The sequence below is a fragment of the Corylus avellana genome, chromosome 1 (genome assembly GCF_965113065.1).
Source record: "Corylus avellana chromosome 1, dhCorAvel1.hap1.2, whole genome shotgun sequence".
Lineage (NCBI taxonomy): Eukaryota > Viridiplantae > Streptophyta > Magnoliopsida > Fagales > Betulaceae > Corylus > Corylus avellana.
Genome location: NC_142490.1, coordinates 7,695,987 through 7,822,568, shown reverse-complemented (window position 1 = coordinate 7,822,568; position 126,582 = coordinate 7,695,987). Strand labels below are relative to the sequence as shown.

General features: G+C 33.7%; 12 protein-coding genes across 15 annotated transcripts; 7 read left to right on the top strand and 5 right to left on the bottom strand.

Moving 5' to 3' along the window:
* Positions 1–2,167: 2,167 nt before the first annotated feature.
* LOC132169013 (pectinesterase inhibitor-like) lies at positions 2,168–2,740 on the bottom strand. Its single transcript, XM_059580101.2, has one exon. It carries the CDS (start codon positions 2,738–2,740, stop codon positions 2,168–2,170), a length of 573 nt encoding a protein of 190 aa, XP_059436084.1.
* A 3,520-nt stretch (positions 2,741–6,260) lies between these two features.
* On the bottom strand, positions 6,261–6,833 carry LOC132169009 (pectinesterase inhibitor-like). Its single transcript, XM_059580098.2, has one exon. The coding sequence runs from the start codon at positions 6,831–6,833 to the stop codon at positions 6,261–6,263; it is 573 nt and encodes a 190-aa protein (XP_059436081.2).
* Positions 6,834–11,270: 4,437 nt separating this feature from the next.
* Positions 11,271–11,828, bottom strand: LOC132169014 (pectinesterase inhibitor-like). The gene has a single exon (XM_059580102.2). The coding sequence runs from the start codon at positions 11,826–11,828 to the stop codon at positions 11,271–11,273; it is 558 nt and encodes a 185-aa protein (XP_059436085.2).
* A 4,369-nt stretch (positions 11,829–16,197) lies between these two features.
* On the top strand, positions 16,198–31,247 carry LOC132171614 (serine/threonine-protein phosphatase PP1). 3 transcript variants are annotated; one of them, XM_059582984.2, is made up of 5 exons: positions 16,198–16,444; positions 16,531–16,737; positions 24,274–24,833; positions 25,225–25,494; positions 30,854–31,247. In XM_059582984.2, the coding sequence occupies exons 2-5, from the start codon at positions 16,563–16,565 to the stop codon at positions 30,869–30,871; spliced, it is 1,023 nt and encodes a 340-aa protein (XP_059438967.1). In that variant the 5' UTR covers positions 16,198–16,444; positions 16,531–16,562; the 3' UTR covers positions 30,872–31,247. The 3 variants fall into 3 exon arrangements, with proteins under 3 accessions (XP_059438967.1, XP_059438966.1, XP_059438965.1); XM_059582983.2 differs by having other exon boundaries at positions 16,518–16,737; XM_059582982.2 differs by having other exon boundaries at positions 16,198–16,737.
* A 6,152-nt stretch (positions 31,248–37,399) lies between these two features.
* On the bottom strand, positions 37,400–38,709 carry LOC132172156 (phosphoenolpyruvate carboxylase kinase 1). Its single transcript, XM_059583608.2, has 2 exons — positions 37,888–38,709; positions 37,400–37,738 (listed from the first exon to the last, which is right to left on the bottom strand). The coding sequence occupies exons 1-2, from the start codon at positions 38,663–38,665 to the stop codon at positions 37,695–37,697; spliced, it is 822 nt and encodes a 273-aa protein (XP_059439591.1). The 5' UTR covers positions 38,666–38,709; the 3' UTR covers positions 37,400–37,694.
* Positions 38,710–47,813: 9,104 nt separating this feature from the next.
* On the bottom strand, positions 47,814–54,000 carry LOC148587910 (uncharacterized). The gene is made up of 5 exons (XM_088513248.1): positions 53,909–54,000; positions 53,355–53,573; positions 49,784–51,013; positions 49,024–49,579; positions 47,814–48,074 (listed from the first exon to the last, which is right to left on the bottom strand). Exons 1-5 carry the CDS (start codon positions 53,998–54,000, stop codon positions 47,814–47,816), a joined length of 2,358 nt encoding a protein of 785 aa, XP_088369374.1.
* A 5,869-nt stretch (positions 54,001–59,869) lies between these two features.
* LOC132172244 (transcription factor MYB4-like) lies at positions 59,870–62,820 on the top strand. Its single transcript, XM_088512540.1, has 3 exons — positions 59,870–60,038; positions 61,039–61,164; positions 62,306–62,820. Exons 1-3 carry the CDS (start codon positions 59,906–59,908, stop codon positions 62,713–62,715), a joined length of 669 nt encoding a protein of 222 aa, XP_088368666.1. The 5' UTR covers positions 59,870–59,905; the 3' UTR covers positions 62,716–62,820.
* Positions 62,821–65,247: 2,427 nt separating this feature from the next.
* Positions 65,248–73,935, top strand: CJD1 (Chloroplast J-like domain 1). Its single transcript, XM_059584262.2, has 10 exons — positions 65,248–65,484; positions 66,165–66,264; positions 66,376–66,480; positions 66,953–67,030; positions 67,503–67,558; positions 68,284–68,341; positions 69,230–69,355; positions 69,468–69,563; positions 72,304–72,375; positions 73,588–73,935. Exons 1-10 carry the CDS (start codon positions 65,384–65,386, stop codon positions 73,648–73,650), a joined length of 855 nt encoding a protein of 284 aa, XP_059440245.1. The 5' UTR covers positions 65,248–65,383; the 3' UTR covers positions 73,651–73,935.
* Positions 73,936–76,911: 2,976 nt separating this feature from the next.
* LOC132171662 (RNA-binding ASCH domain protein) lies at positions 76,912–79,893 on the top strand. Its single transcript, XM_059583035.2, has 6 exons — positions 76,912–77,124; positions 77,781–77,924; positions 78,544–78,611; positions 78,909–78,959; positions 79,066–79,125; positions 79,356–79,893. The coding sequence occupies exons 1-6, from the start codon at positions 76,998–77,000 to the stop codon at positions 79,626–79,628; spliced, it is 723 nt and encodes a 240-aa protein (XP_059439018.2). The 5' UTR covers positions 76,912–76,997; the 3' UTR covers positions 79,629–79,893.
* A 5,524-nt stretch (positions 79,894–85,417) lies between these two features.
* Positions 85,418–92,381, top strand: LOC132168879 (low-specificity L-threonine aldolase 1-like). Its single transcript, XM_059579960.2, has 11 exons — positions 85,418–85,673; positions 85,833–85,912; positions 86,146–86,599; positions 88,526–88,637; positions 90,324–90,374; positions 90,569–90,640; positions 90,734–90,866; positions 91,016–91,074; positions 91,454–91,554; positions 92,021–92,087; positions 92,179–92,381. The coding sequence occupies exons 3-11, from the start codon at positions 86,148–86,150 to the stop codon at positions 92,215–92,217; spliced, it is 1,086 nt and encodes a 361-aa protein (XP_059435943.1). The 5' UTR covers positions 85,418–85,673; positions 85,833–85,912; positions 86,146–86,147; the 3' UTR covers positions 92,218–92,381.
* A 5,144-nt stretch (positions 92,382–97,525) lies between these two features.
* Positions 97,526–106,599, top strand: LOC132168878 (low-specificity L-threonine aldolase 1). 2 transcript variants are annotated; one of them, XM_088517493.1, is made up of 11 exons: positions 97,526–97,599; positions 99,849–99,930; positions 100,157–100,610; positions 102,765–102,876; positions 104,539–104,589; positions 104,784–104,855; positions 104,949–105,081; positions 105,230–105,288; positions 105,669–105,769; positions 106,236–106,302; positions 106,393–106,599. In XM_088517493.1, exons 3-11 carry the CDS (start codon positions 100,159–100,161, stop codon positions 106,429–106,431), a joined length of 1,086 nt encoding a protein of 361 aa, XP_088373619.1. In that variant the 5' UTR covers positions 97,526–97,599; positions 99,849–99,930; positions 100,157–100,158; the 3' UTR covers positions 106,432–106,599. The 2 variants fall into 2 exon arrangements, with proteins under 2 accessions (XP_088373619.1, XP_059435941.2); XM_059579958.2 differs by lacking the exon at positions 97,526–97,599 and adding an exon at positions 99,356–99,689.
* A 10,006-nt stretch (positions 106,600–116,605) lies between these two features.
* Positions 116,606–117,488, top strand: LOC132171251 (protein LIGHT-DEPENDENT SHORT HYPOCOTYLS 1-like). Its single transcript, XM_059582521.2, has one exon. The coding sequence runs from the start codon at positions 116,652–116,654 to the stop codon at positions 117,234–117,236; it is 585 nt and encodes a 194-aa protein (XP_059438504.1). The 5' UTR covers positions 116,606–116,651; the 3' UTR covers positions 117,237–117,488.
* Positions 117,489–126,582: the final 9,094 nt, after the last annotated feature.

Here is a 126,582-nt window from a genome sequence, read left to right as displayed (position 1 = left end):
TTTATATATATAAAGAGGGATAATACTAGATACCCCAACTCTTTTTTTCAAATAATCTGGTCCATTCAATAAATAAATAGATTTATATTAATTTTTTTTTAAATAAATGTGGGGTCTAGATCATTTGGGAAAAGAAATTTAGGATAAAGTGTTAAGATGCCTAGCAGCAATCAATAAAGAGAGCTGGATACCCATTTTAGAATAAGTGGGCAGATTTCAAAATCTAAAAGATTGAAGACGGCAGAATCTAAAATCTATATATTTTTAATTAGATAAAAACATCTAGATAATTTTGCTTAATTGTTGCCATTTAATGGATCCATATTATATTAAGAGAATTATAAATTTCCCACATCTTCACTTATATGAATCCTACAAATTCAATGATTGGATTTTTTTTTTCTTTTCTTTCTAAAAGAAAAAGAAAAGAAAATACTAAATAACATTTTTCTTCTAAATTCACATATGAATAATTGATATTTATTTATGGAAAATGATAAAGGCACAACTTTAACTCAACTTTGGCCTAACTTTTCTCTTAAGTTTTTTTTTTAAAAAAAACTACCTGTGAAGGAGAAAGAGAGCCTTAAATTAGGTCTAAAAGTTAGGTCAAAGTTAAATTTAAGCAGTGACTATCGCACTTTATTTATTTAATGCCAAATCCATCTCCTTAAATTCCATGGAACAAAATCTACACGTACATTAATTTCAATGAGTCCATGATTTGATTTTCTTGGAGTGGTCAACGCTAATGAGCATAGGAGAGTTGGTATATAATATACATAATAGAGTCGTGTACACGCTATGCATGCACATAACCGGCGAAGATGAAATCCCTTCTGTTGGCCGGGCTTTTGGTTTTCAGCCAATTCTCAGGAATATTGCGTGCAGATTTGGTGGATGACGTATGCATGAGGACCGATTTTCCAGCCATTTGCACGTCGACTTTAAGGTCGAACCCGGGCAGCGCTAGCGCCGACGTGAAAGGGCTTGCCCGCATCATGTTGCCAGTTGTGCTAACCAAGACCAATGAAACTTTTGCTTAAGTGGAAAATCTGCTCCGGCAGGCGAGTGAGCCGGTTCTGAAGGCCATGCTCAAAGATTGTACTAATGACTATGGGGTCTCCGTCGTAAGTAGTTGTCCGGACGCTATCCAAAAGTTTGATATGGGTATTTTCCGCATTGCTCAAGGGAATATGGAGGACATTGCCGGAGGTGCAGAGTCTTGCAAAGAGGTCTTCAGTTGTGTAGAGGTCGGATATTCCCGGAAAAACCTTCTGCCAGCCATGGCCCATGGCCATCGCTGTTAACGGATAGGAACCATCTTGTTTACGCCCTTGCCCGAATTGCCCAAGACATTATAGCTACCTTTAGTTGATTTTTACAATTTTCAAGGATTAATTATCATCTATTTATTACTCGAAATGAAAAGAGGACCATATATATTGATTTTATTCTTCTCTCAAGCACCAAGTTATTGATTGGACAAAAATACTCTTTCACTATAACTAACTGGATATTCTCTCATTCATTTGAACTGGAGAGAATTCTAATTCTGTTCCAATTCATTAACCCTTATATTAATTACATACGTGATCTAGAGGCTTAAGAGAAGCTAATTATCTAGCAAATATATGGCATTGGCTTTTGTTGGTGTATTTTGATATCATAAATAGGTTATTAATAATGAGGATAATTTGATTAATATAATTAAATACCCTTAATTACGTAAATTTAATAACGGGTTTTTTAAGTGAATCGGTAATCGGTTCAAAAAATGTCTTAAAAACCCGGTTTTGTTTTTTTAAAAAAGGAGTTTATGACACATGTTGCAATATTAAAGCACTTATGAAAGTGATTCGGCTATTTTATATATATATATGATCATAATTCTCTCTATTTTGAGTAAAATAAAGAATATTTATTTTATGATCCATATTAAATTTAACAAATTTAATGGTATATTTCTTTCATGGTCCATATATATATATATAGATGACGTAATCATGGTCAATAAATTGGTGGGAAAAGAAGAAGTGAACAAACAAAAATCAAGTGCTATATAATCAAAATATTAATTCCTTCGATTACGATAAATAAATGATATTCTCTTATTCCTTAAAATTGTAGTGCTACAATAAAGTAGGCTTACACAGTAATAAATCAGCTAATTAATGGTGGATATAATGTCCGCGGCTATTCGGGCAAGGGTGTAAACAAGATTATTCTGATCAGTTAACGGCGACGGCTTTGGTACGCAGTGGCCAAAGGTACCATCAGTGACGACCTCTTCACAGCTGAAGTACCCTTCACAATTCTCTGCATTATGGAAAACGCCATCCATATCGCCCTGAGAAAAGAGGAAACGGCCCCAACCAAACTGTTTGATTGCATCCGGACAGCTCACGACAGCAGCAACCCCATACTCGGTACTACAACCATTGAGCATCTCCTTGATAACTGGATCGCTTGTCTGCCCGATCAAATATTCCACATGCCTAAAAGTTTCATTGGTCCTGTTCTGCACAGCATGCAACATTATAAGGGCAAGGCCCTTCAAGTCGGTGCTGGTGCTGCCCGGATCCGCCCTTAATGTCGACGTGCAAAACACAGGGTTGTAGGTCTTCGAGCACGTGATGTCCACCAAATCTTGGTCCTCCAAATCTGCACGCACCATTCCTAATGATTGGCTGTAAACCAAGAGCACAAAAGCCACGGCAAATGGAAGCTGGGATTTCATCTTCACTATTTTGATGAAAATAAACTTTTTTATATTTATCTATATATACTCATAAGGTGTAGATTTTGTTCCAAGAGGAGTTTAAGGAGCTGGATTTGGCATTAAATATGCCAAATTAAGATTCTTCTGTAAAATTATAATTCTCTTACCATATTATTCATTCACATTAAAGATCTTTATATTTGATTTTGAGGTGTGGTACAGCCACAACTTAAACTCAACTTTGGCCTAACTTTTAGAACAAATTTTTCTCTCTAGTTTAACTCTCTCTCTCTCTCTCTCTCTTCTACAGGCAGTTTTTTTTTTTTTTTTTTTTTTTAAAAAAAAAAAGTAAGAGAAAAGTTGGGCCAAAATTGAGTTTAAGTTGTACCTTTATCATTTTCCTTTGATTTTTCTCTAAAATTCACAACAACAAAAAACACCATTCAACATACTATTTAGCCAATGTTAAATATAACTCATGTCAAATATCCTCTTCAAATGTAAAGAAAATCACTTGCAATTCATGTCTTTGCCTTTTGCTTTCTGAAAAACAGAGGGAGTGAACAATTGAAAATGAATTTTGATGGCTTATTATAAGAGAATTAAATTAAATATTTTGTGCAATTTAATATTTGGGTAAAGTCCATTTAACCCCCTTAAACTACCATCCAATGACAATTTACCCCAAAAACTACCAAAACAATGGCAATGTGCCCCCAATTTTAACAAAATGACAAAATTACCCTTACTAAAATAAAAACAAAGTACTAAAATTTAATTGTTTGGGAGGGTACATTGTCATTGAACCAAAGTTGGGCAAAAAAAAAAAAAATAAGGCAAAAGTTTGACCAAAGTTGGGCAAAATAGTTGTGCCTTTAGCATTTTTTTTTTTTTTTAGAGAAAAAAAAAAAGGCAAAAGTTGGACTTAAATTGGGCAAATAACTTGGGTACCTATCATCCCTCTAAAATGTTAGGCAAAAGGATTCCATTTAATATAGGAAAGCAAAAGGATTCCATTTAATATAGGAAATGTTAGGTGCTCTCCTACTGTTCTTCACTTCTCCTAGTGTTCTATTTTTTTCTTTTTTTTTTTACATATTCACACAAGAGGAGGGAGGGGGGGATTCGAACTAGTGACCTCTGCTTTATAAGGTATGGTTCCCAGCTGATTGAACTACCTCTTAGAGACTCTTAGTGTTCTACTAGTCCAAGGTGAATATTACTTTATAAAAACCAAGTGAGAGAAATAATGGCCAATTTCTTTTTTGCTTTTTTAGAAAATAATATACATTTAGGATTAGGAGAACATGTGGAGAGCACCTAGCATAATAATAAAAGGAAAAATGTGAGAGATGCTTACTACTCAAATAAGGGAGGGAGCCTTTGTCTGCGCCGAAGGTCCCACGACTCGAGTTGACCTCTGTTTGGGTAGGAAAGCCCCTCTCATATATCATGGAAAAGTGAAAAAAAAAAAAAAAAAATCACTTTCCAAAATATTTGTGCCTAAAAAGAAATCCATGTTTGCAACTTTGCATAAAAGGGAAGAGAATTTGTTTGAACCTCACAAAAGGGAGTTGGATCACAATCAAGCGATTGGATCCTCTCTAGTTTATGAACAACTAAGCAACTAGAGAAGCGAGTTCGATTGGGTGTGCGATTTTTTTCTATTTTACTAAAATTAACTCAAATTGCGAATATCGAGATGAAAAAATAATTGAGATTATGTTTGGGTTGTTAGAAGAATATAAAATCTAATTAAAAAAAAAAAAAATTAGAGGTGTCTGGGGAATTCACCCCCAACTGGTTTCGGGGGTGGCCGATCTACCCTCTCGGGGGTGGATCGGCCACCTCGAGACTCTTAGGGGTGGTTCGGCCACCACCCCTAAATATATATATTTTTTAATTTTCTTGATTTTTAAAGTTTTTATTTATTTTTTTTATTAGTTTAGTTGAAAAATTTTGAAAATTTTGAATTGAGTTGAGTGTTAGTGGTATCAAATCAACCTAAAAAAAGAAAAAGAAAAAGAAAAAAGTTGAGAAAAGTTAGGAAGAATCCTTCTCAAACAAGCCTTTTAAAATTAAAATCTATGGCTTAGAACTTATCATCAGATTTTTTTTTTTTTTTTTTTAAAAAAAAAAAAAATTTAAAAAATTAACATTAGCACAATTTGTGATTGAGTTTTAAAATCTAAACCCATTTCAAGTTTGAGGTAGACAATCTTTTTACCAGACAAACCCAACCAAATAATTCTGAAAGGTCAATAAAGTTGAAAATATAAACCAAATCAAAGGGTAGGAGTTGGAGAATCTTCAGCTACATTTTGCAATTCTCATATATCAGAACATACCAAAACTGAAAGAAGACTAAGATGGGCTTCAGTTAGGGAGAGAATCACTTAAGAAGACAACAAAGAGTACTTTATATAAATCAAGAGTAAGTTAATATAAATATTAATGTCTAGTCAAAAAGCTTAATTACAATATATTAACTACTTTTTTTCCTTATACTTTCTTGACGTAGAATACAAATCTTACATGTAGACTCTCAATAGCTTTTGTGAGACGAGAAGAACAAGAGAAGATTCTTGTGACGTCTCACATTGCCTGGGCATGAAAAATATGATGTGTTTATATGGAATATACCCTCTCTAAATCGTATGAGGTCTTTTGAGGGTAAACCCAATAATAAAAACCATGCAAGCTTGGCCCAAAGCGAACAATATCATACCACTTGGAGTAGGGATGTTACAATTCTTATCCCCATGTTATTGTCGAAGGATCCAAAAAAGGTGAGGGATTATTCATAACAGGAAGATATTTATCTGAACTACTATAATCTTATAATCTAAAAGAATTTCCTCTCATTTTCTGTTAAACTGAGATAACAAAAGACATATAAAATCATGATTAAATATTCGCCTCATCTTTCTCTCCCTCTCTCTCATTGTTGGTTATAAAAAAATAATAATAATAAAAAATTTTAAAAAAAAATCAATCATGACTAAATATCTAAGACGAAAACAAACTAAAAACAGAACTATAAATTCACTGTATAAATTTACCCTTAATTACGTAAATTTAATAACGGGTTTTTTAAGTGAATCGGTAATCGGTTCAAAAAATGTCTTAAAAACCCGGTTTTGTTTTTTTTTAAAAAGGGGTTTATGACACATGTCGCAATATTAAAGCACTTATGAAAGTGATTCGGCTATATATATATATATATATATATATATATATATATATATGATTATAATTCTCTCTATTTTGAGTAAAATAAAGAATATTTATTTTATGATCCATATTAAATTTAACAAATTTAATGGTATATTTCTTTCATGGTCCATATATATATATATATAGATGACGTAATCATGGTCAATAAATTGGTGGGAAAAGAGAAGAAGTGAACAAACAAAAATCAAGTGCTATATAATCAAAATATTAATTCCTTCTATTACGAAAAATAAATGATAATTCTCTTATTCCTTAAAATTGTAGTGCTACAATAAAGTAGGCTTAAACAGTAATAAATCAGCTACTTAATGGTGAATATAATGTCCGCAGCTATTCGAGCAAGGGTGTAAACAAGATTATTCCGATCAGTTAACAGCGACGGCTTTGGTACACAGTGGCCAAAGGTACCGTCAATGACGACCTCTTCACAGCTGAAGTACTCTTCACAACGCTCTGCACTTTGGAAAACGCCCTCCATATCAACCTTAGAAAAGCGGAAACGACCGAAACCAAACTGTTTGATTGCATCTGGACAGCTCTCAAAAGCACTAACCCCATACTCGGTACTACAATCCTTGAGCATCTCTTTGATAACTGGATCGCTTGTTTGTCCGATCAAATATTTTACATGCCCAAAAGTTTCATTGGTCCTGTTTTGCACAGCATGCAACATTATAAGGGCAAGGCCCTTCAAGTCGGTGCTGGTGCTGCCCGGATCCGCTCTTAATGTCGACGTGCAAAACACAGGGTTGTAGGTCTTCGAGCACGTGATGTCCACCAAATCTTGGTCCTCCAAATCTGCACGCACCATTCCTAATGATTGGCTGTAAACCAAGAGCACAAAAGCCACGGCAAATGGAAGCTGGGATTTCATCTTCACTATTTTGATGAAAATAAACTTTTTTATATTTATCTATATATACTCATAAGGTGTAGATTTTGTTCCAAGAGGAGTTTAAGGAGCTGGATTTGGCATTAAATATGCCAAATTAAGATTCTTCTGTAAAATTATAATTCTCTTACCATATTATTCATTCACATTAAAGATCTCTATATTTGATTTTTCTCTAAAATTCACAACAACAAAAAACACCATTCAACATACTAGAGGGAGTGACCAATTGAAAATGAATTTTGATGGCTTATTATAAGAGAATTAAATTAAATATTTTGTGCAATTTAATATTTGGGTAAAGTTCACTTAACCCCCTTAAACTACCACCCTAATGACAATCTATCCCCTAAACTATCAATTGCGATAATTTGCCCCCAAAATTACCAAAAGAATGATAATGTATCACAAATTAAAAAAATGACGAAATTACCCTTACTAAAATAAAAACAAAAATACTAAAATTTATTTTTTTTCAAAATTTAAAGGGTATTTTTATCTTATTAAAAATTATAAATGGGTAATTTTGTCATTTTGCTAGCTTTTGGTGAGTACATTATAATTGTTTTAGTAGTTTTGAGGATAAATTGTCGTGATTGATAGTTTTTAAGGTACATTGTTATTGAGGTGGTAGTTTTAGGGAGTTAAGTAGACTTTACCCTTAATATTTTATGTTATGAATGAAAAACATTTGGATTGAAGTTAATTATGTATATCTCGGCTTTAAAGTTAGTTTCATGGTTGTACGTTTCACCAATAAAGAATAATATTTAGTTAAGAAATGTTTAGAAAGTTTAATGTTTAGTTGTTTTGATGTTTAGCTAAAATTCTTTTCCTGGGGAATTGAGGGGCCATGGGCCATGGCCTACCCGGTCCCCCCCTAATTCTGTCACTAATATGTGATGATAATGAGGATTATGGAGATGTTGATGACAAAATAAATAGATAATAGGTTGCTCCTCTTATTGTTAATATACTATTATCTAATCATTCTTATAATTATAATTTTTGAGTGAATCAACTTTATTCTACAATGTATAATTAATTATTCTGATACTTGATAAATGTTTTAAAAAATTCCATTAAGCCTGCAAGTTATTAAAACAAAACAGTACTTAGTTTAAAATACCATGTTGATAAATAAAATTTAATTACACTTATTTTAAAACCTATATGCAAATGATCTTTGTTTCTGCAAAAGCAAATTTCCTAAAATGGTATTCAGTTCACATGCTTTGAAATATCAATTATGTTTCCATATCACTTTCTAAAGCACGTACCCCCTAAACCTTACATTCACAAATTTAACCTACCTCAAAATCCTCTACCTACACCAACGCCCTTGATTGTGAGGTAAAGAATAAGAAGGCTATCCAACAGGATCAAATACATTATATTATGCGGAGTACAACAATCGAGGGCCTGGTGCAAACACACATGATAGAGTAAATTGAACAGGTTACAGGGTTATTTCTAGCCCTACGGAGGCTATTCCGTTTACAGTGCAAACATTTATTAGCAGAGATACATGGATTCCATCCAAAGAAGTTCCATATGAACCTGATTTGATCAAATGCTCATTACTTAGTATCAGCCTTTCCATGGCCGACCCAAGTATGTTTTGACTGGATATTCTGAGGTAAGGAGATCAGGTATTGTAGTTAACATGCAATTGAAGTTGTGCTTCTCTCGACCAATAATGATGTTCTTTTTATAGGTTCCTGCTCTAATCTTTATGCGGTATCGACTGAAGCTGAAGTTGGGAGTAGCAAAGATGGCATCGGTTATTCTGGTGAAATCCCCCGATCCGTCTTGTGCTACAACCAGATCGAAGTCTAGCATCTCGTCACAATGGGTGGTCCACATAATTGCAAGTAAGATACTGTGAGCAATCATTAATTCTTTTGTAGAGCCTGTTAGCTTCTTTGCTATCTTCAGAGTTATTTCCTAGGTTGGCAATATAAGAACAACAATCATATCCAATGGCAATACAAGCAAACTTAATTTTTGGACTAGAACTGCGGGATTGTATATAGAAGTAGTGATATTAAAAAAAATAACTCAAGTTTCAATGGATATTTAATTATTAAGATCTAGAAAAAGAAACAAAATGAAAAATGGACACACACTCACTCACCCACACGTACACAAATAACTGAGGTGTTCATGGTTCAAATGACCTCTGTAAAGAAATAAAAAATAGAACATGTGTCCATTGATTAGGAAACAGAGCTACCATCATGTTATGGAGATAGGGCCCAAGTAAAAAATATGGATTTTATGGGATGTCAAGTCAACAAATGCAGCTTTAAAACACAAGGAAACCAATCTAATAACTCAGTTTCATGTGTAATACAACCAAAGAATGTCTGCAAGATATGGTACAACATATCAATTCCAGTTATATATCTATGTTATTAGAAAAAACCATGTGATTGTCCCAAAATGTAAGATGCATGATTCGTCCACTTTACACCTCTGGTTTTTACTTGCATCCGGCCAATTAAGCACATTTAAAAGTCCTAGGAACTGTTCCCGATCATCCACCTAAAACAGAACTAAAACTTTTCTTGTTTATTAAGAGAACTTTTTTATTAAGAGAACTAGTTTAAGTTGCACAAGCAATTATTTGTTTAGTTTCCATAAGAAAGAAGCATAACCATCTTGAACAACCAACACTGTTCAAACGTCACCTTTAGGAATGTGATATATGGCCCTAAATGTCACCTTGTAGTGATTTTTTTACTGTGCAAACGTCTTCAAATTTGAATCCAATCACTATGTTTAGAGTCTTTTGCCAAATGTCACTACTAATGTAGTGATGTTTTTTGGGCTTAAAATGTCATCTTTTAAGAGTTACTATTTTGTGGTTTTTTTTTTTGGGAAATCATATCTAAAATCCTTAGGTAAACGCGCTTTTATTAAAAACTGCCTAAGTTTTTTTTTTTGGAAATTTAGTCCATGTGTCACTCGAAACTACTAGAAAACTCCCTACCATCAATTTTTGTTATTCCGTTAGTCTACTCAAAACTCACCATTTTATCTAATTAAAATATTATTTTTTTATTTATTTAATTTAAAAAATTCAATCTTTAAAAAAAATAAAAATAAAAATTTGAAGGGTAGCCAGGGGTGGCACGCAAGCCACCCCATAGGGGTCGCGGGGGGGGGGGGGGGTGTGGCCAGGGGTGGAGCCACCCCTTGGGTGGCTTGGGGTGGCTCGCGGCCACCCCAAACCACCTGGGGGTGGCCGCAAGCCACCCCAGGGGTGGTTTGCCCACCCCTGGGGCGGCTTGCGGCCACCCCATAGGGGTTGGGGGGGTGGCCAGGGGTGGCACTTCAAATTTTATTTTTATTTTTATTTTTTTTAAGATTGAATTTTTTAAATTAAATTAATAAAAAATAATATTTTAATCAGATAAAACGGTGAGTTTTGAGTAGACTAACAGAAGTTAAAAAAAATTGACGGTATGGAGTTTTCTAATAGTTTCAAGTGATCCAGGGACTAAATTTCCCAAAAAAAAATACCCAGGAAGTTTTTAATAAAAGCGTGTTTACCTAAAGATTTTAGATATGATTTCCTTTTTTTTTTTAGCGACTGTTATAGTTAAAAAAAAAAAAAAAAAAAAAAAAAAAAAAAAAAAAAAGCAATTTAATTTCGATGCTTGTTTAGTATAAGGAAGTAGCAATAAAGCCTCAAGGTAATTATAATAAAGTATACATACTCAACTTTTTGTTTCCTTCATTATGCAAATCAGAATTCTCTCTATTGCAAGTAAAGTAAAGTAAAGAATATTTATTTTATGGACTATATTAGATTTAACAAATTTAGTGATATATTTGCTGCCACATCATTTAAAATTTTAAACAACGTAATATTTTTGTTTTTTTGGACATGTCCACACAAGAGGGAGGAGGGGAGATTCGAACTAGTGATCTCCGCTTTATAAGGCATGGCCCCCAGCTAATTGAGCTACCCCTTAGGGACAAACAACGTAATATTATGTAAACAATTAAATGCAACAATTATACCATATATTTGCTAAAGAATTAGTTTCTCTCAAATGTAGATCAAAAAAAAAAAAAAAAAGATCACGTAATCATGGTCAATAAATTGGTGGGAGAAGAACAAGTGAACAAAGAAAAATCAAGTGCTATATAATCAAAATCTAAATTCCTTCGAATTATGAAAAATAAATGATATTCTCTTATTCCTTGAAATTGTAGGAATCGGATCCTCTCCATTTCAAAGGAGAGATCCAATTAGTACAATTTAGGAGGGCAAAATTGAAAAGACCATTTTACCCTCTTATCTTTGCCTATCCGATTTCTCTCCATTTCCTTTGAAATGGAGAGGATCCTTTTGGAAAATTTGTAGTGCTCCAATAAAGTAGACTTAATTAAACAGTAATAAATCAGCTAATTAATGGTGGATATAATGTCCGCAGCTATTCGGGCAAGGGTGTAAACAAGATTATTCCGATCAGTTAACAGCGACGGCTTTGGTATGCAGTGGCCAAAGGTACCATCAGTGACGACCTCTTCACAGCTGAAGTACTCTTCACAACGCTCTGCACTTTGGAAAACGCCCTCTATATCACCCTGAGAAAAGCGGAAACGGCCCCAACCAAACTGTTTGATTGCATCCGGACAACTCTCGAAAGCACAGTCCCCATACTCGGTACTACAATCCTTGAGCATCTCCTTGATAACTGGATCGCTTGTCTGCCCGATCAAATATTCCACATGCCTAAAAGTTTCATTAGTCCTGTTCTGCACAGCATGCAACATTATAAGGGCAAGGCCCTTCAAGTCGGTGCTGGTGCTGCCCGGATCCGCCCTTAACGTCGACGTGCAAAACACAGGGTTGTAGGTCTTCGAGCACGTGATGTCCACCAAATCTGCACGCACCATTCCTAATGATTGGCTGTAAACCAAGAGCACAAAAGCCACGGCAAATGGAAGCTGGGATTTCATCTTCACTATTTTGATGAAAATAAACTTTTTTATATTTATCTATATATACTCATAAGGTGTAGATTTTGTTCCAAGAGGAGTTTAAGGAGCTGGATTTGGCATTAAATATGCCAAATTAAGATTCTTCTGTAAAATTATAATTCTCTTACCATATTATTCATTCACATTAAAGATCTCTATATTTGATTTTTCTCTAAAATTCACAACAACAAAAAACACCATTCAACATACTATTTAGCCAAATGTTAAATATAACTCATGTCAAATATCCTCTTCAAATGTAAAGAAAATCACTTGCACACAAGGGGAACCGAACACGTAAAGGCCAAAACAAAAGGCAAATGTCAACACTGATACATATGCAAACCAATTACCCTTTACTTTTCTTTTCTTTTTTTCTTTTCATGTCTTTGCCTTTTTCTTTCTAAAAAACAGACGGAGTGAACAATTGAAAATGAATTTTGATGGCTTATTATAAGAGAATTAAATTAAATATTTTGTGCAATTTAATATTTGGGTGAAGTCTATTTAACTCCCACAAACTCCCACCTAATGACAATTTGTCCCCAAAACTACCAAAACAATGGTAATGTACCCCCAATTTTAACAAAATGAAAAAATTACCCTTACTAAAATAAAAACAAAAATACTCAAATTATTATTATTTTTTTTCAAAATTTTAAGGGTATTTTTGTCTTATTTAAAATTCTATAGAAGTAATTTCATCATTTTACTAGCTTTGGAAAGGTACATTGTCATTGGACCAAAGTTGGGCAAAAAAATAAAAAATAAGGTAAAAGTTAGACCAAAGTTGGGCAAAATAGTTGTGCCTTTAGCATTTTTTTTTTTTAAAAAAAAAAAAGAAAAAAAAAAAGAAAAGAGAAATGCTAGAGTCCCAACTTAGAGGCCTAACTTAAGTCTAACTTTTGCCTTATTTTTTTTATTTAAAAAAAAAAAAACGAAATATCAAATGAAAAAAAAATGTGTGAATGAATAATATCTATTTTTGATCCTTCTTTTATTTGGCATTTTTTTAAAAATACAAAATTATATTTTTCTTAATAAAAATGTCATTTTTATTAAAAAAGAAGAAGATATTTTTATGAAGAAAAATATCATTTTGTATTTTTAAAAAAATATCAAATAAAAGAAGGACAAAAAATAGATATTATTCATTCACACATTTTTTTCATTTGATATTTCGTTTTTTTTTTAAATAAAAAAATAAGGCAAAAGTTGGACTTAAGTTGGGCCTCTAAGTTGGGTACCTATCATCCCTCTACAATGTTAGGCAAAAAGATTTCATTTAAAATAGGAAATGTTAGGTGCTCTCCTAGTGTTCTATTTGACCTCCGCTTCATAAGGTTAGGGCCGGCTCAATCTATTTGGGGGCCTTAGGCGAAATTTTAAAGTTGGACTTTATTTTTTTTAATATTTAAATATTAATTAAATAATATTTATTTTAATAATATTATTATTATTTTCATTTTCATTGTTGTTTCATGACTTTTAAGTTTAACTTTTAACTAGTTGCCCAAAAAAATTGATGTCGCATATTTGTTTCTTTGGGTTAATTGGTCTTATTTTACAATTGGCTTATTATATTGGGGCCTTATTTTAGAGGCCTTAAATTTTTATGGGAAAAATTTTTGGGCCTTATTTTTTTTAAAAAAAAAAAAAAAAAATTAGGCCTTAAATTAAAAAAAAATTAAAAAAAAATTTAGGCCTTATTAAAATTTTTTTTGGGCATTATTAAATTTTTTTTTGGGACTTACTAACTGGGGGCCCTAGGCGACCACCTCAATGGCCTAGCCATTGAGCCAGCCCTGTATAAGGTGTGGTTCCCAGCCGATTGAGCTACCCCTTGGAGACTCTTAGTGTTCTACTAGTTCAAGGTAGATATTATTTTATAAAAACCAAGTGAGAGAAATAAGGGCCAATTTTTTTTTTTGCTGTTTTAGAAAATAATATACATTTAGGAATAGGAGAACACGTGGAGAGCACCTAGCATAATAATAAAAGGAAAAATGTGAGAGATGCTTACTACTCAAATAAGGGAGCCTTTGTCTGAGCCAAAGGTCCCACGACTTGAGTTGACCTCTGCTCGGGTAGGAAAGCCCCTCTCATATATCATGCAAAAATGAAAAGAACAAAAACCTAGATAAGAGGAGAATCCTAAATAAGAGGGAATCACTTTCCAAATATTTGTGCCTAAAAAGAAATCCATGTTTGCAACTTTGCATAAAAGGGAAGAGAATTTGTTTGAACCTCATAAAGGGAGTTGGATCACAATGAAGTGATTTGGATCCTCTCTAGTTGATGAGCAACTAAGCAACTAGAGAAGTAGGTTCGATTGGGTGTGTGATTTTTTTCTATTTTACTTAAATTTACTTAAATTAACTCAAATTGTAAATATGGAGAAGAAAAAAGAATTGAGATTATGTTTGGGTTGTTTGAAGAATATAAAATCTAATTTTTTTTTAAAAAAAATTTGGAGGTGTTTGGGGGAGCCACCCCCAATTGGTTTTGGGGGTGGCCAATCCGATCTACCCTTTGGGGGGGTGGATCGGCCACCTCGAGACTTGTAGGGGTGGTTCGGCCACCACCCCTAAATATATATATATTTTTTAAATTTTCTTGATTTTTACATTTTTTATTTATTGTTTTTTATTAGTATGGTTGAAAAATTTTGAAAATTTTGAGTTGAGTTGAGTGTTGGTGGTGTCAAATCAACCTTAAAAAAACAAAAGAAAAAGAAAAAAGTTGAGAAAAGTTGGGAAGAATATCCTTCTCAAACAAGCCTTTTAAAATTAAAATCTATGGCTTAGAACTTATCATCAGTTTTTTTTTTTTTTTTTTTTATTTAATTTAAAAAATTAACATTAGCAAAATTTGTGATTGAGTTTTAAAATCTAAACCCATTTGAAGTTTGAGGTAGACAATCTTTTTACCAGACAAACCCAACCAAATAATTCTGAAAGGTGAATAAAGTTGAAAATATAAACCAAATCAAAGGGTAGGAGTTGGAGAATCTTCAGCTACATTTTGCAATCTCATATATCAGAACATACCAAAACTGAAAGAAGACGAAGATGGGCTTCAGTTAGGGAGAGAATCACTTCAGAAGACAACAAAGATTACTTTATATAAATCAAGAGTAAGTTAATATAAATATTAATGTCTAGTCAAAAAGCTTAAGTTAATATATTAACTACTTATTTTTTCTTTATACTTTCTCGACGTAGAGCACAAATCTTACAAGTGGACTCTCAATAGCTTTTGTGACGATGAGAAGAACAAGAGAGGTTCTTATCCCCATGTTATTGTCAAAGGATCCAAAAAAGGTGGGGGATTATTCATAACAGGAAGATATTTATCTGAACTACTATACTCTTATAATCTAAAAGAATTTCCTCTCATTTTCTGTTAAACTGATAATAAAAGACATGTAAAATCATGATTAAATATTCGGTAACTCAATCGGCTTGAATCACGTCTCAATAAGCGGTGATACAAATATATTTCCCTCATCTTTCTCTCCCTCTCTCTCATTGTTGGTGATATCAAAAAAAAAAAAAAAATCAATCATGACTAAATATCTAAGATGAAAACAAACTAAAAACAGAACTATAAATTCACTGTAGAAAGCAATTGAGGGCTGCTTGAAAAAGTAACAAACAGGGGCGGCTTTTGTTTTTCTGGTTTCAAATATACAAAATGCCCACCAAAAAGGGGTTACGAATGTCAAATACATATAAAAAATGTGATTCTTACATTTTAATTAAATAAAAAATTTCATGCTTATCACATGTTAAATGACACATAATAAATTAATGGGTTGGCTTGCTTTTTCTTTTTTTCTTCAAGTTTTATATGTTTAAATATTTAATATATTTGTATTTTTTTTTTATTAAGAGCAACACATGTCACAATTTTATTGGCGCTGACATGACGTCTAATATAATTTGTCAAATGTTTTAACGGAATTTAATTCTATGGACTAATTTTTTTTTTGACAAGACCAAATGATCTATGAGTTCACTTTGACACGACATTAAACTATTTATAATTTAAGTTAATTACAGAGAAATTCACAGACTAATTTTACATTAATTCATAAATTTATAAACTTGATGACAAGAAATTCTTCTAACCTAGTGAAAATTTGTGTTGTATTGACTATGGCCATGGAGGGTGTATATATTTTTAAATATTTTTTATTTTTGTTTTGAATATATATATATATATATATATATATATATATATATATATATATTTTCTAATAGGTAATAGGTCAAAAAAAAGAGAGAAAAAATATTGAAAATGAAAAAGGTCAACAAGAGAGTGCTGCCCCCCATTTCGACTCCATCAACCATTGTGTATTTCTAGAAACTCACCAATAGAGTTGCTGTCTTCGTAGGTCAGACCGCCTTACCACGCCTCCACATCGCCTCTCTTTCTCTCGCTCTCTCTCTCTCTCTCACTTTAAAACCACTCGCTGCTTTAAAGCAATTTTCCACTTTCTCCATTCTACTCCCCAAAAGGGTATGTGTCCGGCTCTGTCAAATCGTCGAACGACATCCTTCTCCTGACGAAACGACATCTTCCCCACCAAGGCATGTTGTTGTTGTTATTCCCTGCTCACTCCCTCTCTCCCGTTTCAACAATCTCTGATTTTCACTGTTTCAGTCACGTCCTATAGAACCGTTGACTTTCCTACCTGACCGAGGAGGAATGGACCAATCGCTGCTCGACGACATAATCAACCGGCTTATGGAAGTCCGAGGCCGGCCGGGCAAGCAGGTCCAGCTCTCGGAGTCGGAGATCCGCCAGCTCTGCGTTGCTTCTAGAGAGATTTTCTTGCAACAGCCCAATTTGTTGGAGCTTGAAGCACCCATCAAGATTTGTGGTACTTGATGCGAAACCCACCTTTTAGGTTTAGTTTTATTTTCATAAATTTGCTTTTTAAATTATTAAACTTTGTGGGTTTATGGTTTGGGTTTGATTTGATTGGTTCAACTCTGTGATACTTGGTCTTGAAATTTGAGAATCCAGTCATCTTTTTGGAGCTGTATACTTGGTTTTTGTGAGTCTTTGTTTGTGCTTTGTCGGACCCATGAAAGAATTTTGTTTGTCTAAGCGAATCCAATTTGGTTGTTGTCGGCTGGGTTTAATTTGATTGCTGTCGGCTGGGTTTAATTTGATTGCTTCATTTTACAGCATTCTTACCTGAAATTCTGGGAGCCCAAGTTTCTACTCTGTTGAAACCATTCAGATTTCACTATTTTATGTTAAGCGCACTTAGTTTTTGTGATCAATTTTCTCTTTTGGGTATGATTGCTTAATTAGACACTGTTAAGTAATTCTGTGATTCCTCTTTGAGTTTGTAATGTAGGGAATGAGTTAACTGTTGTACTACGTAGTGACATTTTTCTTGGTAATGTTTGTGGTCAGCTAATGAATTTGATTGCTTAGCTTTATTTTATTTTATTTTTTATTTTTTTTTACGGGTTTGATTGCTTAATTGAAATTACTATGTACATTTTCGAGTTAGTTTGCAAAATATCCTGCGATTTACTTGTATGTGTACAATTTTACATTTTTAACACAGACGATATTATGTTGTGTATGGATTAAGTTGCTTAAATTGTAGTGTACTCTGATTATCTTTTAAGTTAATGTTTGTTTCTGGATGAAAATGTGTTATAGGTTTGGATTAAATTAGTTAATTTGGAATGAACGGTGTCATTTTTTTTTCCTGGTTAGTAATTCAATCTGAATGATAGTTTACATTTCATTTGTTTATTTGTAATGAATCTGTTTAGTAATCGTAGCATGTGTAGGTGAATCACTTAACCTGGAAGGGCTTTGAGAGTTGACTTTTGTTTTTTGATAGAATTAACACTTATGTGATATAGTACTAAATACTTGAATTCTTTATTAGCCATTATTTGGATTGGGTATTGGATCATGCATGGTGCGTTTTGTTTCCATTTGTGATGCTGCCTTGATATATAATATGTTGACTTAAAATTTTGAATTGTCAATTAGTGAGAGGCTTTTACTTGCATTTTCTTTTTTTGGTGGGTTTTACTTGCATTGTCTAGTTATGTAAAGCATTAGGATACAGGAGAGATGATATGTCAGCATAGAAATTGAGTCGAATCAAGAGTAGTAGATATGATTTCGTTGTATAGGCATAACAGGTGATTTTATCGACCCTCTAAAACAAGAAGTTTCGGTCCCAAGGGGATAATATCAACCACTTGGCGTCCACAATATTTATTTTGTTTCCTCCTTTTTCTTTTTGTATAATTTTGCTGACCATACCCATTGCTCTAGCATTATAAACGTTATTGCTACTCTTGCTACCGTCAGGACAAATCTGACCTCTTCCCCCGTTCCCACCTATGTACATGGGATCTTTTTTAAGAAGTGAACATCTTTTTTAGTAGCGGGTCTGGGGAAAATAATAGGAAAGGTGACTTTGCTATATTTCTGACCAGGTTCTTGACCTATTATCTGGAACAACGATTTAGCCTGACCATAGTGCTAGCTCTCTGTGATACCTAACAATCAAGCTTTTCTTGGATGTGTTAACATGGTAGCTTTTTATTGATTTGCTGCAATGATACTCTACTCAGTGATGATTGCAACAACTGCAGCAATTATGAATAAAGTTTCTTCTTTTACCCTTTTTTCCAATTATTTAGTTCTTACAAGTAGACAACAAGTAGGACTGTTTGATGATCTGGAGAGTGTGATTGTTTTGTTGTTTTAGTTATTTATATTGTTATTCACTTATCTATTCCTGATTAGGTCTTATGTAGCACTGACTTTTCCCCTGGTAGGCTAATTTGTCGCTGTATTTTCTTTTTACCATTTGTCTATTACTTCTTGTTCGTTCCATGGTCTTTTGCACACTTTGCTTGTGTGTCTTGTATATTGTACATTTTTCTTTCTGATTCAGTCAAAACTATTAATCTTCATCTTAGCCCTTTTCTTGCAATCTATTAAGTGAGATCATCAATAGTGTGTTCCAATCTTTTTGCATTGCTGATTTGGCAAAATACCACTGGTTCGCAATAAGATACATTTCCTACTTCCACAAGAAATAAAATTTGTAATATCTTCCTGAAGAATGTCCATTGTTTAATACACTTCAATATGGTAGTGATGGTTCATGATTGATTTCTGTTTCGTACACGTAAATCTGTAATTGGAGGATGGAGGTGATTATGCCATGTTAATATGTGAATTACTGTTGTAACTAACAAAGTGATGCAAAAATTAGATCATGGGAAAAGGATACCAGGCTAGGTTAATTATGTTTGGTTGTGGTCTGCCCAAAATGATTGCTTTATGCTAGTGAGGCTTTACGGTAACTACTTAGTACACCATGCTCTAGTGTTATTGTCTCTTTCGAATAGGGTAATGCTGTACTCCAAGAGGCTTACTCTATTCATTAATGTGGTAGGCTACTTGTCTTTTCGTTTTATTTAATTGGAGGTAGCAATATTTTTTGACGTCAAAGAAAAATCTCATTATCTTTCCTCGGGCTTTGATGCTCTAATGGCCTCAACTAATATTTGTATTCAAAAATGTTGGTGCTACTGATTTCTTTCTTGAAATACATTGTGAGTGAAACTCTTCCACTGATATTAAAACTGAAAAAATTCACTGTAGTATTTCTTAATCTGATTACTAGTGGGGTGTTGTTATTGGTGGTCATATATGAATGAAGGGAGCTTAGATAAGTAAATCAAGGAAATTGTTACAGTTCTGTGCCACTCCACCGTATCGCACATCACCTTTAACTTTGATACCACTTGTTAGGAAGATTGACACCTTGAAAAGTCTTTCGGTGACACCATAATAAAGCATGTTAGGATATCATTCAACCAAAAAGCTTAAGCCTATGGGTTTGGGTCTAACTATACTTTGTTAACCACTCACACTTGTGACATCTTTCCAATGGATTCAATCTTTTTATACTCACGTGTATACTCAACACTCTTTAAAGTGGAGAATGCAAAAGCTTATAGCTTTTATTATATCACTTCATTTTGTTTGCTATTTAATAATCAATGATGCTTATTTTGGAGATATAACTCTTCTAAACCGTTATGTTTAATGTTACCTATATAATTGAGTACATGACACACCTAATTCGACATGTAAACTAAAATTTTATTGAGTATTATATTGAATATGCAAGATTTTATAACTATTTTCTTAATATACTTTACCAATTTAGGGGCATCCTTGTGAATAGTTCTAGTGCTAAAGGGTATTTGGTTGTTTTTGTTATTTTGTATGGCCAAATTGGTGGTGCAGTCGTTTGCTTGTCGGAAAGGTAGGTTTTGGAGGAGTACGGTTGTTCTGAAAGCCATCTTCTTGTTTGGCTTGAACATTTGTATAGAGAAGGATAATAGAGCTTTCGAGGAGTTGAGCTTGCCATTGGTCTTGAGCTCATTGTTTTCATTGCTTTTGGTTTTGCATTCTTTCTGGCTTGCATTAGTATGCCGCTTTCTTTGATGCTTTAAACCTTAGTCGTTGACTTTTATTTTTCTTTTTTCGTTCAGTGTGCCTTTCATATACATCCCATATAGAGGGATATCTTCTTCTTTTCTTTTTTTGCCAAAATAACCTCTATTTGCTTGTGAAAATAGAAATAAAGAAGGTTGATGTGATATTGAAACCATGTGATGTGAGAGCACAATGAATTAATTTTTCACATGGTACTAAAATGTTAATTTATGGCCTGAACCCCTAGATTTTCCAATTAATCAACATATCAAGACACTAGATAACATCTTGAAAGTGGCATGAGATACAATTCTAAACAAACTATCTTTTAATATCTGATCACTTATAAAAAAAAATTATATTAATAATTACTTAGCTACTTATAAAAAAAAAAAAAACTATATTAATTATTTACTGCATATATTTAATTGTCTCAAAAGATTGGTTTAGTATAAGTTGGAGCAAAAAGTCTAGGGGAGGCCAAAGATTGACATGGTTAGTCATGATTGCTAACAATATAATAGAGGATACACCTTATATGGGGTTGAGTGGCAAAAAAGGATTCAGATAGCTGACCTTAATTAGTTGGAATTTGTGCTTAGTTGATTTGAGTTGTTTTACTTTTTTATTATTAAAAGTTTTCAAGTGGCATATACAATAATGCTTAGAATCAGCAATGATCCTTTTGAATTTACATTCACAGAGGGGAAAAAAGAGAGGAAAAAGCTAGCTTAGTGAGGGAAAATATCCTTTTTCCTTTTTCTATTTTTGGAAATGTCTTACTAGAGAAATTTGAACTGGTGGGATTATCAATATAGTTGTTGTAACATGCCTGAGGCACTAAGGGGAATAAATGTTTGGATATTCGGATTTGATCTAGGGGAGGATTGTGTAAATTGAATTTGGAGAAGGCCTATGATCATGTAAAACGGGAGCTTCTGTCATACATGTTGCAGAGATGTGGCTTTGGGGAGAGATGGTGAATTCAGATAGTACAACGCATATCTACGCTGCGGTTTCCATTCTCATTAATGAGTCTTCATCTGGTTTTTTTAGTAGTTCACCCGAATTACTATAGGGAGACTCGTTATCTTCTTTATTGGTTGTGGTTGTTATGGAGGCATTAAGTAGAATGATGTCTATGATAGTGGATATTGAGTATTGGTGAAGAGTTTAAGTTTCATCTCGTGAAGTGGTAGAAAATATGTACTACAATCATCTTAGGGGGTTTGGGGTGAAGAATCTAATTCAATTTAATTGAGCCCTTTTGGGTAAGTGATTGTGGAGGTATGCTATGAAGAGGGAGGCTTCGTGGAGATCAGTGGTGGATACTAAATATGAGAGTTTGTGGGAAGGTTGGTGTTCTAAGAACGTTGCGAGCCCTCTGGTGTGGGAATGGAAAAGTGTAAGGAGGGGGTGGGAAGGTTTTTCTAAATTTGTGAGGTATGAGGTGAGAGATGGATCTACAGTGCAGTTTTGGCATGATTTATGGTGTGGGGAGCAGCCTTTGAAATTCTCTTTTTCTGGAATTATTCATTCTTGCTTGTTGTAAGGATGCGTTGATGGCAGATCATATGCAGTTTTGGAATGGAACATTTATTGGAATATTTTCTTTACAAGACCTGTGCATGATTGGGAGGCGGAAGTGGTCTTTGATTTCTTTGTGTTTTATTCTTAAAGAGTAAGGCAAGGAGGTTAGGATGGAATGTGCTGATTCCTTCTAAAAGGAAATCGTTTTAAGTGAAATCTTACTATCATGTGTTATCTCCAATGGTGAGTTCCTCGTTTCCTTGGAAGAGTATTTGGAAAGTTAAGGCTCCTTCTAGAGTGGTGTTCTTTGTGTGGATGGCGACTTTAGGGAAAATCTTAACTTTGGATAATTTTATGAAAGCAGCATGTTATTGTGGTGGATTAGTGTTGTATGTGTAAGAAAACTATGGAGCTCACTTTTTGAAAACTATTTGAAATTAAACATAACTTATCAAAAAAAAATGTGTAAGAAAAGTGGGAAGTCTATTGACCATCTTCTTCTTCATTGTGAGGTTGCAAGAAAACTATGGAGCTCACTTTTTCAGTTGTTTGGGGTTGTATGGGTTATGCCTCGGAGGGTGAGAGATATGTTGGTGTGTTGGAGGGAACAATTGTGACAATGTAATCTTTTGGAATTGTGGAGGTTGGCTCCTTTATGTTTACTATGGTGTATTTGGAGAGAAGAATGCAAGGATCTTTGAAGATCACGAGATGGCAATGTTAGAGTTAAAGAATTTGTTGCTCCAATCCCTTTCTACGTGGATAGTAGTGTTTATTAGATTGCTTGTTTCTAATTTCTCTAAGTTTTTGGAGTTTTGTTCTGTTTTTTTCTCGATACTTTAGGGGTTCCCTTGTATACTCTTATGTGTATTATGTTTGTGCTCTTGTGCCCTTTTAATGAATTTGAATTACGTATAAAAAATACATCTAGTTCATTCCCCCGAAAAAGTGTTTGGAAGGTTAGGCCTTGCCACTCGTTGCTTTCTTTACTTGGACGACAACTTTGGGTAGAATCTTCACGGTTGATAATTTTAGAAAGTGAGGTTTTACCCTCTTACACAAATGTTGCCTATGCAAAAAGAATGAGGAGATCGTAAATTACTTCCTCATCTATTGTGAGTTTTAATACTACACTAGTTTTTTTTTTTTTTACTTGGTTCTATACTTATTTAGGGTTTTGTGGGTTATGCCTAGCAACATCCTAGAGCTACTTCATTGTTGGAAGACTCCCAAAGAGGCTATCTCTCACTCTTAAAGTGGAGCATTGGAGAAAAAGTAACCAATGCCTTTTTGAGGACTGCGAGTCTAATGTGCTTAGTTTAAAATTTTGTCTTTTTGAGATATCTCTTGGATTGGGCTGTAATTTATTTTCCTAATCTCTCCCCTCTTTGAACTTTTTAGATCTTGTTAACTTTTAAATTTTTGACACCTTTAGGGTGGTTGTATCTCTTGTATACTTTTCGTGTATGAGAGTTTTACCTTTTCTTTTTATAAATTGTTATTCATAAAAAAAGTGTAATTCTTCCCTTACTTTTTTTAGTACTTGAAATGATCAAGAGGAAGAAGTGATATTCTTGAAAGAAAAATTGATTGAGCAATATGACAATTCTCAAAAGACTTGAAATCTAGTGCTAGAAGCTTTGTTAGAAGCAAGAAAGACGAGGTCACTTTGCTTCGTAGACAAGGCTCGTTCCATACTTGACTTACGAGCTCGTGTAGTACTCACTCCTATCTTTGAAAGGGCTTATGCACTCCACTCGTTGTCTACTAAACGAGTGTTAAGAGTGAGCGAGCGAAGCCTTCCATTTAGTGGCTGCTTTTGAGAATTTTTTGTTTTGTTTAATATATCTCAATGATTTCTTGCATTGTTGGTAGCAGTTATTTAAAAATATATGGAATAATTAATTTTATAATATTTTATTGCTTTAAAATCTCTTCTTGTGATAAATAAGTAGGCCAAGTACATGTGGAATAATCTAGGACAGTTGAATAGACTATCAAATAGCATAAGATTTTTATTTTTTTTTTGCATTGTTTGTAGTAGTAAGTTTTTAATTTGAAATAATTAATTAGAAATTTTTATTTTTTTGACTTTCTTTCCAATAGTTTTGGGGCGCTAATATTTAAATGATAAAGTACTGAGCCAAACTATCAGTCTTAATTATTTGCATGCTTGTAGTATGGGTTAGAATTTCACATCCTCTGCAAAGTTACTACATTTTCCATGGTTTCTAAACCTGTTGACATAGTTGATGCGTTATGAAGTCATTGTTTTGCTATTTATGAGAATCTCTCTCTCTTTTTTTTTTTTTTTTTTTTTTTTTTTTTTTAGAAAGAATGAATTTTTGGATCTGTCTTGATGATAGACTCTTTTGATGACATTCAGGTGACATACATGGTCAATATTCTGATCTTTTGAGGCTTTTTGAGTATGGTGGATTACCTCCTAAAGCCAACTACTTGTTTTTGGGGGATTATGTGGATCGAGGCAAGCAAAGTTTAGAAACAATATGTCTACTCCTAGCATATAAAATAAAATATCCTGAGAACTTTTTCCTCTTGAGGGGAAACCACGAATGTGCTTCTATCAATCGTATATATGGCTTTTATGATGAATGTAAGAGAAGATTTAATATCAGGTTATGGAAGACATTCACAGAGTGCTTTAACTGCCTGCCAGTGGCTGCCCTAATTGACGAAAAAATTCTCTGCATGCATGGGGGCCTTTCTCCCGATCTGCATCATTTGGATCAGATTAGAAATTTACTGCGGCCAACTGATGTACCAGACACAGGTTTGCTCTGTGATCTTCTCTGGTCTGATCCCAGTAAAGATATTCAAGATTGGGGAATGAATGATAGGGGAGTTTCATATACATTTGGTGCTGACAAGGTGACGGAGTTTCTTGAGAAGCATGATTTGGATCTCATTTGTCGTGCTCACCAGGTTTCACCTACCATAGTGCAATTTATTACTGATAGTTTTCAGAATTGAGTTCATATCCTCTTCCCTTCTGGTAGAACTGTACAGAACATATCTAGTAAAGCCAAACATATTTATCTGTCTGGAGTATGATAGTCATTTTACAGGAACTTATGCTTTTCGTGAAAATATGGAGCAATTATAATCTACTGGATACTTGTCAAAATTCCCAAATTTTTAGACCTCTTGGGTACTTGAATCTTTTTAAATGCCATGCCTCCACCCTTTTGTTTTTAATAATTTTACCATTGGTTGCTTCATTCTGTACAGTCCTATGCTGGGTATAGAGGATATGATCTTTCATAATGTTTAGCACCTCTATGTAGTTAGTGTTCTTGTATTATATGTTTGGCAGGTTGTAGAGGACGGCTATGAGTTCTTTGCCAACCGACAACTTGTTACTATATTTTCAGCACCTAATTATTGTGGGGAGTTTGACAATGCCGGTGCCATGATGAGTGTGGATGAGACACTAATGTGCTCCTTCCAAATATTAAGGCCTGCAGATAACAAGCTGAAGTTCAACTTTGGGAGCACGCTAACAGCCAAACCTGGAAATTCTCCAACAGGGATTTTTGGGAGTACAACTACTGCTAAGCCTGGAAACCCCCCAACTGGAGTGAAGGTATGTGCCCGTTACATAAAAAGACAAATTTAGGTTAACTAATAGAAGCTTCTTGATGGAACTATGGGCACTTATTGCATTTCCCATTAGTTTGTAGTTCTTATGACATTTTTCTCGAATTTAGATTGTAGCTTGTTAGATATCGAATGGTATGCTTGCTTCACTGTGCAATTACCTATTTCTATTTTTGGATGTTTCAAAATATTTCTCCACATTAAAAGTCAAACAATAATCTGTATTCATTCACATGCTACCCTTTATCATATTACTATTACATGCTAAAAAAATTATTGTTTCTTGAGTTGACAAGTAGAACTAAGAACAAAAAGGGATGCTTAGTGGTCAAAGGGTGGGCGTGGGATAAGCCGTAGATTCAGACATCTTGGGTTCGAATCTGCACCAAGAGTTTCTCTGATACACGATTCTAATGGGTGGGGTCGTGTATTCGGGGTTTACTCTCGAGGGGTGGGTCCAAAGGGCCTTGCCTTGGTGAGGTTTCACGCCATCACTTAAAAAAAATAGAGAACATGTGTCAAGCATCTAATGCATTCTTAAAGATTGTGCTATATCCAAAGTGACTATAGCCATAGGATTGAGAAATTAACATATTTATCATTATACTAAAAGTAATTTCACTTTTTCTTTTTCTTGTGTGTGTGTGGGTGGTTTTTTATTTTATTTTTTATCTTTATGGGGTGGGGGGGTGGGGATCAAACAAGAGGACGAGAAGTACACGTTATATGCATGTTTCTTCTACTCTCAGGTTCTGCTTAGATACAGTTTGGTAATAAAAACTTGTGTAGTGGGATTTTTTTATTAAGCAATTGTGGTGGGATGATATTTCTTTTGAAATTATCGTAGTCATTAATGAGTAGTATCTATTTAAGCATTATGATCGTTTTCTGAGCTAATTCCTGTCTTTTGATGGAGACTATACTTCAAGAATTAATACTTTATATAGTCTTTCTATTGTTCTTTTGCACATTCCCTTGTTATGTGTTTATTTTGATTCGTAAGATTGAACTAAATACCTGCCCTAGTCTTACGTCATTCCATTGCCATCTGATCCAACAACTATATATATATTAGTCAAAATATCAATAAAAGCACAAAAGGCGCAACCCAAGTATATATGGAGTATACAAATACATCTAGTTAGAAAGAAAAAACAAGTCAAAAAAAACATGAAACCTAGGCAAATTAAGATCTAAGGTAGCTGTCCAGTGGTAAAGAGTTATGAAAAAAGAACGACTTTAGTTCAACCACTGGCCTCTTGCAGTCTTCAAAATTTCTATTATTTCTTTTCATCACCACAAAAAGCAGGACAAAACCAACTTCCACACTACTGCACTCTGAGGACTGCCTCCCAATCCTATCTAACAAGTGAAAAAGTCTACTATTCTGTGAGGCATAATCCAAGCTAACCCAACTCGACTGAAATATCAGTCTTCAAGGGTGGCTGTCCAAGCAAAAAACACCACTCTCAAGGGGGCTTTCTGCCACAAATCTGCAAAGGAAAGGGAGCGTTATTAGGAGAAACAATGACGTGATAGAAAGATCTATCATCAAACATCAATTTCTTGTAAAGTGCCCAATGAAACTTGTCTTTACCTTCCTGTCTCATTCTGAAGTAAAGACATCTACTTCTCAATCGTGAGCCATTCTGATAAGGCTTATATTTCATTGATGTGAACCACTGTATAACTCCAAGTGGTATGCCACAAAAGCATCCTTTACTCTAGCAATACCATACAAATACAGTAAAGTATTCTTAACGACTTGATTTTTTTTTGATAAGTAATTCTTAAGGACTTGATTCCCACACCACATATGCCATAATTTAATTTATGTGTACTTAGAGGCGCCTTACGCTTTCAATAAAGTTTTTCAGTACTTATATATTAAAAAAAATAAAAATAAAAAAGCCCAAAATTTAATCTTGGAGTTATCTCTCACTCCAGACCTGGTGTAACTAGAAAACACCCCCAATCCCTACTGATATTTTTCAAGCTCGCTCCATACGACCCATGAACCTCATTAAAACACCACCATCCCCACGAGTTGCCATATTTGGAGGCCACTACAACTCTGCACAAGGCTTCTATCTCATGCGAAAGCACCAAAGCCATTTCTCCATACGAGCATGTTTGAACAAAAGCAAATTTCAGACCCCTAACCCTTCGGGAAAGAAACTTGAACCAATGGATCAGATATTTGAACTCATCACCTAGCCTACCCCATAAGAAGTCTTGCTGTAACTTCCCTATACGGTTGGCAACACCAGCAGGAAGGAAAAAAAGAGACATGAAATATGTAGGCAGATTGGGAAGGGTGCTCTTGATTAAGGTAATCCTTTCATCCTTAGACAGGTACATCATTTTCCATCTCTCCAAACAACACTCCATCTTCTTATAACACTGTCCCAAATCAATTTGGCCTTAAATGGAGCTCCCAGTGGAAGAACAAGATACTTCAAAGGCAAATAAGACACCTCACAACCCAGAATCTTGGCTAGCCCATCCATGTTACTAACATTTCCCATAGGAATAGGCTATGACTTTTCCAAAATAATTTTCAAACCGGATATAGCTTCAAATCATAAGAATAAGGCATGCAGATAACAAATGTGATCTGGGTTAGCCTTCCAAAATATGAACATGGGAAATGTGAACCGCACCAGTGTTTCTAGACCCCAAAGAAACGCCTGAAAGAAAACCTCCATCTATGATAGTAGCAAAGCATTTTATGTAGGGCTTCGATAAGAACATTAGCAGCAGTTTTCCTAAATCCTCTTCGGGCTTCCCTAAATGTAAGGAAAATCCCAAAAAACCCACCTACAGCAGATTGCCCTTTCCTTTTCCAAACCAAGGGTCTTGGGTAGCGTTGTAGCTTCCCTTATCAACATGGTACTTGACGCCAACACTAAGCACGGCATTCTCTAGAGTTACAGCTGAGTGCTGCTTGGCATTTAGGTTTGTATCCATGAACATCCCCTGCCCAAAAGAAGAAGAAAAAAAGCTTGAGTAAGGAAAGCACCAATTTGACGGATTTTAAGATCTAAAATTTGTATTGTACCTCATAATCATCTCCATATTTCTTAATCAACCAATGGATATGAAGACGCTGGATTGCAGTCAATGGTCGCAGAGGTGTAGATTTTCCATCTCTTCGCTGCTTTCCCAGAACTGATTTCAAATCTATATGGCCCAAAGAGAAGTCATGGAGTCAACCATTATCAAAGAATGCCAAGAGGGGTCAAGTCCTTTCAGTTCCAGAGATCACTTTGAAAAAACATAGTGGAAGTTCCATGAAGAGAGAATTATAGATTTTAAACCTATAATGTGAAAATAGCTTCCCATCTCTTCCAAATCCCTTACGAAGACAATACAAAAAATGAAACCAAACCCAAACTACCTTTCTGCACTTTCGGACGACATTCTTGAATAAGCCAATGAAGAAAAAAGAAATTAAAAAAGAAAGAAAGAAAAAAAGAGGAGGAAAAAATAATCATAAAAAAAAAAGTAAAGAAAGAATATTTAAATGGTCTCAGGAAAGATAAGGGCAGTATTGTGGATTGTATTTGAATAGGGAAGCAAAAGCAGCTTGGTTCCCTAAATTTAGAAAAAATTAAGGGAAACTACCGGAAATGCTCTAACAATGACAAAGAGCATAAGATACAAGATCTCCCTGTCTCAAACCACAGGAGTTACTGAAGAAACCGGAGGGAGTGCCATTTTCCAAAATAGGAAAGCGCTCTGAAAAAATACAATCCGCTATCCAATTACACCATTTCTCTCCAAATCCGCACCTCATCTGCAAGTACAATAAGAACTCCTAGTTGACATGATTATAGGCTTTCTTAATACCCAACTTTCAAAGCTTGTTCACCAGATTTGGTCTTGCTATCCAGGCAATCATTAGCAATAAGAATGGTCTAGAATTTGCCTGCCTTTGACAAATTCATTTTGAGGTTTTGAAATTATCTTCTTTACCACCCCTTTTATCCTATTTGCAAGAGCATTGGCAATAATCTTATAAACCCCCACCAATTAGACTAATAATATTAATAAACCTACTCTGTATGTTGTTATTGGTCCCTTATTATGACTTGTAAAGAAAATACCTAATCTATTGCCTATGTTACATCAACGTGAAAATTCATCCAAAAAAAATGTTACATCAATATGAACTGTAAGTTTTGTCCTGAAGCATTCCTTATCCTTCATGTGTACCTTAATCCTTAGACCCAAAAACCTCCAATTGTTCTTAAATTTATGAACAAAGTTCTGCAGTGTGAAGTTGGTTTCTTTAACTAGAACACAGTGTATGGAATTAGCGGAGATGTAGCAACAGTTGTGCCAAATGATGGAACTTAGCACTTTGGATCTGTTTGTTGGAGAGGGTGAGAAAAAGGATAAGAGAGGAAGGAAAGTGGAGCGTTGACGGGCATTTTCTTGTTTGTTATAGGGAAAAGGGAGAAGTGAAATCGGTTATAAGGAGGATTTTCCACTCAGGCCCACATTATTTTATCCTCTCAAATGTGGAAGGAAAAGGGGAGGGAAATTGGAATGAGACAAAGGCATGTGATGTGATCAATTTACCCATAATAAATAACCCCCTGTATGTACCTCAGAAAGAAATAAACTTGATAATTATATAAGGTTTTAATGGCATTCAGCATCTTTCCTCATATCCTTCTCTACTACCAAACAAAGGAATGGGATTTCTATTTTTCATCCTTTTCAATTTTCCATTCTTTCTACCTACGAAATACCTGGTAAATAAAAAATATTCATCATTCATTTTCTTGCCTCCTTGACTCTTCTTTCATCTCCCAATTTCATCTTACCTATCAACTGTGCATGCACCCTTAAAATGGTGGCAGTTGAAATTTCTCATGGTTTTGCACATATGGTTCATACTTATGACTCTCCAGCCCTCTACTAGATTTTATTGTTTTTCCCTCAACTAATGTAGTAAGTGGGCAACTAATGTGATTATCTCTTAAACTTTGGGGGACAAACTCATATTTTCTGCCTTGGTGAGTAGTGAATGGCTGCAATCACAGACATAATTTATTTATTTTTTCTGTATATGCAACTAAATTTCTGCAACTGTGATGACTTCCCTTTGTTTATATTCTTAGACAGGGAAATTTTAAACAAGGTATGATAAGATTCGATTCTGCTTTCAAGACATTTTATTCTGGATTTGAAAGAACCCATATGGATCATAATCTGATCATTACTAGTGCTGCTGTCACTGCTTTTGATCTCTGTACTTTTATTGTCTAATCTGGTGCATCGCATATAAGTAACTGGCTCGTTTTTTTAATTTTGTTTGCTTTTTGGCTTTGCAGTCCTTCCTTGGAGTATGAGATTTGTTTTGATGGAATAGAGGTGGAGCCTGGAGCCTGGAGCTGCCACCCCAGTTGGGTCATAATCACAAATGGGTGGCCACTGTATGAGCTTTGAGGTCCATTTAATTTGACTATAAAATGTCGAAAATTGTACAAAATTGGAAGGAAAATATCATTAGAAACTAATACAAAAGAGATTGTTTTCCTTGATACAAAGTTGTGTTTGAAGAGCTAGTATTGGCTGTAATCCTTTTTTTTCTTCCTGCTTGTACACTAGTAGCTGCAACGTATGCTGCTATATGAATTGTTAGCTTCAAATGTTTCACCCACGTTTGCTATGAAACCATGGAAGTGATTCCGGGACAGAATAATGTTAAAACAAATTTCTCATGTATTCTGATCTCTCTATTTTTAATTTTTTTTTAATTTTTAATTTTTTTTTTTTATAAATTGTCTTTTCTTAAAGTCCCATATCTTAGAAATTATAATTTCTGTGTCTGCATTTTGTGTTCAGCAAACCTAGGGATTGAGATCTCTTATTAAATTTGAGATTCTCAAATTCATAAATCTTAGTCGTTTATTTCATCTAAGCGTTTAAAATTATTCATGTTTTAGCATTTAATGAGAAAATATGACTTATTAAATTTTTTGAGGGTAGCTTTCTCATTAAATGTTGAAATATGGCTTATTTTAGACGGTTAGATAAAATAAATGGTTGGGATTTATGAATTTGAGAATATCAAATTTAAAGAAAATTTTAGGAGATTTTTCAATCCCATGGCACACGTACATAAAAGGAAAAGAATAGAAAAAAAAAAATGTATTTTCATAGATAAATGATAAAGGTACAAACTTTTTGATACAACTTTGGTCTAATTTTTTTTTATGTGATCATTTTAAAAAAAAAAACAAAATAAAAAAAAATAAAAAAATTCTTAAGCAATAACATCTTATGTGATTTTTTTATTATTTGTTTTTTTTTTTAAATGGTATTTTTCTTGATAATAATGACCATTTTTAAAAAATTTTGTCATTATTACGACCCATTATCATGCCTCATTTTCAAATGTAAATGATAACGTAGATGCTTACTTATGCTGCAAGTCTCGAGGAAATATTAATTGATTTCAGGAGTTTGAGAAAAGACAACTTGTTTGCTTGCATGTGCCTTTCCCTTACATTCAGTCGTAGGAATTCAAATTGGATCTGTTTAAGCATATTCGATATTCAGTCAAAGAAGTGAGGAATCAATTAATTTAATATATTTCAGGTTTCTGTAGCCTTGGGACCTCAACAATGATCCAGTTTTTTTTTTTTTTTTTTTTTTTTTATGTTCTCAACAAGTTTTCATATTTCGAAATTGCTTCGTGGTTTTTTTACTTATGAGTCTTTAATTATATCTTTCTTAATTAATATATATATAACTAAACAATTATTCATCTACTAATCTCTTATGCTAAACATTTTTCCACGTACCCATATATGGATTTTTTTTTAAAAAAAAAATTAATTTCTAAACATGATAAATACACGTTAAATCTTTATATAGTATCTAAATTATGAAATAAGAAGACCTTGACAAGAAAATAAAAAGAAAAAGAAAATTCTTAATCCAATTTCGAATACCAAGATAAGTTATCAATTGGGTGTGGCGTGAACTCCACGTGCCAAGTTTTAATCACTTTTGATTGATTGATATGGTAGTCTACATATCTCTATCCATCCCTCCATCTTCAGTAATAGAAAAATATAAATTAAATTAAATAAATAAATCGGTGTCCCCTCCTTTTAAGTCAATTCAGTGTAACACTGTCTGCTTTTGACAATTTCTCTGTGTCTCTGTGTCTCTCTCTCAAATAATTCTGGGAGTTGTCTAGATTCCAAGGGTAGGTTTAGTTTGGCGAAAAAACGGGTTATTCTTAGGCACAAAAGAATATTTTCAAGTTTTGGCATTCAAGTGACCTGTCTTACACGGGAAGTCAGACATGACATGCATTTAGCAAAACATGTCACTCATGACGAATATCACGTTTCCCTTTCAAATACAAACATAATACACTAATGCTCTACATGCATAATCATGGACATAGTTTTTTTTAAACTCTGTTAAAATAAATGTTTATAATTTTTTTTATGTGGAGAACACGTATCATTTTTATAGAATAAATATAAAAATTTTATTTTAATTCAGTTCGAAAGAATAAAAAAAATGTCAAGTTCGACCTTTTTCTTCTCCGACGCACTTTTTGGCACCCCAGTTAATTCTCCGCCGTCAGCTGCCGCCAGTATGTGTGAAAGTCTCAAATGAAAGCCGCCGGCGGCTGCCTATAAGAAAATAGGTGGCGGTGAGCAGTCTATTATTTTTATTTCCTGGGCATGCATGTGGAAGTCGGTGAGAGGCAATAATGCACCAATTTTGAGAGTAGATGGGCCCCACACTGACGTGGTAGATTGATTTAACGCAAAGCATCGTTTTAACGCTCCATTGACTTTTCACAGAGAACCAGTAAAACGTACAACTTATCAACATTGAAATTTCACCTGATCTGAGCCCCCACACTCTTCATCTGATCTGCCACTCCACAGATCTAACTCTCCTCCCTTGGATCGCCTACTTGTTTGGTAGGTCCCACTAATTATTCATACTATTATAATTTGAATTAATTAGATTGATTGGCCGAAAAGAATAATGTTACGGGACTCTCACTCATTTCAGGTACGTTTCACGTCCAAAACTGTCCAAATTAAGTGACTTTACATTAATTAAGGGTGATATATTTATATAGTTTAATTAAGGGTGATATATTAAACTATATAAATTAATCTTAATCTGATCAATTTAATTAAATATAACAAATCTCTTAACTCTAATTTACTAATTTTAAATTAAATTTATTAAAAATTATTAACTCTACTATCAATTTTATTTATTTATTTATTTTTTTGAAGGTGGCTAAATTAGTTCCAGGATGTTGTGCCCATTAACTAACTCTATATAATAATACATGGTTCATCTAGAAGTGAGTGGATGGACAACCTTGTGCTTCGTGTAAAAGAAATATAAATATTCGGTCCTCGAGAAATGGAGAGTGGATGACAAGTGAACAACCCACGTGATGGTTTGGTGGTTCCCATGTTACATTTGACAACTTTGGAGCTATTAATGGAAAAACATATGCTGCTATTTAATCAATTCCAACTTTCTTCAAACCCTAGGAAACAACTTTCTACAACCCAAAAAAAAAAAAAAAAAAAAAAACAAAGAAAAAAAACAGATTAGGCTCGTACTGTATGAAGTTCTTATTTAAGAGAGAGAAAAAAAATTTGAATCTACAAAAAATAAAAATTATATAAGCTAAAAGAAATTGATAGAAATCATTCTTCTGTACAACGAATTTACAAATCAAACTATTACATTTGTAAAATTTATATGTGATGTGAGTTTTATAAATTTAATGATTGTGTTGCTAAAGCAATGATCGAGAAATGAACCAAAAAAATGACTCCAAATCGGCAGTCTGGGGTAACCGAAGCCACCTCCCGGTGGCCAGCCACCTCTTAGTATTTTTTTTTTTTAATTTTTATTATTTTAATTTTTAATTATTTTTAAATATATATATTTTTTAATTAATGAAAAAAATATTTTACTTATAATCTCAAGATCTATTTAGAGAGACTTTCACGGTCCAAAATAAATTGAAGAAGATCTGTTCCCTCTTATTCACATTCTCATGTTAAAATTGATGGGAGAGGATAAGAATTCACCATCCCTTTAGTTAAGGACAAAAAAAATAATAATAAATAAATATAAAAAGCAAGGCCTGTACTTAATTGTGTGATTAGGCAGATGTCCCTGATTACACGGGTGTAATAATTTTGATAATCCTTTAGTTAGAAAAAGGATTAATGGTAGACAAGACGTTTGAAAAAAAATGTACCAAAAAAGACTACTACTGCCCTCTCTTTTTTCTCATCTTACAATGCGGTTGTGCAACTTTTGACCAATTCCAAAATTAATGGGAAGAAAAAACAAAAAACCGAATTAAATTGAAAAGGACTTGTGAGTAATTGTCATCATTCTCTGCAAGGGGACGTGGCATCTTTGACATTTTGATCTTCGCATATTCTCCAATGGGTAAAGATATTGGCTTGTCTTCAAACAAAACACAGAATATATATATATATATATATATATATATATATATATATATATATATATATATTCTATTCCTTTAAAAACTTCTTTAAATACAAATATGTCCTTACTTTTTAAAAAATAAAATATAATTATAAAATAGTTAGTCTCCATTCAGTGTAGGATCAAACGTGAGTTGTACTATTTTATTTTTCTAGCTTCTTTTTTTTTAAAAAAAAAAAAAAAAAAATTGTTTTTTTTTTTAATAATATTCCACACACAAATCGCTTGACTTTTTGGTAGAAAATAATATGACAAATTTTCCTTTGCATTGGTTGTTCCTTTCAATTCTCTCAATCCAATAGATAATTAATATATATATATATATATATATGAACTAATAACCTATCACTATCAAGACACTCCAATTCTCTCATTATTATATAAATGTTGAATTCTCTTCTTCCACGTATTCTTTCATTCATTTATTTTTCGAATAAATTATTATTGAATGTGTTGATTGAAGATGCGATGCATAAGAAAAGTGCTAAAGAATATTAAATATCATTTCTCTTATAAATATACTCGAAAGCTTACAAATTTAGTTAGATTTATGTGTTACTAAGAGAGATTTATAGAATTAAAATATAGAATTTATAAACAATCCATTTATTTATGTTCCCTTGGTCCCCAAGAAACAGGTGGACCACCCACATCATTTCTGGTTGCTTGTTAGGACGAGCACTTGAGCTAAACAAAGAGAGAAACAAAAGACAAATGAAAGGGACATAAGCAATAATGCTCATTTATATATATATATATATATATATATATATATATATAAAAATAATTAATACTATTTAATAGATTATTATACTAAACTAAATATAATATTGATTTAAATGCAATAAATAAGAGCATGGGTGCTTCCACAGCCACAAGAATATTTAATTATTTTTGTGGGGTTAATGATGATGGTCATTATAAGGTTTTAACTGGGTGCGTTAACTGCTCATTAGGCCATAACTGGGGTACTTAATTATGATGCAAATGGACAATAATTTTGTCATCCAATTTGGAACGCAACCACTTCTGTCCTCTAAAATAGAAAAAACGTGTTTTAAGAAGTAGTTTAATCGGCTGTGAATTATGCCCGATGGTCACTAGTTCGAATTCTCTTTCCTATTCCTTCGTGTGAATATGTCAAAAAAAAAAAAAAAAAAGCCATGGTGAAGCCATGAATTTTTAGGGGTTATAGACTTATCAAAGACCTTTTTTAGAGGTTATATATATTTTTAGGTTTTAATAAAAATATAAATAATTTACATAATTTTTTAAGAGAGAACTTTTACATGTAAAAAAAAAAAGACAAATATATTTTTTATCAAAATTTTGGTGAACTCAAAGGAGTTCTCCATATATTTAAGGGAGGGATTAAAGGGATTTTTAAGATATTGAGAGGATCAAGAGGGTTTTCATAAAGTTTTAGAGGGCTAAGAGAATGTTTGTGATTGTGTTTGAGAAATATAGCTTTTAAGTCAAAAATTAATTTTTTGTCATTTTTGGATCCTTAAAAGAGCTTTCAAATTTTTTTTTACCAAACGGGTATGTTTTTCTTTAAACGGATGTTTGGAGTGAGTAAATACACTTTTTGGCTATTTAAATGCACACTCAAACATTCCCTAAATGAGTAATGTTAGAAGTTCCTTTTGTGTATTTCTTGTGTCACTCTAAGAATAATGTGACTTTTAAAATTAGTATTAAACTTATGATTGATCATTACTGAATTTTGATCAACTACTCGAGCTAAATAGGAATTATCATATCGTAGCTATAGTTTTTGTTTGATGCAATAGGAATCCATGGCTAATTTTAGCATGAGCACAATTTGCTAGCAACTAGAAAGAAAAGAAAATGCCATATCTTGGATGTGACCTTGAGATTTGGCAAAGAATAAGGGCTTCGCATTTTTTTTTTTCATGGGGGTATGGAATCCATACTTGAGAATTTGTGCATTGCATATACTTCAATCCAATTCTTCCACTACATAAGAAAGATTCACACATGTTTTTAAGCAAGGAATGATAGGGATGGTATTGATCAAAGCATATGCTTTCTACCAATCTCCTTTTGCCGTCTGAATTGTTTAGCAATAGGTTATGCCATTTAGCCATTTTTTTTTTTCCTTCATTAATTTAAAAGTTCATAAAATTTACGAGAAACTTCATAAAATTTTTATACGAAATTTAAAAACTCTCAATTAAGGTTATCAACCATTCGAGCAATAAATTATTGAAAATTCGAATCAAGTAGAGAAGAAAAATGAAGAAGAAATAAGAAACGAAAAGATTCCATAGTAAATAACACAGATTTTCTCATCATTCCCAAAACAAGGAGAAAGCAAACTTGGGTTAATCATGCATAAGGCTTTCTCACTTCCTAATCTTTTCTTGATAAAAACTAGAAAAAGAAAAGGCGGGGAAACACCATATTCTCAACCCACGTCTCTTTCATATTCCCTCCAAATCCTTAAACAAAAACAAAACTCTCTCTCTGTTTCTATTACAGCTCCCACTTTTACGAGTGGGTAAAAAAAAAAAAAAAAAAAAAACTGGTTTCTAGAAGGAATTATTCTGCTGCAGAAAGAAAAGTGGGATCTGTTTATTCATGTACAATGATCCTTCCTGCCTCTTTGGGTCCTCTTCTTCACTCTTCTGCACTTGCCCCTCCATTCTGGATCCATGGGTGCCCTGCATTTCATAAACAAGAAGACAGAGCTCAGCACTTGAATCGGATCAAATATTTTATTTACCATTTTTACAAGAAAAAAGAAAAGGAAATAAAATCAAACTAACCAAAAACAAGAAAAGTAAAATTTATATGCAAATCAACAACTTACTTAAGGCTTGGTCGGCAGAAAACCTTCTTGAAACATCTCTGCAAATCATCTTCCTCAACAAGTCCTTGGCCGCCGGCGAAACCGTGCGGAAGATCCGCGTCGGGAACCTCAAGTTCCCCCTCAACACCGCCTCGAAAATCTCCGCCGCAGACTCGCCGTAAAACGGCGGAACCCCGGCCAACATTATGTACAAAATCACACCGGCACTCCACACATCCACCTTCTCATTGTACTCCCTCCCCATCAGCACCTCCGGCGCCACATAATACGGCGTTCCCACGACCCCTCCGACGCATCTCCCCTCCGGCAACCACACGGCCGACCCAAAATCGGCCAACTTCAGATTGTTCCGCCCGTCGAACAGCAGGTTCTCCGGCTTCACATCTCGGTGCACGACCCCTAACATGTGGCAGTGAGACAGAGCCTCGAGGAGTTGCTTCATGAGCAAGGCAGCTTCGCCGTCGGAGAAAGTCCTCTGTACGATCTTGTCGTAGAGGGTAAAGGGTTCGCAGAGCTCCATCACCAACGACAGAGATTCGTCGTTCTCGAATACGTCCAAGATTCTGACGATGTTGGGGTGCGGGGAGAGGAGCGTCATGATCTTCGGCTCGTTCTCGAGGCATTCGCGGTCGGTGGGATCGGTGAGAGGGCGTTTGTCGATGGTTTTGCAGGCGAAGACAGAGCCGGAGACCGGGTGAAAGCAGCGGGATATAGTGCCGAATTTGCCCCGGCCGATTTCCTCGCAAAGCTGGTAGTTGTTCTTGAAAGCCTCACACATTTGTGGTTGGGTTTTTGTTGACGGGGTTGGGGGTTTTGCCAAAAGAGTATGTTCGTTTGAGTTGCCCTGTTTTTTTATAGAGGAGAAGAGGGGGAGGGGAATAGAGAGGGGAATATTCGGTCGCGTTGGTGCAGCCAGTTAAAACTCGCCACATGTTAGGAGAGAAGGAGAGGTTGTGGTTGGGTTTGACGGAAAGACCTTCTAATTTACTCTTTCTAGACTTCCAGTTCGAGTGTAATTTTGGTGTGATATGGAATTCTACTGCGTTGAGGATTTGGAAGCAATTTTTTTTTTTTTTTAATTTTTATTGCGAACTAATATTTAATTTGCAATATCTTTCCTAAATAATGATTGTATAAATGTCTTCTCATATTATCTAAAAATTTTCAAAATACTCACTTCTATCTTGCAAAAAATAAAAATGACTCAAAAATATTTTTAATTAGATAAAAATACCTTTATAAATTAAACATAAAAAAAACTAAAAAACTAAAAAAAATTTAAAACTAAAACTAAATTTATTTTAAAAAAGGGCTAAAAGAGGGTACGTATGACCTTAAGAGTTAGTTCGGCCACCCTCGTATATGGGGAGGAGGGGAGGGGAGGGGTGATATTGAGTACCTTCTCTTTCAACCTTATTATTATTATTATTATTATTATCAAGGGCATTTTTTCATTAGGAGGACATTTCAATTTCTTTTAGTACTGGGGAGGGATATTGACCCAATCTTTAATTTGATGGAATATTGCTAATCGAGTCTTAATTTAAGAGGATAAATGTGTTTTCTCCTTTTTTTTTTTATGAGGATTTCTTACAATTTCAAAAAAATTGTAAATTATCAAATTATGTAGGAAAATTCTTTTTGGCTACTTTGATAGCATGCCACAAATTTTATAAGCCACATAATTCGAGCATTTTGATGTAAATAAACAACTTAAATTCTGTAAATTGAAAATCTACAATTTTCTTAAAATTATTTTATAAAATTCACACCCGATACAAACTTCAAACGCTCAAAACATCTATAATTACATGAATTTTTGAAATTTAAAATTCAAATTCGAGTTGAGTTAGTTTAGTTAGTTTCACTTGAGAATTTGTCTGTATAGGGAGGGAATGAACACTTGTTTTTTTTAAATTTTTTATAATGATAAAAATTGGCCACCTCAAACAAGTAGGCCAGGCAAAGGATATGAACACTTAATATTTTTTTAGCAAGCAAGTATAAACTTGGCTGCTCACCATGTGCATTTGTACTTCGATCTTATATTTCTTTGAATTGATTAGAAGACATCTCAACCAACACATAAAATTAATATAAATTCTAAATTATTTTATAATTTATAAAGGATTGATTATGCTAATCATTGTTGCCATACACAATTGTTTGAGATAGATATATCATTGAATGGTTTTAGATCCTGAAAGCAATAAAATAGGTCTGAAAACAATATTTATTTCAAGGGCCAATTATTATATTAACTTGCCACGTGTTAATTTTCTGTTGGTTGATTTATATTTAAATCTTGTTATGTGGCATGAAGCCATGAACACATGATTTTTAACTAGTATTCAATTTTACAGTATGAGTAATGCCATTTTATAATAAAACCAGAAAATTGGTATAGAATACTTTTACGGTGTGAGTAATGCCATTTTACAATGAGCACTCAAATATGCATCAAATTTATATCTTCAAATTAAAAATCTAAACCCTAAACCATGCCATTTCAAGGAAATTATAAATTTTAAAATGATGTGAATTCGGGTTGTTTCTTACCTCGAACAACTTGGAAAATGTTGTATATTAAAAATGTGGCATATTATAAATGAGAATTGAGTATATTTTCATCAGGTTTTTGCGCTTTATGTTGCAAAAAAACTTTGAACTAAAAACTATGTTTCCAAAAGTGAAGAATAAGCATTTTGAGAAGAAATTTTTTGTTGACTGCCTCGATAATATGTCACATTTTTAATAGGTAATATTTTTCAAGTCGTTCAATAAAAAACAATTTGAATTCACATAAATTTATAATTTATAATTTTTTTTGTGTTGTAAAAAATATACTTTACCTCCCTCAAAGTTTCACCCATTTTTTAATTTGGCTTTCAATATTTAAAAATCGGCAATATTCTCCAACAAAGTCTCAAAAATTCACAATGTAGCTACTCTGTTAGCTATTTCCGTAAAATTTGACGAAAAATAGCTCATGTGAGCCGTTAAACTTTTCAAAATTGCCCAATATTTTTATATTGTTGGGGGTATATTGTCAATTTTTAAACATTGGAGGCTAAATTAAAAATATGGTGAAACTTCGAAAGTTAACGTGTATTTTTTCCTTTTTTTTTTTTGAAAAAAAAAAAAAATTGGAAGGGATCTTATTCAATAAATGGATAGTGGTAAAGTTTAGAATTACTTCTATCCTGTGTTATATGAGATTTCAAATTTGTAAGTAGTCCATCAGAATCTCCATAGGATATATATGTGGATAATATATTCTATATATTAGGAAGATAATCCAATAATGGATTAATACGACTTTAATACACAAATGCTCAAAGAATTGAAGGATAATATTGCGGATATGGGAGAGAAATTAAGGCCGTTACTGACCATAATCAAATATCATTCTAAATAAAATCGAAATTGGAAGTAATATTAATATAGAAGTTCCTTCAAAATATATATATATATAGAAGTCTAAAACAGTTTTAGGTATCATTAAACTTGGCCTCAAAAACATCCCTAATCTTTAGTGGTTTATCCACATAGGTAGTTTACGTTGTTTTTTTCTTAATAGGTAAAACTTGTAGTATATATATATATATTTTGAATAAATTCTCTCTTTATTGATAATATCAATATTAATAGGGAGCTGATTAGAATATTATAGAGACATCTCGGTATTTCTTAAATCTAAACTATATCTATAACATGAATAATGTTAGAAGTCTTTATTGTGTCTTTTTTGTGTCCTCCAAAATTAATGTGACTTTTAAAATCACCATTAAATTTGTGATAAATCACTATTGAATTTTGATCTAATGATGATTTTAAAAGTTACATTATTTTTAGAGGAATACAAGAAAGATTTATAGCATTACTCGTAAATGGGCAGCATAATTGGCATCTCTCTTCACATGCATGAAGGATCTGCCATTATCTCAAATGACTAAGAACATCTCTACTACCATCTACAATATGGCCAAATTTGCTCCAATTTCTGCCATTCGCTTTAACAACATTCACAATTTGTGTGGCATTTCCCTCCGATATAATCTTTTGAAATCCCAATTCCCTACAAAATTCGTCTGCCTTTTAATGCAGCCCAAGCTTATGCAACAACTGATTCCACTAAGATATCATGAGTTGTGGTCGGAGCAGCTAGTGTGAAGCCTTCAGAAACACTTTGTTTAGCAAGTACAATATCGCAAATAATTGTAAGAAATTTTTTCATTCAAACTTACTCTAAAGATTAATGGATAGCTGCACTTTCTAATCTATGAGCGGTTTCATTGGCTTTTCTTTTTATATGCATCACTAACCATGATTGGAAACTGCTCAAAATAATTTTTGCATCCTCAATCAATTGTTCATAATAACTCCAACATGCAACTCCATTTCTTCCATAGAGGATTAACTATTTTCGTCGCATTTCCTTCAATCATGACATTTCGAAACCCTAGATCTCTACTAAATTCTACAACTTTTCAAGCCGCCAACGCATATGCTACCGATGGTCCGATATATATGGCTTTGTAGAGCACATATTTGATGCCAACAATTTTCTTTCATTGCCTCTAACTATTGCCCCCCCTCCCATCTTCTTAATGATTTTGTCAATTGCAGCATTCCAAGTGAGATCTTAATCATCCCAACATGTGGTTGTTTTCTTCTCATTCTTCCTCAAGCTGTGGCCCATTAGATGTGCTCCACTAAATTGTAGTCCCATTCATATCCTGCCAAACCCTAATATCCATTGCCGCCGCCGGTCATGCTTATTGACTAGCAGGCTGCAGGTGGTCTGGAATCAAAGAGTGATTTGTCTTCTTAGATCACATAATTAATATTTTACTACAAAAATCATTATCACAACTATGAGCAAAGCACCTACTTCATTTTCTTCTTTTGTAAGTTTCAATTTTTAATATAAAAACAAATGCTCTAAATTAAATTTTACAAGTTTCAATTACCCTCATTAATTTACACAATCATATATAGAGCACTAGCAGCATCTTCCCTTTGATTTTCCTTAAGTTTAGGGAACAAAATTATATTTTGCTTCCCTGTCCAAATATATTTCACAATAGCTTCCCTTACATTTCACTATACCATTAAAATATTATTTATTTATGAAATACAAGTTCTATGCCTACCTTCAATTTTTTTACAAAATCTCAACACAATCTCTAATAAAAGACAAAAAGATGAAAGATGAGAGAAGAAATAAAAATATATATGAAAGCTCTTTGGATAAGGGGAGGTAAAGTCTTCCTTAAAAGCGGAAAATGGTGACATGGACGAATGTTATAATTATATAATTGGAATGATAAGGCACCAATTGTCATATCGTGAAGTTGTATGAAGTTGTAGGGAACTAACCCTACACATTGGGTAGCACTGTAGCATTCCCAATATTTAGGGAAGCTGCTGCATGTGACTTTTTGTAGGTTTTTTTTTTTCAGATTTTTCCTATATATAAAGAAATGAATGAATTATAGGGTGTATGTTGCTCGTGTTCTTGATCGGATCAAGAACAACAAAAAATAAAGATATATTTTACACCAATTCAAAGTCTCATTAAAATAACAAAAAAGAGGTCTTGGTAGAGTTGTCTCACCACAAAAAAGAAGAAGAGTCACACTTCAAACAAAACATTATTCTAATATGTTTTCATGGGAATACAATAGTTCACTTAAATAGACACTAACTTAAACACTATACCTAATTTGACCGACTTTGGGACAAAGCCATTATTGAATTACAAAATAATATTAAAACTCTTAAAATATAAAATTCACTACTAATAACCTAAATAAATCTACATACCAAATATTGTTTTCTCATCCTGCATCAACATCTGTTTTGCTAGAGAACATATAATCAATCCTGCAAGAGATTGATTTGATAATTATCCATATTGATAAACATTTCAAGCTAATATTGCATTTTATGTTTTAAAAACATCACATGTTGTTAGAAATTTCAGAACGATCCTTATCAAAATTTCAATTGGCTTAACCTTTAGTGCTTTTGTCAATGGATGTTCCTTAACGTCACTGTCTCCTTGAAGATGGAGGCTGCCGTGGTCCAATCTTTATTGTGGGGGAAAAAATATTCAAAAGATAAAGAAATCTTTCTCACATAACTCCAAAATTAGGTGCCTGTTCTAGATGGAATATGTGACACTTGTATCCTTTAATTTGATCATGAAATTGGTGACATTAAGCAGAGATCGATTGAAAAGTTTATCTTAGTGGATACTGGATAGGCTTGTTTGTCTCCACCATCACAACTTTTCCCTATACCTGGATTCTCTCTTTTAAATTTTATTATCCTAAAGTTGTTCTTATTTTTTATGTTTGTTTCTAATTTTTTTAATGTTAAGAAGTACTAACTAGAGAGTTCTAGGTACGTTTGCTGGAGCCCTAGACTTCTTTAATCTTTAAAGTTGCGGATTCTGGAAAAGGGTTCGGCCACTACAAAAAAGACGGCGTTTTGTGTCTTTTTCATTAAACGACGCTAAATAATGGTTTTTACGTCGTTACGACATAAATCGAATTGATTTTCACTTTAATTAGGTGAGTAAATAGAATAACGTACAGAAATGCTGCTAACTACACTTAATCTTTCCTTTATCATGTTTTGTATGTGATACTGTACGTCTATCCGTTTTTGAATAATTATTATAAAAAAAAATTTATAGCAAAAAAGAAGATGTAGTTTTACACCATTTAAGATACAATAAGCATGAATATGAACAAACGTTTGGGTAGATCGAAGTAACAGTAAATCAATAGTGCATGTTTCAAATAAACATAATATAGGTGCAATGATCATTACTTTCACAAATTAATCATGTTAAAATAACGGGCACCCACACTTGGCGTGCCCCTCCGCGTTAAGGGTTTTGTCTGTCATTGAATCTGGATTTAAAGATCTAGATAAGCTGACAGTCGAATGGTCTAATGTTGAAAATCAAACTCGTATGGCTAATGACAAAACTATGAATGCTCTATGCTTGGCAATTTCACAAACTGAGTTCTCTAAAATTTTAAATTGTGATAGTGCCAAAGATGCATGGGAGATCCTAGAAACTACTTATGAAGGAACGAATCTTGTTAAAGCTTCAAAACTTCAAATGTTAGTTTCTCAGTTTGAGGAAATTAAAATGTCATTGGATGAGACGTTCAATGATTTTTTTGGTAAACTTAGTGAAATTAAAAATTCCATGATAAATCTAGGAAAGAAAGTTTCTGACACTAAGCTGATTAGAAAGGTCATGAGATCACTCCCTGAAAGATTCAGAATGAAGGTAACGGCTATTGAGTCATGTACTGATCTTAATACCATGAGGATAGAAGAATTAATTGGTGCTCTTCAAACGTATGAGTTTTTCTTACCTCGACCTAAGAAAAATAAGGATATTGCCCTTAGAACTCTTAGGAAAAACTTTGATGAGTTATTTGATGAGGAATCACCAGATGATGAGGAATTTGCTTTGATAGCTAGAAGGTATTTTAAGAATGAACATAGAATTTTCAAGAGATTTGGAAAACAAAAAAAGAGTACTCAGGATAGAAATGAAAGAAACCCACATAGTCCAAAATGTTATGAGTGTTCAGGCTATGGTCATGTTCGTAAGGATGGTGCTAACCTAAGAGTAATAAGCCAAAAGATCAAAAAGCCTTGAATATTACCTTGAGTGACATTGATGAGGAAGAAACTCCTAATTATATGGCATTTGTTGCGTCTTATGATTCTAATGATTCTAATCAATCAGATGTTCAGTCTGTATCTGATAATGAATCAAAAAGAGCTAGTGATCTTCAAAACTCCTTTAACAATTTGATGAAAATGTTTTCTATGCTTAGAAATACTAACTTAAAAATTGTTAAGGATTTTAAGAATCTTGAGCTTGAAAGGGATAATTTGTTGAAATCTTTGAGTGATTCACATGCTTTTTGAAATACTCTCAAATCTGAAAATCATGTGTTAATTGCTAAATATAAATCCCTTCAAAATGATCTGATTGCATCTATAAATCACTTGAGTAAATTCTCTAGTGAAAAGCTTGATAAAATGTTGCATATTCAAAAGCATTCTAGTGACAGATCTTGCTTAGGATTTGATAAAACTGCTTCTTTGTCTTCTAACCTTGCTTCTACTTCAAAGATTGTTTTTGTTAAACCAGTGAAAGTAGAAGAATCTTCAAGTGAAGAAAAGCAAGCCATTTTTTCGATTCCTCAAGGTAAGAAAGGTAAGAAAATCTACATTGAGCCTCATGCATCTTACCCTAAACCTAGAGTCGTGCATCCTCCTAGGAAATTACCTTCTCAAAGGTTTGTCCCTACATGTCATCACTGTGGAAAAGTGGGCCAGGTCACATTAGACCTCACTGTTTTAATTTGAAACCTCATGTGCATATAAATGAAAATTCTTATTTTAGGAAAGAAAGTGAGGTTTTGGTCATAATGATGAGAGAAGTGCTATATATGCTAGATAAGTTTGAGCAACGTCATAAGTCTAGACCTAAAAATTTTCAAGTGTGGGTTAGGAATGATGATACCATTCACCCCTTAAGGGTAATTGGTGGTTAACTCACCTTATGTTAGGTGAGTCACCCACATGCCTAAAATTGATTTTCTTGCATATCTTTGCATATCCTAGAACATGTTGTTTTTCTTCTTGCATTGCATTTTTGTTTTATTTGGTTTGCAATTGTTTTTTGTTTGTGTGCATTTCTTTAGTGAAAAATTTCAAAAAGATAAAAATATTTTTCTTTGGTTGTTTTTTCTTTCTTTCTTTTGTCTTATGCACCTAGATAGTCCATTAATTTCTAATGTTGCTTTCATGGATTTAATTCCTTGCGTCTTGGAATGTTCGTAATATGCATGAGACGAAAATTTGTTTTTCAATGGACTTGTTTTTATGATTACCTAAAACCTGAGCTTATATTGTGCGTTTTGCCTATGCTTAATCTCTTGTGCACATTTAAGCTTAATTTGAGGTTATTTCTTAATTTTAAATGTGGGGTCTGTTAGGTAACTACACGAGGTTTGTTTGTGACTAGTCATATTTTTCAAATTGACCATATGATAGTTGAACTTAGGGCTTAAAAATTCCTGCTTTTTCTTTTGTGATAAGCACCACAAGTTTAAGGACACTTTCTCATAGAGAAAAACAAACAAAATAGTGAAACAAATAAAATCAAACGATCATATTCCAAAAAGAATTTATTTCACTGTGTCAAACTTGTGCAAATTGTTTTACAAAGAGAAATGTATAGGATGAGAGTGACTAGGCCCTAGTATGATAAGGTTTGACTTTTGATTTGATATACTTGTCAAAACCTCATGTTGGTGAAACTTTGTCCTCATTTTGTAAGTTGGTAATTTTTCTGGTTGGATGGCTTACACACACAACACACAAGCATGGGTTGAATGTAACATTTTTCTTTGCTTGGGTTCAACAAAATGATGTTCTTGTCATTTCAAGTCTCATGTATATTTTGTATATTTGGAGCACGTTTGGGATATTCATTGCTGAAATACATGAGTCTTAGATGTGTGTATCATGTGTGTTCATTTGACTTTTGAGAGGGAGAAACATGTTTTTCTTTTCCAGTTTCTTGTTGATAAATGAGTCATACATTGAGAGGGAGTTTGTGTTGATGTGCCTCCATGATCTACATTAAACTTCATGCATTTTTCAATTATATGTGATCATGAGTTTTTTCTTGTGTTATTCTTATTGAACATATGCCTTGATGTATTTTGTGAGTGTTTTAGGAACCATGGAGACCTTTTGTCATTCTGTGACAAAAATGGGGAGTAAATATGAGGGATATGATAGGATTGCAAGGCTGGCTCGGCATATTTGGTTTTGTCACCGAATTGCCAAATGGGGAGTTTGTTAGTTCTTGTTTAGAGAATTCGGTAATCAAAACAGAAGTTTGAAAGCATCAAGATCCATTCACAAGACACTATTTCCAGCAAGGAGTTTTCTCCCATTGCAGCCCCTGTCTGGACAGGCCCTCTCCCTATCCGGACAACAATTCCAGTAAGTCCCATTTGCAGTAGGTGTCCGGACAGGCTGCTAGGCTGTTCGGACACCAATTCCAGCAAGCTTGTTTTTGCTTGCTCGCAAGGCCCTGTCCAGACAGGCACTAACCCTGTCCGGACACCCTGTAGAAATTATGTCCAAATCATCTGTTTTATGTAGGCCTAGGTCTAGGGTTTTGTAGATGTTATAAATACGTCTTTACAGAAGAGAGAGTCATGAATTTTAGAACCCTAGAGTTCGTGAGAGGGTTTTTGTGTTAGTTTCATTGTGCTTAATCGAAGTCTATCGGAAAGGTCCGGTAAAGGAGAATCACGTTGAAGAAGATTGTGAGCGAGAAAACGAGTTTGAGGCTTGTCGATCTTACAGAGTCAAGGTCTTGCATTGGGTAGTAAGTGTTCCTAGTGTTTATAATCTCTGAACATCTTTTGATAGTGATTTTTTGGGTTTGGCTGCTCTGGAAAGGTTTTACTTTTAGATCGTTTTGTAAAAAGTTTCATCTTTGTCACAAAAATCCTCGTGTATGATTGTTCATATTTTAGTGATTGTTTGCTTAGATTTAAATATCTGTTAATTCTGCATAAACTATGATATTTATCTGTTTAGCATTTTTCAGATGTGATCAATAATGTGAATTATCCTTAACGTTGGATTATTATATATATGATCATGACTAATTAAGAGATAGTAGGTAATGAGGTAGGCCACCTTAGCTGCATATGATAATGACTATTTAAGAGGCCTGGTTTTCTTAATTATTTTTTATAAGTAAATTACAATTTAGTCTTTGATCATCTAATTTTTTTTTTTTTTGAAAATTGAGGTAGATATCATTACTTAAGAACCTTTCTCATCGTTTACAATATCCCAAATACAAAAGGGGAAATTATTAGTCCAGATGATCTCCTGATTAATCTGAAGGGCCAGTTTCGCAAGCAGGTGAGCCACTCCGTTGCCTTGTCAAGGAACATGATGTATTGTCCAAGCCATGCAGCTACGCAGCCTCTGTTTTACCTCCTCTAGGATGTTACCGTATGCCCCCAGCCAACATTCTTCTCGCTTCAGATGACTTACAATCTCCAATGCATCCCCCTCGAGTTCAATTTGTTGTAGGCCTAGTTGTTGACTGAATTCCACCGCCTTTAGAGCAGCAAATGCCTCTGCAGTAGTTGGGTCAATGATAAACTCCTTCGTTGCACAGAGCGCGGCTAAGAGAGTCCCCTGATGGTCCCGGATTGCTACTCCCATTCCCATTTTTTTCCTAGCCATATCCACCGAGGCGTCCCAATTCACCTTCAAGAACCCCTCCCGTGGTTTCTGCCACTTGATTGAGGAAGGAATCTGTCGTTGGGGTAGACCCTCACCGCGAGATGACTCTGCTTGAGCAAAAGCAGCAAGTTGCTCACGGGCTTGACGTATTAATACCGCCGGTGGAATCAAATACCCCTGAAACACGAATGTGTTTCGTCGAAGCCACAGTTGCCGTATAATTGCCGCAAAAAGCTGCATGTCTTCCGAAGCCAGCTTTTCATTCAAAGCAGCAAAAATGTGTATGAACTCCTCCTCTGCACTCGTGCTTTTTTGTAAACGTCTGTTGCTGTCCAACCAGACATCCCTTGCAGATTCGCATCTCCACAGGATATGCCCCACACTTTCAGATTCCAAGCCGCAAATTGGGCATAGGGGGTCAGCGACAATATTGCGTCGTTAAAGATTCTCCTTGGTAGCTAATATATTCCTACAAGCCTTCCAGAGGAACAATTTGACCACCGGAGGTCCCTTCACGTGCCACACTGATTTTCATAGGTTGGTCATTTTCTCTGTGTCCGAGCACGATTCCTTATCCTTCTCAGCCATGGATTGTGCCAAATAATAAGCACTACGGACAGTAAAAAGCCCATTCTTATTATCCCTCCAAACTAGACGATCCGGTTGGCTAGCAGGACTGATGGCTATGTTACAAATTCTCAAAGCTTCTTCTTCATGGAACAACTCATAGATCAGCTCCGAATTCCACCAACGGGTCTGTGGATCGATCAAAGCACTGACTGTAGCTTCCCTTGGTAGAACTCGGACAGGGGACTGTACAGAGGAATGATTTCGGTGAGGGAGCCAGCGATCACCCCAAATTTTAATGGACTTGCCATCCCCTACCCTCCAAAGTAAGCCTTCCTTGAGCAGTTTCATTGAGTTCCATATGCTGCGCCACGCGTATGAGGGTCTTTGTCCCAGATTCGCCTCTAGAACAGAGCCCCCCTTGTAGTATTTCTCCCGGAAAATTGTTGACACCAGTGACTGTGGGTATTGGAAAAGTCTCCATCCCTGCTTTGCAAGAAGAGCAGAATTGAATGCCTCCAAATCTCTATACCCCAGTCCTCCTCTTTCCCTGGCCATGCTCAACTTTTTCCAACTCAACCAAGGTGTGCGGGAGAGATTCTCCTTATGTCCCCACCAAAACCGAGCCATCATAGAATTTAATCTCCTACATAGCGTCTTTGGGAGTTGGAAGACACTCATCGTGTATGTGGGAATTGCTTGGATCACCGCCTTCAACAAGACTTCTTTTCCTGCTTGAGATAGAAATCTTTCTTTCCATCCATTAATCTTGTTCCAAATTCGATCTTGGATTTTCTGAAATGAACGAATCTTCGAACGACCCACAAGAGCGGGGAGGCCCAAGTATGTCTCATAGCAAGTAGATGATTTTACACCTGAGATGGTAAGAAGGTGCTCCCGTGTGCCAGCTTTAGTGTTTCTGCTGAAAAAAATGAAGGTCTTGTCTCTATTTATTTTCTGACCTGAAGCTTCCTCATACCTCTTCAATAGATCTTGAATCTTAATCCATTCGGAGAACGTGGCCCTGCAAAATAACAAACTGTCATCCGCAAAGAATAGATGACTGAGTTTGGTACCTCCCCGAGTAATAGGAAGACCCGACAGCTCCTTGTGTTTCTCTGCTCTAGTGAGTAAATTACTCAAACCTTCGGCACAAATGAGGAAGAGATAAGGTGAGAGTGGGTCCCCTTGTCTGAGTCCACGAGTCGGAACAATGTGTCCCTGCGGTCTACCATTAATCAAAATGGAATAAGAGACAGTTTGGACACAGGACATAATTAAATGTATCCATTGCTCCGCAAATTTATCTAATTAAATACAGGTACAAATTTATTAATTATCTCTTCTTTTTTTTTTTAATTGATCTCATTTGTTATTCTTGTTATTCATGTTCTAGATGCAATCTGTGACACTTGTATCCCTTAATTTGATGACTTGTGTGTCTCCACCATCACAGTTAACTTTTCCCTATACCTAGATTCTCTCTTTTAAATTTTATTATCATAAAGTTGTTCATATTTATTTATTTATTTTTAATTTTCTAAATGTTAAGAACTAATTAGAGAGTTCTAGGTACGTACGTTTGTTGGAGCCCTAGACTTCTTTGAACATTAAAGTTGCGGATTCTGGAAAAGCGTTCAGCCACTACGAAAAAAGACAGCGTTTTGCGTAGTTTGTTTTTGCGTCTTTTGCATTAAACGACGCTAAATAATGGGTTTTACGTCGTTTAAATCTAATTGATTTCCACTTTAGGGAATAAATAGAATAATATAATTGCTTCTAACTACGCTTAATCTTACTTTTATCATGTTTTGTATGTGATACTGTCAATCCGTTTTTAATCAATTATTATAAATAAAAAATTATAACAAAAAAGAAGAAGTAGTTTTACACCATCTAACATACGATGAACATGAATTTGAACAAACGTTTGGGTAGAAGTAACAGTAAATCAACATAATATATGTTTCAAATAAACATAATATAGGTGCAATGCTCGTTACTTTCACAAATTAATCATGTTAAAATAATAGGCGCCCTAACCTCAAGGGGTTGGCTAAGTTGGTGAAGATCAACTTGGTATCAAGTGGTGTGCTCCCTCTTGGTCTCAAGTTCGAATCCTGCTAGATGCTACCTCCCTCTTGGGGCCACACCTCCTGGCGAAGCTAGTGACTTACCCGATCCGTATAGAGAAACTTCTGTGGGTGCGGTGTACGGATCCGGGAATTAGTCGGTGGATCCTTGGCTGGACCTCTACAGCCAATACCCACCTTGGTGGTAGCCCGAAGTATTGTCCGGCCTTATAGGTGAAACCAGATACCTCGTATCAAAAAATAACGGGCGCCCACACTTGACGTGCGTCACAACCTAGGCATGTAACTCTTAGTTTGTGGTTTTAAAACTGAGAGGCATATATAACACATGTTTTTTTTATTCAAAGAGGGATTAAGGAAAAGGGGCATAACGCATGTTAGTTACGTTTGACATGTGTTATGCTTGACAAATTTAGTGTCTGAGGAGTAACACTGGGGACGTTACTCCAGTTGTTCCTCCTTCCTATCAATGGGCCGGGTTGAGGCCATTGAATGTCCAGTAGAGGGATCATGACACTTTTACGTAAATTAAGTTTTAGTGCTCTTAGACTGTGGGTTTGTGAGTGCGTACTACTCAAGTTATACTGAGAGGCCAGAAGAGACTTTTTTGAAGGATCATTTGCCCACATTTGTTTTGTAAATTCAATGACCTCCTCATCTTCTGCAAAGAAGAGATTACTTATCCTGTTTAAAATGTCTAAGCTTACACCTAACCCAAATAAGATCAATTATTTTCTTTTGGAGTATCTCAAAAAGCATCCAAAAGTATATTTTGGGCATTCTTGGCTACAATGTAGTCTTTTTAGTTATTGGGTATTTTGGGCTAGCTCTCATAAGAGATGAAGGGGGGGGGGGGGGGGGGGGGGGGGGGGGGGGGGGATGGTTGGTATTAATGGCCATTCCCTCCCCCATCTTTTGAAAATTTTATTTACTTTAATATATAAATAGTTAAATTTATATATTTGGACCAAAAGTAATTAACTTTGACCCCTGTAAAAACTAAAAAAAAAAAAAAAGGAGGGGGGGGGGGGGGGGGGGGGGGTGGGGAGCCCAAATTTATCACTAAAAAAAAAAAAATTGTCACTTTAGGAGCAATGTAATAAGAGAGTTTTTAACGCAATAAGAGGAGCAATGTAGAAGTTAAAGTAGCACGGCTATGACAAAAAATCGAGTTCTACTTTTATGAGTATTTAAACTGAAAATCAAAATATACTAAAATAATTATTTTGTTAATACTGTATGGATACTAATTATATATTAATTTAATTTTTAATCTTAATATATTTTTTATTCATCCTTTGGCCTCTCTAAAGAAGTTCGACTATAAGATGTAAATCAAGGGTTGAGATCTGCAAGCAGGTAGCCCTCTACTTTGGGGAACATAATCCTCTCCAACTCATTTGAACTGGACATTATCCAATTAGTTATATTTTAGGGGTATTTTTGTCCTTTCACTTTTTGAATGGACAAAAATACCTCTCAAATATAACGAATTTGATATTCTCTACCTCAAATAAATTGGAAAGTATCCTAATTCCAACCTTGAGGGCTTGAGATCCCTGCTCAAGTGGGGGAGAGCTCACAGCTCCCTCACATCCCCGGCTCATAAGCAAAGGGCATAGAGAATTCTCGATATTCTTTAGCTCAAATAAACTGAAAAGTATCCTAATTCCTGCCTTGAGGGCACTGAGATCCCTGCTCAAGTGGGGAAAAGCTCACAGCTTCCTCACATCCCCGGCTCAAAAGCAAAGGACATAGTCACATAGAGAATTCTCGAAATCCCCCAATTGTAGGAGATGTTAATACATGCATAAAGTAATATTAATCAGGGAGAAGAGTTAGACTTGTAGGGCCTTATCCTTTGCAAGTCGATTGCAATTGGTAAATCTTTTCCTTTTTGTCATTCTGATCTTCTGGTCTTCTTTTTTCTTTCTTCCCATGCAAGAGTGTGATAAAGTAGATGATGGATCCGCTAATTAAGGGAAGCATAATGATAAAGTTGCTTGGATTAAAGTGTTTGCCTCCCTAACCACGAAGTGCTTTCGGGATAATACTCGAGCATATTTGGTCGGTAAGGACTAAGGACCAATCCATCTGTTCCAGATCCTACCTCATCAATCATAGGAGGTTTTCGAGGAGAGGCATCTTCGGAATCTACTCTTAGGGTCGGGAAAATATTCGTATAAAGTCTGTTTACAATTGAGTTAAGAAATTTAAAAAGTTGCACAAAGCAAAAATAAGTTTGTTTGGTAAAATAACTCAAAAAATACTTTTAAACCAAAACACACTTAAAAATAAAAGGCTTGAAAATAAAACCTTTTCTATTTCCTAACAGGATTCCAAACACTCTTAAACTAATAAACATAGCTGTCAAGAAAATCAAATGGGAGGATAGTAGGGTAATCTAGACGAAAAACTTGCAATGATATATATTATCTAATGAGAGTGCAGGGGAGAGTATCTATCCTCGAGTCTCTATGTGGTGGAGTTACATAAAATTGTATGATTTTCTAGTAAGCTACCAAAAAGAAACTTAGCACTTGCCACTTAGGACAAGGGAGGATCTCTTGGTACACCTTGCCCTAAAACAAGTGAATATTGAACAAAAATTAGCCCTAAAACATGTGGACAATATTGCATATGAGCAAATGCATGCAACTTTTAATGGGGAGAAGACATTAATTTAAGATCTATGCAATTCTTTTTTGATCCAATATATTCAAATTGTCAAGGTCTCAGCTGATGAAGCCTCACAAGAGAGAGTGTGAGAGAAAGGAGGCCATGATCATCACCTCTTGAATTTTTTAGGCATTATGAAGTGTAAAAGAGAAAATTCTTGCTTGCACAATGGACTTATTAAACACAATCAAATGTTGACAAAATGAAAAAAAAAAAAAAACAAAAAAAACAAAAACAAAACAAAATTCTTGTCACGGGCTTAGCTAATGACTAAAAAATAAAAATAGTGATACTAGTCCCAACGGGATCAGCTTCAATTGAAACTGAACTAAAGCTAAATTATAATTATAAGAGTTTTTTTTTTTTTTTTTTTTTGTGGTATTCTAACGTCTATTTTGGCATGCTCCATCTACTACTGATTTTTTTTTTTTTTTTTTTTAATTAAAAGTGAAATGAATAGAGCGTGTCAAATTAGCGAAAATGTACGCGAGATAAACGCCATAATACAAAGAAGCACTTCTCATGACTAAAATTGCCGAAAATTTTAATTTATGCTAGAAATAGAAGTGGAACACAGCCTACTTGTGAAAGTTTATAATAATAATAATAATTGTGCTTTTCCATGAATCTTAAACTAGATTTGTCTTGTCTTGCGTTTACTTAAGATCTTATGTCATGCTTTGAAATAAATAATAATGTTATGTCATATTGTGATGAAGGGATTAATTTTCGTGGCTGGCCCTCATGCCACCTGTTGTTACCAAAAGCATGTTGCTTGATGTCATTTTAACATCAATTGTTTACCTTTTGTTTTTATTCATTTCTCTATCTTTAGCACACTAAAAAAATAATAATTAAAAGAAGTAGAGAGTTGAATAAATAATATGTCGGAGATTGTATTAAAAAGATAGTAGTTAAAATATAAGAAAAAGAAAAATGTTCTTAGTAGCTAAAATAGCCACTACTACGGAAGTCTGGAGATGCTTTGACAATAGCCTACAACTTCATCGAGAACAATGAAAACAAAACTATAGAAGCTTTTTGGACTGAAAATTTATACATACTAGCCTCTAAAAAGGTGACATGTGTCTTTTTAGCATATGAAAATCGTATTTTTTTAAATAATAATAATAATAATAATAATATATACTTTTACATGCTTAGAGGATAGATGAAACTCTTAAAATTAAGTTAACTTTATTATTATTATTATTGGGCTCACGTTTGATGTTGATATTTATTGGGGTTTGGAAAAAAATAGGTTGAAAATAGAGCATGGGGTTGGCAAATATGATAGTATGATGTGACCAATAATGTGTATTATCCTATAACGTTGGATTATGATCATGACTAATTAAGTGATAGTAGGTAATGAGGTAGGCCACCTTAGCTGCATATGATAATGACTAATTAAGAGGCCTGGTTTTCTTAATTATTTTTGATAAGTAAATTACAATTTAGTCTTTGATCAACTAATTAAATACAGGTGCAAATTTATTATCTCATTTGTTATTCTTGTGATTGACATACCAATCATTCAAGGCTATTAGAAGGTCTGGTTATCTACGAGCCTTAAAGGCTTATCCGCCAAAAAGCTAATAGACTTTCAAGCACCTGAGGTCCAACAGCCCACAACCCATTAGTTGCCAAAAAGCGAGTGCACATTTACCCAAATATAGCACTTCGCAGATGACGACCTATATAAAAAAAGCAGAGTGGACGAGTAATTCTATAAGTCACTCTTATATCCCTCTTATGTCATTCCAAGAATGTGGTGGCTTTTAAAATCATAATTTGATTAAAATTCAATAATGATCATTTACAAACTTAATAGTAATTTTAAAAGACACATCATTCGTGCAATAACACAAGAGAGATTTCTCAGTGTAGTCATTCATGTATGCAATTTTGACCTAACAAAACTCTACTTAAATTTTCCTCAACTTATTTTCATTCACTTGGGTGTCAGAACGGCTTCATCAAACCTCACCGGTGAACTCTTCTAACCTTTTTCTATCCAGTGGATCTCCTGGAAAGGACTTGTTAAATAAATTTGATTATAAATCAGGCTTCTAAAAACGTTTACAAGGCCCTAAGGGAATATATTGAAGGGCCCTAGGATCGAGAATTGAACATCAGATTACAGATTTAAGCTGGGCTGCAGCCCATAGTTTTCACAAAGCCTGAAGCCTTTTGGGCCTATGACGGAAGGGGGTTTGGGCTCCTTAGGGCTTCACGCAATCTATCTTCCCCTCCCCCAACCTAAAAAGTAAAATGGAAATTTTGTGCTTCAAGCTTAGAGCATCAATAAGATGTAAAATATAAAAATACGTAATCACAAAACATTTTTCTCTATTTTACATACTTATTTTTAATACAAATTTCAACATATTATTTATTCTCTTGTTTAAATTCTTTTAAATATTATTTTTATTTTATTTTTGTTGATGTGACCTCCTGGGAGAGAAGAAAGAAGGGAGAGAAACATTAGGAGTACCAAATCTTTTATCAAGATACGCGTACTAAAATTATGTAGAATTTATTTATTAGAGAAGATAAAAACAATTAATAAAGAAAAATATTACATGTAACAATGAATAAGCTCCACATTATCGTGTTAGTCTCGTGAATTAGATTCGTAGGTATATTTGGCATACTGAATAGTCATTTTTTCGTAAGTAGAGAAATGTATATAAGAAGTTGAAATGAAATGATCGAACTTTTTTTTTTTTTGTGATATGGCAACACATGATTTTTTTCAATGAAATTGAATCAAAATTCTTAAAATACTCAAGAATTATTAAAAAACAAAACTTCTGAATATTATATGCATGGGTTATAACACCTCAGTCCTATATTGGGAAGATGAGAAGAAGCACACATAGAATGAGTAGTTTATAAAGATAGTCATGAGTGCTAAGTCCCACATTACTTAGTTATTAGGTGAAACTAGACTTTATAATGAATTCTAAAAAAAATTCAAATTGACTAATCCTTTAGGGTAATAGCACAGAAGTGGCTATCATTGCCTCTTTTATTTGAAAATGTTATGTGTGTTTTTTTTTTTTTTTTTTTTTTCTGGTTTTAGGTATATATTATTTTCTAAAAATCATGTAAGAAAAATAAGGATTAATTTTTTTTTTTTTTTTTTAAAAAAAAAATAATATCAAACCTACGATAAGAACACCTAATTAACATTTCTCTATTTTCTTCTATCCCTAAATCTTTTAAAGGAGATGGAAAAGTAATATATAACATTATTCCTAGAAATCACATCACATTTGAAAAAGAAAAGAAAAAATCATAATTATAGCATTACTCTTTCTTGTGTTTTTTTTTTTTTTTTTTTTTTTTTTTTTTTTTCGACATGTTCACACAAATGAAGGAGATGAAAAATTTGAATTAATGACTACCACTTTATAATGTATGATTTACGGCCGATTGAACTAAATCTTGATAATTACTATTTCTAGTGTTAAAGATGAGAGATATGCATAGAATTCCGACTTTCTGATAAAGGACAGTGAGTTGGGTTTGCAGTACAATTGATGCTTTATTAATTAAGTTTACTTTTTTGGGACAAAAAATCAAATGTCGGTAATGTCGGGGGATACGCACAGAATCTCTAAACAGGTTCAAGGACTGCTTTTTTTCCAAACTCCTTTTCACCAAAATGAAGAGAAGATCTTGCATTGCACCATAGTCAAGATTTTTGATTGTGATGGCTTGACGGAAAATGATACTTCATATCACATCATATCAATGTGTTTCATACAAAAGTGTTGCACGGAATTTTTTGTGAAACTAATAACACTCTAATTATCACAAAAAGTGCTAAAGAATTAAACAAATAAATTTTAAAAAAAATTCAAACTAATGTGACAAACTGTGAGTGACTGACAAGAAAAATAAAATTGCATTTTTTTAATTTAAAAATCCTTGCTACATCATTTTAAATTTTTTTTTGAGTTTATTTGTTTAACTCCATAACACTTCTCAATTATCACAATAGATGACCATGGTGTCTTGCCTAAATCCATGGTAAGCTAAGAGGTTTTTCATCAAGGCAATTAAGTGCAGCAACTGCCAGCAACAATGTATTCAGCTTTAGCTATGGATGTATAAAAATATCAAATTCTGGTTCTTACTCGATCATGCCATAAGGTTTGTTGTCCCCACATAAAAAAATCACTCGAAGTACTTTTTCTACCATCAACATTTCTTGCCCAATCTGCATCTGAGTATCCTGCTAGATTCAAATTGGTGTTTCTTGAGTTTCATATACCATGGTTACACATTCAAGATTAGATTCCGTACTACATGTAGTATGATTGTATTATATGCTATCTGTTTGTTATTATTTCAATTGTAAGTTACTTGTGTACTTCAATACTAACTCTTTGTACAAAGATTATATAAATGATTAGAACTTAGAGTTTTTGTTATCTTGACCAAAACCATTTCTCCAAAAAAGACTTTCATTATTAAGTAATAAAATTAATAAGAACCAATCTCAAGGGGTTAGTTTAAGTGGTAAGCGCCTTGATCTTAGTGCCATTATCATCGGGTTTAAAGTTCGAATCTCCTTGAGTACAAACAATATTTTTTTAGAGTCAGTCTGTCAGCGAAATCGAAGTATTACTTTATCTGTATGGAGAAAGCGTTTAGCACGAATTTGAGATTTACTCAACATGAATGAGTACACGAAGAAGTGGTATTGCCTTGAAAAGATTCATTGTTATATAGCAATCAAAATCATATGCAATAATACTAAAAGAAAACTTATTAAAAAAAGATGAAAAATTTGACATAGATTCACTTGCCTTTGAAGAATGGAAATGGAAAACGGCAGCTAAAGAAAGCCCACTTGATCCCATTTCCACACGTGCAGCATATTATTGTTGACCATGAGACACCAAAAGGTGAAAGCTTTAACTTTTTTGCAACCCGAAAGAGAAGCAATCAAGAGCAATGACAACAGTTTTCCACAATGGAATTTTGAACAAATGATTTCGTCATATGCTTCAAAATCAAGCAAGAAAATAAGTCCCCACATGTCTGAGTGATATATCATCACATGATCTCCACCACAAAACAAAAGAAAAAAATGTCGGAAAGAAAGAAAAGGAGTAGATATCATTTTCCAAGGAAAAACAGGCTTTACTTTTGAAATCCATGCATCTCGTGGTTGAAATAAGAGGCCACTGGTGACCCTGGAAATTAAGAGCATCAGCTGATCAGGAAACTCATTTAAGAGAGAGAGAGAGAGAGAGAGAGAGAGAGAATACGATCGATTGAGTGTTCTTACAAAAAAACAAAAGAAAAGAGAAAAAGAGAAAGATCAAAGGATGGTGAGGGCTCCATGTTGTGAGAAGATGGGATTAAAGAAAGGATCATGGACTCCTGAAGAAGATCGGATACTGGTTTCTTACATCCAACGACATGGACATGGAAATTGGCGGGCGCTTCCTAAACATGCAGGTAATCATCAATTATTTCTGAAATAAGTTGATAGTAAAATGGTATAGTTTTATCATTTAGTTAATATTATAACACTTATTTTTACATTTGGAATATTCAAACTTGTTGTGAATGATAGAGACAAGGTTCGAATTCATAACATTTTTTATATCATATTAAATCACATATTATTCCAAAAACTTTAACTTATGAAAAATGATAATTAAATTTAAGGGGAAATTTCATTTTGACCTTTTGAACTTTCACTTAAATTTACAAACCCCTTGAACTTCCAAATCTCTCATTTTGAAGCCTTAAACTTTCAATTACTCTCAATTAGAACCTTTCCGTTAATTTTAGCCGTTAAAAATACAAAAAAATAGACCAAAATGTCCTTAATTTTCATTTTTTTTTTTAAATAAAAAATCATTTTAGAAGTTGAAATTTTATATAAAAGTCATGGGTATAAACGTTATGTAACATTTAAAATCTGATGGAAGAGTTTATATTGAGAGTAATTGAAAGTTCAGAGGTCTAAAATTAGAGATTTGAAAGTTCAGGAAGGTTTATAAAATCGAGTGAAAGTTCCGGGGGCCAAAGTGAAGCTTTTCCTAAATTTAATTAAACATTTAGTTAATATTCTAACGAGATCGAGATTGCACTGATCGAGTATTCTGAGCAGAAAAGTAAAACCCTTTTAAGTTTTGTGCTGGGCAGATGATAGGATACATATATAGATCATGCATGTTCAAAAATATCACATATTTTTTCTCCTTTTTTTTTTTTTTTTTTTTTTTTGAGCTGAGAATTTTTGCATAACTCGAAGATAGTTTTGGCTACAAGCCTACAAGACCCCCTAAGAAAGCTTTGTTCGATAAATCGTAGGAAATGACAGAAAACTACTATAAATAGAATTATGTTCTGTTCCAATCAACAGTTTATGAGTGATATATATATATATATATATAGTAGTGTTGCGAATAACAGTTAGTTTTTATTTTATATGGAATTTCTTGATCAGGATTATTAAGGTGTGGAAAGAGTTGCAGGCTTCGTTGGACGAATTACTTGCGGCCCGACATAAAACGAGGAAACTTCAGCAAGGAGGAAGAAGATATGATTATGAAGCTACATCGAGCTCTTGGAAACAGGAACGTACATCACTGCTTTGCTCTACCCTAGCTTCCCTCTATCTTTATATTGGATTAACCTCTAAATTGCTCATCTCTCTCTCTCTCTCTCTCTCTCTCTATATATATATATATATATATATATATATATATATATAAGCAAGCACACATGCACCAACACACGGCGGATTGAGATCTTCAACAATTTACTATTTAATTATGATTTTAGGCAATTGTGAAAGAATCTATATGAAACACACTAATTAATACTACGTACTGAGTAAACTCATAAATAACCGTTATATAACTGAATGATGTGACAATAAAACTCAACTTTTAGATAACACTTGTAAAAAAAAAAAAATCAAGTACTGATTTTCATTATCACACCATCTTAATTGTATGTATGACACAAAGCAGATCTTGCTTATATATAGATGACACAAAGTAGCTCTTGTAGTCCTTCTCTCACTAGGAATGTATCTTTGTTAGATGTGAGGCCAACTATGCGGCACATACTTTGGCCAAAGAGGCCTGTAAACTTGTCATTGATCGGACTTGGATTCATGATGTTCCAAGCTGTATTCGTGATATTGTTTTGACAAAACAATCTACTCTATCTATTATTTCATCTTAATAAAATTCCCGATATTATCTTTCAAAAAAAAAAAAAAAAAAAAACAAAATTGTATGTATAACACTATGAAAGTAGTGCAAAAATCTACTAAGAATTATTCACAAGACACAAGCACTTGCCCTAATAGTAGTTGGGAGTTAATTTTGTTGTCCATCTCCTTGCATGCAAATCAACTGTTTGATTTGTAGAAAATACTGTATAGAGATATATATATGTGCAACAAATTTATATATATATATATATATATATATTTGTCTCATATAAACTCTATCGTAATTATTGCTCAAATTATTAGTAATTTTGGATAGCAAATTGATTTAGATGTGAATAATTCCACACACGCATACAAAATTTCTCTCACATTAAATCCACTCGTACACTCAAAACATTTGACCTGCATGTCAAGAACATATATACTCATAGCCTCATAGGTATCAACAAGCATGTATTTGTTTCTTTAATCTCACGTAAAAGATTATATGGCTAAGCATCTGATGCTTTTGATCTTCTTTTATCTGCCTGCAGATGGTCCGCCATTGCAGCAAGATTACCAGGACGTACAGACAATGAAATAAAGAACTTCTGGAATAGCCACTTGAAGAAGAAACTAACCGCCGTAAAACAGTACTCTGTTGGAACACCTTGTACGCTAAATACAGACATGCAAAATTATGGTTATGGAGGAATTCTTTCCGAGCAGTACTCTCAGAAATTGTCGGCAACTGATTGCAGTTTCTTGTCAAGAAACATTATTTCTGCAACAAGCAAGTATCAACTTCTTGTAGATCATCAACAACTTCCCTCTCGAATATTCTCGTCTGATCATTCCACAATGGAGAGCACGAAGATGAATGATGAAATGGGTTTTTGGTACAACCTCTTCATGGAAGCCGGAGACTCCTCGCAACCTTCTTTAAACTTAGAGCAGTAATTATTTGGGTAGTTTTTTTTTTCGTGAGGGATTTTGTTCTTCATCATTGTCTAAGATTAATAGATAGACTATAGTACAGGATTGATTTACAGTTTGAAAAATATAATGTTAGTGAATAGTAACACGTCAAACATGCCGTGAACTCAATCCTTTATAAAGCTTTAAATATAGCATAAAATCATGTTGATGCATTACATAAATGTATAATATCATGTATGTTTCATAGTCATAACCATTATATATAGGGTCTATTTGTACCGTTAACCCTCTTATGGTGGGATTTGCGCGTCTCGGTAGATATATATAGTACATCTTTGGTGCCCCAATGCTTACATTAATGAGCTACTAACTAGTTACCCGGCCAGATCCGACCCCAAGTGATTCATCCAACTAATGATACCCATACCATGGTGAGCTTACCCATGAGTGGTTATGCCGGTTACAATAATTGTCTAGTTCAGGATACATATCGCTCATTTCACAACTGGGCTATAAGGTCAAGTTCATATAAATTAGTATGCAAATGACATATTCTTTATCTTTTTTCTTATGGTGGTCATGTCATACAATTATTTTCATTCCGTAAATCATGCTTGTAATTTGTAAGTATGAGTCCCACAATAATTCATTTTGCAAATAATTTCATTTTTGCTCATAACAGAGTTCATAACATCAAATAGCAAATTAAGCATCTCATGATAATTCAAAAATTCACAATTGATATTAAAATATGCATATTTGAAAATTTAGGGTTTTATAGTTTCCCCTGATCAGTTTACTCACCTAGGTTGTAAAAGTCCTCTAGAAATTCTCTCTCTCAAAAGCCTTGGTTCCTTCGTCTGTGAGATATCTTATTATTAGTTAGGTTTTCTAAGTTAATCTAGCACTTAAATTGCAATTTTTCTACATTATGTTTGACATCGTTAATCTAGCACTTATGTGTGTCTTTCAATTGGTAGGCGCCATTATGACAATACCTAAACACCGTTCGATCGATCAATACCATTAGAACAGTACTTGACCATCAACCGAACAATATCGTTCTAATGGCTCGAACAATGTAACAACGGTGCACTGTTCATCGTCTCCTGCATTCGAAAAACTGCATTTTTATTACCTACTAGGCCATCAAAGTCTCTAAAACTCCAAAAGACTCACCCTTTCTTATGCTTAACACTATTTAAGACCCTAAGTCGAAGTCCTTTTATAATTTAAGCATATATAAAAGCTTCCAACTTTTCAACCATATCATATTTCTTTCACCAAAAATTACATATGCATGGTAGCCTAAACCTACATCCGAAAAAATTGCACTTTTACTATCTACTAGGCCTCGAAATTAAGGTCTCTAAAACACCAAAAGACTTATCATTTCCCATCTTTAACATTGTTTAAGACCTAAAGTCGAGTTCTTTTTATAATCTAAGCATAAAGCTCTCAACTTTTCATTCATACCATTTTTTTTTCTTCACAAAAAACTCCATAGGGCAGCCAATATCTATATCTTAGGGGTGTACAAGCGGAACGGTTATAACCGTCCAATAACCGCTAATCGTTAACCATTTTTGGAGGCGTTTATAAAAAATTAGTAATTGCCTAAGGTGGAGTGGCTAGCAGTTTTAGGGGTAAGTATAAGCAGTTAATAACGGCTAATCGTTAACCACCTACCCTTATATAATATGTTTTTTGAATTGGTTTTAGATTTATAATATTTTGAATTTCCTAATGTTGCTGTTTATTTGGATTTGACTTTGTGCAAGTTGGATTTGAAATGTTGGTGTTATAAGCAAATCACCCTTCACATGCACCATGCATACGACTATTTAACTTCCTACTGCAATTCCTTTAAAGTTTTCTTTATCTTCTTATAATAATCGGCTAAAACATTTCAAATCTTTCTAGTTGATCACTTTACCAAAGTAAGAAAAAATAGGTTAAAACAAATGAAAGAAGGCTTGGCCCTGTGTATGCTGTATATATATAATACACGACCTCTAGTCTTAAGAGTAAAGTTAAATCAAGTGTTTTAAGTTTTTAACAAGCTTGTATGCTTATATATATTTTTAAAAATCCAACCTTATTATTATTTTTTTTAAAAAAAAATTTAAAATTATTTAAAATAAGCCAAAAAAGGTATAAAAAAGTATCAAAAGCCATACATAAAAAGCGGTTATCAACCAATGGGTATTAGTTTTAATAACCGCCAACTGCATTAGCGGTGCAATTGCGGTTAACGTGTTTAGCCAAAACTACTAACCGCAACACTTGTACACAGCCTAAGGCTCGACTTTGGTTCCATTTGGTTTCTTTAATGTTACTTTACATAAAGTTTGGTATTTATTCCTTTCTATCCTCGTACCTTTTTATTTTTTCAAAACACTTAAACACACATGCATAATCATCAATTGAAAAAAGATTAAGGGTAAACAGTAGTAAATAATATTAAGTAATCTGAATAATCAAAATTTTGTGTTGATAACTTTTTCTTCGATACCAATTTACACATATTACCAACTTCCCCAAGAATTCCAATTCCCAAACCCCAAATTTATTTATCTTTTACTCTACAACCCCTCCCGTCAAAACAAAAACCCCCGTTAAAACCTGAACCAAAATTCCAAACCCTCCATTTTCTCTCTCTCACTCGCACACACCCAGAGTGACGGCAATGGCTTCCGCAGTCTCCAATGCCTTTCATTGCCCTAAATTACACTTCCCCCAAAGGAATTTGCGGCCCAAAGTCTCAAATTTTCCACCTTCATCCGTCAGGTATTTATTTCTTTTACATTATTTTCTCAGGTTTTCTATGCTTTAGTAAAATGGCTGATTAGGCTGAGCCAATTGGTATTGCAAAGTTCGTTTCTTTTCCCGTCATTTCTTGGCGACCAAAACAAACTGAGCTATTAGTATTATCAAGTAAGCTAAAAGAGTGGCGTCTTTGCTTTTATCTTTTGGTGTTTATTAAGATAATACTAAATTGTTCATAGAAACGGACTATTATGTTTTGGGATTTTCGGGTTTTCGAAGAAATGCAAATTGCAAGAAAAGAAGATTATTATTATTATTATTATTTCGATGAATAAGCTGCTTTTATTATAATAATGCTTTTTTTTACTTATCAAAATAAATAAATAAATAAATAATGCTTTTTTTTTTTTCATAATTATTATTACTTGAATGAAGCAAATTGGTTGTGTGAGGCTCAAGTGAGGCTGGGCTTTTGGTGAATTGAATCATTTGCACTTAAATTTCAACATTCAAGCATGATTTATCTTCTTTTACCACCTTAAAAGAAATTTTGTGTTTAAGTAGAGTTTTTGAGGGAATTTTTGTTGGGTTGGAAGGAGTTGTTTAGATGATTAGCTATATGTTTTACAATTCTGAAAAAATAAGCTTTAAAATATTGCATTTGACAAATAACGATAGCAGCAGATTGTTGAATTGATCAGATTTCCCAGAGCAGTACAGCAGAATAATAGAAGGGTGTTTTGTGCTGCTGCATCTGCTGCAGGAAGTTCTAATCCAGACAGCAACTTAAATCCCTATGAGGTAGATGCTGTTACTTGGTTTGCACCTTAGATAGGCGTTGCAAGTCATGGAATTACTCTAGTGTTTGTTTTCTACTTACTGATCAATATTTTTAATGCTCTTGGTTTTCAGATTCTGGGTGTGAGCCCCATTGAGGGATTTGACATGGTCAAGGCAGCATACGCGAAAAAACGGAAAGAAGCCGAGAGGTCAGGTGATGAAGCAACTGTTGTCAGAGTAGGTTCTCTATCTCTATGTGAGAATATATTGGTTGCAAAAGGATCTCTTGCTCATAATAATATGCCCACAGAAACAATCTGTGGCTCTGCGGTGCCGGATCAAAGTTACTACAACTTCTTTACAGTATGCAAAAAAAATTAGAACATTAAGCACTCCTGCTCCAATCTGAATTAGAAGCTTTTCTTTATCAAAAGCAATGAACTTTATTTATGAGCTCATAGTCATGCATAGGGTTCTATTATCATAATTGCAAGTTTTGATCATATCGAAAGAGTTTAGGATTTCCCTAAAAACTTTGATATATCTATTTGGATGGTTTAGATCAATAAGTAGTTGCCCCAACCTACTTTTTAAGATTGACACCCCATTGAGGTGGCTCCCTTTATGTATATGTATACGTATTTATGTTTGAAATGAGAAAGTGTGCTGATTAATGGGATCTTGTGGGTTGCAACACATAATTTCCCAGCTGGAGAAGGCCTATGACAAAGTCATGATGGAACAATTAACAAAGCGGAAGAAGGGTGTGACATATGGTACATTCAAGGTACAGTTAATGATACTTTCTTTGTCTACTTGAAGTTTCTTGAACTTGATGTGTGGAAATTACATGATTCACATGGTGTTTATGAGTTGACATATTAGAGATTATTCAAACTTCAAATTTACAGTTTGTGTAGCACTCCATACTGTTCTAATGATACTGGTTTCTTGTGTCTACTTGAAAGGATTAATCAATTTCGCATTGTTTTCTGTGTTTCTTCATGAAAGATATATAAATTGTCATTACATAATACTATTATACTAGATTTGTTTTCTTTCCATGAAAGATATATGAGTTTCCATTTCAAGGATTGACACTTGTTGCTTGTTCTTAGTCCAATATTTGATTCCTACCACATGTTCTTTATTGCTGTTTCTCATTTTTTTTCTCTTGCTATTTTTCAAATTTTAGGCTAATGATTTGCCATACTTTGTTTGTCTTATACTGATTAATATTAAATGCTTGCAAAATTCAGGTTTCGAAGGACATCAAATATGCTGATAAGCAGCCAATCGTACCATGGGGGCCAAGGTTTGTCTTTGTGTCGTAGAAATGCTAATGAGTGGCATGATTGAAGAGTGCTGGCTGCAATATTCGTACATAGCATTGAATGATTGTAACGTTTTTGACTGAATATTCTCTCGTCCTCTTTTATATTAAGTTCTGTTAGCATCAGTAGGAGGGCAGGCTTCTTTCCAGTTTAAATGCGAAAAATGAACATAACCTGGATGCACCATCTTGTGGTAGGGATAACAAATAGTTGCTATCCCAGCTTGTGCTTGGAGAGTGCTCCACAATTTCCATGTGGTGCACCAGGTGCCATCAAATTCCTACTGGATCTATATGTGAAGCAAATTATAATCAGTTTATTAAACTTTCAAATAAGTTGGCTAGACTCTACTTTAAGCAAGTTGATTATTCATGCCTGCTTGGGTGAGAGGCTGGTGCTTTTGCCTACTGAAAGCAGAGATGTGATGACAATTCCTTTCTAAGATGATTTAAAATGCTGCACATACCATCATGTGTGAATTTATAAGGAGAATCTTATGTACATGTGCAGAAACATGATATTTTTTTAGTTTCCAATTTCCCTTGAAGTTTTATAAACATCCAGTCTTTGGCTTACTATGTTTTATTTATCTATTAGGTGAGATCTAGCCAAATATTCTGCCCCTTCCTATCTGATGTGAAAGGCCTGTTTACAATTTTCTGCAGTCTATCGGTGTACTTACTTTTGAGCTCTGCAATGTTTCCAGGTTCACCAAATCCAGTGAAAAAGATATGCGTATCAACATGGCAATATCTGCTGTATTTGTGAGTAGTGATAGATTGGTTGATGTTCTTCTTGTTTATTTATTTGGGTAAAATTGATAGGTCATTTGTACATGGCTCAAACTCATGATCTTGCTATCTCTACTAAGTAATAAAGACTTGGCAATCGAGTGTTCTATGGGCAAAATGATATAAATGGCATGTGATATAGTCAATATTCTCCTACTGTTATTATAGATATCCTAGAAAGTCTTCAATTTTGAAGACAATAGGGTACAATGATTGCTCATTCTACTAATGAAGGAGCTGTTAACCAAGGTTTTATGAGGTCTGACGCCTATTTGTGCTGATATTCACAATTGTGTTTATTCTTTTCGCAATATTTTGTAAATTTTGACATTTTTTGAGAGTGTCTCCTATGCTCTAAATGTGTGGAGGAAGAGAAGGTATCTATGAAGATTAATTAGCACAAACAAAGATTAGTCATACACCAGCTGTCTTAGTTGGAGCCTGCACTACCCCTGCTGTATCTGTATCAACACAAAATGACATGAGTTAGGGTATGGCTTCTGGAAACTTCAAAATGGTGGGACATTTAAAAAAAATAGATGGATCTGACCCTTGAGCACATTCTCCCACCCAACAACCATTCCCAAGCTCATGAAAATGTAGTTATCCAGATATGTTCTTATGAGCTTCCTACCTTGTCCTGTTGTCCATATGGAGTGATTTACATGGCTGTATCTCTATGGTTGTTTAGTGAGGTGGAAATGTGTACAAATAGCAAGGCTGGAAATATGTAGTTATTGCATGGCTTCTGTTACACAGTCATTCATGCTTCTAAGTGTCTTCTGTTGCACAGTCACTCAGTCATTCTTGCATATAACTGTGGTTCTCTTTTCATCCTCATCTTTTGTTGTCTTTCTGCAGGCAGCATGGATTATTATCAAGCGCAGTGCTGAATATAAACCGTTGCAATTTTTAGCTTTCGCTTTTGTTTATCGGATTTTCGAGAAGTTGAAGGCCTTTGAACCACCTGCATCACCAACATATACAGTGAGTCCCATTTTGTGTGACAACATATGCAGAGACTTCTTAGAAATTTATGTCTCAGCTGTTTTGCATTACTGTTTCACTCTAAATATATTCATGCTGGTCTTACTTGCAGGAAGAAGGTGAAGATTCAGGGCGAGCACTGCGAATGGGAAAACGCCTGCTTCGTTCTCTGTCACTAGTTTTCGGCTGTATTGCTGTTTCATCGCTGGTATGATATTTTGTGCAACTTCTGTACACTCTGTACGTTCTAGAATGTTGTTGATGGTTCTAAATGTCAGAAGCCAAAATATTGTGGATTCTCCAATAATCAATCTTCTCTCGTACCTATCAAACTAAAATAAAATAGTTAAATGATAAAATTGACAGTTTTTACCCCTATCATTTCTAAGGTAATAGCAAACAGGTTGAAAATGGTGTTGGAGAAGATCATTTCAATTTCATAGAATGCGTTTATCAGGGGGAGACAAACATTGGATTCAATGTTGGTTGCTTGCAAATGTATTAATAGTCGACTTCGATCAAGAGTCCTTGGCTTGTTGTGCATATTGGATTTGGAAAAGGCTTACAATCATGTGAATTGGGAGTTTCTGTTGTATTTATTGAATAGAAATGGTTTTAGGGAGAAATGGTGAGCTTGGAGAGCATAATGTATATCTATGGTGCGATTTTAAGTTCTTGCTAATTTGGTAGTTCTCGTGATTTGAGACAAGGAGATTCAATCTCTCCTCTTTTATTTTTGTTTGTTACGGAGGAACTGAGTAAGATGATGTTGGCCACAGTAGATACAGGGCTATTATCAGGTTTTTCGGTGGGATTGTGGAACAATGAAGATTTTGCAATGTCTCATCTCTTATTTGGAATGACACAATGACCTTTTGTGAGGCTATTAGTGAACAAATCTGCAATTTGCGTTGTCTCTTTTTATGCTTTGAAGCGGTGTTGGGGTGAAGATTAATCTTTCTAAATCAGAGATTATTCTAGTTGGTGAATTGGCTGATGTAGATCTTTTGGCTAATATATTTGGGTGTAGGGTAGCTAGGCTACCGATGAAGTATTTGGGTCTTCCGTTTAGAGCTCCTTATAAATCTACTTCCATATGGAGTGACATTGTACAAAAATGGAGAGGTGCTTGGCTAGTTGGAAGAGGCTGTATTTGTTGAAGGGTGGGAGGTTTACTTTTGTCCAATTTGTCGATGTACTATATGTCCTATTCCCCATTTCGGTTGGGGTGGTTAAAAAGCTAGAAAAACTTCGATGGGATTTTTTGGTCGAAGGTTTGTTCTCCAAAGCAAGTGGGGGGTTTGGGGGTAAGAAATTTGATTCACTTTAACTAAGGTCTTATGGGAAAATGCGGTGTTTGCAACGGAGAGAGAGGCTCTATAGAGATCGGTGGCAGAAGCCAAATTTGTAGTTTAAGTGGAGGTTGGTGTTCTAAGGAGGTAGCGAGACTCTTTGGAGTTGGAGTGTGGAAACATATTAGGAAGAGGTGGGTAGTTTTTTCGAGTTTTGTAGATATGAAGTGGGAGGTAGTACTAAGATAAGATTCTTGCATGATTATGGTGTGGGGACTAGCCTTTGAAAGAATCTTTTTTGGAGCTATTTAGTATTGCTTGTTGTAAGGAAGAGTGAGTGGTGGATTACTTGCAGGTTTCTTATGGCAACATTTAGTGGAATTGGTAAGTAGAATCGGTGACTGATTTTCTTAATGTGTTTATTCTCTCAAAATGAGACAAGGTGGGGCAGATAGTATTTGGTGGATGCCATCCAAGAGGCGGAAGTTTGAAGTATGATCGTTTTATCAAAAGTTATCCAATCCGACTAATTCTTCATTTCTGTGGAAGACTATTTGGAGAGTCAATGTTTCGTCACGAGTGAGTTTCTTTGTTTGGACAATGGCTCTTGGGAAGATTTTGACCGTGGATAATCTGAGAAAGAGAAAAGTCATAGTGGTAGATTGGTGTAGCATGTGTAAGGATCATTTGATCAACTTTTGCTCCATTGTGACATGGCAAGAGAATTATAAGTGTTGCCCATTAGCCTTTTTGTAGTAGAATGGGTCATGCCTAGAACAGTGATAGAGTTGTTGGAGTATTGGAGAGGTTCGGTGAGAAGTCGTTTCGTTTTAGATATTTGGAGGATGTCTCATTTGTGCTTAATGTGGTGTATATGGGGAAAGCGGAATGCAAGGTGTTTTGACGATCGCGAGACTTCGGCGATAGAGCTCAAGAATATCTTGGTCAAATCGCTTTATAGATGGACAATGGCGTTAAATGCCTCACGGTTTTCTTTTTTTTTCTTTTTTTTTTTTTGGCTTCTGTAGTTTTTGTTTACTTCTTGTGTATTAAGGTGCACTCCTATGTGCTTTTCTTCCTTCCTTTGATTCACTTGGTTACAGTTTCTTGGGAAGAATCATGAGAGAGAGAGAGAGAGAGAGGGGCCATGAAGCTACTCCTGCTGGACAGAGAGTTTGAGAAAGCATTCCGAGAGTTAATGGTGGTTCTGGGGACAAAATTTAAATGCCAAAACCCTCTGTTCGCCCCTTTTTGAAGGCTTATAGAGCTTGTTGGAATTAAGAATGTGGACAGCCTGCTAACCTGTACAAGTTGGGGAGGTTCTCTGATGGAATACAAGCCTGTGTTCACAAGATTTTGGCAAGCTCCGCCCAAGGCAAACTGCGAAAACTTGGCTTAGCTTTGCTTGTATTTCAAGGTCCTAAAGTGGTTGCAGGCAATCCTTTTCAACTCAAAAGTATCTACACTGAACTGGTTAATTCTCAAGATGAATGGAAGTGATCTTTTTTCCTTGAATGATTGAAGATTTCCTTTTCTTTCCCCTTTTACTTGCATGATTTTGCTCTTAATATTGACATAAAACAGTTTTAGTCTTCTTATAATTGAAGCTTTCCTTTTTGATCTTATATTTCATCTTCTATAATTGAATTATTGCAGGGATACACTGGTCTTTTAAATTTGATCGAGTTTGTAGGTAGCTACATACCTGTCTTTCTCTACAACAACCAGGTACTGGCATTTACTTACTGATATGAATGATAGTTTGTTATATTAATAATCTCTCATCCTCAGCTTTCCGCTGTGGTCTCTTACTATCAACTACCATGATGCATGTTAATTGCATACATCTTGTTGTCGAATTTTTTTATCTTATTTTCTTTTTCTTTTTTAAGTAAGTAAACAATTTTATTAAAAACCAAAGGGCACACCCAAGTACACATAAAGTATACAAGAGGAACACCTAACCAAAAAACAAAAAAAATGTCAAAAAACTTATAAAAACTAAAAATATGAAAACAATCATAGGTGTCTATCCACTGGAAAAGGTTATAGAGAAAGAAACCCTTTAGCTCTGCCACCGTCCTTTTGCTGTCTTTAAAGTTTTGGTAATTTCTCTCTCCAATCACACCATATCATTCAAAGCGGAATCATCTTCCATATAGCTTCACTTTGTGGACTACCAAATTGTCCTCTCCAACAAGCGAGGAGTTCACTCACTCGATGGGAGAGAGAGAGGGAGAGAGCCTTTCTCAAATATGTAACAGTTCTCAATTATAGTCAAATACGTGCTCAAATTTTCAGCCCTTCAATGGATGAAGAATTGCCAAAACCAGATACCTATTAGCACAGGCATCTAATAGAAGATTTAATCATGTGGTGATTGCAAAATCGTAGTCTTTTAGCTGATCAGTTTAGTGGGATCTAGTACAATATTTTTTTGTCGAATTTCTATTTCTTTTACGTAGTTTCTTCCATTTTAACCCACTATAGAGTTGGAAGTGCTTGTTATAACCGCATAGAATCTTTAGTTGCATGTATATGCATTTAAGCCAAAATACGCATTATAATGTTCAATTCAAAGTTGTTATGAGATCCAGAATATGTACTTTTGGAGTACAAGAGGCAACTCAATTGTATTTAATAAAAAAATAAAAACACAAACTTATGGCATGTGCATTTCTGTTTTTGGATCTAACTTTCACATTATTATCCATACATAATGGCAAGTTTCCATTATCACTTCCAAAAGCTGTTCCACGGTTCAAACACTTCTTCCATTTAGTTCACAAAATATCAGTTCACCCCAATCTAACTTCTAGTGATCAAGTACTTTGGTGGATAAATAGTTAAGCAAGTATTGCCGAACTTAACTTTCACGCAATTTGATTAGAGCATTTGACAATTTCTTGTCCGCTTTATGACCGTTTCATGTATGCTCAGGAACTATTAATCACCACTTCAACCGCAGTGATGCTCTACATTATGGCATCGTTTTATAGATAAAGATTCTCTCAAGAGTTTGAAGAGCCATGCAGCAGCTTATCATTGGAGAATCGATTTCATTATCAAAATTTTGCTAAATGAGGTACTAATTTTTTGAGTGAAGAAAAGAAGAAAACAAGCTATTTTTAGTTTTAGCATTTAATTTTGTCTGTAAAATAGTATATCTGCTTGGAAGATTCTACCTGCTGATGTATTGCAAATGAAACTTTCCTCTTTCCCTAGATATCTTTCTTCCCTTAATATTTTTTTTTTCTCCTTCTCAAGCCAAAAAGAACATGCATTGTTTATTGAAAAGTTTATGGTTTTTGTTTGTCTTGATCTTTACTGCCTCCCCTGGTAGTGATTTTCGGTTACCACTATGACAAATATGGTTTCGTCCTCCCTATTTTATGAAACAAATTACAATCATAAACTTGGCGTTTGTTGGATGGGGGGAGAGGAGAGAAAACGCAAGGACAAGGGATGTCAAGTTCTCCTCAAGATGAAGAGAAAACAGATTGCTCTGTTATGCGGAAGGAAAACAGAGCAACGGAGAAGAGAAGAAGAAGAAGATGGAAACTAAAGAGGAGAATCAAATGAGAAGATTATCTTTCATTAATCAATCTCTTAATACAATCAGAGTGAAAATGTACATTATATACTAATCAAGCTGCTAGTAAACAGAAAACTGACCAGAAAGCTTAACTAACTAACTAACTGTTTACAACTAACTGAATATATCAGCTTAAACTTACAACAGAAAAAAGTTAGTTATCTTATATACACGTGTGCTAATAAGGGACATGGGTTTAAAGTTACATCTATTTGGATGTATTTTTGGGTGGGAGAGAAAGAGGATTTCATGAGACTTAGGGGATACCGAGTCCACGTGCCTCCAAAATTTCTTACATTCTACTACTTCTTTTTTTTCTTTTCTTTTCTTTTTTTTTTTTTTTTTTTTTTCAGTTTAGGAGAATTTAAAAAAAGCATATTATAACGAAGTTTTTGTACTTCTTCATAATCCTTATAAATTCATTATAATTAGGGTCAATTATACTTCGGTCTCTCAAACTACCCCTCTATTTGCATTTATACTTTTAAATTTTGACTCATTGCAACTTGCCCATAAGAACTACTATCTTGTTTTGAGTTGCATCTCGAGTCAAATTGAGCAGTTAAATGTGGATGGAAAACACATCATGCGTGTGGGGCAAGTTGTACTAAGTCAAAGTTTAGAGACATGAGTGGGGTTACAGATTCTGTCAACTTTAACGGTCCAATCTCATTTGGGGTACAACTCGAAATAAAATGGTACTTCTTATAGACGAGTTGGAGTTGCAGTGAGTTAAAATTTAAAGGTATGAGTGCACGTGTGGTGGTAGTTTGGGGAGCAAAGTGTAATTTATCCATATAATTATTAATTATCGAACAGATCTTTTTCACTTAATTGCTACAAAACAGAGTGATATTTATTGCCCTCTCATTAGTTATTGAAATACCTAAAAAAAAAAAAAAAAAAAAAGGAGATAGCTGCTATCTCTCTCTTTCACATGAATCATGGTGTTATAATTTAAAAATGCTACAAATCATTCCATTGTTCGTCTCCTGTATATATCCGTAAGGTTTAATTTTTTTAAAAAAAAAATTTTCATTTTTTTTATCAACCATTGGATTTATGAAACTCACATGGGATGGACATAGATGGATAGCAAAATGATGTGTAACATATCTCATTAAAATTATATAAATTCAAGAAATTTAAGGATTTTATACTTGAACACATAATGTAGATATGATAAACATGAGACTCAATTAAGCATTAATGACTCTTAAAGGTCATAAATTAAGGTATGTAAACTTTTAATGTTAAATTTCATTTCGCCTTATTTTAGAGTGTGTTTGATGCCATAAATTTGCATGTTAAATGCGTGGTTTTAAACAAAATTGTGAAAAATGTCCCAGCTAAAGACGTGCTTGAAAAAAATGTCAGTTTAAAAATCTGAAAAAAATCCACGTTTCAACTATAATTTTAAATGTCAAACAACAATTTTACTAAATACTTAATTTTAAAAATTGCGTTTTGAATCACCATTTTTATTTCAAACTACATGTTTTGAAACTGTTAAACCAAAGACACTTAATAATATTTGTGAATTCGCATTGTTTTTCAAAATAAGAAAAAAATAATGATAACAAAAAATGATGTATAAGGAAAGACAACTACTCATGCCCACAAATTGGGATAAGGATCCTCTAGATTCTAAAGTTACGTGAATTCAGACCATTCTTTGCATCGAATGGCTTAGAAAATGATACATATTAAAAATGTAACATGTTATCAATGAGAATTGGGTATATTTTCATCATGTGTTTGCGCTTTATGTTGTAGAAAAGCTTCAAGTCAAAAACTTTTTTCAGTTTTGTGAAGAAGCGCCTCTGCAAATGGCAAGAAGAAACCTTTTGGGATAAATTTTCTTTTTAGTTGCAATAACATGCCACATTTTTAATAGGTAACATTTTTCAAGCCATTTAATGAAAGGAACAACTTGAATTCACATAATTTTAGAATTTGTAAGGGATCTTTACAAAATTGAGTTTAGCAACCTATATAATGTTAAACACAACTTCTATTACACCTTCATTTTATTGGGTTCATGTGACAGTGCTTATAAGTCATTGATTTTTTTAAAAAAAATAAAAGTTGATCTAACACTGCTACATCTGCTTAGTACAAAAAGGTACTGTCAATGGTGGAACTAGAATTTTAGATATGGGAAACAAAATTAAAAGGAAAAATCATTAAGGAGTAAAATTTAATTTTAAAGATTTATAAGAATATTTTAAAAAATTTAGGAAACAATTTGAGATTTTAAAACCTTTAGGAAACAATTTGAGGTTGGGAGGACAGAAGCCCCAAACCTCTTTTAGTAATTCATCTGTAGCATAACCATAACCCTTGACAAGACAAAATCGACATTCATGAACTTATCCGAAAAGTTTTCACACACTTCTTCCATATATATATATATAATATATAACATATTACTGCAGTTACATTTTTTTTTTTTTATTTCGTTTTATTTTTTTAATATAACTTTTAAAATTACTATTAAATTTGTGGTCTATAATTATTAAATTTTGATTATAATTTAAAAAAATTACATTAATTTTAATTTATTTTTTTGTTCTTAAAAAATCCTAATACCGACTCAAACACGTCCTTCCCCGTGCTTTATTTACCCCCGAGCTTTCGGCTTCGCTTCTCGTCTTTCCCAAGCCAAGTCTCTAGTAGGAGCTCACCGACTGAAACTTTTTCCGAATCTGCGCAATTCTCCTGAGAAAATTTGAGGCACTCGGTGGAAACAAAGATGAGAGGAAGCAGCTCCTCTGGGAACTACAGAAACGCATGTCTGACAATGCACCAGCCCTGGGCTTCTCTGCTTGTTCATGGCATAAAGCGCGTTGAGGGCAGATCATGGCCTGCTCCAATCACAGGTATAACTTATTAGCCATCATCTCTTTGAATTCTGCCAAAAGATACATACCCAGTTCTTCTTTTCTCGTTTTTTTTTTTTTTTTTTTTTTTTTTCTTTGGGAGTTATTACCTTTTGAAGTTGGTGTTATGCGCCTATGGGTGTGTTTGGTTGCCGAGGAAGTATGGGGAAAGGGAATAAAAAATTTAAACTTTCCCAAGTAAATGGAACGGATCATGGCCTGGGTTTCGTTGGATTATGGACGGATTTTGAAATTTACGGAAAAAGTTGTACTCTAGTCAACCTTCTTGGCAACCAAACCTAGGGCTTTTTGTTTATATGGTCGGTCATTTCTTTTAAATTTTAACCGTTATCATCTTCTAATTTTTATAAATTTTTCGATCTTTTGATGTCCAAAAGGTCATATATATAATGTCAATTCCATATCATACTATTTAACACTATGATTCTGCTTCACTCTTTCATGATTTCTATTTGAGATCTTATATTGTCTTTAATTTCCCAACACGGAGTACAAGTTTGATCTACTTTATTGTTTCCTTTCCTTTTCTAGTAATAATAATAGCAGTTGTCAACTTTATTGAATAATGCTGTTGGTAGCAGTAGTGGTAAGTCACTTTTCTTGAAACTAATTGTTTGGAATTTTAACTTTTGAAGGTCGCCTTTGGATTCACGCTGCAAGTAAGGTCCCGGATGAGGCTACAATTAAAGCAATGGAGGACTTCTACAGGGAAATTTATGCAGTGAATGGAATTACTGATCTCAAGTTTCCTGAACATTATCCTGTTTCAAGACTATTAGGTATTTAGAATTTACATGTTTCTATGTTTCTCTGGTCTTTTTTATTTTTTTTATTTTTAACACCATCCCAGAAATTCCAAGTTGCAAATTAGATAAAGCAATTTTGCTCTGTCTTGTTCATGTCACCCTAAGTCATATATTTACACAACAAAGGTGGGAACTTTGTGATGCTTGCTCCTGATTCTGTCTTGTCCATATTGAAAATGGAGTCTTGTGCCAGGGATACCAACAAGGGTGATAGATTCTAGCACAGATATTTGAAAAATATTGTAATCTAATGGAAGTTTTGGTGCCTATGAGTCATAACAGTGTCTAGCATGGAAAAAAATAAGATTCTTAGATGGGAATGATGCAGTAAGACCAGATTAGATTTAACTTTGTGCTAGGGGATGGTCAGGTGAATCTGAAGGTTTTTCTTTAGGGTCTCTCTCCCCGCTTCTCTCTCTCTCCGTTTTTTTTTTTTTTTTTTTTTTTTTTTTTAAATATTTGGATTATGGACATTTTCTGGACTGAAATATCTGTGGCTAACATCTTGAGTTGCTTGAAATATTGCTTTTCATTATTTTTATTTTGACAATACAAATTTTAACAAGTCTAAGTGGCTTCATCTTCGATTCAGGCTGTGTTGAAGTGGTTGGCTGTGTTAGAGGTGAAGAACTAGCAGGCTGGGACATGGTAGCTGAAGGGGTAGGAAACCCTCACTTGTTCTTTGATATATAGGTGATTCAATCATATATAGAGTAATATTATATATTCATCTCCTATCCCACTCCTACTCCAATACCACTTGATTGATGTGGCAATACCCATCAGCCTTTGTTTAAAAAAGAAAAAATCTAAGGCTGATCGACACTGTCACATCAACCCAATGGTATAGGAATGAGCTAGGAGATGAGTATTTAGAATTACTCCTATTATATATGGTCATATAGTTCCATATACTTTTCTTTTTTTGACTAAAATCTAGCATGTTTTCCTATACAGGTGAGGCTGGAAGCACTGACTAAGTTTTGTTGGCTTTGTGAACAGCCACAGGTTCGTATATTAACAATGCTAAACATTTGTGAGTTCTTTTTTTTTAAATGATCTTTAGTACATACAAATTATATTCTCATCTTGACTTTGTATACATTCAATGCAGAAATTGTTAATTCCATTTGAGATGAGAGGATACCAGGGTGTATATAATCTGGAAAGGAAGGTACATATTGCGCAGAAACTTTGGGCCTGATTGGAATTGTTCTCAAAAGATAGCCTTTTGTTTTTTTTTAAAAAAAGTGTTTTTGGCAAAATTCCAAACAAGTTTTTGCAAGTTATTATTTTTTTTTTTCGAGCCAATTTAGTATATAAAAAACAATAGCAAACATTTTTCTCTTCTCTTTGGGTTTGTTTTGTAGGAAGGCTTTTAACTAATTTATACACCTATCACAGATATACGAGGCTGCAATTAGAGGTCTTGCTTCAGTTGAAGGTCCACTGCCAGTGAAATTTCCACTTCCAAATCCACGGGATCGATTTTCATTGAAGCCAGGATCTATTTCTCAGCAGTACCCTGAATCTAAAGCATGTGAAGTGGAAAAATCATCAAGCCTTAGTGTCGCCATAGCTGGTGCACGAGCAGCATCTACACAGTATACAAAAAAGAATGAAAATCCTCCAAATGTGATCCAGAATCGTACCCGCAGTAGCGTAAGGATTGGTTAATTAAAGAGCAAATCTTTGAAAGAGGATTCAATGCCCTAGTAAGGCATGTAGTTTCTTTTCTTTGACTGTTATTATTGGATTTTTTTTTTTCATGTGCAGATGCTTCTAATGTATATCCAATTGTAAGGATGCTGGGTTTCGATGTTGTTGTAAACTGTAGTGAACATGAATTGTGTCGTTAATGTTTCAAGTGGTAGAGAGATTAAGAGTTGAGTTTCACCGCCTTCATTGTTGGTCTATAGTAAAGGTAGACCCTTAAGTCTTACTCTTTGTGGAGGGTGTTTACTTTACGTATTACAAGATTAGACTTCTTTAGCATAGATAAGGTGTGGTTGCATTGGGAACGACCATAAACCATTCTGTTGTGGAGTTACTCGGGGATAAAATCAAGTTTAGACAATGGTGTACACTTGACGACTAATTTAGATGGATCTGGCTTACATGTTATTAAAATAACAGTATGTATGCTGTAGTAAAAGTAATGGTTAAGATTGAATTTCTTAAAATTTCTCTTTTATTTTCTTTCTCCTATTAAAAATTTCTAAAAGTAAGTGAACTTTGAGATTCAATTTTAACCGTTGCTTTTACTACAGCATATAAGCCGGATCCTATTTGGTATGAGTTACCTCTATGGCATTAATAATAAAAATAGTTCTCACCTAATTATAGTAATTAATATTCACTTGTTTCCAGGTGTGATATTAATTGGGATATTAGATTGTTGTTGCATTCTATATATTATGGTTAGTGGGTTCTATACTATATTTCTTGGTTACAAAATTTTATTTTCCCTAATTATGTTCTTGTTTTCTCATATAGAAAAATAAAATGTTGTCATCTTTTAGCCCTCTTGCTACAATCCTAAACCAAAACAAATATTATATGGATTATAAGTGTAATTTGGATATTTTGCTTAGCGATTATTATCTAAAACCACTTAAGCGGTTAGTAAAATTTGTTAATCGCCTAGGCAATGAAAAGAATTTGAAAAAAAAAAAAAAAACGATGTCGTTTCTACTGTAATATGGTAATATCCTACTAAATGCGACATTATTTCATATATATATATAGAGAGAGAGAGAGAGAGAGAGAGAGAGAGAAAGGTGGTTAGCGTGCCGTTAATAACTGCCCACTATTTCAGCCATGGCACAAATATGTATTGACTCAACCATGTCTTGATTTTTTCAGATATCGATATCAATCAAGACGATCATGAGCGGATATGATCACTGGAATAAGTCCAATGAGTTAACTAAGTATTACATTTTGGCCATGTTTACATGGAATATTGTAGTCCCCCGGATTTTAATTTCCGAATGAAGAAATTTTGATTTTAAGATGAAATTGGATAATAATATTTTATAGATAAAATTATAATCTTTGAGGCATTTATACAAATACGTGGATATTTATGAAAATAAATATTGGTGGGTGAAGTTTATGTCATAGGTCCTGAAGGAACTTATATTAAATTTTAATATTATTCCAAAAAGATTTAGGATGATAAATGCTTTTATTGGACTAACAGCAACAGGAGACTTAGGGTGTAAATTTAGATAATAATAATAATAATAATAATAATAATAATAATAATATCAGTGTGGTAATAGTGATGGAATTAAATTAATTATAGTAATAAGAATGGGAAAAATATAATTTAGCCTCCCAAACTACCAGTCATTTCCATTTTAGTTCTTTAATGTTCAAAAAGTGATAAAGTAACCCCTAAACTACAAAAAAGTTGCAATTTGGCCACTCTGTTAGTCAACACCGTCAAATTGTATGAAAAATGCAAAACAATGTCGTTTTTTGAGCTTAAGTTACTAAAATGCCATTTTGAAAGAAAAAAAAAAAACAATTTAAAAAAGCCTCCCAAAACGACGTTGTTTTGAGGGGGGGGGGGGGGGGGGGGGGGAAATAGTGGTTAGGGGTGGCTCGCCAGCCACCCCATGGCCTATGGGGTGGCGGCCGCCCAGCCACACCACAGGTCTTGGGGTGGCCACCCAGCCACCCCTGAACCACCGTTTTGTTTTTTTCTTCAAAACGACGTCGTTTTAGGGTGTATTTTTTAAATTGATATATATATATATATATATATATATATATATATATTTTTTCCAAAAGGGTATTTTAGTATCTTAACCTTGCCAAAACGACATAGTTTTGAATTTTTCATCCTATTTGACGGTAATGACTAACGGAGTGGCCGAATTACAACTGTTTGGTAGTTAATTTGGAGGGCTACTTTATCACTTTTTGAACATTATGGAACTAAAATGGAAATTGGTAGTAGTTTTGGGGGCTAAATTATATTTTTCTCTATAAAGATGTATGTCCTAAAAATATGGATCACTTATTTTTGTCATTTTCTATGTAGCTTAACTTTGATTAATATGTGTTGTATGTGTGAGCATTTGTTGGTTGAATACTTGTATGCACGCCATGTTGGTTTAGGTTCTTACTGTATGTGCAACAACACTAGGGTCGTTGTTAATAACCTTTTTCGATAAGGCAACTGCAACAACCAGTCATGGCTGAAAGCTGAATTTCTAGTAGTGATGGTTTATAGGTTTATATATTTATATATTTATAATTTTTTATTGGTCATCATTAATCAATATGTATTATTTTTAATTAAAAATAATGTTTGGTTATTTTTTAGTTGTTTTATATATTTTTTTTTTTAACATGTCCACACAAGAAGAGAGTGAAGGAGATTCAAACTAGTGACTTTCGCTTCATGAGACATGGTCCCCAACCAATTTTGTAAATGAAAGTTGTTATTTATAAGTTAATATGATTACATGAAACTATATAATAAATATTTGCATACTTTTTGTATGAAACAAGCGTAAGAAAATGTGGTCGTAAGCCATTTTTAGGGTTGGAGACATTTATGGGTGAAAATGGGAATGCAGATGCGGATAATAGCAATCTCCGCATCTGAATCTGCAAAGTGCGGATAATTGTTTTTAGTATCCGCATATGTATCTTACTTTTACTATTCGCATCCGCGCGGTTAATGCGGTTATTATATTTTACACGTGTTTAAAGTAATGAGCGATTTGGCCCTTAAAGTTATAATTCACTACTTTTTGTTTTTTTTTTTCTTTTTTCTTTTTTTGAGAATCTTTTATATTTATTTATTGAAAAATGATCATAATTCATAAGTATAAAGCTCTGATAAATCAGAGCCAAGCCTATGACTATAAGGTTACAATATCACAGAGACAAACATAAAAATCTTGGGAGCCCCTACTATGCGGTCATGCTGCAAAAGGATTGTTTTGCAGCATCCACTCTTATAGTGACACATCACCAAGCTCATTTTGACAAAATAAAATCAAAACACCAAATAACAGCAAATTCACAAACAAAACACCACCGGCCAGCAAACCCACAACCAAACTACCGGCGCCGGCCAGCAGCATCCCACGGCGCCGGGGACTTTCTTTTGAATGTCATTTTTGATTGCAGGTCTTCTCTTCCTCTTTTGATTGCAGGTCTTCTCTTCCTCTTTTGTTTTTCCCCATTTCGGTCGGATGAAATGATTTGGTTCTTCAAAGGTAAAATTCATCCCCTTTGCTGTTGATTCTTGAATTAAGTTGGGTATTTGATTTTGGGTGTTCTTAATCGAGTGGGTAGTGCTATGTTCTTTGTGAAATTGGTGTTGATGTTTGGTTTGTAGTAGTGCTTTTGGGGATGGTTTGGCTGAATGGGTTTTGGATGGATTTTAATGGGTTGATTGTTGAGAATATTTGTTTCCCCAATCTGGCGTGACCCACGGCCAGCGTGGGAGAGAAGAAGGAAGAAATGGGAGGAAGAAGAAATGGGAGGAAGAATCTAGTGTTTTAGGTGTAAGATAGTTTTGTACATTTTTCCTATGTGTCAATGTTCTATTGGGGGCTGCAAAAGACTACTTTTGCAGCTCGACCGCATAGGAGGTTTACTCAAAAATCTTACAATAAAGTTCTATCTATGACTTCAACATCCGCTAACCCATACTTAAACTTCAATTATTGAAATGACGTGCTCAACGCAAACTCAAGGATTTTGCCGATCACTTCCAAAAGTTCCTTTGGAAGACCCGACCACTTCACCGCTCTCTCACCCATATCTGTGTTCGTTTTTTTTTTTTTTTGACCGACTCTGTACAGCATTACTACTTTTTAAGAAAGTTTATTTTATTTTATTTCTTTTGTAAAGATGAAGCATGACGTAATTGAATGACGTAGTAAAAGACAATAGAGAATGACGTAATTGAATGAGACAAAAGAGAATCTAACATAAATGCTGACGTAAGTCATTATTTTAGTTGTTGTGTGATTCTATCGAATATGCCACCAAAAGACAAAAAGATTCTATTGAATGTTGAATGTTGAATATTCTATTATTCAAAAAGATTCTATTGAATATTGAATGTTGAATATTGAATATTGAATATTGAATATTCTATTGAATTTGAAAGGGAAAGGTAAAATGGTAAATGAAGGAAAATTAGTATCTTCAAATATGGGGAAAGAGAATTCTCATGATTGATTGGAATCGGGGGAAAGGCAAAGGAAAGGGAGGAAAGAGGATGAGAGAGGAGAGAAAGGCTTTGTTTGGTAATGGGGATGGGGTTGGCCTAAATACTGTTCATCATAATTTCTCAAAAAAATTAACATCAAAACATTCTAACTTTTTCACTTTTAATATCAAATCATTTACTTTTTATTATTATTCAAATAAAAAAATCACTACAAAACAAAGCTTTTTTACTTTTCCATACTACTTTTTTATTTTTTTTATACCAAACATTCTTACTTTTTTCACATCAATCTACATCAACTACAGTGTTTAGGCCATCCCATTTGCCAAACACCCCCCAAATGCTTTTCATTTAGTTTCCCTTTCAAGTTTCAAACATCTCTTTGGCCTTTGGTATCCTTCCCAAGAAGTGGGAAGCCAACCCCAAATTTGCTTCCAGGAAATCAAGGCTACTTTTCCATTGATGAAAAGAAAACACTCAAAAAAAAAAGAAAAAAAAAAAAGGATTGAACTCACCACCTATTGAACCAACCCAACCTACCAATCTCATAATATAATTTATAAATATAAAATAATAAAAACATAATAGGAAACCCTTCTAGCTTTTCTTTAATTGGGATGATGTGAAAGTGATTATTGACTTTTTTTCTTTTACAAGAGTTGACTTTTTTTATTTTGTTTATTTTTACACGTGTTGATCTAATGGTTGCTTTTCACTATTACATCCTCAAATGGTTTATTAAATTGAATTATTCTTTTTCAAGCTATTTATTATAGTATCATACAATTATCATACAATTAAAATGGTGCGCCATTAAAAAAATTTCAATAATTTCGAAAAAAAAAAAAAAAAAAATTCTTTTACAATTGTTAATCTAATAACTACTTTTGTCAAACCATTCAGTTGTATAACAGCTATATAATACCATATTAAATAACATTATTCACAATAGAATAATGTTAACCGTCCTAAAATGACGCAAGAGTAAAAATCAAGTTTTGCATCTATTTTTTCAAGTGTCGATCCAAAGCTGCTTTTCCTCGTACATTATCAAGTTGTTTGACAGTACCGGACAATATAAACGAAACACAAATGATGGTTAGGCTATGAAAATAAGAATAATAAAATTGAAAAATCTCTGAGCGGTTGCATGCATGGTTTTTCTTAGCTGTCAATTTGCCATTGGCTAGTTAGACGCATGCCAGCACCCATGGGGTCAGCTTCTTCTTGTGATCGTGTTGCCTTGGCTTTTCTTTTCATGGGTTTCCATCACTGCATGACGCTTGCATCTCAGTCCAAAAGCGGGCATGTGGACGTGGATGGGCACCCACAATCGCCCATATTGAACAATATCTCTGAAGTTTAAGGAGCTAAGGTTGAAACCAAAAGACCAAAATTCTTGGATTTTTTCGCGTTAAAAGTTGGGCAATTGTGCAAATATTCTTCACTTGCGCGCTTTTAAGCTTTAATGTTAAACTAGTTTTTGCCTTTGCATGCGTCTCTCACGGCTGCGGGTGCGTTTTGTACTTCAGAACGAAAATCCTCTGTTTTTCCTCTGTTTACGTTGATATTTCCTGTTGATTTTCGTTAATAAATTTGTGGGTTTTGCATGCAGTCTGTGTATATATCATTATATTTCCTGTTTATGCTAAAAAGTTCCAAAATTTTAACAGTTCTGCAGCGTGTTCGCTTCAATTGAGAAGTTGTGCTGAAATTAATTTGAACACAGAAGAAGAAGAAGGAGTTTACACAGGTATGGATTTTTGATTTCCTTTCTCAAGACTAGTTCAAGGTGAATTGGTATGGTATTCCTCTCCTCTTTTGATAATCGATTTGGGAGGGAATTTCGCTTTTGGGATGACCGGTAATTTAACAATTTTTGTGGGATAAAACAAGTCTGCAAGATTGAAGTGACTTTTTGATTTTAGATGGTGTTTGAATATATTTTCTTATACCACTTATTGAATTACTTTTGGTTGGGATCAGTTATGGCAAAAATGGTTTCTAGAACAGTGGATCTCCGGTCTGACACAGTCACCAAACCAACTGAATCGATGCGGGCAGCTATGGCAGCTGCTGATGTTGACGATGATGTTTTCGGCCATGACCCAACTGCTTTACGGTTGGAAACAGAAATGGCAAGGATAACGGGCAAGGAGGCTGCCCTGTTTGTTCCCTCAGGCACAATGGGCAATCTAATTAGTGTTCTTGTTCATTGTGACATTAGGGGAAATGAAGTCATTCTTGGAGACAATGCCCATATACATATTTATGAGAATGGTGGTATTTCAACAATTGGAGGTGTACATCCTAGACCTGTGAAGAACAACCAAGATGGAACAATGGATATTGATTTGATTGAAGCTGCCATTAGAGACCCCAGAGAGGTTCTTTACTACCCTACTACAAGGCTTATCTGCTTGGAGAATACACATGCAAAGTAAGTGCATTGCTTTTGGCTTGTGGTTGATAATTTTTTTTATTCTTTTTGTGGGGGTATGTGGTGGATAAGATAATGGTACCATACCCACTTTGTATAATCTAATTGTTATATGTATATCTTCATAGATTCCCACTTTGTGTTTCCTGATAGCTGGTTATTTTATTGTGTTGGATTGGGAAAAGTTGCAGCTGGGTCTGTATTTTAATGTTCGGTATAATTCCTCAACAACTTTCCTCATGGCTGCCTCTCAAAAGGGAATATTGGAATCTTCCCTCCATTAAAGTGAATAGTGTGTGACCTTCATTGCTAATTTTAAGAGATCATAGTGCTTCCTTACATCACTTTATTAAAATTCTACCCATGCTTCCACTAAGCTTCCATCTGGATAAAATAACAAAGGGGGTATAGAGAAATTAGCATATAATGAAGGGAAACATTATTAAGCATTTTTTATTCCTTTGTCTCATGAAGAACCGAGGTTGTGACCGTTTCGAACGAGTTGAGTTATTTTTAGCATTTAAGTTTCAATGTCCATATAGGTTGTTTTTATGTGTTTTGGAACATGGATTAAATGTATTACCTTTCCATTTTCCAAGTAAATTTGGATTTGTGCGGCTTTGAAAAGTTAAATGCTTCCCATACTTGCTGCTTCATTCCATGTTTTGCATAACTTCTGACCTGTGCAGGCAGTGCACTGAACTGCAAAAAGTTCAGTTTTAGAACTGTCTGAGAAGTTTGTACATGTGCACATATCTGAAAAGCAGCATAGTTATCAATTTTACATTCTTCTGCTGAGTGTTAGATTCGTATGATTTCAATTGTCCAAGGAATCTCCAATCAAAAGTTGTCCCTTAATGGATCCTCATGATCATGGACTTGGGGTCTTATGAACCATTCAAGACTTTTTGTATAGGGACCGACCCATGCCTTTTCAAGGTTCTCCTTACGAGTGTGTTTCTTTCCTGAACCTGAGATCAGGATAGTGAAAATTTGTGCTTGAATACAACAGAGGGAGGGCATTCTGCCCATTCGTCATCTCCAGTGGTAGGATTGGTGGAGAAATTATGACATCCGATTTCCTGGCTGGACTGGTTGACAATAAGGTTAGACACAAGATCAACAAATTTGGTTAGGCATTGAATTTAGGTTTTGTTCTGGAATTACTTCCTTTCTTTTAGCTTGGGCCAAAATGGCACCCATATTTTGGTCGGAACATTACTTTGCAAACCTTTTCCAGGTTTATGGGAGGGGATGGACACTGGAAATCTTTGCTTTTATTACTACTCGGAAAGCTATATTTTGGCAATACAATCTTTTACGAATTTTTTTTGGATGACACTGAACTACCCTACCCTTGTTCAGTAATGATGATGCGTAAATAACAGCGGAAACAAGAGAGAGAAAATAACACAAGGATTACGGGTGGTTCGGAATTAGACACCTATGTCCACCACTTTGAATAGCTTTAAGGACTACATTGTTCTCATTAACTTTATTTGTCTACAATACAAAGGTCTCTATTTATAGAGTATGAGTAAATTCAAATATGGTAATCAAATCATTTGATTACAATCAACCCTGAAATAAAGAATATTTGATATCAACTTAACTATGAAATATACGGAAAATATTATATATTTTTCATATATTCTAACAATGCTCAATACAATATGGAATTTTCTGGGAAATTGAAGCATTAGCTCTAATTTTAGGCAACACATTGTTAATGTATCTAAGTATTATGCTTATTGCTCTTAAATTTAGGGATTATTTTGTTGAGGACCTTGGATTCTTTTCATGGAATGTTTCTTGAAGTATAATGTCTTGTTTTTTTTTTTTTTTTCCTTTTACAATTTATTGAACCATTTCTGTGTCGTTTCTTTGACTGTAATGCCTTATGAGTGGTATTTCTACTAAATGCAGCACTGGTGGTAAATGTCTGTCTGTGGAATATACAGACAAAGTTGGAGAGCTAGCTAAGAAGCATGGTTTGAAGCTTCATATTGATGGCGCCCGCATTTTCAATGCATCAGTTGTGAGTAAAAGTTTTTCAATGTGTTTAGTTATGTCATTGTATATTGTTGTGTGGTACGTTCTGTACGCTCACATGGAAGTTGGTAAGTACGTTCCCTACGGTTATGACGTACTCCATATAAGCATCTGCAGAGTATATCTGCCTAACAAAAAAATTGAACTGCAAATGAAAATTTAGTGGAAGAAATAAATCTGGCCCATTATATGGAGCGTGGTTTTAGACATCACAGAAGCAGCTTGTGTATATTAGCTCTAGTTGAAACTGGACATTAGGATTGACATGATGCTGAAGGAGACTAGTAAAAGCAAAATGGTGAGTTAAGTGCATTCTCAATGTCAATACATGACTTCAGTCGGTAAACACTAGGAAAGTTCATCAAAAAAGAATTTGCATTTGTAAAAGACACACCCCTTGGAATCAATTCTTTGGAATTTCTTGCAATTACCAGGGATCACACATGCCATAAATTTGGAGCTTTTGAGCTTTTAAGTGTAAACACAAAATGATTTCCAGGATACAATATTTTATATTTATCATTGTAAGAATTGCTAAAATCACATATGATAGAATAATTGTCTTCTAGTACATCAACTTTGGGAATGTGATTTTTTCTACTTATGTCTACTTCAATTTTTAAGCTCTGCTGGAAACCCTTTGACTCCTTATTAGAGATATCAATCCGACAGTTATCTTTAGGCATGTTCAAGCATTTGCAAAGTTAAATGAGTCAGTCATAGTATCTCAAAATTTAACATCACAATTTCATAGTAGCATGCCAAATTTTTGGACACACTTGTTCTTTTTATGAGTGAAATAATGTGCTATAAAGCCATGTGCAAGCTGAGATCTTGTAGAGTGAAATGGACAAGTGCCTTAAGAGCACTCTGTCTTTGTTTACCGTTGTCCCACATATGTTTAACCTCATCCTTGAACATTTAGCACACCTAAATGTTGGACAAGTTTTTCTCTTTCATGGATAAAATTGCTGAGTAGTAAACCATATAGAGGGATATCATGCAGTATTATATTTGCTTTTCTATACTAACTTGTAGATAAAACTATCATATTACTATTGCTTAATGTTCTACAGCATTATTCTACTCTTCCCTTTTATAGTAATTATGTCTTTATATAGTTGCTATGCTACTCTTCCCTTTTAAGTGAGTGTGTGTGTGCATGTGTGCGTTGTCTTCTGCCCTGCAATGTCAAATGAGAAGAGCAACATGCCTTGAAAATATTATGGCTTCTTTCTAAAATCAGTTGCTATGCTAGGTTTAATTCACTCTTCTAAAAGTGACCATTGAAGAAAATTGTAGCTCGCATATAATGATTGATATTTGAAAAAAGTGATTTTATTGTTTCCTAGAACTTCTGCCATGTGGTGACAACCGCTCATTTCATTGATCTTCATTTTCTAGAATGTTGGGAGCCATTTGGCTGCCAGATATTCCACCATATCACTTTTAAGTAAATGCATATGTTAGACGTTATCTGAAGGCACTTGGAAATCATAAATATGAGCTGAATTTTCTTCTTAATTGTTATAAATGATACTTATCAAAAAACAAATTGTTATAAATGATTTTGGGTCTATCTCTGTTTCTGATTCTAATTTTTTACTTCTTTATTGAATTTTAAAATTAAATACAATATTTGACTTTCTAATCCAGAAGATTGGTCTACCAGGCACTTGGCATTCCTGTTCATCGGCTGGTGCAAGCTGCTGACTCTGTTTCGGTATGATTGCCTTGCTCAGGCATTCTTATCTCTCTTTATTATGCTAGTTTTCAGTAATCTCGCATTTTACTGTCAACCTAATGCTGATATTCATGATCTTCAGACCCGATTTAGACAATCTGATTTGGAGGTTCCTATTTAGCAATGTCTGACAATACTTACCTTTTGTTCTCTTGTTCAAATTTGTGAACCAGGTATGTCTATCAAAAGGTCTGGGTGCTCCAGTTGGATCTGTTATTGTCGGTTCCAAAAGCTTTATTGCTAAGGTACTGATGAAAATTATGCAGTTAGGAGTATCAGCAGCTGCTTTTACACTATTAGAAAACCCAGCATCAAACTCTTCTGTTTCCACCTTTTAGGCGAAGATACTCCGGAAAACCTTAGGTGGTGGGATGAGACAAGTCGGAATCCTTTGTGCTGCTGCTCTTGTAGCTGTACAGGAGAATGTTGAAAAGCTTGAGGGCGATCACAAGAACGCTAAGATCTTAGCAGGTAGATATACTAGTCCACTTGATTTACACGCCATTGCCATCGGCAAGAAGAAAAATTATTGCGATGCTGTTTTTTTTTTTTTTTTTTGGATCAATTGCTCTCATGTGCAACAACTGACAACTTTTTTTTTTTCTCTCTTAAATCTCCAGAAGGGTTGAATCAAATGAAAGGAATAAGAATTGATGTTGCTTCCGTGGAGACCAATATAGTGAGTATCTCGGTTACCAAACTTTCTTGTCTTCCTATGTAATGAAAACTTTGAAGATTCTAGTTGGCAAAAGAAATAAATAAAGATTAAGAAAGTAGTCTTCCCAATTTAGTTTTTAGTGTTATCAAGTAGTTTTCAGTACTATAGTTGGACCTGCAGAAATTTATGCTTCAAGTATCTTTCTTCTTTTGTTTTTACCTTTTTTTCTGGTTTCGGGGGCTCAATATATGGATATAGAACAATTGAAATTACCGACGTGAACCAAATACTTTATTACCTGGTCATTTCTTATATTTAATATGAATGCTTCCCTTGATCTTCATTCATATACACTGTGAGCCAAATACTTATATATACTTTTCCTTTGGTACACGACCAGATATTTTTTGAGGTAGAAGAGAGCTCAAAGATTACAGCAGAAAAACTATGCAAGTACTTGGAAGAACATGGTATACTTGTGATGCAAGAGAGCTTATCAAAGTATGTTTTACCTCATAAAAGGCAGCTTAGAGTCATGAATTCCTTTGTAATTAGTCTTTCACTGTTTGTTTTGTTTCAACTTTGACTTTCAACATGTTGTTCCATATTTTATTTTTCATTTTATAGAAAAATTAGAGGTAGGGCTAAGAAATTTGATGAACTGGGGAGAAAATAGGCCAAAACCTAGAATCCCATAAAATCTAGCCAAGACCGTCAACAGAACTAAAGTGGTTGGTCCCTCTTTGGATTAGAAGTTTGTTCTGCTGTAGACAATCTTTTCACAAATAACTAGTTATAAATTTTAGAATATTAATTTAAATAATTAAGTACACCACTTTCTATCAATTTAAGCTTTTAGGATAAGTGGTGGTTTAACATTTTATACATTGGAGATCAACCTACTTTTAGTAAGCGTTGAGAGCGAGGAATCGTTCAATAAACGATATTGTTATATTTGCTGTTTCAGAGTCAGGATCGTCGTCCACCATCAAATTTCTGAAAGTGATGTGCAATACACCTTGTCATGCTTTCAGGTGATCAAATATCACCCTTATCTCCACCTCCTGTTACGAATTTGTTCCACAAAAACTATAACTTATACTTGTATTTACTTGAATTTTTCAGCAAGCTCTAACTGGAGTACAAGATCAAAACGGCATCTAGTGGAAGAAATTGTCATCACTCTCCCTCCCCTCAAGAAGTCCATAGGTTTTCTTTGAGACCCTTAAATGTCAGGGACATGAGATAATTGGATCAAATTGGCAATCTCTTAAGTGGGAGGATTTATTCTTGAATTGCATTAAACTAGTGAAGTTCTTTATTTTCTTCCAACTTTTGTCTGGATTTTTGTTTTTAATTCATCTGTTGGGTACTGAGAAACAGAGAGGTGATGGAATGTATGAACTTAAATAGAACAGAATGGCTGAAAGGAACTGACCCTAATGTAGTTATGATTAAACTTAGTTGAGTGGAGTTGAGTTCTTGGTTGTTTTTGTTATTTTATAGGCTGCAGTGAGAGTTAGATAACTGAAATTAGCTGATCATCATTTTTTAGGACTAAAAGTTAAGATTAGAGTGATTGAACGTTATCATAGTAGGGAACTAATGACACAAGGGGCTTAAACAGTAGGAATCGCAAGCGCTCTCTCAAGTCTGGTTGAGCCATAGCTTGATTGAGCCCCATCAAAACACCAGTGAAATCTAAGGTGGTTTACACTAATCAGACATAAAGATTCCTATTACGGGAGTCAAAATCCACGCTCTAGTATACTTCCATATTTGCATTTTTCTTTTGTATATTATAGCGTGAACCTTGGAAATAGGCTATGAATCTTGATGAATCCGTAATTGAAAGTCACAAATAGACGATGAGAGATCATAATTGAATGAATATATGAATATGTTCTATTGATATCCTTTAAATCCCAATCACATTTTTTTAGATGAGTGAAGAACTTTATTACTAAAACAAACACTCTTCATTGTATAATGCAAAGAGCAATAAGTTAATAACAACACAATTAACCCTCAACAGGGCTACAAAGCACCCTAAAATCAATCACAATCACATAACGAGGGTGTTTGGCATTGCAAATTTTGCAGATTAAAAGTGCGGTTTTAAACTAAATTGTAAAAAACTACCTGTTAAGACCATATAACATTCTCAAAAATTCTAAAGGAGTTGCCACATGAAATATTAGAGCTATAATAATCAATAACTAGTAGCAAATTAAAGTGTCATTGTTATGTAATACTCCAAATAAGTAGTATTTGCTATACGTGGGTTCCAATTAGTAGGAGAGTCAGAATTTTAGTTCACACAGGGCAAAACTGACTGATGTTAAATAAGAATTAATTAAAAATGATAAAGAATATAACTAACAACATAAATAAACGATTTTAAAAATTTAATTATCGTTTAAAACATATAAATGTAACTAATAATTTATTTTTTCACTCCTCGTGTCAATTTATTCAGTTTGACTCAATGAGTTTTCATACTCTGAAATCGTGCATGAAACAAATTGATTTAATTAGTTTTTCTCTCTCCCCCAACATAATGCCTTGGAAATTATGAGAATATCTATAATCAGGACCAATCATCTTCTTTATGTGCTCTATTTTATATGGTATCATATGCTAATTGCTACGAAAATAGAACATTATTCTTTTCAGTTCAAATGAACGGGAGAGTATCCTGTTAGTTATATTTGATGAGTATTTTTGTCTATTCACTTTTTGATGAGACAAAAATATCCCTCCAATATAACTAACTGGATATTCTTCAATTCAAATGAACTGGAGATGATCCTATGAGGTTGGTTTTTAGGCATTTAAAGACATGTAAGAATGTGCTTAGAGGAAAAAAAAAAAAAAAAAAAAAGAAGAAGAAAGAAAGAAGAGATGTTGGGGCATAGTTGTAATTGCCTTTGAATGTGTCTTTTGAGTTTGACAATTAAGTTTTTTTGACAGATTCACATGGGATTTATGACCTGTTTGAGATTGCGTTTGAAGGGGTTAAAAGTGCTTTTAACACTCAAAAAGTTCGTTTGAAGAAAAAAGTACTCGTTTGATAAAAAAATTAAAAGTGCTTTTAAGGGTCCAAAAAACCTTAAAATAGCTAAAAAAACACTTTTGGTAAAAGGTTAAAAATAAAGCTTTTGCCCAAAAGCTTTTTTTGACTTAAAAGCTTTACTTCTCAGACGCAATCCCAAACAAGCTCTTATAGGGTGCGTGGAGGATTTTTTTTTTTTTTTTCTTCCTAGGCAGGAAATTAACAAAAAACAAAAAACTATCTAATCCTACCTAGTTTGATAAAATTTTAAACAAGTAAAAGGAGTAAGAGGAGTCAAGAGGGGTTGTTTGCTCCCTCTTTACCCCTTTTCATCCACCCCTAGTTTATGAAAACAAATTCAATCTCTTTCAAGCGTTTTTTTTTTTTTATATGTCCACACAAGAGGGGGGATTAAAGCGGTGTTTATTGTTTATTGTTTTTACCTTTTGTTTTTTAAACAAAATTTTCTTTCAAACTAAATTGGAGGAATTTCCTTCAACCTAATCTATAAAAGTGATATGTGTCCGTTGGATATGTGAGATGCACATATTTTTTTCAATAGCAAGGACAAAATTTGAATAAATTTTTTAAAAACTCATGTACATCTCATATGTTATTAAAAAAAAAGACACATGTAACTTTTATAGACTAGGTTGAAGGAAATTCCTCCAACCTAGTTTGAAGGAAAACTTTGTCCTTTTTTTTTTTGCTTGGGATTTTGGAGATCAAATATGCATCCATACACCTACCTCTATCATCCACGCGCCTCTTCTCCACCTCCAATTCCACCGATATGCTATCTTCCAACCTATGGCTTCTGTCCCTATAGATGTACCACACATCTCCTTAACGCGCGTGGGCTACACGTGCCACTACTACCTTGAGTCTCTTTTAAGCAAACCCATATATGGTCCCTTGATTCTTTTAGATTTCTCAAATTCATATATGAGTTTTAACAACATCTTGATCTTGTGGGGCCTCAGAGTCACCACCCTAGAAGAAGATCCCTCAATTGTTGTAATTATACCTCTTAGTCTCTCTAGTTCCCTCAGAAGTTGTTAAGTTTTACGAGGTTCTCTTGTTACTATTCCCGATTTCCATCATGAGTTGCAACTACCAGCTTTTCTAACTTCTTTCATGCTCGATTTCTGTTTTCGAGGTTTCGTTTCGAAACAGTAAGGTGTTAGATGACTCTCTATCTAGATTAAGTTTTTAATTAATCCGCGCTATATCGTTTGTTGTTTGTAGATTGGTTCTTCTATTGTACATATAAATAAATAAATGGTTTTAAATTCTTTGGGTAGAGTCAATTCCCATGACTTTTTAAATGAAATGTGGCCTGATAGAAGAATATGGAAAAGAAAATTTAATTAGGGAATTGCCTCGAAGGTTCCTAAACTAGTTGGTTATGATTTTCAATATCGGAGGAATGTACACGTGTCAAAATCAGAGTGGCCTCCATAGCTATCACTTCCTACTTTAGGAAATTCATCATCTTTGATAAATGATGATAATGTAAGTACTAATTTACTTTTGCGGTATGATTTAGACAATAGCTTACAATCAAAAATAAAATAATTATATGAAAAATAAACAAAATTTTCTTAATTTATTTCAATTTTTAACTCAAATACCTATCAAAATAGAATCTAACGTAGCCATATCGCTCTAGCTTCTACGTTGCTATCCATGTTGCGTTAAAAAACTCTTTTACTTGGCTTTTGAAAGTTATTGCTCATGCCTAATTTTTTTTAATGACAGATTTAGGTTGTTGCTCATGATAGATTTTGATTGTTTAAGGTTTTGGGTATAAAATGATTTATGTTATATATAATAGGGTCAAGAACCAAGCCTTTTTCTTTTTCAATACCCAAGCTTAATTATTTTGGCCAAGTATATAAAATTTAGCTATTTATATACTAGTAAATAAAATTTTGAAAAGAGAGGGGAGGGTCATGGTCATCTCCTTCCTCCGTCTCTACGTGTCAGATTCGCCGGTCATGTGAAAATATATTTTTATATTTTTTGTATTTGCCTGACTGATTTATATTTTCTTGTATACCTTGATTTTATTCTGTAATTAATATTGTTTCATTAATTACTTAATTGTATTTTCTATTTTAACTATAAATATAACTTTTTTGTACACAGTTTGACACACAAAAATGCAAAATTCTATTCAAATTTTCTAATCCTTTCTACACAATTTATAAATTACAGAAACTAAATCTAACTGACGACAAAATGAACTTGTACGTACATGCGTCTACAAGCCCTACTACTCTAATTTCGACGGACATTGATACCAGATATGAACCAATGCTTCTTTTTGGGTTCATCATCTCCCTTTTTCTAGATTTCCCTCTAATGTCCACGAAAGTTGAAGGAAATGTCGTGGAAAGTGGAAGGTGGAAACTAACAACACGCCATGTTTTCTGGCTTTCCCATTCAACACGGTTTTAAGTCTCTTTTGGAGTCAAAAAGCAAAGTAATTAAAAATAGTGTAAGAATCAAAGAAGAAACACTAGCTTTGCATGACGGGTGAAAATGCAGATGCGGAGCAATATCCACATCTACATCCCAAAGTGTGGATAATGATTTTTTGGTATCCACATATGCGCGGTTAATGCTGTTATTATCAGTTATCCGCATTTTAGGTAATGAGCGTTTTGGACCTTAAAGTTATAATTCACTACTTTTTGTTTCTAGTAAATACAAAAAAGACATTAGTTATAATTATACATTATTATCCATATTACACTTGCTAATCATAATCATTTTGCCAAAACATTTCCATTTTATATATTATTTAACTTCCTATATGATCTGTCTAATCTATAGTTGATGACAGGAAAAAAATATTTGAATAATAATAATAATAATATGGTAGAACATATAAGGCAATTAAATCAGAAAAAATTTCTAGCAATGAAATCTAACAATATTACAAATTCAACACATATAAGAAACATAAATTACAAACCCGACAAATATATATATATAAAGAGAGAGAGAGAGAGAGAGAGAGGGAATGCGGATACCCTAAACCCGCTATTCACGTCAGCATTTGCAGATATTAATTTTTGATATCCGCCATGTATGGATAGCAGATGTGGATGATTATTATTCGCTTGCATTTTCATCCTAAACAAATAGTAAAAAATGGCCAATTTTTAAAAAAGTATTTTCTTACTGAAACATTTTATATCGAAATAAATGAAAACCTAAAATCAATAATCCTTGAGTCTAGTTGCCACGTCAGAAACAAGTCATGAAGGGAGTCCATTATCCGTTCCAGTTGTCTGCTCATTCATTGGTCACAAGTAATTTGGTCACATGTTCAAAATAAAAAAGCCCCAACAAAGAAGAAGGCAAAAACAACTTCTCTTCCACCTAACCCACCATTAGAGATGTATAAAAAGCCCCATCCCCATGTCTCCCTTTCTCTCATGCTGCTCTGCGTTTTATGATTTATACACCACTTCTTACAGGTACCATTCTTCCTTTCTCATTGCTTCTTCTTCTTGTGCTCTAAATAAATTACAAGAATTTTTTCTGTAGTTTTTTTTTAGCACCTAACATAAATCTGTCGGGTTGTGACCTTTCCCAAAAGGTAGGCGATTAATTGATGTACATAGCCAAGCTTTGGGTCACTTGTTTGTCTGCTTGCTTTCTACTTTTCTTTTCTTTCTAGATGCTATCACTGTTGGTGTCCTTTTCTGCAGGGGTTTTGGGACAGCTTTGTTTCGCCTCTCACCTTGTCTTTTTTACTTTTATTTTTTAAAAGAAAATTTTGTACGTTTCAAATATTTTATAAATTAACGTGTAAAAATAATATGTGTCACTTATCATGTGAGAAATATATTTCATATGCTTTTTCAATAATATTAAGAAGAAAGCATGCTTTTTTTAAAAAAAAAAAAAATTAAGAAATGCATGCTTAAAAGACACGATTATTTTTAAGGGTTGGGTAAGAGGAAATTCCTAAAACTCTCTCGGTAGGAAAGTTTTGTTTTTTGTTTTTATTAATTTATTCTTATTTATATATTTTTTTAAAAAAAAAAGAAAAAAGAAAAAAAAAAGTAACAAAGAATAGTCTCAGAATATAGAATCATGCCTTACGTCATTCTCTATTTCTCAGCATTTATGTTAGATTCTCTTTTGTCTCATTATTTTAGTTTTTGTGTGATTCTATTGAATATGCCACCAAAATACAAAAGGAATCCATTGAATGTTGAAATGAGAAAGAGCAATTCTCATTTCTCATGATTGATTGGAATTGGGGAAAAGACAAAGGAAAGGGATGGAAGAGGAAGAGAGAGAAGAGATCAAATGCTTTTCATTAGTTTCCCTTTCAAACATCTCTTTGGCCTTTGGCCTTTCTCCTTTCTATACCTTTTTTCTTCTTCTTCTTTCCCTTCCCTTCTCTTCCCTTCCCTTCCTTTCCTTTACTTCCTTTCTTCTCCTAAGCCTACCAAAATCATTTTATCTTCCCAAGAAGTGGGAAGCCAAACCCAAATTTGCTTCCGGGAAATCAAGGCCACTTTTCCATCGATGAAAATAAAACATTAAAAAAAGGATTGAACCCAACCAACCTACCAATCTCACAATATAATTTATAAATTTAAAATAATAAAATATAATAGGAAACCCATATGCTTTCTTTTAACTGGATGATGTGACCATAAATATTGACTTTTTTTTTTTTTTTTTACAAGTGTTGACTTATTTATTTTGTTTATTTTTACAAATGTTGTTCTAATGGTTGCTTTTCACTATTACACTCTCAAATGGTTTATTAAATTGTATTACTCTTTTTCAAATTATTTAGTAGATTATTATACGACTATCATACAACTAAAATAATGTATCAGAAAAAAAAAAATTTCAATAATTTTTTTAAAAATTTTATTTTACAAGTGTTAATTCAATTGCTGTTTTTCACTGTCACATCATCAAATTGTATATCAATTATATAATACTTTACTGAATAACAAATAGTAATGTTATTTAGTAGATTGATATAAAATGACAAAGGAAAAATAAAGTATTACCCTTTTTTTTTTTTTTTTTTTTTTTACTGTATCCAAAGGCTGCTTTTCCTCGTACGTTATCAAGTTGTTTGGCAGTGGACAATATAAGTGGAACACAAATGATGGTTAGGCGATGAAAATAAGAAATAAGAAAAATAAAATTGAAAATTTTCTGAGTGGTTGCATGCATGGTTTTTCTTAGCTGTCAATTTGCCATTGGCTAGTTGGACGCAAGCCAGCACCCATGGGGTCAGCTTCTTCTTGTGATCGTGTTTCCTTGGCTTTTCTTTTCATGGGTTTCCATCAATGCATGACGCTTGCATCTCAGTCCAAAAGCGGGCATGTGGACGTGGATGGGCACCCACAATCGCCCATATTGAACAATATCTCTGAAGTTTAAGGAGCTAAGGTTGAAACCAAAAGACCAAAATTCTTGGATTTTTTCGCGTTAAAAGTTGGGCAATTGTGCAAATATTCTTCACTTGCGCGCTTTTAAGCTTTAATGTTAAACTAGTTTTTGCCTTTGCATGCGTCTCTCACGGCTGCGGGTGCGTTTTGTACTTCAGAACGAAAATCCTCTGTTTTTCCTCTGTTTACGTTGATATTTCCCGTTGATTTTCGTTAATAATTTTGTGGGTTTTGCATGTAGTATGTGTATATATCATTATATTTCCTGTTTATGGTAAAAAGTTTCAAAATTTTTACAGTTCTGCAGCGTATTCACTTCAATTGAGAAGTTGTGCTGAAATTAATTTGAAGACCGAGAAGAAGAAGGAAGAGTTTACACAGGTATGGATTTTTGATTTCCTTCCTCAAGACTAGTTCAAGGTAAATTAGATGGTATTCCTCTTTCGATAATCGATTTGGGAAGCAATTTCGCTTTTGGATAACCGGTAATTTAACAATTTTTGTGGGATAAAACAAGTCTGCAAGATTGAAGTGACTTTTTGATTTTAGATGGTGCTTGAATATATTTTCTTACACCATTTATTGAATTACTTTTGGTTGGGATCAGTTATGGCAAAAATGGTTTCTAGAACAGTGGATCTCCGGTCTGACACAGTCACCAAACCAACTGAATCGATGCGGGCAGCTATGGCAGCTGCTGATGTTGACGATGATGTTTTGGGCTATGACCCAACTGCTTTACGGTTGGAAACAGAAATGGCAAGGATAACGGGCAAGGAGGCTGCCCTGTTCGTTCCCTCGGGCACAATGGGCAATCTAATTAGTGTTCTTGTTCATTGTGACATTAGGGGAAGTGAAGTCATTCTTGGAGACAATGCCCATATCCATATTTATGAGAATGGTGGCATTTCAACAATTGGAGGTGTACATCCTAGACCTGTGAAGAACAACCAAGATGGAACAATGGATATTGATTTGATTGAAGCTGCCATTAGAGACCCCAGAGGGGTTCTTGTCTACCCTACTACAAGGCTTATCTGCTTGGAGAATACACATGCAAAGTAAGTGCATTGCTTTTGGCTTGTGGTGGATAATTTTTTTTATTCTTTTTGTGGGTGTATGTGGTGGATAAGATAATGGTACCATACCCACTTTGTATAATCTAATTGTCATATGTATATCTTCATAGATTCCCACTTTGTGTTTCCAGATAGCTGGTTATTTTATTGTGTTGGATTGGGAAAAGTTGCTGCTGAGTCTGTATTTTAATGTTCGGTATAATTCCTCAACAACTTTCCTCATGGCTGCCTCTCAAAAGCGAATATTGGAATCTTCCCTTCATTAAAGTGAACAGTGTGTGACCTTCATTGCTAATTTTAAGAGACCATAGTGCTTCCTTGCTTCACTTTATTAAAATTCTACCCATGCTTCCACTAAGCTTCCATCTGGATAAAATAAAAAGGGGGTATAGAGAAATTAACATATAAAATATTTGAAGGGAAACATTATTAAGCATTTTTTATTCCTTTGTCTCATGAAGAACCGAGGTTGTGACCGTTTTGAACAAGTTGAGTTATTTTTAGCATTTAAGTTTCAATGTCCATATAGGTTGTTTTTATGTGTTTTGGTACTTGGATTAACTGTATTACCTTTCCATTTTCCAAGTAAATTTGGATTTGTGCGGCTTTGAAAAGTTAAATGCTTCCTATGCTTGCTGCTTCATTCCATGTTTTACATAACTTCTGACCTGTGCAGGCAGTGCACTGAACTGCATAAAATTCAGTTTTAGAACTGTCTGAGAAGTTTGTACATGTGCACATATCTGAAAAGCAGCATAGTTATCAATTTTACATTCTTCTGCTGAGTGTTAGATTCGTATGATTTCAATTGTCCAAGGAATCTCCAATCAAAAGTTGTCCCTTAATGGATCCTCATGATCATGGACTTGGGGTCTTATGAACCATTCAAGACTTTTTGTATAGGGACTGACCCATGCCTTTTCAAGGTTCTCCTTACGAGTGTGTTTCTTTCATGAACCTGAGATCAGGACAGTGAAAATTTGTGCTTGAATACAACAGAGGGAGGGCATTCTGCCCATTCGTCATCTCCAGTGTTAGGATTGGTGGAGAAATTATGACATCCGATTTCCTGGCTGGACTGGTTGACAATGAGGTTAGACACAAGATCAACAAATTTGGTTAGGCATTGAATTTAGGTTTTGTTCTGGAATTACTACCTTTCTTTTAGCTTGGGCCAAAATGGCACCCATATATTTGGTCAGAACATTACTTTGCAAACCTTTTCCAGGTTTATGGGAGGGGATGGACACAGGAAAATTTTTGCTTTTATTACTACTTGGAAAGCTATATTTTGGCAATACAATCTTTTACGAATTTTTTTTGGATGACACTGAACTACCCTACCCTTGTTCAGTAATGATGAACAAGCTACCCTACCCTAGCTTGGGCCAAAATGGCACCCATATATTTGGTCGGAACATTACTTTGCAAACCTTTTCCAGGTTTATGGGAGGGGATGGACACAGGAAAATTTTTGCTTTTATTACTACTCGGAAAGCTATATTTTGGCAATACAATCTTTTACGAATTTGTTTTGGATGACACTGAACTACCCTACCCTTGTTCAGTAATGATGATGCGTAAATAACAACGGAAACAAGAGAGAGAAAATAACACAAGGATTGTGGGTGGTTCGGTATTAGACACCTACGTCCACCACTTTGAATTGCCCTAAGGATTACATTGTGCTCATTAACTTCATTTGTCTACAATACAAAGGTCCGTATTTATAGGGTATGAGTAAACACAAATATGGTAATCAAATCATTTAATTACAATCAACCCTTAAATAGAGAATATTTGATATCAACCTAATTATGAAATATACGAAAAATATTATATATTTTCCATATATTCTAACAACCCTCAACATAATATGGAATTTTCTGGGAAATTCAAGCATTAGCTCTACTTTTCGGCAACACGTTGTTAATGTATCTAAGTATTATGCTTGTTCTTGCTCTTAAATTTAGGGGTTATTTTGTTGAGGACGTTGGATTCTTTTCGTGGAATGTTTCTTGAAGTATAATGTCTTTTTTTTCTTTTTCTTTTTTTTCCTTTAACAATTTATTGAACCATTTCTGTGTCGTTTCTTTGACTATAATGCCTTATGAGTGGTATCTCTACTTAATGCAGTACTGGTGGTAAATGTCTGTCTGTGGAATATACAGACAAAGTTGGAGAGCTAGCTAAGAAGCATGGTTTGAAGCTTCATATTGATGGCGCCCGCATTTTCAATGCATCAGTTGTGAGTAAAAGTTTTTCAATGTGTTCAGTTATGTCATTGTGTATTGTTGTGTGGTACATTCTGTACACTCACATGGAAGTTGGTAAGTACGTTCCCTACGGTTATGACGTACTCCATATAACATTGGCAGAGTATATCTGCCTAACAGAAAAATTGAACTGCAAATGAAAATTTAGTGGAAGAAATAAATCTGGCCCATTATAAGAAGCAGCTTGTGTATATTAACTCTAGTTGAAACTGGACATTAGGATTGACATGATGCTGAAGGAGACTAGTAAAAGCAAAATGATGAGTTAAGTGCATTCTCAATGTCAATACGTGACTTCAGTCGGTAAACACTAGGAAAGTTCATCAACAAAGAATTTGCATTTGTAGAAGACACACCCCTTGCAATCAATTCTTTGGAATTTCTTGCAATTACCAGGGATCACACGTGGCATAACTTTGGAGCTTTTGAGCTTTTAAGTGTAAACACAAAATGATTTCCAGGATACAATATTTTATATTTATCATTGTAAGAATTGCTAAAATCACATATGATAGAATAATTGTCTTCTAGTACATCAACTTTGGGAATGTGATTTTTTCTACTTACGTCTACTGCAATTTTTAAGCTCTGCTGGAAACCCTTTGACTCCTTATTAGAGATATCAATCCGACAGTTATCTTTAGGCATGTTCAAGCATTTGCAAAGTTAAATGAGTCAGTCATAGTATCTCAAAATTTAACATCACAATTTCATAGTAGCATGCCAAATTTTTGGACACACTTGTTCTTTTTATGAGTGAAATAATGTGCTATAAAGCCATGTGCAAGCTGAGATCTTGTAGAGTGAAATGGACAAGTGCCTTAAGAGCACTCTGTCTTTGTTTACCGTTATCCCACACATGTTTCACCTCATCCTTGAACATTTAGCACACCTAAATGTTGGACAAGTTTTTCTCTTTCATGGATAAAATTGCTGAGTAGTAAACCATATAGAGGGATATCATGCAGTATTATATTTGTTTTTCTATACTAACTTGTAGATAAAACTATCATATTACTATTGCTTAATGTTCTACAGCATTATTCTACTCTTCCCTTTTATAGTAATTATGTCTTTATATAGTTGCTATGCTACTCTTCCCTTTTAAGTGAGTGTGTGTGTGCATGTGTGTGTTGTCTTCTGCCCTGCAATGTCAAATGAGAAGAGCAACATGCCTTGAAAATATTATGGCTTCTTTCTAAAATCAGTTGCTATGCTAGGTTTAATTCACTCTTCTAAAAGTGACCATTGAAGAAAATTGTAGCTCGCATATAATGATTGATATTTGAAAAAAGTGATTTTATTGTTTCCTAGAACTTCTGCCATGTGGTGACAACCGCTCATTTCATTGATCTTCATTTTCTAGAATGCTGGGAGCCATTTGGCTGCCAGATATTCCACCATATCACTTTTAAGTAAATGCATATGTTAGACGTTATCTGAAGGCACTTGGAAATCATAAATATGAGCTGAATTTTCTTCTTAATTGTTATAAATGATACTTATCAAAAAACAAATTGTTATAAATGATTTTGGGTCTATCTCTGTTTCTGATTTTAATTTTTTACTTCTTTATTGAATTTTAAAATTAAATACAATATTTGACTTTCTAATCCAGAAGATTGGTCTACCAGGCACTTGGCATTCCTGTTCATCGGCTGGTGCAAGCTGCTGACTCTGTTTCGGTATGATTGCCTTGCTCAGGCATTCTTATCTCTCTTTATTATGCTAGTTTTCAGTAATCTCGCATTTTACTGTCAACCTAATGCTGATATTCATGATCTTCAGACCCGATTTAGACAATCTGATTTGGAGGTTCCTATTTAGCAATGTCTGACAATACTTACCTTTTGTTCTCTTGTTCAAATTTGTGAACCAGGTATGTCTATCAAAAGGTCTGGGTGCTCCAGTTGGATCTGTTATTGTCGGTTCCAAAAGCTTTATTGCTAAGGTACTGATGAAAATTATGCAGTTAGGAGTATCAGCAGCTGCTTTTACACTATTAGAAAACCCAGCATCAAACTCTTCTGTTTCTACCTTTTAGGCGAAGATACTCCGGAAAACCTTAGGTGGTGGGATGAGACAAGTCGGAATCCTTTGTGCTGCTGCTCTTGTAGCTTTACAGGAGAATGTTGAAAAGCTTGAGGGTGATCACAAGAACGCTAAGATCTTAGCAGGTAGATATACTAGTCCACTTGATTTACACGCCATTGCCATCGGCAGGAAGAAAAATTATTGCCATGCTGTTTTTTTTTTTTTTTGGTTCAATTGCTCTCATGTGCAACAACTGAAAACCTTTTTTTTTTCTTTCTCTTAAATCTCCAGAAGGGTTGAATCAAATGAAAGGAATAAGAATTGATGTTGCTTCCGTGGAGACCAATATAGTGAGTATCTCGCTTTCCAAACTTTCTTGTCTTCCTATGTAATGAAAACTTTGAAGATTCTAGTTGGCAAAAGAAATAAATAAAGACTAAGAAAGTAGTCTTCCCAATTTAGTTTTTAGTGTTATCAAGTAGTTTTCATTACTATAGTTGGACCTGCAGAAATTTATGCTTCAAGTATCTTTCTTCTTTTGTTTTTACCTTTTTTTTCTGGTTTGGGGGGCTCAATATATGGATATAGAACAATGGAAATTACCGACGTGAACCAAATACTTTATTACCTGATCATGTCTTATATTTAATATGAATGCTTCCCTTGATCTTCATTCATATACACTGTGAGCCAAATACTTATATATACTTTTCCTTTGGTACACGACCAGATATTTTTTGAGGTAGAAGAGAGCTCAAAGATTACAGCAGAAAAACTATGCAAGTACTTGGAAGAACATGGTATACTTGTGCTGCAAGAGAGCTCATCAATGTATGTTTTACCTCATAAAAAGCAGCTTAGAGTCATGAATTCCTTTGTAATTAGTCTTTCACTGTTTGTTTTGTTTCAACTTTGACTTTCAACATGTTGTTCCATATTTTATTTTTCATTTTATAGAAAAATTAGAGGTAGGGCTAAGAAATTTGATGAACTGGGGAGAAAATAGGCCAAAACCTAGAATCCCATAAAATCTAGCCAAGACCGTCAACAGAACTAAAGTGGTTGGTCCCTCTTTTGATTAGAAGTTTGTTCTGCTGTGGACAATCTTTTCACAAATAACTAGTTATAAATTTTAGAATATTAATTTAAATAATTAAGTATACCACTTTCTATCAACTTAAGCTTTTAGGATAAGTGGTGGTTTAACATTTTATACATTGAAAATTGACCTACTTTTAGTAAGCGTTGAGAGCGAGGAATCGCGCAATAAACGATATTGTTATATTTGTTGTTTCAGAGTCAGGATCGTCGTCCACCATCAAATTTCTGAAAGTGATGTGCAGTACACCTTGTCATGCTTTCAGGTGATCAATATCATCCTTATCTCCACCTCCTGTTACTAATTTGTTCCACAAAAACTATAACTTATACTTGTATTTACTTGAATTTTTCAGCAAGCTCTAACTGGAGTACAAGATCAAAACGGCATCTAGTGGAAGAAATTGTCATCACTCTCCCTCCCCTCAAGAAGTCCATAGGTTTTCTTTGAGACCCTTAAATGTCAGGGACATGAGATAATTGGATCAAATTGGCAATCTCTTAAGTGGGAGGATTTATTTTTGAATTGCATTAAACTAGTGAAGTTCTTTATTTTCTTCCTACTTTTGTCTGGATTTTTGTTTTTAATTCATCTGTTGGGTACTGAGAAACAGATAGGTGATGGAATGTATGAACTTAGATAGAACAGAATGGCTGAAAGGAACTGACCCTAATGTAGTTATGATTAAACTTAGTTGAGTGGAGTTGAGTTCTTGGTTGTTTTTGTTATTTTATAGGCTGCAGTGAGAGTTAGATAACTGAAATTAGCTTATCATCAATTTTTAGGACTAAAAGTTAAGATTAGAGTGATTGAACGTAATCATAGTAGGGAACTAATGACACAAGGGGCTTAAACGGTAGGAATCGCAGGCGCTCTTTCAAGTCTGGTTGAGCCATAGCCTGATTGAACTCCATCAAAATACCAACTGAAATCTAAGGTGGTTTACACTAATCAAACGTAAAGATTCCTATTGTGGGGGTCGAAATCCACGCTCTCGTATACTTCCATATTTGCATTTTCTTTTGTATATTATAGCGTGAACCTTGGAAATAGGCTATGAATCTTGATGAATCTGTAATTGAAAGTCACAAATAGACGATGAGAGATCATAATTGAATGAATCTATGAATCTGTTCTATTGATATCCTTTAATCCCAATCGCATTTTCTTAGATGAGTGACAAACTTTATTTCTAAAACAAACACTCTTCATTGTACAATGCAAAGAGTAATAAGTTAATAACAACACAATTAACCCTCAACTGGGCTACAAAGCACTCTCAAATCAATCACAACCACATAACGAGGGTGTTTGGCATTGCAAATTTTGCAGATTAGAAGTGCGGTTTTAAACTAAATCGTAAAAAACTACCTATTAAGACCCTACAACATTCTCAAAAATTCTAAAGGAGTTGCCACATGAAATATTAGAGCTATAATAATCAATTACTAGTAGCAAATTAAAGTGTCATCTGTTAATTAGAAGAAGAAAAAAGTGTCATTGTTATGTGATACTCCAAATAAGTAGTATTTGCTATATGTGGGTTCCAATTTGTAGCAGAGCCAGAATTTTAGTTCACACAGGGCAAAACTAAATGGAGTTAAATAAGAATTAATTAAAAATGATAAAGAATATAACTAACAACATAAATAAATGATTTTAAAATTTTAATTATTGTTTAAAACATATAAATGTAACTTATAATTTATTTTTTTCACTCTTCTTGTCAATTTATTCAGTTTGACTCAACGAGTTTTCATACTTTGTAATCGTGCATGAAACTAATCGATAGAATTAGTTTCTCTCTCTCCCCCACCATAATGCCTTGGAAATTATGAGAATATCTATAATCAGGGCCAATCATCTTCTTTATGTGTGCTCTATTTTATATGGTATCACCTGCTAATTGCTATGAAGATATAACATTATTCTTTTCAGTTCAAATGAACGGGAGAGTATCATGTTAGTTATATTTGAGGAATATTTTTATCTTTTCACTTTTTGATGAGACAAAAATATCCTTCAAATATAACTAACTGGATATTCTTCAATTCAAATAAACTGGAGATGGTCCTATGAGGTTGGTTTTTAGGCATTTAAAGACATGTAAGAATGTGCTTAGAGGAAGAAAAAAAATAAAAGAAAAAGAAAGAAGAGATGTTGGGGCATAGTTGTTATTGCCTTTGAATGTGTCTATTGAGTTTGACAATTAAGTTTTTTTGACAGATTCACATGAGATTTATAGGGTGCGTGGAGGATTTTTTCTTTTTCTTTTTTTCTTTTTTTTTTGAGAAAAAAAAAAAAAAGAAAAAAAACCTAGATAATCCTACCTAGTTTGATAAAATTTTAAACAAGTAAGAAGAGTCAAGATGGGTCGTTTGCTCCCTCTTTACCCCTTTTCATCTGCCCCTGGTTTATGAAAACAAATTCAATCTCTTTAAAGCGGTGTTTATTGTTTATTGTTTTTACCTTTTGTTTTTTAGACAAACTTTTCTTTCAAACTGGATTGAAAAAATTTATTTCAACCTAATCTATAAAAGCGACATGTGTCTGTTGAACATGTGAGATGCACATATTTTTTTTAATAGCAATGACAAAGTTTGAATAAATTTTATTAAAAACTTATGTGCATCTCATATGTTATTAAAAAAATGACACATGTCACTTTTATAAAGTAAGTTGAAGGAAATTCCTCCAACCCAGTTTAGAAGTAAACTTTGTCATTTTTCTTTACTTGGGATTTTGGAGATCAAATATGCATCCATACACCTACCTTTATCACCCACGCGCCTCTTCTACACCTCCAGCTTCACCGATATGCTATCTTCCACCCTATGGCTTTTGTCCCTATAGATATACCACACATCTCCTTAGCGCGCGTGGGCTACACGTGCCACTACTACCTTGAGTCTCTTTTAAGCAAACCCATGGTCCCTTGGTTCTTTTAGATTTCTCAAATTCATATTTGAGCTTTAACAACATCTTGATCTTGTTGAGTTTCAGAGTCACCACCCTAGAAGAAGATTCCTCAAGTGTTGTAATTATACCTCTTAGTCTCTCTAGTTCCCCCATAAGTTGTTAAGTTTTACGAGGTTCTCTTGTTGCTATTCCCGATTTCCATCATGAGTCGTAACTACCAGCTTTGCTAGCTTCATTCCTGCTCAATTTCTATTTTCGAGGTCTCGTTTCAAAATAGTAAAGTGTTAGCTGGCTGTCTATCTAGATTAGGTTTTTTAATTAATCCGCGCTATAATGTTTGTTGTTTGTAGATTGGTTCTTCTGTTGTACATATAAATAAATAAATGGTTTTAAATTCTTTGGGTAGAGTCAATTCCCATGACTTTTTAAATGAAATGGGGCCTGATAGAAGAAGATGGAAAAGAAAGTTTAATTAGGGAATTGCCTCGAAGGTTCCTAAACTTGTTGGTTATGATTTTCAATATCGGAGGCACGTACACGTGTCAAAATCAGAGTGGCCTCCATAGCTATCACTTCCTACTTTAGGAAATTCATCATATTTGATGAATGATGATAATGCAAGTACTAATTTACTTTTGCGGTATGATTTAGACAATAGCCTACAATCTAAAAAAAAAAAAAAGACAATAGCTTACACAATGAGGGGCCAGCCCATGATTATTCCCCACCTTCCTATTCCTAAGCCCACTTCTATTGAAATCTTATATTTGACCATTTCTACCTACCATAAATTAAATTAAATGCCCATTTGTTTTAAAGTTTGGTCTAAAAATTAATAAGTCATAAAATAAATAAATAAATAAATATATATTATTTATGGGTGACAAGAGTCATAATTTGATTGGTTTTGACATAACATCTGACCGTTTTTTTAACAAAAAAAAAAAGATAGAAGTTGGGTACATGGACTTATTTGTGTATATCACAAGGGACTCCAACATTTTTATACCTCAAATAATTTATTGTAAATTGGTGTAATCACATGGACTGATTTTACATTTTTTTTTTCTCAAAGATGTAATCATATAAAATACACGTGGAACAATAGTCTCATATAGTTGTTTTATGGTGAATTTTGTTCAAGAAGCTAATCCCGAAGCAAAGGAACAGGAAAAATGAAGGAAGAGGAAGAAGAAGAAGAAGAAGAAGAATAGGGATAATTGGAAGAACACACCTACGTATTTCTGGGTTTTCTAAGTTATGGCCTATGGAAGCCTTTTAGAACCTTTAACTCCAAACAATTATTTGCATATTTTAAAAATACAGACTAAATTTTTTTTAACTAAAAAGTAAAATATAAAAAGTCATTAGTGTAAGCATTAGCATTTTCATTATCATATATTCCCTACAACACACTTTATCAATTGAAAACTATATTAATAAATAATACCACATAATAAAAATGAACACAACCCATAATGAAAATTGAAAAGAACCTTCTTCCTCTTTAATATTTATTTTCCTAACTTGGAAAATAAATACAAAATAAGAATAATTTTTTATTTTTTATTTAAAAAAAAAAGTAGAAGATTATAAATTCATTTAAGAAAATGAATTATATCATATAGCTAGCTTTAGCACAAATAGAGGCTCAAATTTGTTAAAAAATAAAATAAAATAAAATTGTAACACTAATAGAGACCCACTAACAAAATAAAACAAAAACAACAAAAGTAGGTGAAAATAAACATTGTAATGATAGAGGTGAGCTTCAATTGTCCTAGTCAATTTTGCCTATATATATCATCTTTTTTGTGTACGTGCATGTAAGAGAGAGGAAAAGAAAGAGAGAAAGAGTCGTGTTGCCTTTAAAGATAACTTTTTTTTTTAGTGAAATCTTTAGATTGACGCATAAAATTTGAAGCTCTTGCGGTATTTGAAATTAATCATTTTAGAAAAACTTTACTTAACCCCCTTTTAATTGTCGTCATCTTGCAGCTATATAACCTTTAAATTTCAAATTCTCTTAATTTAGTATATGCATCGTTCAATTTTTTTTTTTTTTTTCAGTTTTATCTTTCCGTTAGCATTTTCAGTTAAATTTTGTCAAAATTTTCAAAATATATATATATTTTCAATGATTGATGTGTGCGTATTTTTGCAAACTCCGTTAAATCCTTACCAATGTATAAATCCTTACAATTTTTTTCCTTTTTTTCTTTTCTTAAAAAAATGGGTATTTTGAAAATTTGACATTCATCCGTTAGGATTTAATAAAAAATCCTAACAGAATAATGAAATTGAAAAAAGAAAAATGGATACACTAAATAGAAAGTTTTTGAAGTTTATGAGATAATTGCAAATGTGATGAAAGTTCAGGTGTTAAGTGAAACTTTTTTCTTCTCTAAGGAGGCCACAAATTTTTTATTTATTTATTTTTTTTCTCTTTGATTGGAAGGTCATATATTTTTGTCCATGATTGGAGGGTTTTTGAGCTTGGGCTTCTCATAGTTTGGGGGAAGGCCAGGGGCATGGCCCCTACTAGTCCCCTTTTCACTATGCAATTGCATATACACTATTATATCAGTTTGTAAAATATACTTTTAATTTATAATTGTTTTTGTTCCTTACGCTTAAAATTTATTTGGAATTGCGTTATGAATGGTAAAAAAATACTTTTAATACCTAAAAAGTTGTGCCAAACTAAAAGCTGGCATGTTTGGTAAAAAATTCTAAAAGTACTTCTTTAACTTTTTTACTCTAAAAATAAACAAAACACATTTTTAGTAAAAGCTTAAAAATAAAACTTTTACCAACAAAAAAAAATGTTTTTTTACTTAAAAAACTCTATTTACCAAACACAATCCTAAACATTCTCTTAGTAAAATATATGTATCTTGTGAAGAAGAGGGAAATAATAATAATAATAATAATAAGGGAAGAAGGGTTTTAAAAAAAAAACATTGTTTGCTCCCTAAGAGGGAACAGATAAGGCAAGTAGGGAGAATATAGATGATCATATTAATACTTATTTTATATGTAATTTTTTTTTCTACTTGTGGATTGTGTGCCTATTTACTTAAATTGGGAAGCTATAGCTATAAATATTTATTGGTTGTAACAGCTATGGGGCTTTAGGAGCAGGTATCCCCATATCTGGGTTTGAGATTACAAATGCAGGAAATGTGTTCCCTACCCTAAAGTGGAATGTTATTATAGATACACATTCCTTTTATATAATTGTTAATATTATTATTGTCTTCCCTTTTCAGCTCTCCTTAATTGTGGACTGCATGTGCTCCTGGCCTCCCCCCCCTCCCCCCCATACTAATTTTTAAATATTATTGGTCCTTTCCCCTTGATTTTATCCCATTTTATTTACTCTTTGTCACTTGGTCTTCAAGAAAATATATATATATATATATATATATATATATATATATATATATATATTCAGTAGAAGGAAGAGGAACACAAGGTCCTACTTTTTTATTTTCTTCATATTTTTATGATATAACTTTCAAAATTACTTTGAATATGAATTTAATGCTAATTTATTTCAAATTTAATGACGTTAATGTCATGTTAAAAAATATAAAAGTAAGAGCGTGAGAGTGAAAGTGTAAGATTACTCTGTTAATAAAAATGATCCATCGAGATTAAAAAATATGTGTAGAGCCAAATGTTTTGAAATTGCCTGAGTATTTGAAAGGGCTCATGTTTCCATATAATTACCAAATTAATGTTGCTGTAGTTTCTCTTCCTATGAGGTGGAAAATAAGTTTTTTTTTTTTAGACCCCAATTAATAGATGATAATAATGGAGGTGATAGGAAGTAGGAGTGGCCCTCCCGACCCCAAAGCCCTTCTAAACTCATTACCTAAAATTGTAGGTGTCAACTCATATTTTCGTGACAGTAAAAATGAAGTTAGAAATTTTTGTAGACTAAAATATAAATGACAAATACATTAAGATAGGGGTCAAAGCATAAATAAAATATATATTAAAATTAAAAAATAAAATAAATATATAAAAAATAAACAAAATTTTCTTAATTTATTTCAATCTTTAACTCAAATACCTATCAAAATAGAACCCACCGTAGCCATATCGCTTTAGCTTCTACGTTGCTATCCATGTTGCGTTAAAAAACTCTTTTACTTGGCTTTTGAAAGTTATTGTTCGTGCCTAATTTTTTTAATGACAGATTTAGGTTGTTGCTCATGATAGATTTTGATTGCTTAAGGTTTTGGGTATAAAATGATTTATGTTATATATAATAGGGTCAAGAACCAAGCCTTTTTCTTTTTCAATACCCAAGCTTAATTATTTTGGCCCAAGTATATAAAATTTAGCTATTTATATACTAGTAAATAAAATTTTGAAAAAGAGAGGGGAGGGTCATGGTTGGTCATCTCCTCCCTCCGTCTCTACGTGTCGGATTCACCGGTTATGTTAAAATTTATTAGTCTAAATATTGTGTGTCATGCTCGAGTCATGTTGAAGCATATATGTATAAAACTATATATTTGGTTTCAGGGGCAGATCTACAACCTAGGTTGGGGGGACGACTGTTCCCCTTCCACACTAAATTTTTTACAAATTTGCTTAAAATATACTCATTTTATAAATTTTTCCTATCAAAATAATATTTTTGTCCCCCCAAAATAATATTTTTGTCCCAATTAATTATTATTTTTTTTGCCCTCCAAAATAATATTTGTGTCCCCTTTTAATTTTTTTTTAAGTTTACCCCTCTTTCAACATAAAAAAACCTAAAATACCCCATTCATTTTGTTTCTCTTCATATTCTAGTTCGCTTCTAACCAGAAGCTAATTAATTTGGTTTGAGACTCTGATTGAATATATAAAAGAGAAAGTTAAATGGTTTAAGTTCTTTGAGTGGCTTTTAACCAACAATTAATTACCATTATTTGGCTAGGCTTCTAGCATTGTTGTTATTTAGAGCTTCATGGAATTGTTAGAAAAAAAGAGTATACTCTCAAATGTTCTGTTTTTCTTGAACCCTATAGATCGTGCTTAGTTTATTTTGCTCGTTATTTATATTATTGTGTATTTGTGATGCCATAAAATTAAATATAAGATTTCTATGCTTTTATTTTATATCAACACACACAAACACGATTATATGTATCTATGTGCTTTTAGATTTATACAAGTCTATCCATCTCCCCAACCAAAATAATAATAATAATAATCCGTCCCCCCACACCATAAATCATAGTTCTGCTTTGGTTTTCATCTTGCGTTCATCTCGTTTCTATTTATTTAGTACAGATAAGCAAATTTACTATTGAATTTGTAGAATGCATGTACATAGGTCTCACATATTCAATTATAAATTAAAAAAAAAAAATATGGCAATTTAAAATATGAATGTCTAGCGCTTATTATTAATTAATCATTTCCCACATCTTGAATTAATAAGCTGTATTTATCCAAAAGTTGAGCCATGAATTGAAGTTGTACCACATGGTTAAAACTTAAAAGGAAACTTGAGTGACACGTTGATGATATCTTTCACGTACATCAAAGGACCGACTAGACAATCACCAATAAATCGTACGTACATTATTGTTCATTCGTACCTATAAATTCAGGAAACCAATTCCAAGTTTTGCAACAAATCTTCCTCTGGATTTTTCCTCTCGTTTACCCCCACGCCACGCACGTTTTTGTTTGCGCTCGCGGTGTGAAATCACATATTAATTAAACACCTTTAATCAACTAATTAACTCACTAATCTGCCTACCCACCCAACCTTACATCTAATTATAATCAAACTGACTGATAACATATTGTTCTTTGCTGTCCAATTTCTTCACATCAAAACAGTACAAGATAAAAAAATTTAAGTAATCATTTTTTAATGTTTTTATTTTACGGAAATAACAATATTTAGTCTTTAAGGTTTTATTCAATTTGAATTTAGTCATCCTTGTTTCTAATTTCAAGAATATGATCTTTAAGTTTTGCCTAGATTTTAAATAAGTCCATTTACTAATTTTCTATATATTACATGCATCTCATCTAACACGCTATGGTCAATCTCGGCGTCAAAGTTAACGGTTTTGTTTATAGAATTGAGTCTTTGAGTAAAGTCTACTTAATCCCCTCAAACTACCAACCCAATGATAATCTACCATTCAAACTATTAATTGTGACAATTTACAACCCAAACTACCAAAATAATAACAATGTACCCCAAATTTTAACAAAATAATAAAATTACCCTTACTAAAATAAAAATAAAAATACTAAAATTTATTTATTTTTTTCAAATTTTAAGGGTATTTTTGTCTTATTAAAAATTTTATAGGGATAATTTCGTTATTTTGCTAGTATTGGGGGTACATTGTCATTATTTTGGTAGTTTGAGAGGTAAATTGTCGTACGTAATTGATAATTTGGAGGGTAGATTATCATTAAAATGATAATTTGAGTAGATTAAGTGGACTTTACCATTATTTTTTTTAATTTTTATTTATTTATGAATGACTTAACTCTTAATGACTAAATTCAAATTACATAAAAACCTAAGAGCTAAATATGAATTTTTTTTCTTTTATTTTAAGAACAAAAATTAAAAGTCGACAAACAGAAATGACCCAAAATTCCAATTGGGTAAAAGAGTAGTTAATCTTATCTAATTAATAATCACCAAGTGAAAATTATATGTACCGATGTCCAAAGCAACTATCAACATCAACCAAAAAACAATAACGTCTCAATAAGAACAACGTACCCGACTCTGAACTTGGAAAAAGACTTATAAATACTTTAATTTATTTTATATAAAAAGCATTATCGAACGAGTTCATCATCACGTTATTTAGCGTTCGAATGAGAAGGTGAAAGCCGAGATGAAATTAGGAGGGAATGGTACAAAAGTTTGGAATAGAGCAAGATACGTAATTGCGTTGAAGGTTCCTCCATACGTAGTAGCTATCAAAATATTCACTTCCCGAATTCCCACCAGAATTAAACATACGGGAAAGAATACGGTTTGGGAGGTTGTACACCACGCGCTTACAAAGAGAGTGATGACAGCAACGTTGCTGTCTTCCTCTTTGGTCACCGTCATCTTTCTACTCACTGCCAAACTTGTCCTATTATAGCAAAACACTCCCATGTTATCTTTTACACAGACTGACTCAAAGTCCCCCCCCCTCCCCTCTCTCTCTCTCTCTCTCTCTCTCTCTTCCTTTTGCAGCATTAAAACTCCCAGTTGCTATCCCTTTTCCAGGAAAGAAAATCTTAATGATTTGCAGCCATTTTTCTTTCTCTCTGCAGATGTCATAGCTAGCTGCACTACTCCTCCAAAGCAGATTATTATTTCTTCATCTTTCATTTCACCATTATTGTCTTCCTAGCTAGCTAGCTCTTCCCACATCGGAAAGAAAACCCTTCTTCTTCTTCCTTTCTTTTTCCATGCAAAATCTAGCAATATGGCATCTTTTTTTTTTTCTTTTTTTTTCTTTTTTTCAACTTTCTTGAGTTACAAAGGAAAACCCTAAAAGCAGAAGAAAACTGAAAAAAAAATAAAAAAATAAAAAAAACCAATCCCTTCCAAGATCGGGGAAAAACAAAAGCGATTAATTAACAAAAACCCAGAATCAAAAAAAAAAAAAAAAAAAAGCAACTTTTTTTTTTTTTGTTAGAATTTTATTCTCCATGGATTTAGTTTCTTCCCAACCAAACAACCCCACATATGACGTCATCACCCCCATAATACCCAACACTACTACTACTAATGCAACTCCACCCAGAACTCCATCGACTGCCACGTCATCGCCATCTTCCGCCGCCACCACTCCAAGCCGCTACGAGAACCAGAAGAGGCGAGACTGGAACACCTTCTGCCAGTACCTGAGAAACCACAAGCCACCGCTCTCGCTTCCCATGTGCAGCGGCGCCCACGTGCTCGAATTCCTCCGCTACCTCGACCAATTCGGGAAGACCAAGGTCCACAACCAGACCTGTCCCTTCTTCGGGCTCCCGAACCCGCCCGCTCCCTGCCCGTGCCCGCTCCGGCAGGCGTGGGGGAGCCTCGACGCGCTCATCGGCCGCCTCCGCGCCGCCTACGAAGAGCACGGCGGGCGGCCGGAGGCCAACCCCTTCGGTGCAAGAGCTGTGAGGCTGTTTTTGCGTGAGGTTCGTGATTTTCAGGCCAAGGCAAGAGGTGTCAGCTATGACAAGAAGCGGAAAAGGCCCAAGCCCAAGAACATGGCCCCTCCTCCAAGTAATAATGCAAATTGATGGGTATTTCTTTTAATTTCTTCTCCTATTTTTCCCTTTAATTATTAGTATTTATAAGGAGAGGGGTTGTTTCTTTGTGGTGGCTTTTTTGTGCAAGTTTAAGGTGGTTTCTGGATTCGTGGGCTTGAAAGAAAAAAAACTGTTCTACTAGCGGATGTTTGTATAAATATATATGTTTATATATATATTTATATGTTCTTAATTAAAGACTCCATGTAATTTTAATTGAAAAAATGGGAAATTCTCAGTTATTCAAGGGAAAAATACTGTGAGCAAATCATTTTAAATTTAGATGGTTGCACTGTTATGTCATATTGTTCATCTCTCTCTCTCTCTCTCTAGGATTTACCCAAATATAAAAATTAAATTAATGAAGAAAAAGTGCTGGAGAAGTGGGATAATCACGAGCCTCTAAACAGTGAGATCTGGTTAGATAGTAGGTTTAAAGGTAATATTATGATCAGGCCTATAATTAGGCATAGATTATCTTTTCTATTATAGATGGCAGCCAGAATTAACACACATGTTAAATAGGTAATTAATATATATATATATATATGTAGAATTTGAGCCTATGGAAGAATGGAATATTGAGAATTCGAGAGGGGTAGCTAGATAGCTAGCTAGCTATTAACTTCATCATCCACCTGGAACAACAACAACCCCTTAAACATGATTAAAGGTGGAGTAGTTTTCTTTGGTTAGGCTGATATATTGGATTATCCTTTTGGGTATCTATAAATTATTATATTAATTACCATATTTTAAATCTTAATGTTAGGTGAATGAGTAACGGGGATAATATAATGTCTACTTTATCCCTATGATACTTCCATAACACTTAACGAGGGATTAGGGAAGCACTCAAATCGAGCTGATATTGACTTAAGGTATTCAGAATTTGGTGAGGAAACAATAAATAAAAAGGGTGAGAAAATTTGAATTCTTTTTTGTAAATGTTTTTTAAAGATCATAAAATTATGATTAGAACATCATATAAAAACTCCCATTTATGCTTCCCTTCTTTGCAAGAGGCTATCTTATTAAGTATGCTTAAGGATGAGTTTGTAATTCTGATTTTAGGGCATTAATTCCTTAAAACATTTATTCATAACAGAGGAAATTAAGGAAAAATGTTCAGTTTTGAAGTTGAATCTAGTGTATATATATATATAATCTATTAATCCTTAAAAACTGTTTTCAGCAAGTGATTATTGTTTTCTAATAAGGGATTCAAACAAGAGTCCTTTATGATAATTGTATTGGGTTGACTACATGAATCTTACTAGTACCATTCTGTTCATTTTTTCTTTGTCTTTCCAAAATAGAAGACATTGGAAGTTTTGAAAACATCATCTGATTAAAATGTAACACGTTGCAGGTGGAGTGAATGTTATGTTTTTTTAATTTCCTCAGTCAAGATTTAGTGTCACTTTCTCTCTGATCTTTTTCTAATAAAAAACTTGAAATTAAATCTAGATCGATGAAAATACCGCGGAAAATCTCTTATTGGCCAAATCCTTATTCATATGAGTAGGACTGGTAGAAGACTAAAACTTTGAAAGTTAAACCATGCCTACTTTTCTTTGCATGGTCATTTTATTTTCTTTGCATGGTCAATTTGAGTAATTTGAAATCACAAAGAGCGCCCTAATCAAGTGCAGTGACTGGTCTGGCTAACTACCCAAAGTGATAGCTACTACCAAACTAACTTGTAAGACTTATTTGGTGTGAAATTATTTAATAATAAAACAGTACACTTGATTAAATTGATGTCACAATTTCATTTATTAAGTGCACTGTTTACGTCATATATAATTTGTTTGATAATTTTCTAACAAAGTTCTATTGTGAAAGTCAAGTTTTCTCTATATATTCAAGTCATTACGAAAATATCATCATAATTTTCAGCGTGCATGGATGCATTCTTCTTAGGAGTTGCTTCTCTTATGATCATGTGCAAATAACCCTATACTTGATTAAGCCAAAATGGAAGTAATTTGTATGTATAGATGTATATATATATATATATATACCCTAGCTAGTCAGTAAAATACGGGGGAAAATGTATATTTACAATTAATTATAATACGGGTATCTCAAAAAAATACAAAAAGACAATACTTATCATTTTTTTTTTTGTGTCAGAATATCATAATCACCATAATATCTTTCTCTTATACAAGATAATTTAATTAAAAAAAAAATTATCTTATTACAACATGACAAAATGGACAAAAATCATCCATTTTCATACATAAAATAAAACAAAAATCAGGGTCTTTCATATGAGGATCAGTTAATTTGTCCTAGCTGAATGAGAATCAAACTTATTAGCCCTAGAATTGTTTCTAGAGCTCAGGCGATCAGGAGATTGTTCTTGGGTTGAGGATAAATTAATGTTGAACCTTAAAAGCTTTTAGTTTGACCTTAAAAGCTTTTAAGGAGTACTTGTGTTCCTTATTTTACTTTTAGGCAGTTTGTTTGGTTGTATTGAGCTGTGTTGGATGATGTTAGCATACTTCTGTTAACAGCTTTGGGGTTGCATTGATCTATATAACACGATCCTTGTATTCTTATTTATTTTTTTGTGTCATTTAGTTCATTCTTGTTCATCCAAGCAAAAACTATTTTAAAAAAGAATGTGATGCAGCTTGGTGCAGTGGAAAGCTGAATCTACAAGCACTATAACTCACAACTCTTTTACAAATCCAAGAAAAAACAAGGAATTACAGTAGAACTAAGAAAAAAAAATCACTGATTGAGTAATTCTTATTGAGAAAACTGAAAAATCCATGTTTGAGCGGTCAATGTAACACCCGAGGAAATTATTGATTGGACATGTGTTTTAATATTGAACGCATGTTGTTAGAAAGGAGAAGCATCTCCGTGTGTTAAACGGAGAAGCATCGACACTTACTTAATGAAGTTAACTTAGCACTATTTGAACGGAGACGTATCCCGTTCGACCTCCAGTGCACAGTAACAAAAAATTGCCTATTTAACGAGATTGAAGCAAAGGCAAATTTACATTTTATTTCCCTTTCATTTTGTAAGCCTGTTTAGAGGTTCCGAGTATATTTGAGTGTTTTATGTGTAGAGGAAGAGAGAGAGAGAAAGTAGGAGAGTTGTGAATGCAAGAAGGAAGATCTTGGAGAAAAGCTAAAATTATAATTCCTCATACTCCTTTTGGCTCTCTATGATTTAACCAAATTCATAGATATTGATATTATGATATAATACATGGATGGTGTTTAAGTTATTGTGTTAGTTAAATGGAAGTTTTGACGCATTGTTGTTATTGTGGTATTATTGTTGGAGAAAAATAGTGAGAATTAGGGTTCTCATGAAAATTATTGATTTTTAACATAAAAAGTGGAAGTTTTTAGTTGTATGTTGAGTTGTGAAATATTAATGTATGATGTAGACAGAGATTTTGGATTGTAAGTGAGTTTTTCACATCAAGTTTTAGTTTTGCACATTGTCATTCAAACGATGCTAATGACGTTTGAACAAGGCAATATCTGAGAGCCTCTGTCAAAGCCTAATCAAACTCTGTTCAACCGAGTTGGGAACCATAAAGCCCTAGTCGGCCAGTTGGACTGTTCTTGAAATTCATATCTACAATGTGTGATAATTACCCTTATGGAGTGAAACCACTAATGCCATGATTAACCAAACATAAGTGTAAATTTTTATCAAAATCAGCTTCTATAGGCATCAAGTTTTGTGTGCATGTATTAATTATCTGTTGGATTAGAAATACAGTTGGATTCAAATAGCGTATAGGAAGTTTGTTCATAAAGTGTAGTTAATTACTTATAAAGTACTTATTTGGGGAGTATTATACATTGTAATACATGGAAGAAATAACTCATATAATGGTTTTACTATCATGATTCATTTGTAACATTCTTTATGTGAGTGGGAGTATTCCATCCATAAATTGGAATAAATAAAGTTATGGCCAATATTGAAGTATCAAATACCATAAAGAAATTCATGTTAGAAATCTCTTAATTATTAAAGTGTGGCTACATCCATATACGATTTACTTAGACAGAAAAATTTATTCCAAATAAAGATTTATTTATTGAACCATAATTGAAATTAATTTTTATTCTAATTTTTATTCCTTGATGAGAGGAATAATTAAGAAAATTGTTGTTAGTTGGACGAGCAGGGATTTATCCTATGTAGGCAGGCAGGCTGTTATTAATCAATTCTATTGTATTTTCCCTACAAACTTGTTGGTCCTTTTTGTTCATTCTTCCTAATGGTGTGATCAAGTTTTAATTTTGCAATTAATTACCTATGTGTATGAAGTTTCTCCCCAATATTTAAAAACATATTTTAGAGAACAAAACCCTAATTAACCCCGTTAGCGGTTTTTAATAACCGCTTTCAAAAGTGGTTAGCCGTTATAGCAGTTCACAGTTAAAAATACGGTTAGCGGTTCTAGATTTTCACCCCTAATTAACGGAAAGAAACAATGTTATTTATACTCTTTAGTGTTTATTTCTTAACGTATCAATAAAAATTATCATTGAATGCTACGTGATCTGATTCTTTTTCCTCATTCTTTTTCCTCAGTTTCATTTAGAATTCGTTCATCAATCATAATTGTCCAAGACTTTTCTTGGCCATCTTGCTTGATTTGAACTACACAAACCCTAGCCAACTTTCTCGAGTTTTCACGATGATCGATGCATGTGTAGCATTGTTATTTCAGCCTCAGGTGGTACAGTGCCATCTAAATTTGTCCAACTGAGAAATAAGACAAGAATACGGTTTCTGAGATACTGTCCACACAAAAAAAATAATAGATCGATCCATGGTGATACAAATATCAAGACTAAATAATTGAGATGTGCTATACATCTTTTATGAGTTTTTTTTTTTTTTTTCTTTCTATTTTTTTACTTCTTAAAATTATCATTTAATTTGTGGGGTTCATTAAAGATCTGATACTAATTTTGAAAAAAACAAAGGATTGGAGAAAATCCAGAGAAAAAAAAAATAGCATTTTTCTAAATAATATCTTCTTTTTTTTTTTCCTTTGGGCAAGGAAAATTGAGATACAGTAAATTAACCAAGTAATAGACAAATTTAGTTAAATTAATGTTATTTAATATATTATTATATAACTGTTATATAATTTAATATTGTGACAATAAAAATCAAATTAATACTTAAAAAAAATTAATTTCAAATTATATGAAAATATTGATGTGAAAGGTTAGGTACCAACGTTTTTAAGTTTGTAGCACAGCTCAGGTAAATGCACGAAACTTTCTTTTTAAATGTACGACCCTTGCTTTTTCTGGTTTCGATACCTTTCATGGCAAATTATTTTGACATGAATAGTGACATTATCTCTCAAACATGTGTCGCTTCCATTCGTTCTCCCCCATGGGCCCATGCCTCAAATCCCGTCTAAATATTGTCTCAAAATGTTTGATAATTTTCATCATGCAGTAGGATGCTTGAATAAAACACATGGTAAATTTAGGAAAAAATCCAGTTTACTCAGGAGTTTTTCAATTTGAATCATAAAGTTTAAAAATTGGCAATATACTTCCCTAATGTTTCAAAAAATTTTAATTTAAACCTTCCGTTACTAATTTTCGTTAAATTTGACGAAATTTTTTTAAAAAAAGCCTTAAGGTAATTATGTAATTTTAGAGATTTCAATCCAATTTGACGAAAATTAGTAACGGAAGGTTTAAATTGAAAATTTTTGAAACATTAGGGGGTACATTGTCAATTTTTAAACTTTGAGGTTCAAATTGAAAAATTCTTAAAAGTTCAGGGGGTGAACTGGATTTTTCCCTAAATTTATTATACGACAATAATATATATATATATATATATATATATATATATATTTGGCGTAAAAAAGATAAGAGGGGTTTGAGCGGGACTATAATAGCATATGCTTGGTCAAAATTAATAACAACAAGGGTTTAGACAAGAAAACTAAAGCAAGCCTCAAGTTGGTTTAATCATAATTGACTTAATCCTATCGAAGACACTAATGAACACTTAACTAATGGTGTGAAAACAATATGTATATTCTTTTTTTTCTTTTTCTTTTTTAAATGGATCTATATGACAATTTGGATGCATTTTAGAATTAATTACCTTTTAAGTACTTAGATTTTTATTTTATTTTTTCACCTGGGTTTCAATTCGTATCACAGATAGTACATAACTTATGAGTAAATACTAGTTTAGTATCTTCGTCACAATTTCATTATCCAAACTAACGAACTACCATAGGTGTGGTTTCGGCCACCCTTAATAGCCGGTTTGAAGTGATTTGGCTACCCTAATGTCCAAAAAGGGGCGGCCGAAACCACCCCAAAGGCCTTGGGTTGGCTTGGCCATCCCTCAGAGGTCATGGGGTGGTCAAACCACCCTTAGACCGACTGCAGGGGTGGCCGAAATCACTCTCATGGCAGTTTGTTAGTTTGATTGACAAAATAATGATAGAGGTATTAAATTAGTATTTACTCATAAGTCAAGTACTATTTGTAATACGAAGTAAAATCAAGATTAAAAAAAAAAAAAAAAACATGTACTAAGAAAAATTATTAACCTTAAAATTTAAAAGCAAGGGAATCATAAGATAAGATTAGAAGATGTGAAAAATGGTACGAATCTAATAATTATTGGAGTAGGGAAGGATAGAATTTCAAGATCAACATCAAGTTAACAAATTTCCCACTCCAATTCAATTGAACCACCCGTCACCCTCAAACCAAATCCCCCTAAAAGCGAGATTCTTCCCGGCCCCCCTCTCTACCAAATTAATCACCCAATAAATTTTTTAAAATAATAATAATAATAATTAATCTCACCCACCAAAAGCCTGTTTGTCTTTTGTCAATTGTCACACATACAAAAGGAAAAGCTGGGTTGGGCTCAGTAACCCATGCAACTCCGTACAAAGATCCCGCAATCTATGGTCGCACGACGGGACATCGGGGTGGTCTTGACACGTGCAACCTCCCACTTGGCCCCCACCATTTTCGTGGACGCTGCACTACTTTGTCGGCAAAACAACCCAAAAAAAGCCTCCCCCATTTGCGACCTTCCTTTTTCCGAAACGTGGCGCAATGTGGTCCGTCGATGGGGGGATGGTCCGTACGGTAACACTGTGGTTGGTTGTGTTGGGTTTTTTTTCCATCTTTGGGCTTCGCCTGTTTTGCTATTTACGGGGGAGGAGGCGGAATCAGTAATCAGAATTCCCATGCAAACTGGTGGTGTGGGGGAACATTCGTTTCTTTCTTTTTCTATTAATTCTCCCCCACTCTCACCGTCTTTCGATACTTCGTAAATTTTAAGATAAGCACAATCTTTTTATAATTAATTCTATTTTCTTCATTAGATTCTTGTCAAATTTGCAGTAAATATTTGTTTTTTTATTTTAACGATGTGTAAATCTAAGAATTAATTTTTATTATTTTTAAAGGATATATAATTCAACCGGCTAAAGACTAGACTATTTCATGAAACTAAGGCCATTGGTTTGAATATTTTTTTTCTCCATTTATCTTTTCTTGTGTAGACATGTGAAAAAAAAAGAAGGATAATTACTTTTTGCCCTCATGAATTATAGTACTTTAGCACTTTTCACTCATGAATTACCAATTATGGCACCTGGCCTCATCAAACTATCATCTTATGACAAAAAGTCTCATTCTGTTAGTTAAAGGGGTTAAAATTAACGGTCAACGATCATGTGCAAGTCCTGTGTCATTTTTAATTTTTTTTCTTCCACTTTTGTCCTCATTTTAAATTGTTTTCATTTGTTGGATTAGGGTTTAGGAGGGTATACGTGTCATTTTCTCAGTCTGAAGTGAAGGCAAAAGTGGAAGAAAAAAAATTTAAAATTGCACATGACTTGCACATGACCGTTGACTGTCAATTTTAACCATTTTGACTAACGGAAATAGGCTTTTTATTATAAGATACTAGTTTGATGAGGTCAGATGTCATACTTAATAGTTTATGGAGAAAAAGTGTCAAGACACTGTAGTTCATGAAGTAAAAGGTAATTATCCATAAAAAAAAAAAAAAAATTAATACTAAATTTGTAAGAAATGAAGGAGACAGACCAATAAAAAGGAAAAGATTTCTCTTACTAACTTTTATGAAGAATTTATTATTATTATTTTTTTCTAGTCTTTTCAAGGATATGGGTTTATTTGACAAAACGTTTTAGATGTTTTGTGTTTTTTTGATTGATATGTGACATAAAAATGGAAGTGATTTAATATTTTGTAAGTGTTTTATGTTTTGAGATGTTTATTAATATATATATATTTTTTATTATTATTTTTTTGGTTAAGAAACGAGCCCATTATCAAATGGATTTACATTATATGTGGTTGGAATTATTGTGTGGTGGCATTTGTGAAACTATTTTAGATGTTTTAAATGATTATATTCTATTCCTTTTTCCCGAGCAAGATAGAACAATGGTAATGGGGATGCGGACGGCACCAAAAAGTAGAGCATAAAGTGGGAGATAGCGATGGATAAAGTGGGCCTAAAGCCCATTCCAGTAGGAGCGGCCCATGGGATTATGGATTGGGCCGTACCAAAAATCTGATCATTAAAGACAAATGTCCATGATGCAGCAAACCACGATGAGTTCCTGCAAAAACATTGAGCCTGAATATCCTTGCTTGAAAGATAGCCATGGAGGAACCTGCACAAACAATGTCACTGGTAGTTTCCCCTTCAAAATGGAATAGGATCCTTTCCAGTTCATTTGAACTGGATAGTTATATTGAAAATGTATTTTTGTCTTTTCACTTTTTGAAAAGACAAAAATACCCTTCCAATATGATCTAGTTCATTTGAACTAGATAGAATTCTATTTCCAAAATGATGGTACCTAAATCCCAAAAAGGGAGCCAGTTTGGTCGAACATTCAGTGTATTATTACCCAACAATTCTAAGGTTGTAGATTGAACGTTCGGTGGTCCCTGTCAAACTTTAAGAATATCAACAGAAGAACAATACCCTAAAAACCTTATATACATTTTATTCACATAACTATACAACTTGTTTTATACTTCCTAAAACTAAACATATACAAAAAATACCATTACAACCTAAACCTAATCAAACTTCTATCAAGCTTCATATAGGTTTCAATATACTATGTCCTCTTCAACTTCCAAGGATAATAGTCCAATTTGTCATGCTCTCCTAGGCTTATGTCCTCTACATCTATAAATTTTAACAATTTACAGGTGCAACTTGTAAGTCAACCTTCAATAAATGCAATTAGCCATGTTGTATGTGTATGTGAGCCGTTTGAAAAAAAAAA

Coding starts and splice junctions, on each gene's coding strand:
- LOC132169013 (XM_059580101.2), bottom strand. CDS start 2,740: ATGAAATCCCAGCTTCCATTTGCCGTGGCTTTTGTGCTCTTGGTTTAC.
- LOC132172156 (XM_059583608.2), bottom strand. CDS start 38,665: ATGTGTGAGGCTTTCAAGAACAACTACCAGCTTTGCGAGGAAATCGGC. Junction 37,739..37,887: donor TTCTGCCGACCAAGCCTTAA/GTAAGTTGTTGA, acceptor TATGAAATGCAG/GGCACCCATGGATCCAGAAT.
- LOC132171614 (XM_059582984.2), top strand. CDS start 16,563: ATGGACCAATCGCTGCTCGACGACATAATCAACCGGCTTATGGAAGTC. Junction 16,738..24,273: donor AGCACCCATCAAGATTTGTG/GTACTTGATGCG, acceptor GATGACATTCAG/GTGACATACATGGTCAATAT. Junction 24,834..25,224: donor TCATTTGTCGTGCTCACCAG/GTTTCACCTACC, acceptor TATGTTTGGCAG/GTTGTAGAGGACGGCTATGA.
- CJD1 (XM_059584262.2), top strand. CDS start 65,384: ATGGCTTCCGCAGTCTCCAATGCCTTTCATTGCCCTAAATTACACTTC. Junction 65,485..66,164: donor TTTCCACCTTCATCCGTCAG/GTATTTATTTCT, acceptor TGAATTGATCAG/ATTTCCCAGAGCAGTACAGC. Junction 67,031..67,502: donor TGACATATGGTACATTCAAG/GTACAGTTAATG, acceptor TGCAAAATTCAG/GTTTCGAAGGACATCAAATA.
- LOC132168879 (XM_059579960.2), top strand. CDS start 86,148: ATGGCAAAAATGGTTTCTAGAACAGTGGATCTCCGGTCTGACACAGTC. Junction 86,600..88,525: donor TTGGAGAATACACATGCAAA/GTAAGTGCATTG, acceptor TACTAAATGCAG/CACTGGTGGTAAATGTCTGT. Junction 91,075..91,453: donor CTTCCGTGGAGACCAATATA/GTGAGTATCTCG, acceptor GTACACGACCAG/ATATTTTTTGAGGTAGAAGA.
- LOC132171662 (XM_059583035.2), top strand. CDS start 76,998: ATGAGAGGAAGCAGCTCCTCTGGGAACTACAGAAACGCATGTCTGACA. Junction 77,125..77,780: donor ATGGCCTGCTCCAATCACAG/GTATAACTTATT, acceptor TAACTTTTGAAG/GTCGCCTTTGGATTCACGCT. Junction 78,960..79,065: donor GGCTTTGTGAACAGCCACAG/GTTCGTATATTA, acceptor CATTCAATGCAG/AAATTGTTAATTCCATTTGA.
- LOC132168878 (XM_088517493.1), top strand. CDS start 100,159: ATGGCAAAAATGGTTTCTAGAACAGTGGATCTCCGGTCTGACACAGTC. Junction 105,082..105,229: donor GAACGCTAAGATCTTAGCAG/GTAGATATACTA, acceptor TTAAATCTCCAG/AAGGGTTGAATCAAATGAAA. Junction 105,770..106,235: donor CTGCAAGAGAGCTCATCAAT/GTATGTTTTACC, acceptor TTGTTGTTTCAG/AGTCAGGATCGTCGTCCACC.
- LOC148587910 (XM_088513248.1), bottom strand. CDS start 54,000: ATGATTGATGAGGTAGGATCTGGAACAGATGGATTGGTCCTTAGTCCT. Junction 51,014..53,354: donor AAATTCGTTATATTTGAGAG/GTATTTTTGTCC, acceptor GATTAATGGTAG/ACCGCAGGGACACATTGTTC. Junction 49,580..49,783: donor GCTGAGAAGGATAAGGAATC/GTGCTCGGACAC, acceptor TATCCTGTGGAG/ATGCGAATCTGCAAGGGATG.
- LOC132169014 (XM_059580102.2), bottom strand. CDS start 11,828: ATGAAATCCCAGCTTCCATTTGCCGTGGCTTTTGTGCTCTTGGTTTAC.
- LOC132169009 (XM_059580098.2), bottom strand. CDS start 6,833: ATGAAATCCCAGCTTCCATTTGCCGTGGCTTTTGTGCTCTTGGTTTAC.
- LOC132171251 (XM_059582521.2), top strand. CDS start 116,652: ATGGATTTAGTTTCTTCCCAACCAAACAACCCCACATATGACGTCATC.
- LOC132172244 (XM_088512540.1), top strand. CDS start 59,906: ATGGTGAGGGCTCCATGTTGTGAGAAGATGGGATTAAAGAAAGGATCA. Junction 60,039..61,038: donor GGCGCTTCCTAAACATGCAG/GTAATCATCAAT, acceptor TTTCTTGATCAG/GATTATTAAGGTGTGGAAAG. Junction 61,165..62,305: donor GCTACATCGAGCTCTTGGAA/ACAGGAACGTAC, acceptor TTTTATCTGCCT/GCAGATGGTCCGCCATTGCA.